Source organism: Daucus carota, chromosome 4, assembly GCF_001625215.2.
Source record: "Daucus carota subsp. sativus chromosome 4, DH1 v3.0, whole genome shotgun sequence".
NCBI lineage: Eukaryota > Viridiplantae > Streptophyta > Magnoliopsida > Apiales > Apiaceae > Daucus > Daucus carota.
This window is the reverse complement of record NC_030384.2, coordinates 28691147-28831500: the sequence shown is the minus strand read 5'-3', so window position 1 is coordinate 28831500 and position 140354 is coordinate 28691147. Positions and strand designations below refer to the sequence as shown.

Here is a 140354-nt window from a genome sequence, read left to right as displayed (position 1 = left end):
AAATATATTTTATAGGAGCCTCAAATACTTGACAAAAAGTAAGGTAAAGAACGTGCTGGGACAAAAGGAGTACATTTGTCAACCAAATTTTACCCAATCATTATTTTATATATTTTTAATAAAAAATTTAACTCTAACTCTTGAGAAATTAATTTTTTGTCATACTCACTCTCGAGAATTAAGATGCTCCAGGAACACAAGAAATTTTCTAGGAATTTTTGTTAATATATCTAATATTTCATAATAATTTATACTATCTAGGTTATTTAATGATTGAATAAAATCGAAAGAATTTAATTAGGAGCGAGAAGAGATTGTACTTTTTTTTAACAAAAGGAGAAGAATTTAATAAATAACTGAAACCCAATCGAGACAAACTCTCGAACTCTCAATTACACCAAACAAAATACGAGCTAAATATATAGCCACTTTGTTTTCACATTGTTTAACACATTGAATATTTAAATTTAATCCAAAAAGTATTACAATCAAATCCGTGAGCTATTCAGTCTACATCAGTTCTCATCATTGTAACATCGTAATTGACTATCGTACATAAGCAACAACATCTAACCCAATGTTGAGAATTATTGGATCAACAATTATGTCGTGAAAAGTGAATTCTTGCAATTATTCACCGCCATGTCATATTTGAACCAAGCTTTACGGATCACCCAAAATACCGTGTAAGTCCTTTTTAGAACCGTTACCGAAACTCATAACAAAATACACAGAAAAATCAAAACAAATACAAACATCCCAAAAAGATGAGTACAACTTTAATACAAGTTACTCAATAAGAACTCAACCAAAAAGGATTAGATCTTGATTTTATTAATAAAATGATAAATAGGAGAGATGTTGAAAGAGCGAAAATGATTAATCAATAAAAAGAATGAAAGTTGAATAATGGAGAAGTGGCGGTTATATCTCTAATTTTGGAAATCGACTCTCAAAACATCAAACGTGCGACTAAATTTGGGTAGCGTAAAAACTTGTGTTTACCTTTCTGATCAAACAGCTTGAATTTTATCATTTTGGTGGTGTCACCAATCACCATCTTCTTTTCAAAACACCATAAAAAATAAAGCATGATAAAGTTAATTATGTATTATAATGATTTTGAGGAATAATATAAAGAAAAATGATACAAGCTTTCTCGTCAACTTGAGGATAAAATACACCAAAATACAAACTCCACTATTATTCTTTTAAATATAAATTATATATTATTTATATACTATATTATAATAAACTGATATTGGTATAATTCGTAGTCGTCAAAAAAATATAATCAGTTAGTAATACTAAAATACTAATAAAATGATGTTAAAATTTAAATTATAATTAATGAATTACGAATTCTATACTCGCTCGTGCTTCGCACGGGTTAAAGGCTAATATATGTAAAATGTCAAGATGGTTAATGAACTGGAGATCATATACCATTCTATGATCTACTATCTTGATATTATTTAGATCATGAAAATATGAACAAGTACATCTGAATGGTCGAGGAGGGAAACTAATTATTATTAAATATTAAATATTTTTCTTGAAATATTACCGCAACAAGTAAGAAATTATGAATTTTAATATTTATGATAATATATTTAGATTTTATAACGTTTATTTACTGTTTATTTCTAAACTTATAGTATTATATTTTTCTTTGTTAAAAATAATTATAAATAAATTTTTTTAAAATCTACATATATTATTAAAAATATTAGAATTCACAATTTTTTATTTGATTGTGGTAACATTCAACAAAAATGTGTGGAACTTAATAAATGTTATTTGTACTCCTTGACACATATTTAGAAGTATCTCTTTGATATGTATTATAATTTATGATTTAAATAATATTCTGTCAACATAGATAAACAAAGTGATGTAAGACAACTTTTATATTTAATCATAAATAATGCTTATAAAACATATAATTAAAAATAAAATTTGAGAATTATATATAAATCGTATGTAATTTATAATTTTATATCAAAGTGTTATTCATTATATATGCAAATTGTTTACCTAAAATTGAATTAGGGTTTGTTTGAACAAATTTCAAAGTGTTGCCCATTATATATGCAAATTGTTTAACCTAAAACTGAAATAGGGTTTGTTTGAACAAACTCCAAGTAGGTTGCTAGCATGTGGAGCAAAAGCCGGTCCAGCTCACATGAGATTATAAATAAACATCGCTCCCCACTAATCCAAATATCCAATGTCATCACTCTAGTCAAGGGACTCATAACTCATAAGCATATAGGCATGAATAGAACCTAAATCAACTCTAAAACATGTTCATACTTCAACCCCTGGGCATTGTCGTAATTAAGAAAAATTGTATGGTAAAAGAAACTTTCTGTGTTTGATTTTAACTGTTTTTGATTTTTTTACACGTATTTTAAGCTGTTTTAAAAATCACATATAAATATTAGTATTCTTTATGAAATTTATATCTCAATATACCTGTCAAAAATTCAAACATAGACAAAGGGAGTACTAAACAATAGAGTGTCACGGGGAGCAAGTACCTCCACCGCTCGTCCTCGATGCTTCTTTTTATTTATAACTACATATATAGAATTACCGTGAGGTACTTGTCTGATCAGCATATTCTGCACTTAAGTTCACTGTCATGAGCATGACCACTCCAGGCTCATCATCTGGTTGCACATCGAGTCGTGTACACATCCTATTAGATTATATTGGAACGATGCCGACAAATCACATAAGCCACTTTTCTAAAAATGAATAAATTACGTTAGAACTCAGAAGAATCATGACTCAAAACTATACCAACAACATGAAAAAAGTAGACTTCGACGGGGGAATATAGAACTAATTAAGTACTTTGGAGTACTTGTCTCAGTACCATACACCGGAGTTAGGTTTGTTGAGGTGACTGCATGTTCATCAATTTGTGCATGAAGTTGTGCAGACATCATACTGGATTATATATTGGAAGATTCAAATATATCAGATAATTCAAAATTATACCGACAAAATGAATAAAGTTGACTTCAAAAATAACCAAGATTCAGAATTACCTTATTTTCTTGTTACCCTGCTCCAGTAAAGCGATAGCAGACTTTTTAAGGCATGTAAAAGGAGTCAAGATGATCCCCGATCCTTCACCAGAAAAACGCAATAAATCCAACAGCATTATCCTCCAATGAGGTGCTTAATCTGCCCAAGAACTTGTTCTCTATCAGCATGCCTTGATTTCCTTGGCTTCTGGAGTATCTGCACCTTGAATCCTCTATTAATTTTTTAGCACTTCCCACTCCCTTGTGACTGATTTTATGCTCTGAATTGGTTCATTCTCATGTTCCTTTTCCAACATCAGCTCTTCTCTGTATTAAAGGTCTGCCTCAGATTTCTTGTTCACAAGTTTCCCCTGCAACACAAGCTCTTCCGCTCTCTCTTTTTAGCCTCATATTCCCTTTTCGTCACAGCCTAATAGCTCCCATCAAGAAACAGTCTTAAGAAAGATGCAACAGATAATATATTACAAATAAAGCTTAAAAACAGGCAAATTGTATACGTACTTTCTCCCTTAAAGACAACAAATATGCCTTCATCTCTAGATATTTTTGTTTCTCCACACACGTTTGTAGAGCCTTCTCGAGTTCAGTTTTTGATCCCTCTAACTCCTCCAGACGCAGTTCCTGAGTCATCAAAGACGCCTTCATCTGGACTATTTCTTGTTCCTTAGCCAAGTCTTGAAGATCCTTCTTGGTTTTGGTAATTGACGCATCTACCATGTTCATTCGAATAAGATCTTGACTAGAATGTGATGTACTTGTATTAAATTTTGTTTGTTCTTCAACCAAGACCTGAAGATCATTCTCCGCCTTATATTTGGATGCCTCTAGCTCTTTCTCCATCCGATTCAATTGCTGAATCCTCAAAGATGTAGCTATCCTGGTAATTGAGTAAACTTGCTCATTATAGTATTTTTTCTTGTAAAAATCATATGAACAAAAAGAGATAAAAATAACAACAAACATTAGTTGTGAAGCCATATAAACGGATCCAAAAATAGGTCGAATACAGGAGATATTCAAAAGCTAGAATAACCAGGTATTGCTATCAACAAACTACAATTGAACTTCTTTAACCTGCTTTGTTATGTTCAACTGGTAGTTAGACTTTACCAAGTCTGGATGTTAATAATAAAGTCCAGTTGCAAACTTCATATTTGACTTAGTTTAACGTTTACAAATTGTTATTTGAAAAACAGACCAAATAGTAAACTCTGAGTTTCTGATGTATAAACCAATGTAACTTGGCTTTTAACACAAACATGCGGATCGGATAACAGTCAACTAAACCAAAATGTTACAAAATTATGCAGACAATGTGATAAGTAATGACATGCTCGGTTTTGAATGATGTTGAGTGTGTCCTTAGATCATATTGTCGTGTTTCAACTTCCTGCAACTTCCCTTCAGATTCGGCTTCATGAAATTCTGTTGCATGATTGGCTTCTGCTTCCAATAACTCTGTTACATTCACATGTTGGTTAGTCTAATAGTCTCAGAAAAGATTTCTGCAGCATTCTCCTTTATGCAGCATGGTTGTATTTTTAAAACTATTGTTTTAACATCCTCGATTGGTCTCATTAGTCTGTGCTCCAAGTCTGCTGTATCATGCTCATTTACAACCACCACCGCTTCTACAAATTCACCATCTTGAATAGATTCTTTGTTAAACAATTTGGTTACATGCACATCAGATAAAGTTTCTACATCATCCTCGATTGACTCATCATTAGTCTATCTGCTGCTTCATAATCATTTACAACCACCATTGCTTCTTTAAACAATTCTGTTACATGCACATCAAGTAAAGTTTCTACGACATCCTTGGCTCCTTGCTTGGACTCATTAGTCTCTTGCTCCCGAGTTTCTTTATAAACGGAAAGTAAGTGGAAGTAAGTGAAATGAGACGTTACTAGTTTCACTCCCGGGTATAAAAAAAATTAAGAAGTAGACTTGTTTTTATTAGTGTGAATGCGGAGAAGGAAAACATTTAATTGCTTTTTAGTTATAATTTTATCCTTTTATTCAAAAAAGTTACTTTTTAATTAATAAGAACATATTTGTCATTTGAATATTTTTTTTTAAGTACTCTCACCACTTGCTTTCCGCTTTCCTCTGGATCTCACTTTTGAAATATCAGGAGATGTCTAAGACATTAAATTTTTTATAGCTACTTATTATCATTGATTTTGAAGAAATTTTATTATAATTCCAAAATCAATAACAATAATAGGTACTATCAGCTTTGTTTTGTTTTTGTTTCTTGCATTCTGATCTCCAGCAGAATATTGTCTTCTAAGTTTGCAATTTAATAAACGTGTCCTGAGAAAACAAGGAACAAAGAGATCAAAGAATACCCCTCCTCTGTTTCTTCTCCCACGCAATCTCGTATAATCATTTCAAATTTGCAAGAATTTGAAAGATCAAAGAATTACAGTAATGGATCAGATTCTTGGCAAGGTGGGTTCTTTCTGGTTGAATCAGAGAGCCACCAAGGAGCTTTCTTCCATGGGTGATAGTATCAATGTAAGCTCTTTTTCTTTGGTATTATTACTCCATTTCATTAATGATTTAATGTGCATATAGTACTCTGCATGGAAGATGTATATATATTATGATCTTGCATGTAATTTTGTTGGTTTTTTTGTGCAAAATATATCTCTTGAAATTTCTAGTAAACCTAATTTGTTAGGCTATGGAAGATATTTGTTCTCAATTTTTTCTATAAAGGTTTTGTTACACAAACTGTGCACTCAATCTTGAACTATCACTCTCTTCTCATCGAGAGAGGGGAGTGTCCACTAGACTACACTTCTATGGATATCATCGTTGAAAACAAGCAGGCCACGGCTTTATCTGTTGAAAGTTGATTGATGTCATTGTTTGATAAATGAGAAAACTATGTAAAGATTAATGAATGCCGTTATTGAGGAAACTGACAGACTTGGCAATCTGAAACTTATTGCCATCATTGATTTCCTGATATGCATTGCATTTCATGCTATGGTACCAGGTTGCGGAAATTTTCTAATGGATTATGTGCAGTTAGTTAATAAAATAAAAAATTTCATTCGGGCTAGATTATTAGCTTCATTTATAAACAATATAAGCAGACTGAAATCTGAATACTTGCTGGCAATTCTGGAAAGAATCTTCACAATGAAGGTTTGTTTCAGTTATTATCAGGTGAACTGATTGCAATTTGCTTTCGTGACACTTAAAAGATTATTCCCTGTTTGAAAAAACCCGGATTCCATCTCCTTTTGTCTCAGCTCCAAAACTTTTTTTTTGAAGTTATCTATAAATTTGTTCTTTATACTGAACTTTTCTTATTCTGTTAGTCAATGTCAAGCAGTATTGAAGGGGGAGCGACATGGTTGGTCAACAAAGTAAAAGGTAGCACACTTCTTCAGATTTCTAGCTTAAATAATGTAATGATGATCAATTGTTGTTAACAATAGGTGTTATATTTGAAGCTTCGCTGTCATATATTCCATCAAGATAATAAGCACTGAATTGAGTAGTAGTATCATAATATTGTTCTTAGGTGTTGAACTTTGAGGACATTGTGTCTTTATCTCAACGTCTGTTAAAGTAAAAATCTCCCTGTCGAATACAAGGCCCTTCATCAAGCATGAAAGGTGCAAGTGCAACATTTCTAGAACTGAGAATATCAATCGGTACTAGCTGTGGATGTGTCTTTCTCTGGTCGTATTAGAGAATTCAAAGAAGTAGAGGAATGGTGGTTATATGTACAAATTGCAAATTATGCATGGTTTCGAAGGGCTATATTGATTATAATTGACTTATTCTGGAAACTGTCCTGTTAGGTTTGTTTGTGAACTTAGTGACATAATATGTTGCTAGAAAAATTAGATTTCTTAATTTTGGAGCCTCTTAAAAGTAAAATCTGACCCTTTTCTCATGTGACTGAAAGCGTATTCTGAGATGTTTATGATGAATTTTCCCTCTACAGGAAAAATGCAGAAGCCACTACCAGAACTGCTCAAGGAGTACGACTTGCCAGTAGGCATCTTTCCTCGTGATGCAACAAACTACGAGTTCAATGAACAGACGAAAAGATTAACAGTGTACATACCTGCAATCTGTGAAATAGGTTACAGAGACTCGTCTGTTTTGAAGTTCTACACCTCTGTAATTGGATATCTGGAGAAAGGAAAGTTAAAAGATGTGGAGGGAATGAAAACAAAGGTGATGATCTGGAAATCAGTAACATGCATCACCTGTGAAGGATCAAAACTTTACGTCACAGCTGGAATGAAGAAAACAAGAAGTAGAGAGGCTTATGAGGTTCAAAGAGATGGAATTCGCGTATCAAAATTTTGAGCTGAGAATCACTACTCCAATATATCACTATATAATTTACATCTTGAGGGCCTCTTGATCCTTCTCCTCTTTTCATTGCTGTAGGCCTCACTTTGATCATTTTATGATGCATGCAATATGATAAAAGGTCAAAAGATCCGCCACAATATTCAAATCGCGGCATCTAGGGTCTTTAACTGTGTAATTGAAGGAATGTTGTAATATCATGAAGATAATATTCTATCATATCATGAAAAATTCTGGCTCAAGAAGTCGTCCCTCGGTTTTAACTTCTAGCTACCAGATTGCTGCCTGAATTAAGCGTAGTGTCTACATCTTTCTAGCATGCAAAACCAGCAGGTTTAGGATGAAATATTTTTTCTGACATCCTTTATTGTAGAATGAGATCAAATCAAGGCTAGACAGAGATAGAATAAAGTAGTATAATATAACCATTTAGTACAAATATGGATGCAGGGCTGGTGAAGGTAGATGATTTACAGCATTTTCACAATTTGCAATTTAGCCCCAAATTCTCCATATGATTATTGAGATTACTAATGTTCAGGTTGTGCAAGCTTCTGCTTGACCTATTGTTCATCAAGTGTAAACAATTAATATTTCCCCTCAGATTCCAGATTGCGATTGGTTTTAGCAAACACGACATCCCCTATCAGTCGATCAATCAGGATTGGTTCTTCCATTAAGTTCTTGAAAGAAACTTTTTGCTGCTTCATAAGTAGACCAGCATATTGCAGCAGCAGGTGCATGGAAAAGCATTCTTGGAGCCCACCCTCTCATGAGCCCGCCATAACCATCCTTTTTTGCAATGCTTTGTATGACATCACCAATCGAACAGCTAGTAAATCGATCACATCCACAGACGCCCTGTTTTATTATCAAACAGTTACAAACCCAAAATTGTAATCGTTTCTACTTCAGTTTACATAAAAACAACCTTGATATAATCTCGCGTTTGTGCCTCTAGCGCCTGTTAAACTATCTGACAGAATCATCAACTTGTGTTTACAGAGTACATAATCATCTTGCAGCCCTAATTGTATATATCTCATGTTCAGCTCATCCTTACTAATTTGCAAGAAACAATTCTTGATAATATTTGAGGTTTTTAAGCTATAACAAAAACAACTTGGCACCAAAACTGATATGGCTAAAACATAACACAGTATTAAAACATACATAAGAGTATACTAGTATCATGCTACATAATTATATGTAAGGCATCAAAATGATTGTGATTTACCTGACACTGAAGCCGAGTCTTGACAACATCAAGAGGAGTCGTAATAGCAGCAGCCAATCCACCAGCAGCTGCACCAGCTGTAGCATGAACCAACAAGGTCTCATCATCCGCCACACTATCCGGTGAAAGCTCCATCAACCCTTTTTTGGCAGCCTCATATGTTGCAAAATGAACAGCTGTAAAAGGTGCATTCATCAAAACAGTAGTCCTATAAGACACATAAAAAGCTCCAAATCCCTCATCAAACAAGACTCTTTTCACACAATCACACACTCCTTTATAAGGGCTGTTCTTCAACTGCAACCTCTGTTTCACCACATCCATTGGTGTGATCACAGCATCACTAGCAACTGTGGCGAAAACTCCAGACACAGCATGGACAGCTGAAGTATTAGGGTTCCCATGAGCTAATAAAGATTTCTTGAAAGTCTCATAAACTGAAAAGTACACTGCATGGGCTGGCCCTGCACCAATACCCATCGCGGCAACCCCTCTATACAGTCCAGCAAGACCCTCAATCTTCAAAATTGAGCTGAGTGATTGTCGGAGATTGATCACTGGAGCTGAAAAAGAAGCTGAGGATGATGAACCAATAGCTTGCATTCTTGTTTTAAGGGTGTCAACTGGAAACATAGCCATGTGTTCAATAGAGCCAGCAACTGAGCCAGCTACCATAAATTGCCAGAACTCAAGGCCATCATGTGTCGATGAAGAAACCGCGATTTCTGGGTAGTAATCCGCGGTGGTCACAGTAGTGGCCATAGTGATGACTGATGGGTGGATGGCTTGTATGGGGAAGCTTTTATATTGTATATAAAAATAATTTCAATTCTTGTGAACTATCATCTTGATAGATAACTTACTAGTCATGACAATAAGAATATATATTAATTCAAAAATTATATTATGAAAATTTTATCTGACAAAAGGCTAGATAAAGAAAAACAGGCCCTTGGTATCGCTTTCTTGGTAATGTAAATGAGTTGTGTCCATAGACAAAAATGCATGAATTATTAGGGAAGGGAATATGGAGAAAAATAGACTTGAGTGACTGTTATATATGAGAAAGATACAAAACAAGAATCAAGTTGTGGTGGAGATGAGCATTTCTCTTTCTCATCTTTTGGGAAAGACAAATCAAGATTTTTTTTTTTTTTTTTTTGAGTATGTGTATCAGTTTAGTATCTAACTTCAATTCTACTGTAAGCTTTCATATATACTGAGGACAGAACTTAAAATATGAAACTAACAAAAAATTTCCATGTCAGTGTATCAAATCGTCAGGTCTAATGCGTGTTCATATTTTTCTGAAATTTGTTTCATTGATCGGATACACGAGAAGACAGTGATGTCCTGTGAAATTTAACCTGGTTTGTTATTATGAAATTAATAATATCCTGTAAAAAAAATTGTGGAGAGGACAGTTGAGTATGGAGACAGTACAGCTCCTTTAGGTGGAATATGTGCCAGCCACAAGCCTTTACTTAAAGCGTGGCATTGTGTTCACTACCTCTTGCTATCACAATGAAGTTCCATCTCCCATCACACTCGCCCTTCACTCTCAAGACAAAAGCATGAAGATAGAGTTGTCGTGCAGCACCAGGGACGCGTGGTGGCCAGAAGCCTTGGTTATTGCATTTATCTTCGACTTTAAGCAGGAGCAAGTAGCCTATTAACCTCAACATCATGGATATCAGAACCAAAAGAAATGCAGCATATTAGCAAAGTAGTATTTGACAAGGGGCAACCATGGTCCCTCCAGCGTTGAACTCTTAGTGTGCGTGTGTGTTTTTGTTATATGGACGATACAAATTAGCTGAAGCCAAGTTCAATTCCTTACTGCTCTTTGATATTGATTTTTTTATGCCAGATTCTTTAATTGCGTAAAGATATGAACTATAGATCCTGTGTCTGCTAGCTACCACTGGTCGAGATTAACTCGCCTTTACTTACCCTGTACATGAATTCTATTTTCTTGCTTGCTTACAGATTACTATAGATGGTACTTTATGTCATAAAGTACCTAATTTCTCCTTCAACAAAAAAAAATCAACAATCAGATTGTAAGAGGCTCTGCTACCATGTTAAGTTACCAATTATCCTTGCACTCCTAAAATTCTAGGTGTTTGAAGAATGTCTTGATTGGATCAAATATCTGTAACAGTCTCCGGTCTGTTAAAATTTGTTACCATTGTATCAGGAAACGTCGTTTGAACACTGTCTATCTAGCCACATCATTAACGACTATCACTGACTTAACCAGTTAACGATTCTGTGTTCTAAAATCTCTATGAAGACACTAGTATTATTATCAAGTAAAGCACCTCTATCTAGATTCCACTCGGCAACTCAATACCCACACATATGGTAAATGACTAGCGGCCATACAAGCTTAAGAACACTCCCGTTTAACATCAGCCTCAGCAGTGTACCACATGCATTTGCTTAGAGCCTGTTTGTCTGGGCTTAAAGTCCGGGCTCTAACCCATTTTCAACTTTAAGATGATAAATATCTGTTGGTGGAATAAGCCAGAAGTCGGGTTAACTCATAAATAACTGACTTATAGCCAGAAGTTAGTTTGAGGTACTTTTTTCAGTGACTTAATTTCACTTTAAGTCATAAGTCACAATTTTAATCTGACTGCCAGCAGTTCTGTTTTTCAGTTGTCTTGGTATGTAACAATCAGCCTTGTAGTGCGCCCTTTATAACTGTCGCACTAACATTAGTACATGCCCTGGACTTTGAACAAGCCCTTGTTATATATCTCTTTCATAAGACCATCAGCAGCTTGAGTAGCAGTACTATCACTATGCAAACTGTTCCTCAACTCTGTAGAGTCAAGTGCAGCCTCAACATTTTCAGTTTGATGGTGTTTCTACTATATAGTATACAAGTACTGAAGTTTACCCTACAAAGGTGGCAAAGAACAAATCACCAGGAAAGGCTAATCCACCGTGTTTCTTTATATCCTCCACAAGAATCTGGTAAATACCTTAAAGATGATCCTTAGAAGGTGTAACTTCATACACATGTGCAAGGTGCCTTTTCTGATGCAACTTGTTTAAACAACTTAGTCAAATAGAGGACTTCAAATCTATTCTACACTGCTGCAACTGTATTCTCAACAACACTCTATGGATAGATAATTAATCCTGCAAAAACAATTGTATAATACTGTGTTTCTTAGTAATTTCTTTTCTCTCCGTTGTCATTTCATTACAAAATTCCTTCTAAAACCTCAGAATTCTTTTAGCGGCCTAAGAAAACAGTGGTTCTGATCTATCATTTACCAATAAAGTGAATAGTTATGTAAACTTTGGCCGCAGTACAAAAGTGTTTAGCACTTTAGTTACAGGCTATTACGACAAGGAGCCGTTCCCTTACAAGACAAATATATATACTTTTACTTCATTATAAACATATCAGCAGTTTTTCTATAATTTTATATACCAACTAGATGATTTCTACAAGCTGCTTGTCGCTGGTCCAGTGGAGCAAAGTACTCGAGCACGGTAATTATGTAAAAAAGCGTTAGTATTTGAACAGAAATCCAGGCCTCAGGAGCCTGCGCTCCTGATTGCAGGTGACTGTGGCTTCTAGACCAACACTGGACACAATAGTGGTTGAGACATCAAGATGAGGCAACATGCTAGTCAAACCCTCACTTGAACGGTGAGGCACTTTCCTGATCACGTAGCACATTAAACAGTTATACAGGAAAATCCCATATGGCTGTGTTAAAAATTGTCCATATCTTCGCTCTGTAACCTTACTGTTTCTAGTCTAATAAGTTTTCCTGGTGATTATGCAGTTAGCTTAAAATTTCAGAAGAAATCAAAGTACACGAAGACATATATAATAATGAAAATTAGCTTGTTAACATCTTGGTCGTAAAGACCATGATTGCACATAAGGAATGGGAAAGCTATCTTCCATTCACTATTTTCATATCATTTACATTACAGTATAGTATATACTGCTACCTTGATAGCCTGAGAAAACAGCAGCCTTGAGGTAGAAGTATGAAATTTTCGGCAACAGATCATTTAAGCTTTCCTGAAGCAAACTCTCCTGTTTCTCATCTCTCTGTTGCGGTCTCCAGCAAGAGAAGAAGAGTGAATCATCTTCCACATCACTTGTATATCTGCATACCCTTCGCATGCTTCCATGTCCTTGTAAAGACTCATCAAACCAGCTTTATTCTCTGCAATCATGACTAAAATTAGGATATAAAGTCGGAAGATAACTAATTAGTCCTACTTTGAGTGGTGATCAGCTGGTTCGTAGAAGATGTAGGCTAAGATATCAACGCTAAAATATGAGCGTACCTTTGGTTTTGTGCTTAAGGAATGAAGTAAGCTTAAAAGGCATGGCTCTTGAATGGTGAAGAAGCGAGTTCTTGAAGGAAAACCAGCTTCTCCAGCTACCCATTTCTCCAGTAGTTAATCCTGTAAACAATCTATTATATACCATTTGTGTTTCCTATTCAATAAACTCGTGCAAACAATAACTAATTAACTAATGGAGCAATAACAAATGCATATTGACAAAGCATAAGAAACACTAACAAGGACAGATGGCAAAATGGTTCCTGAACTGTGATAATGCATAATCACTATTACACACTTTGTTATCGCATAATCAAAGTAATTAAAGTAAAGTAAATAAAATTTGGAACCTTTAATAGGGTCGGTCCAATGGAGCAGAAGCTTGCTTAGTCACTAACCATGCTTTAGCATAAACTAAACATGATTATTCTAATCCATCAAGGCTTGTCTAGTAACTGCCTAACTGGTCAATGTAGGAGATATTTATAACCAAGGGGAGTATTATAACTAATGACAGTGACTAAAGGTTAAGAACTAATTTAGAGGTAAAAGGGTAATTAACTGGGAATAAAGAAGACAATTTCAGGAGGATATTTTCTTTGGACTATGCTAATTTCCACTTATATATTCCAAAACCAGATATTCTTCTGATCGAATTCGGATTGTAGGAAACAATCGGGCCTCTCACCGAACTTCCAACGGTTGGTTTGTTTTTTCCGAAAGCTACTACTGTTTGTATAGTCTCTGGTGCTCTTAGCATGTAGAACAGGTCCATTTGTGGATAGATATGCAACATGTTGGCATTGGAATTTCGAAATACCACCCTCATTACAGGACAGATGCTTCTTACTCTGCATATGTAACAAACGTTCCTTCTGCACTTGTACTAAGAGGGCGTCTGAGATTGGAAATGGGAATCGGTCATAGGGTAAAAATCCAAAGGGTGAGAAGAATATGATTTAACCATAGTACATACACTTATGGGGTTTCCATTTCATGCCACCATATAACTAATCCAAGTACATAAACACTTATGCATGAGATTTAAGTTCCAATTCTCGTTAACCAAACTCATTAACCATGAACCAAACATTTCTAAGTTCTCTAAGTTGTTGGCTCGTGGTCAGAGGAAGTTGCTTAATTGCTACTGTTGTTTGCGAAATGATACCTGGTTTTCCCAGAGCAATTATTTTGCATCCTACATTAGTATTATGGTCATCTAACGAGGCTAATTACACGAGACTCTGACACAAAATAAGCCTGCTCAACCTCAGACTGATAAAAATACTGACCAAGATGGTCCACACTTACAGCAATGTTACTATTCCACCATGCTAACAATGCTAAAAATCTTGAGATTTGAAATAATCAAGATAATAATAGCAGCTTTGCATAATAACTTTAAGTAACTGCAAAGTTGAGAGTTTTCTATTTCTTAACAAACTCGATAAAACAGACAAGTTCAACAAAATTTGCAACCAGTAAAATATCTTTCAAATTCGCAATTTAACTGAACTGAGAACAAAACATAATTTCATTTGCATAAATCCTAAAGTAGTTGGATACCAACCACCTGCTAGTAAGATTAACAGATGAAACTCTGCTAATATTCATCCATAAATTTATGCAGTTGTAGCAGCCTGAGCAGCAGTCCTCTTCCTGGCCTCCTCGATGATGGTCAATTTGATACCCTTGCCCTTGGGAAGAGACACCCATGGCTTTGAACCCTTTCCGAGAGTGAAAACATTCCCTAGACGAGTAGCGAACTCGTGACCAAGTGCATCCTGGATGTGAACGGTCTCAAAGCTCCCCTTATGCTTCTCTCTGTTCTTCAGAATTCCAACTCGTCCAGTATTCCTTCCTCCTGTCACCATAACAACATTTCCCACATCAAACTTAATGAAGTCAACTATCTTATTTGCCTCCAAGTCGAGTTTGATGGTATCATTAGCCTTGATGAGTGGATCAGGGTAGCGGATAGTTCTTCCATCATAGGTGTTGATGTATGGAATGCCTTTCTGACCGAACTGGACTGATCTCACTTTGCACAGCTTAAACTGTCATAAGATAATATCAACTGATTGTCAGATAAAACTGACTAAATAAGTATACAAGAAAACAGATATTCTTACAAACCATGTTAACTTTAATAAGGAAATATAAATTTAGAGCACTAAAATAAAAGTCTACAAGATATGCTTCCAGAAAAAACAAGGGAAAACAACTAAAGGAATGCATATTAAGTAGAAAAATATTATGCAACAAAAGAAGCTACAATCTCACAGTCATCTTTTTAATTTGATTTACTATAATATAGGATCAGGTTAATGGACAGACCTTTGACTCCTCATCACGGATAGAGTGTAGGCGAAATCGACCTTTGGTGTCATAAAGAAGACGGAAGTTCTCATTAGTCTTGGGAATTGATACAACATCTGCAATCATATCAAATTCGGGTTAATATAAGATAATTTGCATCAACAGGAGTTTACACAACATAGGTACACATCTATAGAGAGATCAATTAAAAAACAAATTCTGGTCTATTATATCACATCTTGAATTGCTGATACTGCAAGATATGATACAAGTATATGTGAATAATAAGTGCCACAGAATTATCAGATAGCATAAAATTTTGCAATATTAATTTAAAAACTGAATAACATTGGAAAGCCTCCTCCTAGAACCATAAAAAAAATTGCAATATTATTTAAATACTGAATAACATTGGAGAGCTCCTCCTAGAACCAAAATTTAAAATTTTGCAATATTAATTTAGAAACTGATTAACATTGGACAGCCTCCTAGAACCAAAAAAAATTATCAACGTTCATGTATACGTTTGCTTGTAAAAGGATAACAACATGCATACCCATGAAACCAGCTGGATAGGTCTTGTCTGTCCTGACCTTCCCATCAACAAGGACATGACGTTGCATCAAGATAGATTGAACCTCACGATAAGTGAGAGCATACTTCAGCTTGTTTCGCAATATAAGAATCAAAGGCAAACATTCCCTGGATTTATGGGGTCCAGATGATGGCTTGGGAGCCTGAAAACAGAAATATTTATACACATTAAAACAATTTGTATACAAAATGCAGAGGAAAAAAAGAGAGCAAGAGCAACATACAAATGCACCGCCAAGTTTATCAAGCATCCAATGCTTAGGTGCATTGAGCCTCTTCAAATGCTTCTTAAGTCCTCTCGCCTGTATCACACCAAGAAAAAAAAAATCATCTTCAATACCACCACAGAATAACAATACTAAATAAACACATCACTCTACAACGATATAAAAATAACCTAAAACTCAACCAGAGTGCTACCTCGAAGATACTTAAAACCCCATAAAACACATCAATTTTATTTTAAACAGACAAGTAGACAACCCATTCTTAAATTCTCATCTGCATTTTCCCATCTCCAAATAAATTTGAATAAAAACTTACATTTTTCTCTTGAAAAACTCTAATAATGCCGAATCACATTATTCTCAGCTTAAAACTACTATCGTAAAATTTTAATGTTATCCTCAGCACTAACAGCATAATTATATCTATTTCTTCAAACAGCATTAAAATTCAATAATGTTTTATGCCCTAAGACATGAACAACAACATTTTCCCCCTTTTCATTTTATTAAAACTTTGACATCAATTATACAAACAATTCATCTACACTTGCTCACAAAGACAAGACAGTAAATTCAAACATAGAATCATGAGATAAATTGACAATAGAAGACAATATATGCGTACATAGATACAAAGATGTTATGTAAAGAAAGAGATTAAAAGTACTGACCATGGTTGTTTGGTTGGGATTAAGGTTGCGCCTCCCTCAACTCACTCCAGCTCTCTGTAATGGAAGAAGCAGCTTTTAGGTAACCCTAATGGACTCTCGTTTTATATCGCTGTTTTTATGTTGGGCTTTGGTTAGGTTTGCTGATTTTGGGCCTGTTTACGGGCTCGTTTTCTATACCAGTTTAGGTCATGTTGGATCGAGTACAAGCTATTCACTTATTTTTCTTTTTTCATTAAAAGAGATTTTTCTTGAAAAATATAAAGAGAAATTTAAGTGTTCTTTTTAACAGGGATTTTTAAGTTACTTTGGACGCGGTACTTCTGGTTATTTATACAGAACAAAAGTTGTGTACTTAATTTAAAATTTTTGGATATTTCATATACGAAAAATTTTGGTATATAATTTGAAACAAATAATGAGGAAGCAATTTTTTATTAATGCAAACATTTCTGTAGGCTGCAATTTTTGTTCTTTTAATCTGTGCAAAACTCCAACACCTAAAACACCTAAAACATTGCGTTTAATACTTGTACAAGCTGGCAAATATACCAGGAATTTAGTTTTCATTTCTGAAATCCGAAACTGTAAACTACATGAGTCTCTAGGTACTACTAATACAATCGGGGAAACTAGGAATTGCTGAAACTGATGCAGAAGCATCACACCCTTCAAATGCAAAGTACTTCCAGTAAACAGGTACTGAATTATATATACAAAACAACAAAATGTAACAGAACCAACCTCATAATAAACAGAAGCATAGTAAGATAAACTAGAATAGGTTAACAAGAAGTTACTACGACTAGAAAACATTTGCCACCTAAAGGGCCTTCTAGTCAAGGTCTTAAGGAAGTCCGAGAACTAATCAGAGGTTTATCATCTTCCATATGCTAGTGCATGTACCATATGGTGTCATCTTCACTGGATCAAACTCGAAGTTCTCAACTATTTTCTTTTCCCTTTCTACAATATCTGAAATTAGTAGGTTAAAGGTGAACAGTTCACAAGATAATATATAGCAAACTGGATGTAACATTAGGGACGAAAGGAGTAAAGATCAAGGATACAGCCTGATATTGTAGAAGGCTCATTCAACTTAGGAATGACGTTTGTTACCGAAGCATACATTGAAAGCTTCATCCTATAAAAATTTAAGAAAGGTCATCAAATTCAGAACATCTAAACAATATTAATTAAAAAAAGAGATGAAGCGAGCTTCATTGCAAATTGCATAGCATTTGCAACATAAACAATCAAAGAGGATCTATGAAATATATCTTGTCAAACGTAAAGAGAGAAATTGCATTTTGTTTGTCAGTCTAACAACAAAAAATTATCTATGAATCAAATCGATTCACTTTAAGGTCAAGGTTTCCTCCTTCAGCCACAATAAAACTATAACTATGAACCAAAAGTTCAACACAAGGGTTACATGCAATCTACAGCCACATGTTACTCTATTAGCAGATGCAAATCCCTTACCAGTTATAAACTGATTGCATCACAGTCTATAATTCAATAATGTTTGATCACTGTGGTGAACCTTTGTGTGCAAACAGCACGAGCATTGCCATAATTCGACGGATGTTCGTAATAGACTGATAGTGAGTAGTAAAATAATAAACTCACACAACAAAAAAAGCTTGTACAAGTAACAATCTGTTCTACTAAAATAAAAAAAAAGTTTTAACTAAAGATGCGAGTTTGGCTTTTTTATTATGTAACAAATGTGTGCCCAGAATCTTAACCCCAACATAAGCAAGTTTAATCATACAACAATCTCGTATTAATACATATCAAATTAGTATCTGGAATTCAGTAACAATTTATTATGATCTGAAATCCTTCTGATTTATGTTACTAGCAAAATTTAAGCTTTTTAAATAACAGAGCCTTTAATTTATCTTTAGTAAGTTTTATACCCACGACCTCCATAAGGGAAAAAGGACCACAAGAACAAAATCAGGGCCAAGTGCCCAAAAGAGCACCATTCAGAAAGTTTGTGCTGTAATGGCACTCTCATGCATATATAATGCACTTAACTAATAAATATCTTCACTTTTTATGCTCTGTTCGGGTGAGTAAAAAGCAGAGCTTCTTTTTCAGCAAATTCCAAACATATGCCATGTGCCGATGTGCAGATTAAATCCAACATTTTATGTGTTTGTACAAAACCTTGTTAACACATTAATAAACTAATGCACGCTTGGTTTATGTTCTCTGAATGGTGTATAAACTTGGCAGTACTCTATAGGAAAAACTAAGAAACATTATTAACCCATAATCCTCATCTCTTGGCAGAGAAATTGTAAGAAACAACAATTAGAATGCAAATATTAAATTCCTGTCCCAATTAATGCAACTTAAATTAGTTTGTTAGCCCGGATGTACGCGTGCAAAATTATGCAGGTGCCAAATTGGGACAAGTTCACTGGAAGTGCTAATTTTTCCATTTTTATTCCAGAGTGTGCTAGAGGGGCCAACACCTATGTATAAAGGTCACAAACATATACAACACGGAATATATTAAAACCACCAATTAGATGTTCAAGCAAGAAACCTTTTTAGAAACTTACTGTGCTCGGAAGTAGTGTTTGTCAAGTTTCCTCCAACTTTGCCTTCTTTCTTCAACAGAAACCCTCTGATTCTCTAGGTCATCAATGTCGGCGGTAATGACTGTGTTGATACGAATGACATATACTCCATTAGCCAGTACCATTCCATAGACCAAAATCAACAAACATTTAAGCTAGGAAGAAATACTTATCTAAGTTCATCACCAAGAAAACTCTCTCTCCAAAGTTCTTCTGCCAACTCTTTTTGAAGCATTTCAAATTCCGAGTCTGCAACAACCTCAAATTTTGCTGCATCTGTTTTCTGCTTGCATGAATCTATTTTTTCTTGATATTCTGGTACAATGCATCAAGACAGAAATGATATAAAACTAGAAACTTGAGCAAATGTATTTTAATCCTTGGATATTGCATGTCATTGGCTCTTTAAGAGCAAGTCCAATGGTGGTGCTAAAGTAGGTGCTATTGCTATAATATAGCACCCAAGCAAAAAACTCAACTCCAATGGGATGCTAAACTTGAATGTAAAATAGCGAAATGCTATACTTGGTTCCTATATATAGAACCAAGTATAGATGGTGCTATAATTGCCACATAAGCATGCAAGTGACGTAATGCATTAATAAAGTAATAGTGACAAATATAGTAATGTACTTTAAGATTATGTAATTAGAATATAGCTTTATTTGGATATGTTTGGTGCTATTTTGCATTTACCATTGGACCATAAGTTCTAAATAGCACCAAAAATCACTTTTTGATTTCAAATTATAACAATAGCTACATCTATTTTAACATCACCATTGGACTTGATCTAACAGGACAAAGATAACACAGAGCAGAGTAAAACTAAACACCCATAATATACACAGCACATTTCGACATTATGGTTGATTATGCTTTACTCCGACTCTAAACTGAAGCAATAATTTTTTTGCCTCTGTCGAGTTTTGAAGAATTACAAAATCAAGTTGCCCCATTTTTCATCTTCCTTCATATCTAGCTAGGCACGTCCTTCCATCTTTACCTTCATCATTCGATTTATACAACTTGATATAATTAACGAGAAAAATATTCAAAGTGCAAACAAGATTATTTTTCTTCATGTCCCTTAATTACTAGACAATCTCGATCTTTAACATTAATATTAATACATATTAATTATATCAATAAAATAATAGACTATTCATTAATCGATAAACTAATATCCACGTAAAAATAATAATTTTCCCGAGTTCAAGGATATTCATTTATATAGACTTTACTGTATAACAAAACCTTCTCTTTAACATATTTATTCACTTCTCAAATTAACTAAATACGTACACAGACATCGAATCAACACTCCTACTTGTTAATTAAACACAAATGGCACACAATCATCCAATTGCAAAACAAATAAACATGAATACAACAAAACCCAACCAGCTAAAAATCAGAAAGGCGAGAACTTTACCCTGAACCGAGCTCTCAGAAAACTCAAAATCAGCATCAGACTTCGATTCGAGTAGCTTGAACTGCTCCAAACACTGCTTCCACAAAATGCTATCACTCTCATTTCTCAAACAATCAATCAAGTCACCGCTGTGAGTCAATGCTCTCTCTTTCTCCAAAATTCCGGAAGCTTCTCCCATCGAATTGAAAAGGGTTTGTATCTACCAGCACAAGTGAACCAAATAGCTAGGATTGGTAATTAGTGAACCCTAATCAACACATTGAGATGCAAAGATTTACTCCGCCAAGTTTCTTCGAGAGCGGATGTTTTGATCAGAAGTGACAAGAGGGAAAATTCGAAATGTTTGAAATTTTAAAGAGTCGGGACTCGGGTCATCTCCGTCGGGGGTTATCTCGGTTAAAATTAAAAGATGTTATAAATAAATAATGTTAGTTAAAGTGAATAAAAAATATTAGAGAGAACCGAAAAATCTCTCCACAAACATCCTTTTGATTGACATTTATTTAATCTCATTATATTTTTTGAAATTTCAGAGATTTAGAGTAAATATATTATTTATTATTATAGGAAAATTATAGATTTTATTATTAATAATTTAAAATAATAACAACAGAAATTTGTTTGTTAATATATAACTAATTATTTTAACAAATCTAATATATGATATCATGCGAATTCACGCGGTATCAAATCTTATCACAATATTTTTTTTTAATATTATAACTAAATTAATGTAAATATTGAAATCATCATTTTACAGTAATCTAATTTCAGCTTTTTGATCGTAAGTGCAATAATTTTGAATATTAAAATCAAATAAAATTTTATCTAATGATTTTGTATGAACTCATTTACAACACAAACATGAAAAAGGGTTGAAAGCCCTTTATCTCATTTTTTCAGTTGTGTATGACTAAAATATCGGTTCTCATCCGTGTGTCCAGATTGACATGTTGTATGCGCATTTGGCACATGCGACCATCAACATACGCATAAACAATAAACAAAATGCGTGTAGCCATTTTCTGGATATTTTCACTTTTATTTATTTTCTATACACGCATTAACAAGATGCGAGGCACTATAAACGCATAATAAGAATGCGTATATTGAATGCTTTCTTGATTTACTATTTTTTCTTATAGAAATTGTTTATGTATACATGAGACTTGAAAATTTGTATAATTTATTGATGCTGACTATTTTATTTATTTTGAAATATATGTCGCTTGATTTTTTGACATATACTTGTAAATCTTTTAAGTATATAGTTAAAATCATTATTTGTAATTTTTTTCTGAATAAAAATATATTGATAATATTATAATTTAAAAAATTTAAAAATTATAATTTCAACTCAGCGATTAAACGACTCAGAAGTGTGTGCCAAAATGTTAAGCGACTTATATTTTAAAAAGGAAGGAGCACAATTCGAGAGAATAGATAAACACTTACGTGTTAGGTAGAGATGGGCTCGGGGAGAAATTTAATTTGAAGCGGAGTACAGGATGGTTGGTGATTAAAAACAAAGTATAGACAAGTTATCTTGAAATGATATACGCAAATGCATGCGTATGCAGTTGGGTAGATTGGACATCGATCCCGACAAATTGTATTTTGGGCAAGTAACAGTGTATTTTATGTCAATATGGGCATTCTCTCCAAATATGAACGATCAATAACTTTAAAAGAAAATAAACATTTTTTATTATGAGCCGATTTTTGTAACGAGAATGAATCATATATAATCGTTCATATTAGCAATATGAATTTTTCTTTTTTATTTACAGTATATTATGTTAATACTAGAAATGATAAAGAGTCGTTGAATGTGCTGGGAACATAATACAAACATAACGTCAACATACAATACTATATTTATAATTATTTTTTCTTAATCTCAAAATGTTAAACAACCTTTTTTCCCATCAAAATCATTATAAATTCTAAGAATAATTAATTATGGTGGCAAAGAGTTTGGATCTATATGAACATATAATAGACACAAACAAGAAGTCTTTGTGGTGTTTCTTGTAGTATAGTACGTGAAGACCACTTGACACAGCACTCAAAACAGCAATGATATCACAGCAATACTCGTACCATATCAAAGATAAGGCATGCTTGCATTTTGTCACCATTTACAAGCGATGAACTAGCCAGTAGAACTCACTATCAAATATCAATCATACAACAATAATCATTATATCATATGCTTATCACTTGGTTGACCCAGTCCCATCTTCCTCCGTTATATATAAATCATACACTTTGTGATGAACTTCAGATTTTTTGGCTATCTCATTAATTTGTGATTACTTACTTTTTCCTATTTTATACAACACTCACATAGATAAATGACTAAGATCACCAGGACTCAACTATCTTCTCATTAAAAAAAAAATTCTTAGATGGTCTGTATAATACGTGGCGCTGTGTGTATAAACTCATATGCCGACAAGTCTCGGTTCTTTATTTACTTCCGTCTATTCTCACTCGTTGACTAGGAACATAAAACAGGAGCACGCTGAACTTGAAATTTACAAGAAATATCCCACCTCAAAAATATACATGCAATCATGCATTAATAGTAGTACAGTATAATATACAATTGTAAGTTGTGACTTGCTGCATATAGTCCGCGAAGACAGATTAATCCACAGACGACTCCACGAGTCCCCTGCCCCATGCTGCATCTCCAATTATATAACAAATCCACAATTAGAAATGATCTCTTATCTGACGGTGCCTCGCCGAGTTCTCGTTAAGATGTTCCTAGTCAATTGAGTATTAGGTTTTATATCACAGTATTCATCGTTATCGTAAAAAACTATCATGTCATTATCTAATTTATATAGAGATTCATTTTATTCATTAAAATCACTATATAAATCATTATATTAACTCTTGAAAAACAATTAACTAAAAATTTAATGAAATATCCCTATGATGCATGTGCAAGCCATTTAGATTATAAAAAAAACTAGAACTAAAAATTACAAAAAAATATTAAAAATATTGTATCAAATACACCATCTGTTTGTTAACTTTTTGTTAATATTTCTTCAAGATTTAACGAAGTGATATATAGTGATTATAGCGGTTTAAATAAATCTCGATGGAGATCGGATAATAATTTGATAGTTTATGATGAAAATGACCGAAACGTTAAGTTAATATCACATGATATTATACTTTTGAAAATTAAAATAATAATGATTCTAACAACATAATAATACAATAAACCGGTGCCCCACGGCACAGGAAAGACTACTGATTTATTATTAAGTGGACTTGAAAGACTCTCTCCAACCATATTTCTTTCCATCTCATGAAAAATCCACAAATCATCCATTCAAAGTAAATGCATATAAAACTTTAAAGAACCTGCAGACAAGCTGAAAAACAGCAAAATTTTCCATGGGAACTCCAGGAGCCTACCAAGCACACCTTCCCTCAGTTCCTTCATGGCTGAACAAAGGAGACAATGCATGGCAACTAACTGCAGCAACCCTAGTAGGCCTTCAATCAATGCCTGGCCTAGTGATCATCTACGCGAGCATTGTCAAGAAAAAATGGGCTGTTAACTCTGCTTTCATGGCCCTCTACGCCTTCGCGGCGGTCCTCATCTGTTGGATGCTTCTTTGCTACCGCATGGCCTTTGGCGACAAACTTCTTCCGTTCTGGGGTAAAGGTGCTCCTGCTTTAGGCCAAAAATTTCTGCTCAGGCGAGCCAAAGTGCCCGAGAGCACGCAGTATTATGAAGATGGCTCTGTTGAAACGCCTGCTATTGAGCCTTTTTTCCCTATGGCATCTTTGGTTTATTTTCAGTTCACGTTTGCTGCGATTACAGTGATTTTGTTAGGTGGTTCGGTGTTGGCTAGGATGAATATTCGGGCCTGGATGGCTTTTGTGCCACTTTGGCTTATTTTTTCGTACACAGTTGGGGCTTTTAGTCTCTGGGGAGGTGGATTTCTGTTTCATTGGGGTGTTATTGATTATTCGGGAGGTTATGTCATTCATCTGTCCTCCGGGACTGCTGGTTTAGTTGCTGCTTATTGGGTAATTAATCTACTTTAATAGACCGGTTCTCTTAAAACTTCAAGATGTTGGAACATACATGAGCTCTGATGCATGTTAAGTGATCAGTTCTCATACAATCTCGAGGTGTTGGGAGCAGTGCTTATCAAAATCATATAGTCATATAGTATTCTAACAACTACCTCATATTAGTTCGACTTCAATTTAAGTCTGAAAAAACAAGCATTTGGTACTTGTTAGAGGATCTAATTTAGCACTTGTAGCATTTTTTTTTTATTTACTCATGTCGAATCTTGTTTTATAGGTGGGGCCTAGATCGAAGAGCGACAGAGAAAGGTTTCCTCCGAACAATGTGCTGTTGATGCTTGCAGGAGCAGGGCTGCTGTGGATGGGTTGGTCAGGTTTCAATGGGGGAGCACCCTACGCTGCCAGCATCGACGCCTCAATGGCGGTTATAAACACCAACATCTGTGCAGCGACGAGCCTTCTTGTGTGGACTAGTCTGGATGTTTATTATTTCGGAAAGCCTTCGGTTGTTGGAGCTGTTCAAGGGATGATGACAGGACTTGTATGCATCACACCAGGAGCAGGTACTTATACTTGTTATTTATGTTTTTGTCTTGGGCTATTTAATATATTACGTTAGTTCGTTCTTAGAAGTTGTGATGGAGCTATTCCAGTGAATTCCGTTCCAAATTTCATGTGAAAACTTTTTGATGAAATGGGACCTAGTCCTTTTGTTTCATTGTATGATTTCCATTTATGATCACGGACTCGCAGGAGCCCTGAATGAATAATGAAGTAGCAGATCTATCTACTATCTTAACTCTCATTCTTCCTGGAGACCCTCGACTTATCTCCAACTTTTAAGTCGAAATTGGCTTTCTACATGTGAGGGGATGTTTAACGAATCTAAGAAACGACACGAGAGCACTTGTTTGTTACAAATTTATCCAAAATTATAGTTTCTTTCGAAAAGGGTGATAATTTTTGGAGGGTTAGGGTCCTGACATACGCATACGTTATTAAAGTGCTGGACAGCTTAATCATATGTTTTGAGATATATAAAGAGGAAGATTACGTCATTCTAGGATTTTTCATGTCCAACGTTTTCCTTCCGCTGAACGTATGCTACTATCATTCGTATGTTGTGGACCAGCTACCATATTTGAAATACCTTTGAAAATTTATTTGATACCTCATTTAGACCACTTACCAGAGTTATGAATACATGAAGGTGTAGTACAAGCTTGGGCGGCTATAGTGATGGGGATACTTTCCGGTTGCATTCCATGGTACACCATGATGATTCTCCACAAAAAGTCCATCTTTCTACAAAAGGTGCTTTTTTAGCTATCATATGTAACCATGGTTGATTACTTGATTATTAAACCTTCTTATGCTTTTGCCTTGAAAGTCAACTGTTCATTTTCATAATGCTACTTTGAACTTTAGTTGCTGAATTTGTGACTTTTCAAAAACCCATCATAAAATATGAAGACCTCTGTTTAATTCTTTAAAGGTCCTTTTACATTATGAACCAGGTGGATGATACACTAGGTGTTTTTCACACACATGCAGTAGCAGGCCTATTAGGTGGGCTTCTAACTGGACTGCTAGCAGAGCCAGATCTTTGCAGGCTCATACTACCCGTTAAGGATTCCAGGGGTGCATTTTATGGTGGCAAAGGGGGAGCTCAGTTTCTGAAACAAATAGTGGCAGCCTTGTTCATTATGGGATGGAATGTCATTTCCACAACAATTATTCTTTTGGCTATAGGAATGTTTATTCCTCTGAGGATGAGCGAAGATGAGCTCTCGATAGGGGACGATGCAGCCCACGGTGAGGAGGCCTATGCGCTTTGGGGTGATGGAGAAAAATATGACCCGACGAAACATGGGAATTGGAATGGATCCTTGTTATTTATAGAACAGACGCAAACGTCTGGTTATACCAATGCGGCTACTGCAGCTGCCCCTGCTAGAGGCGGAACTATTGATTTGTAGTTAAATTATTGGTCTGATGTAATTTTGTTAGTTAATATTGCTGGTTTTAGTGTTTGCTTGATGTAGTTGAGAGAATTGAAGTATGTTAGTAGTGTGTGTTTATACATAACAAATTTTGATTTCAGGGTTGAAGTTTAATATTCGTCAAGTGAAGCCTTTATTCATCTAATCCGAAAGAAATTCATGGTATTTGGACGGGTCACATTTTGATAGATTAACAGAACTTTATATATTATCACTCCACAGCCCTGTTTAAACTTCAAAATCAAATTCAACTTTCAATATACTTGCTTCTAATCAGATCCAATTTCCCTCTTAATAAGTCCGTAATTCGAGTTGAGCAAGCCGAGTTTCGAGCCGTGTCTAGTTAGAGCCAATTTTAATTGAGCCGAGCCGAGTATGGTCGTTTAGCTAATTGAGTGTAAACCTTTGCCTGAACTCGACTTGTTTAATTTCATGAGTCGAGTCGAGCTCGCTCGTTTAGCTAAACGAGCCGGTTTTAACGAGTCGAACGAGTTATAATTTTACACTGAATCAAGCCTAAACTTCTACCCGGACTCTGCTCGTGAAATTGAGCCGAGCCGAGCCGAGCCGTCTCGTTTAGTTAAACGAGCCGGAACCTTTGTCCAAATTCAACTCGTCTAACGAGCCGAACCAAAACTAGTTAAACGAGTTTGAGCCGGGCGAGGGAGGGAGAGAGATTCAGAGAGAGAAGGGGGGGGGGGGGAGGGGGAGAGAGAGACAAGGGAGGGAGGGAGATTGAGAGGGGGGGGGGGGGGACTCATGACTTTTGTGTCATTAACGGTCATTTCAAACCCTAAACATGTAGCCTCTGTTGGACAAATTTCAAGAGCTGACAGATTATCTGCCCAATGAAGTAGGACAGAGTATATAACATCTACTAACTCCAAGATACGCTGCAGCTTTAATTCGATATACAAACATGTAACAGGAAAGCCTTTCTTAAACTTGATAATAACAACATGCAAAAGCCTTTACTTTCTTTCAACATGCTTTATGTATCTTAATATTCTGCTTCAACAAAGTAATTTGATCATGTCCGAACTGCTGCTCAGTGTACCATATAAATCAACTATGTTTTTGACTGATAGAGATGATTGAGTAGACAACAGAAGCAAAATTGGCAGTTTTAGTTTTACAAGTTACAATAATGCTGCTTTTTCTGCAAACCTGAATTGATCTTTCCTCTTGATGTCAGTTTAATGTAAGAAAATACTAAGATTAACTACATTGAACTAATCTAGTGAGCAGTAGGCCGGTCTAGGATCCAGCAGGTAATGTACTTGCAACATGATCAATGATGTTTTCCTATTGTCACAAACTTTGTTTAAATTTGCAGTCACTTCTTCTTGGTTAAACGTGTGCCACATGTTTACAGTAATCCACAAAATTAATCAGAAGTTCCTTGACTTGATTTGAAAATATTTAATATATGTAAACTTATTTATATGTTTATCTATGTCATGTACTCGTGTCGTATCGTGTATTCGAGAGAAAAACACAAACTCTAACATGAAATCGAAGTCATGTTTTTGTGTTTATGTATTTTTCGTGGTGTGTACTTGTTATCTAAACCCAACCACAAAATTTTCATTTCATTTTGTTTCATTTTATGTTGGTTTTCCCTGTTGTGTCGAAAATCGACGGTGTAGCAGGATGCTCTACATGCTATTTAGATAAAACCTTGGAAAAAAGTCGAACGAACTAATGATCATATAAGTCAGAACTTCTGGTTTTAAGATACTTGCATAAATATATTATACATGCACAACTCACCCTAGTAGGATCACTACGAGGCAAATGACTACTGGTTTAAGCTATCGCAAACACCAAGAAAGAACCTAGGACTTTGGCTAGGATTCTTATGCTGCTCTACACTTAGATAGCTAGGGTAGATAAAAACTCATATCCAGAACAAAAGATTGCCTGAAATAACATGACAAATGTATATGTACTTCCTTATTCCTTCCTCTTTAACCTCATACTTCAAACTCCTAGCCTCTACTCTTTAGCTCTATCCCCTCCCCCCCTCTAGCTCATTCTACATATACACACTTTCATCATTCTTTTTTCTCCAACTCTTCCATGCATCACTATTAAAAACCCCATGTAGGCACAAATCAAGAAATACCCATATCTACATCTACAAAATACATAGTATAAACCCATTTATAGTAAAGTTAAGAATGGAGTGCTACAACATCAACTCTAGTTTCAAGTATTGTGACAATAACAATGAAATGCAACATTTGGAGAAGAAGAAGAAGATGAAAAGTGGGAAGAAACAAGCTTGTGGCCGCAAAGAGGTGAAGTTATCGACGGATCCACAGAGCGTGGCTGCCAGAGAAAGGAGGCACAGAATCAGTGAAAGGTTCAAGATTTTGCAAAGCTTAGTGCCTGGGGGATCAAAGCTGGACACTGTGTCCATGTTGGAGGAAGCTATTGTCTATGTCAAGTTTCTGAAGAATCAGTTATGGTGGCTCATTCATTATCATACTCAACAGCATCAGAACATCAACTTCAACTACAATAGTAATGATTATCATGTGGTTCTTGATGAGCAACCATCAACCTCTTTTAATGATCTTCCTTACGATGATCGTGATCCGAGAAGAATCAGCACTCGAGATGATAGCGGACTTTTCTTGCAAAATGCCAGCAGCTATGATCATGAAATGGCACAAATTCTTGAGTTCCAAGATTCTTGGCTAGCAGAGACCTCTGTATAACCTTAATTATCAACCCTTTTTCTTCAACATTAGATAGCTATTTAGTTAATCATGCAAACTAAAGTTTAATTATGTAGTCTAATTATAATTGATGTTGTCATGTGGAATGTTATATTTGTGATGCAAGTAAATTAGAACTACTATTATGATCATGGAGTTGTCATTACAATTTGCAACCATGTTCTTTACATGGGTTAAACATTGGTATGACATTTCATTATATCTGTAAACTCATTCCATCACACTAACAAACCTATCATATATGATGCGGTTTGAATAACTTTCAAGAAAAAAAATGAAACTTTTTTTTATATGGATATATATTATGAATAGTTCAAGAAATTGGAGAAAATTATATAGTATGCTACATATGTTTAAGAAAATATAATATTATTATATAGTCATCATTAAAGTATGAAGCTTAAAATCATATATATCAAAAGTTGAATATAATTAGTGCATAGACTTTTGTGACTTGAAAGCTTGATATTTGCTAACCGGGTTCTCTAATGAAGGTCGTTTCATCCGCGGCTTCATGTTTGTTGTGAGCGTTCTCTTACTTTATGTTATCCGGACATGACAAAACCAAAGTTTTTGTTCTCTGTTTCGAAACTTATGATCATAGATTATGGCATTCGTTAAGAACATGGAGTTTGTTGAGCTTATAGAACCCAATCAGCTTAATTTGGGTACTATTTTGTGGTTAGATAAAATTAGTTGAGTGTTTTATGCTTATTCCTTCTAAAGGTTATGATTAATCTTGGTAACATGCCTTCAAGTCAACTACGTGTTTGATTTTTTGTTAGTTTGAGTTTGAGATTGAATGGTGAAGTTTATTTTGATAATTATCAATATATTTTTCCTGATTTCTTGAATGGAGGGAGAGTTATTATATTTAAAAAAAAGCAGAAAGAAACAAAGAAAGACAAATGATAAAACGATTATAAAGATACTAACCAGGCATTGGAAGGAATACAAATCAAATATTCCTATTTCTTAACAACAGCCAACTAAATTGTCGTGTACAAGAGCACTTTCACTTTTTTCCAGATGATACAGAAACGGCTTGGAAAATGAATGAATATGCGAGCATTCCTGATATCGTGCCAGTTGATGCACTCACTGACACTGTTCGAGCTAAGATATACACTGCTTTAATAGAATTGAAGTTCATGCATTATATGGATCATTGAAGATTAAAGCTCATGCTTTTCCAACTTTTTTTAAGAATTATATCAGCGATATAGTCATCCAAACAATGCACAGTCTGAAAAAGCATAAGAGGCCCAAGAATAATGGCTGCTTCAAGTCTGAATCGCGTACCGCGTAAATATGATTTGCCAATCAAGGGAGTAGCTTGAATCAAGTGCATGATCATTTGGTGCTGAGGATGGTCCAAGACATATTCTTTTCAAGGGTCTTCCACAAAATCCCTTGTTCCCTTTATAAAACTCTTTCTTCGAAGGTGGAAAATTGAGATACAACTGGAATATTTCCCGTAATTTGATTATATGACAAGTTAAAAAAGGAAAGAGAGGTTAGACTTGTAAGCTCCGCGAGAATCCTTCCACTTAGCTTGTTTGCTGAGAAGTCTAAGCTTCAAGTTTCTTCAAATTTCCTAGGGATGCTGGAATTGAGCCTGTATGTGCCTTGAGTGATAAGTTGAGAAGGTAAAGAGTGTTAAGTTTTCCCATTGTTTCTGGTATATTCCCCTCATACTGGTTGCAAGAGATTTCAATAGAGTTGAAGATTGTTAATAATTGCACAAGCTCTATGTCTAGCCCTTTGCTTGTCACTCTTACAGTATCCTGATGGTAGAAGTTATAAAGACTCAAGACCCTAGCATGCAGCCGATCAATCTTTAACGGTGCATCATCTTTGTATCCCAGCATCGCTTTCCAATTTAAGAAAGAATCCCGAGGTACCTTGCCTGTAAAGTCATTAGAAGCTATGTCAATAATTTGAAATTTTGGCCAATGTTTCCTTGGCCCTTGACATTTTATGCCCCCATAGTGTCGGGGTCTCAGGGATGGTTCCAGTCAACTTGTTGCTAGAAATGGAAAAGGAATAAGCAACAGTGAGGTTCTTGCCAATATCAGGGGAAATTGAAGAGCTGAAATTGTTGGCTGAATAATCCACATATGTATCAGTTTTAGGTGGTACTGGAATTCTGGCAGATAGTTGGTTTGAATGCAAGTCAACCTGGGAATGACATAAGGTTCTTGGAGACTTAATAACTGGTTCAGAGAGAAATCTAGATATGTGAGAGACCCATTCCCAAGCTTCCAGATCCAGCTGGTATTGCTGTGCTGTGCCAATCTCGTTGTCTGAAAGGTCGAATCCATACAATCTTGACTGAAGTCCAAGATTAGGGGAAGATTTTAGCTGGCATGAAGCCAATCTAAATATTCTGAACTAGGGAAAGAGAGTCTCAATTGAATTATAATCGACAAATTATTGAATTAATTGTCATCTAAAACTAATAACCAATTACTAACGGAACTGTTAGTATTTACCAACGGAATATCAATGAACCTAACAACAGATGCTTTGGTCGCTAGTCTGTTGCTAATTCCTTGGTCTTTTGTTACTATTCCATTGTGTGGCTATATATCCTAACGGAACGTCTCGTTGGTAAATAAGCGTAGGTATTTCATTGCGAATTGGTTGGCAGAGCATTGATTAGTCAAATCGTTACAGATCCGTTGGGAACTACCAACAGACTAATTTTCGTTAGCAATTTCCATTGGTAAAAACGCTTTCTCTTGTAGTGGAAAGATCAAGATAAGTTAAATTTTGAAGCCTTTGCATATTTTGCAATGGCAATGAGCCAGTCCATCATCTATTAGAGGACAATGAGAGGATGCTCAACCATTTGAGTTCAAACAAGGACATTGGACTATACCCGTTCAAAATGTTGCTACTTAAATCAGGGGTTTCCAACAGAGACCACAAAGCATTGGGAAAGTTCGGCAGTAAACCACCAAACTGATTTTGGGAAAGCTGAATCATTTTCAAGATTGAAAAGTGCTTGAAAGAATGTAGAAGGTATTGTACCTGATAATCTGTTAGGCAGGATCGAATTAGGTGAGGTTCTTAGAATTCTTGAAAAGAACCTTGCAGTCTTTTGTTGTCTGACAAATCTAGAACATCTTGTCAGTATCTGTATGATCCTTCTAGGAAACAGACCATGCAAATTACAAGAACTGAGCCACAAACTCAAATATGCCAAGAACTCAGGAGCTGTATCATTGAGATTGTTCTGATCCAAGCGTATATGTGAAAGAAACCGAAGCCTTCCAAGCGAAGAATCAATAGGGCCGATGATACGACTGTTTGACACACTTAATACTCTCAAATTAGTCGGTGTATGATATCCCGGGACCAACTGTTTGCCTCACACCATCTAGGTACAACTCAGTAAGATCTTTTAGGTTTTGAACAATGACTTTTAAGTTTGGATCTCAACTTTGAGTGAAGATTTTTCAAATACATAAACAGTGGATAGATCAAGAATACCCAACATTGTCATTCGTGAAAATCCTTCTGGAATTTGGCCAGAGAATCTGCAGTTTGACAAATTTAGATATGTCAAACTCATGAGATTAACAAACCTGATGGATTTCTGTAGCATTATACATGTATTGTCAGCCATAATCAGTTTACGAAGATACTAAAATTCGTATAGAGTACTTGAACTGTTGATTCCAGCACTGATTGACCCTCCATCCAGTTCTAAGCCAATAACGTGACCATGAGTCCATGACTTATATTGCGAATTACACCTTCCCATTTGCAGCAATCTTCCATGCTTTGATTCCAATTTACAATCTTTTTTGACACTGATGTATCAGACGTTAAACCTCCATTAAATGAAGCAACAATGATCTTTGATTGTCCAGACATTGGTCAGAAATTGAAGTTATTTCATAGACCATCAGGATTTGTATGAAAAGTATCAAATTAGGGAAACATTTACTAGATTTTTCATTAGACATCGCTTAAGATGTACTTTAATACTGAGTTTACAAGAGGCTTGATAATTTGGGAACTGCAAGGTTAAGTTTTACTACTGTTTTATGAGTTTGTATTGCCCTGTATGTTCAAGTCTTGGACCCGGCAGCCAATTATTAGAGGGCCTAATGTATTAAAACAACAAATGCAATATTGACTGCTGTCACTGAACATTAATTCTCACTTTTGTAAGTTGTTAAACAACCATCAAATTCACAAGACTATACAAAGGATAAAAAATCTGTAGTCACTAATCTTTAGTTAGGACTGTATTTATCGTTTCAAAAATTCAAGAAATCAAAGCTGTAGCTGCCAGAAGTTTGAATCGTAAACATGGTTAAAAAGTTCTCATATACTGGAGCATCACTGTTGTCATGAAGACATTTGATTATTGAATCTCAGACATTTAGCAACTTGACTCATCGCCGAGGCACAGATAATATAAACTACAGTAGTATTATAAGTTTATTGATTCCAATTTTCTAATCCTTCTTAGCATTTAGTTTTCTATATCTTCATAGGATTGCAGTTAGTCAGCTACCATCACCAAAATCTTCGACTTCAATAGCAGTTAATGAAAATTAAGGGAAACTAAACCTAGAATCTGGTGTGCAATAATGACATTCTGTTCAAATATTTATGTCCAAACTAAACTGCAATACTTGACCACTACCATTTTTATGGCAGATAATCAGAATATATGTAGTTCTGCACTAGAACTGGACGCTATAGGCCAGTTATCTTAAAGGCGCATAAACTGGAGCATCACTATCTGACTTGAAGACAGTTGATTACCGAATCTCAGACATTATACAATTTGACTAATCGCAGAGGCACAAATAATAAAAAATTAATATGAACTATTCAGCCTACTACAGTAGTATTATAAGTTTATTGATTCCAGATTTCTAATCCTTCAAAGCATTCACTTGTCTATTCCTTCATAGCATTGCAGTTACCAACACCAAAATCTTCTTCTTTTATAGCAGCCTAAGAAAATTCAGGGAAACAAAACAAAGAATCTGTCATGCAGTGCTCGACTGTTACCATTTTTATTGCAGACAGGGTCAGAATATGTGTCTTTTATTGAATTAAGTCATAGATCTTGGAGATGCTAACCTGTGGTTTCTGGATAGGAAAATATTGTTTTTTGTTTATTTAAAAATATATTTTAAGCTCGCTGATGTTCTGACGAAAGTATACAGTCTTCTTCGACACTAATTCTCTCTGTTTTTTCTTATTTAGGAATCAAAGGCATTTTTATTCATATGTAACAGAAAGTTTGGCTACAGTTAGAAGTTTTCGATCTTACCTCATACTTTCCAAGGTTTGTTACCGCTTCTTTGTCTTCTTTCTTGGGCTTCCATATCTAAGAATTCTTCAAATGCTTTAGAAGTTCCCTTCAAATGCTAACTCTTCGAAGGTTGAAAATTGGGTGGCATCTGGAATTCTTCTGATGAGTTGATTATATGACAGGTTTAAAAATGAAAGGAATGTTAGACTTCCAAGTTCCCTGGGGATTATTCCATTAATCTTGTTAGCTGAGAGGTCTAATGCTTCGAGTTGTTCCAAGTTTCCAGATGAAGAAGGAATTGAGCCTGTCAAAGCATTGTTTGATAAGTTCAGGAGGTAGAGCATTTTTAGATTTCCTATTGTTTCTGGTATGTTCCCTACAAATTGGTTGCTAGAGAGGTCAATGGAATTAAAGATCTTTAAAATCTTCACAAGCTTTACATCCAGCCCTTTGTTTGTCACTGTCACAGTATCCTAATAGTCGAAGTTATTTGAAGTTGAGAGTTCATAGCGCAGGATATTAATTTCTGGTTGTACGTAATCCTTGTGATTCAACATTGCTGCCCATTTAAGAACAAATCCTGAGGTACCTTGCCAGTAAAGTGACTAGAAGGTATGTCCATAATCTGGGGGTAAAGGCCTCACATGTCATAAAAAACGTAGTAATGTCCAAAATAACAGATTCGGGAAAAATAAATCAAATACGAGTTATTAACGCTGGATAATCTAGTGTTTTAAATTTTGAAATAAAACATCAGATCTTCCAGTAGTGTTTTTTAACCCTTGTGCCGTATCATGTAGTCTTCAGAATGCCGGGCACCATTTTTTGGATGGTGATATTCTAGGCATTGATGTGGATATTTTGATAATGAGGGCCAACACCAATAATTTTATGTTCGAAGTGTTCGATATATTTAATTAAGAATTACTCCCTCCATCCCTCCCATTTCTTTACACTTTCCTTTTTGAGATGTCCCATCCAATTCTTTACATTTCAAAACTTACCCAAAATAGTCAATGGGTCCCACCACTTCTTCACTTTTATTTCCTTTTCACACTACTTTTACTCCACTATCTTCTTTTTATACATTAAAAATCAATGGGTCTCACCATTTCACCCACTTTTCTTTCTCTTTTCCACTACTTTATACATATTTCTTAACCTCAGTGCCCAACCCAAACGATCAGAAATGGGAGGGACGGAGGGAGTATATGCTTTTGAAGGAAGGCAACAATTCCTGGAACCTTAATGCAAACTCAGGCTTTTGGAGGAAATTTTGGAATCTAAAAATCCCGAAGAAAGTCAAAATATTCATGTGGAGAGCTTTATCCGACTGCTTGCCGACGAAGGATCAGCTTCGCTTAAGGAAAGTTAACGTGGATCCAATGTGTCCGGTTTGCAACTCTGAGCCTGAAACGGTAATTCACAGTTTAATCACATGTCCGTATGCCAAGTGCTGCTGGGAAGCTACAGGTTGTATATACGACATGGCAACTTCCACAAATTTCAGGCAGTGGCTATCGTCGATTACAGAGCATTGTTCTTACGAGGTAATGGCCACTACTAATATGCTGGCTTGGTCTATCTGGAATAATAGAAATGACATCGTGCGGAATCAAAAAGGTCTCGAGGATGCTAAAGTAGTGAAATCAGCAACTCTATGTCTTAACCAATGGAGAAGTGCTCAGGACAGGTAATTTGATAATTATCTTGGTTTTATAAACCAAGCAGATGGCAAGGAGCATTGGAAATCACCACCGGAAGAAAAGGTTAAGATCAACACTGATGCCGCTATTTTTGAAGACTCTAATTCTTTTAGTTAAGCATTCATAACTAGGGATTTTAGAGGTGACCTTGTGGAGGAAAAATCAAGCTGTCGTCAAGGGACAATGGACCCAGAAATGGATGAAGCAATGGGCATTAGAGAAGCCCTGAGCTGGGTAAAACGTAAAGGTCTGCAGGATGCATTTATAGAGACGGACTGCCTAGTCATTATATAGTTGATACGATGCTCATCGATCAATCTCCTAGGGTAGAGTCATAAGTGAATTCAAGTCTTTGTTATCTTCTTTGAAACAACGTAATGTTGCGTTAAACCTTGTAAAACGTTCTACGAACAAGGTTGCTCACAGTATTGCGAAAAACTCTAGTTCAACAGCAGAGCGTGTCTGACTACCTGGGTTAAAGGAGATGTCCTTCCAGATTTTTTTCATGTAATGTTGAGTGAGCAAAAGTAATAGAATTCTCTTTCTGACAAAAAAGAATAATTAATTTTACAAAATTTTATTTTTATGAATATAAATATACACATATATTAAATTTCTAATTAAGAAAATATAAAATATTACTCTCTCCGACTCTTTTAGTTGTTATTTTGACTTTTTACACGTAATTTAAGAAATTTAAAAGACATAATTCCACTTTTTATATTTTAAAATTTTTTTTCAAATAAAATTTATATTTATATTTTTATTCAAAAAAAAATTAAAAATAATAAGTAAAAATATATTCTTATGTTTTATAATCATCTTAAATTACGTATAAAACGTCAAAATGACTCCCGAAAAAGACGGGGTGATTATAATCGCTCCAAAATAATCAGAGAGTCAGACAAGCCCAGTGACATCTAACTCTTCGTAGTTGTGGCCGTTGCCCGACAATAATCGGCGGCTAAGCAGCGGTAAGTTTTCATCTTGTATTTGCTTATTCATATATCTCTGTACATCTGATAAGCATCATTTTCATATCCTGATTATCTTTTAGCTGAGCGTGTGTTCATTCTAACAAAAAGGAAACCCTAGAAAGAGCTTAATTTTTAGCATTTTGTTAGCGCAGAAGACATTAAGACAATGGCAGAATCTAGTATGAGAAAAGCCGGTGACATAATTAAGAAAGATAGAATCAGTGAGCTGCCTCGGAACGTACAGGAAACTATTCTCTGTTTTCTGCCGATTGAGGAAGCAGTTAGAACTAGTATCTTGTCGAAGAATTGGAGGCATTGTTGGACTACGATGCCGCACTTAATATTTGATGGTGGATTTTACGAGAGAATGGTGGATAAGTTAGGGTATCATAGTTGTACCGAATTGATGGCGTATAGATGTGTTAGTGTGATAAATAAAACTATTCTGCTCCACAGAGGTCCGGTTCTCAAATTTTCACTAAGCATACCTGGAAGTGAATGTGATGCTCAAATATTTCATGATTATATTGATCAGTGGATTCCGGTTTTGTCAAGCAAAGGTATGAAGGAGCTTATGTTAGAGGACCTAAGGCTTCAAGAAGATACCTCATATCATTTCTCTTCTTTAGACCTTACTTATTTGAGGCTTTTAAGTGTTTGGTTTCCCTATAAACCTAAGTTTGGAAGATTTGCTTATCTTACGAATCTTGAGCTAGTTGATGCTACATCTCATTTTGGACAAGACGTATTTGATTGCCCTGTGCTTGAGAAGTTGACCTTGATACTTTGTCCAGGACTCTACCACTCCAACTTCCGCGCTCCTAATCTCAGTTGCCTACGTCAAATATATCGGGAAATAAATTCTGAAATTCCATACGTTGGGTTAGACAATCTTAAAGACTATTCATTCATGTTGCTACAACCAGGACCACTGCTGGCAAAAACATCAAATGTGGTTAAGTATCTTGGTGGGTTGCATAAAATTGAGAAGTTCTCTATAGCAAGGGAATTTGTGCAGGTAATTTTTCATTTTCTTTCGATGTCTGCCTGGACTTTACGTTACTCATCAAAGGCTAATCAAGTGATATGTTTTCATCCTGTGTTTTGAAGTACTTGGCTGACGGAGGTTGTCCAAATAGACTTTCTACACTGCTGTGTTACCTAAAGACTCTATATGTCTCTGATATAAATTTCACTCATCTGCCTGAGGTTTCTTGTTTGCTTTGCATGATCCGGAGTGCTCCCAACTTGTGCAAACTATATCTATTGGTGAGTCATATGCACTTTAGCTCATTGACTCATTCTGTTCCATAATTTCTAATGTTTGACAATTAAAGAATATTTTCTGTCATTAGGCTAGGTATTGTGACAATTGCAGTGAAAAGGATTGTTATTGTGAAAAAGATCTCGAATATTATCAAATAGAAGATTCTGAAGATTGTACTACTACATGTCATCTTGAAGTTGTCACGTTCAGTTATTTCAAAGGTCTTAAAGCTGAGTTGGAACTAGTCAAGTTTATACTTGCTCACTCCCCATTGCTCAAAACAATGTACATCCACCGTAGTGAAAGCATAAAGAGTGATGTAGCATTAACAATGACAGAGGAGATATTGCAATATCCTAGAGCTTCAACAATAGCACAAATCAGACACTTGAAACGCCTTGTTGAGAAAAAGTGTGTTGAGATTGATGATTTTGATACTGAATCCTGGTATGGTTATTTTGAATAGAGTTGACTTTGTCGCAGTCAGCTTCTAGCTCATGCTTTGCACTTGTGGAGCAACGCTAAGAAGATGAAAACAGCCACGTATTAAAACATTTGCAAAAAATGTATTATAATTTATAGGTATGCAACTTTATATGGTGATGACCACGTGGTTTTGTGTTTCTAACTTCATATAGTATATCAACTATTGTATTTGTGTTGCATCTTTTGCATCCTAAGATTTGCTTAATTTTACCTTTAGTATTTTACATGTCTAAATTTGTCGATTTTTTTCACAAGTATATACAACAAACGAAAACACTCCTCAAATGTTTAAGTGCTAATAGTATTAGGTTACTTCAGCTTAAAAACAAATACTGTAAGTTTATAAACCAGAAAAGAAAAAACTAATAATTAAATATTTAGTAGGCTGTTGATAAAAAAAACAGAAACATTGTATAGATAGCAGTAAATGTTTTTGTTTATCTGCCGTGTAGTTATATTAGATCCTTTATTACTAAGAGCACAAACTTGAAACACCATGTTGAGCAAATGGTTATAAATTATGGTGTCTGGAGTTAACCTTTTTGCAGTCAGCTTCTTTTTTGAGTTGGCTACTGTTTCTACTTGTCATATATGCCACAACTCCCCATTCGCAGCAATATGTGTGATCTGATTCCACTACTTTACTAGCTTTGTTGATGCAGAAGAATTGAACTTTAAACCCTCCCTTGATTGAAGCAAAAACAATCTTTGATTGTCAAGACATTGGCCGGAAACTGAAGTTATTTCGATGGCAGAAAGAATTGCAACAAGGGTATTAGTAAAAGCCAAGAAAGCCCTTGAATCTTCATTTGATGCTATTAGATGAGACACCGGTAAGCCTTAAAACATTATGAGGAACTGAATCTTTTAGAACTGCAGAATCAAATATACATATCTTGTAGAACTGTAGAATCAAATACTCATGGAAGATAATAATCATCTCTTATAATGATAGCCTTGCCGCCAATGTCAACTGGGGGGTACTCTTTCATTTGTCATTTTCTTAAACACATTCCTTGCTGTAATCTGCAGTAGTTCTTATACACATTCCTTGCTGTAATTCGCAAACTACTGCGTACCTTTTTAGTCTTCCTAGTATTTGAATATATTGCTTAATATGCTTTTGGTGACCCTGGTTGAACATGTATCTGTAATTTATAGTCTAGTACATAGGCATTATACTTTAGAATATGACCCAGAAAGACTAACCTTGTAGGATAATTCTACTAAAAACTTTTTTATCTTGTCAATCAACTCTTTTTTTTCTCAAGGACATGTCACTATACGAGCTTTACTTTATTATCATATCTCAGTTGTAAATTGGGATCATTATGCCGCGATCAGACTGATTATACCCCAAAGATAAAAACTGGATTAAAATCAAGCAACCATCTTATGAGACTGATCATCAATCTGTAATCAGATTGATCTAACGAATTTCATGCCTTGTTAGTAATTATTTCTCTGTTCAGATGCCAGAAGTTATGTTGACAAATTTATAAAGGAAAATATATAAACATGTAGTAAATCTGTCAATTGTTGAGCCCGGAAGATACCTGAGATCTCAAAGATCATACACGTGGAACATCTGGGCAATGGCTTTGAGATCTCAAAGATCATAACGTGGAGTGATAGCATAGAGGAATAACAGCTGAAAAGAGTTTAAAACCATTTTCTACGTTCTTGTTTTAAACTATACAATCAATTTCTGAATGTGGAAAAGCCTCCCTCCGCTTAAGAAAGCAGTAGTGAACCAGTTTCGGTAGTAGCCAACTAGCAACTGCTAGTAGAGTTCAAACTGTTGCCAAGCAATTGCCAATCCATTCAGTTTTTAAGCGAATCCGAGTCTAGTTTTTTTTTTTGGGGATCGGCTCGAACTCGTCTAACTCGACTCAGATAAAATTTGTATATTTTTTAAAATTTAAAAGATATGTATAATCTGAATAATTCTAAATGAAAATTTTAAACGATTATCATTATCATTAGATATTTGATAAAAAATGGAATGGAACTCAATATAAAAACAAGTTATATGTTACTTGTGAGTCGAATGTGAATGTATGAATATTATGATAGTTAGATATTGAATTGGGTGTAACTTGTAAATTACATATAAGAATGAGATTTGTCGGAGTAAATAACACAGTGAAATTTTTTTATGAGTTGATGAGTTGAATATAAGTGATTGTAAATATTACAATAATATACCACAGATATGATTGTAACTTACAAAACTATGAATCATATTTTACAAATAAGGACTGAGAGTAAAAATTATATGAATTGTTTAGGGTAACTCGGCTTGAGTTTAGTTCGATTCAAATTTTTCATGAGTAAACTCGTGTTTGACTTGTTTATTAACGGGTCAATCTTGAACATTACTTTTCATTTGCTTGAAAAATTCATCCTTTTTCAGAAGAAAAAAAACCTAAACTCCGACTCAAGTCTATTCGTTTGGAGTCTAGACCATTTATAAGCGTTCTAATGTTAGAATTAATGATGACAACAATTGGTTGAAACACCAATTAGTTTGATTTTTGATTACTGTCATTTAGAGTAAATTCATCAATTTATTATTTCATTGTAACTTGTAAGCATTATCAAATATATATTATACTATACATGATATTGATCACACTAATTATATAGTATGATAATATGATATATAAAAATAGTATATTATCTATTATTTAAGGTATATTATAAAACCTGAAAATCACAAGGGTTAAAGTTAATGGAAACCTCTTGGCAAAAAAAAAAAAACTGAAGTTAATGGAAACTTCTAACAATCATGCAGTCCATTCAGAGCTGAAAATAACCGATAAATAAAATATGATTACTTCGAAAATTTGGCTGTTGGAGAAAATTAATACATAGTGTTTGGAATTTTCTGTTTTATTGAGTTGGACTCCTTGGAGACTTATTTCTTTGGAGTATTTGAAGACCATATGTAGCACCATTAGATTAAAAATTACACTGAACGGTAGATCTACACGACATCTGTTAATTTCTTTTTAATTAAAAAATATTGGATATTGGATATTTCCAAGTATTGAGTACCGTAATAGCCGTATATGCACACATGATTGTAGTCTCTTAAAATATGTTGTTCACAGTTATCACTCTGTTGTTCTCCTCACTCTTTTGTTCTCCTGAACTTTCTCCCCTTTTTTTTCTGGGAGACAACGAACAGATAAAGAACTGCTGAATAACACGATTATCTCCCTCTGAAGTTCAAGACAATCATGATTAATAAGAACAAAATCTGAGCCTCCAACACGAAAGCCAGAGTATATTGCACGGTGAAATCAGTCTCGGACATGTACCATACCATGGATACATAAAGAAGAATAAGGAGGACCATGGCACCACAGAAGAGTAGATGAGTAGACGGATCTTTTGAAGGGAGGTAGAGGCTAATTACAATCTGCAGAACATGGAGACAATTTAGCAATACACGTGATAATGGAAACAATTTTTTTTAATTATTAATTGAAATCATTTGAGCCGTTGGATTATATATAAATGAAGGGTCTCCAAGTCTCCAAAAATTTGGGTCTCCACAGAATTTAAGGCTAGTTTTTTTTTTTTTTTGAAAAGAAGCCTAGTTTTCTAATGTGTTATTGAAAAACGGATAAATTTATATCTTATAAATTAATATCATTAATATCATATATTTTAATGTTATATAACTTATATTATATAAAATTAATATTATATTTAAGATGGTGTTTGACATTTTTTTGTAATTACTTTCAGAAAATAATATTTTCCAATTTTTTTTTTCCAAAATGGGTTTCAAAACTGGTTAAATCAACATTGTTATTTTCAAATAAATATCTTTTTATAATTTTAGAAAGAATAAAATAATTTATTAATTGAAGTGAAATAATTACCAATTTTATATAAAAAAAGAATCATGTGTGATAGTTGGACTTTTCGAAGTGTAAATCCCAAGTCAAATATGAAGAAGAAGTCCTTACAAATCATAAATTAGAAAATAAGCCGGTGTTTGGTTCCGGCTTTTAAGTCTGGATTTATAAATTAAAAGCATTTATTTGTATTTTTTTCTAAAAAATCAAGAAGTACTTTTAAGAAGTTAAGTTGTTTCATAAATCTTACTTCTTTTCCAAATACTTTAATCACTTGGCGCCGTTTGGGCAAGTTTAAAAAAAGTGACTTTTTGTTTAAAGTGCAGAAGTGGATTATAAGTGAGAAGTAAATAAGGTGATAAAATGTTTGGAAAAGAAGCAGAAACTTTGAGAGAGAAAACTATCCTTCTCAGTTTCTTAAAAGTAAATCTATTTATTTACACAAACGGGTGCGGAAGGCAAAATCAACTTTTGCTTCTTGAAAGCAAACATTCGCTTCGTCTTAACTTGATTCAAACTTTATGTCTAAAAAAAAAATCTTGCATCTAACTTTTATTTCAATTCTTTATTAAAGTAAGAAATCCTTATTTTAAACTCACCTAAATGGACATAAGTTTCAAATGTGTTCCTCGAGAAAATAAAAAAATCATATATGATACATGATATTAGAAAAAAAAATGAAATTAAAAAATATAATCACATATAAAGTAAGAATAATTCGATTATAATTTTAGTATCATGTATCATCATAAATTTTTTTCCATTTTTATAAATAAAAATAGAATTAATATTATTTTAGATTAAGTTAAAAGGACCCTTTTTTAAAATTGGTTTGCTCCGGAGTCCGGTCCGCTTTTTGATTTTTGAACTTTTCAGCCCAGCCACAGGCCCACAACCCATAAACAAATTTGTGTGACGGTTCGAATACACACGATTGGTGGTTTCATTGTATACAGGCCGCCAGGCAAGCAAAGTGAAAACTCAGTCTTCAGGAAGAAGAAGATTTCTTCATCGCATTTATGTACTAGTGGTATGTTTTGGTGCTGTGTTTGCTTATTCATATAGAGTACGTTTTTATATCTGTTAAGCTTTTTATTTTTAGTTTTCAATTTCAATTGCTGATTTGATTGGGTTTTGTTGTCAATATACTTGTGTTTGACTAATTTTTAGTTACTCACAAGGATCACTATTTTATACTATTTTACTAGGATGCTACTAAAACTCTAATGTTGTGTTTGGTTGGGGTGAATGATTCCGGAAGGAATGGAATGAAAAATGAACTATTTTATGGATGATTTTTAAGAAATTTTATTCTTTCCTTCATTCCATTCCCTACATCATATGCTAGATATCACCCCTTCCATTTGAGATGGAATGCTTCATTCTCTCCCATCCTCAATTTCTTCTCAAATCTCATCATAGCAATTTTGCACTCTTTCAAATTTTTTCAAAACTTTCTTCCTATCTTTATTATTTTCAAGTATTTTTTACTCATTTCATTCCATTCCATTCCATTCTCCCCAACCAAACACAACATAAGGTTTGAATCCTTGTTATAGTTTGAAAACCCTAGAATGGAGGTTAAATTCTAGCAACTGTGTTGGCATTTTCTTATTGCAGATCCAACAGAATGGCAGAATCTAGTGTGAAAAAAACCAGTCGTATCGAGGAAGATAGAATCAGCAAGCTGCCTCAGAACGTACGAGAAACTATTCTATGTTTTATGCCAATAGAGGATGCAGTGAGAACTAGCATTTTGTCGAAGAAATGGAGGCATTGTTGGACTATGATGCCACACCTAATCTTTGACGAAGAATTCGTTAATCGAATCTTAAGGAAATTAGGTCGCGATGGTGATGATAGACTTAATGCCTATGGATTAGTTAGTAGGATAAATAAAATTATTCTACTCCACAAGGGTCCAATCCTTAAATTTTCATTCACCATACCTTATTATAATCCTCATTATAATTGTGATGCTCAACTACTTCATGATTTTATTGATCAGTGGATTCCGTTATTATCAGTCAGAGGTACCAAGGAAGTTATTCTGGATGACTATCTGCTTCGACACGTTACGGCACACCATTTTTCCTCTTTAGATCTTACCCATTTGAGGCTGATAAGTGTTTGGTTTCCCTATAAACCTACATTTGGAAGATTTACTCATCTGAAGATTCTTGAGCTAGTTCATGCCCATTATACTGATGATGCTTATAGTTTCAAAAAAAACATCTTTGATTGCCCCGTGCTTGAGAAGTTGAGCTTGATACTTTGTGATGGACTGTTCCATACCAACTTCCACGCTCCTAATCTCAATTGCCTGCATCAAATATATCGGGAAGCAACTACCGAAATCCCTTACGCTGGGTTAGAGAACCTTACAGAATATTCATTAATGTTGGCACAACTAGGCACACTAAAGGAGTTGAAAACATCGAATGTGGTCAAGTATCTCGGTAGTTTACACAAAATTGAGAAGTTCTCTGCAGCAAGGGATTTTCTGAAGGTAATATTTAGATTTTCTTTTAGATTGCCTGTTCAAACTCTAACGTTTACTTACAAAAATTTAATTGAATATGTATTCATTCTGTGTTTTGAAGTACTTGGCTAAAGGCGGTTGTCCCAATAGACTTTCTAAGTCACTTCCCTACCTAAAGACTTTAAGCATCGCTGATATACATTTCACCCACTTGTCTGAGGTTTCTTGTTTGCTTTGTATGATTCGGAGTGCTCCCAACTTGTGCAAATTATATATCTCGGTGAGTCGTATGCACTTTAGTTCATTCTGTTTCACTATAGCTAGCTACTGTTTGACAATCGAATAATGTTTTCTGTAATATTAGGCTACGGATTGTGATGGCGATGAGGATTGTGATGATGAAAATTGTGATGGTGAAAACGATCTCCAAAATTATCGGATAGAAGATTCTGAAGACTGTACTACTACAGGTCATCTTCAGATTGTCTCGTTCAATTATTTCAGAGGTCTCAGAGCTGAGTTGGAGCTAGTCAAGTTTGTACTTGCTCACTCTCCATTGCTCAAAACAATGTTCATTCACCGTCACCGTGATGTAAGCATTAAAAGTGGTGTAGCATTAAAACTGACAGAGGAGATATTGCAATATCCTAGAGCTTCAACAATAGCACAAGTCAAACACTTAGAACACAGTATTGAGATCGATGCTTTTGATGATGAACTTTGGTGTGGGTATGAGATATAGATAGCCTTGTTGCAGACTTGCAGTCAAGCTTCTGGCTCCTGCTTTCTAGCCACTTTGGAGTAACAAAAAGAAGATAAAAAACAGCTGTTTAGTAGAACATTTGCAACAAATGTATCTGTGTAAGTTGGCAACTTTCAATGTTTTATATCTGCTACAGTCATGACCATGTGCTTTTGTGTTTCTATCTTCATTACCACCTAGATCATGTATGTGGACTGCATCTCTTGTATCCTAAGATTTGCTTAATTTAGCTTTATTATCTTAATTGTCTAAACTTATCGAAAGTTATATACAACAAATATGCTAGCCGTTCAAGTGTTCAAAATATTAGGTTTCTTGAACTTAAAACTAAACAAAGATTTAAATAACTAAATATCAAGTAGGCTGGAGATAAAAAAAACCAAAACATAGTATAGATAAATGCAGTAAATGTTTGTGCTTATCTGCCTTTGCAGCTGCATCTTTTTTTTGATTATTAAGAGCAGAAATTTCACACCTGAACTTTCGGGACGATTAGTAATTTGAAATCTGGAGTTAAACTTTTTGAAGTGAGCTTATTTGCACCCGTGGGCAAATACTAAGAGTCTCTTCTTTCTCTTTTAAGAGCCATTACATGGCTTTTAACCATTTTTTTTATAATACAATGTTCACTCACCCATTTGAATTTCAGTTTTTGTCATAGTGGAGTTCAAATAATAATAAAATATAATGTTAGGAGTGAATATAAAAAGCATTATTGGAGTTCACACTTCTAATAATACACTAACTTACGAAGAGCCAACTAGGAGACTATTGGATATACCCATATAGTTAAGCTGTTGGAGATGCTACTAAGATAATGTGCTTCAGTGTTCAATATCCTAAATTATTTTTATTTAATAAAGAATAGCTTCCCTTCATTTGAACACATCTCTCAGCCGCTACCCTTTGAGTGCAGTAAACCCACGAGGTCACGTAATAGCCTGCAAACCAACCACGTGAACCAAGGTAAACCGCATTTAAGCGACAGACTCTGGCTCAGGAAGCATAATCACAAATATCGCTCCTTTCGGGGGTCGAACCTGTGACCAAGAGGATACAAGTCCCCTCTTTAACGCAATCAATGTATATTGCCACATGTCATCAATCAGTTATGTTAAATTACCGTATGCTTTTTTTTACATGTGGGGTGTATTGTATATGTCTAATAAGTAATGTTTGAAAAAATTAATGTCAATGTTAGTTGAGAGCATGACTACTTTTAAAAAAACACAACTAAAATTAAGATTCGTTGTGATTTAAATCGTTAATTACATGTAAAAATTATTTTCTTTTTTTTACTCATGAATTATAGTCCAATTTTATAATTTTATATATTAATTTTGGTTTTACATCGAGATGTATATAATATAAAATTGATTTTATTCTGCAAAAATTAATTTTGAATCATTACTGAGCTTTGTCACATTTATTTTATTCTACAAATATTAATTTTAAATCATTAATATATTTTTTATAAACCGCCGTACATAACGTGCGGCTTCTAAACTAGTTTGATCAAATAATATTGCGTAACTTGAACCGATCAAATTTTCACATTATTTAACAAAAATTAGTACAAGAAGCTGTCAGCATACATTATTGTGATTTGACAAAAAATTATAAAAGGTCCAGAATATTTGTTTTCAATTGATACGAGATGTTGCGAAATTACCTCCGCATTCAAACTACTTACTTATCTACACTCCTCTGTGTACTCTTCCTCGAATTTTCCATATTTATAAATAATGATATTCTTTTATTATATTTTTAGTTATCATTTTGACTTTTCACAATAGTTTAAAGTGATTAAAAATATATACCTCCCCTTATTATTTTTTAATTTTTCTTTAATAAAAAATTATAATTTATATTTTTATTCCAAAATTTCTTTTTTAAATAATAAATGAAAGTTGTTTCTTAATCACACTATTTCAACCCAGGACGGAGGAAATATTAGTCTTAAACAATCGGGAATCGGACCTAATCGATTGAACTACTGATTCAGAGATTAATCGGAAATCAGGATTAATCGGATTTATTTTAATATTAAAATATTATTTAATATTCAGTTGTCATTATATTAGCTATTTAAAGTAATATAATAGTTTAATTTTAAAAATTTATTGTATATATTTTGATTAAGAAATATATATATATAAAGATTAATCGGATTTCAAAAGTCGAATCAGTAACCAAGTTTGCAGGATATATTCTCTCAAAAAAAAAGTTTGCAGGATATTAATCGGGATTAATCGGTTAAATCGGATTTTTAGAACACTAATTTTAAAATGAGCCTTCGTTTTATCCGGTCCCCTTTTTCATTTTTAGAATTTTGGCCCAACCCATAAACAAATTAGTGCGAGTCGTGAGTCGTGACCGTTCGGATACACGGGTTTGGTATTATTGGATACAGGCTGCCAGGCAAGCAAAGTGAAAACTCACTCTTCATGTAGAAGAAGATTTCTCAATGTTCATATTTCATTTCTGGATTGCATCTATGTATTTGTGGTATGTTTTTGTGCTGCCTTTGCTTATTCATATATGTTTTTATATCTCTTAGTTTTCAATTTCAATTGCCGATTTGATTAGGTTGTGTTGTCAATGTACTTAACAGCTGAGCAATCTAACTTGTGTTAAACTAATTATTAAAGCCAAACATGCAAGAATTTGGTTGTTGGTTTGTAATTTGGTCCGGTACATCGTAACCGGGATCACTTTTCTATATTTTACTTGAATCCTAATTATAATTTAGAAGAGAAAACCCTAAAATGTAAGTTAATTTCTAGCAACTGTGTTGGCATTTTCTTATTGCAGATCCAACAGAATGGCAGAATCTAGTGTGAAAAAAATTGGTAGTATCAAGGAAGATAGAATCAGCGAGCTGCCTCAGAACGTACGAGAAACTATTCTATGTTTTATGCCAATAAGGGATGCAGTGAGAACTAGCATTTTGTCGAAGAAATGGAGGCATTGTTGGACTATGATGCCACACCTAATCTTTGACGATAAATTCGTTGATGGAATGTTTGAGAAATTAGGTGTGAATGATGATGATAAACTGGTGGCATATGAATTTTTTAGTAGGATGATGGCCTATGAATTTGTTAGTAGGATAAATAAAATTATTCTACTCCACAAGGGTCCAATCCTTAAATTTTCACTCAACATACCTCAATATGGTGATCCTCAAATAGTTCATGATTTTATCGATCAGTGGATTCAGTTATTATCAGTCAAAGGTACCAAGGAAGTTATTCTGGACGACTATGAGCTTCGAAACGTTACGGCACACCATTTTTCCTCTTTAGATCTTACCCATTTGAGGCTTTCAGCTGTGCAGTTTCCCTATAAACCTACATTTGGAAGATTTACTCATCTGAAGATTCTTGAGCTAGTTGAGCCCCATCGTCCTACGCCATATGATGCAAATTGTTTCAAACAAAACATCTTTGATTGCCCCGTGCTCGAGAAATTGAGCTTGATACTTTGTGATGGACTGTTCCATACCAACTTCCGTGCTCCTAATCTCAATTGCCTGCATCAAGTAAATGGGGAAGCATATTCCGAAATTCCTTACGCTGGGTTAGAGAACCTTACGGAATATTCATTCATTTTGTCGCGGCTAGGCACGCTAAAGGAGTCAAAAACATCGAATGTGGTCAAGCATCTCGGTAGTTTACACAAAATTGAGAAGTTCTCTATAGCAAGGGATTTTCTGAAGGTAATATTTAGATTTTCTTTAGATTGTCTGTTCTCACTCTAACATTACTTACAAAGATTTAATTGAGTATGTTTTCATTCTGTGTTTTGAAGTACTTGGCTAAAGGCGGTTGTCCTAACAGACTTTCTAAACCACTTCTGTACCTAAAGACTCTAAACATCGGTGATATACATTTCACCCACTTGTCTGAGGTTTCTTGTTTGCTTTATATGATTCGGAGTGCTCCCAACTTGTGCGAATTATATATCTCGGTGAGTCGTATGCACTTTAGCTCATTCTGTTTCAGTATAGCTAGCTACTGTTTGACAATTGAAGAATGTTTTCTTTGTCAATAGGCTACGGGTTGTGAGTTTGATGAGGATTGTGACAATGAGGATTGTTATCGTGAAAAAGATCTCGAAAATTATCGGATAGAAGATTCTGAAGATTGTACTACTACACGTCATCTTCAGATTGTCTCGTTCAGTTATTTCACAGGTCTTAAAGCTGAATTGGAGCTAGTCAAGTTTGTACTTGCTCACTCTCCATTGCTCAAAACAATGTTCATTCACCGTGATATAAGCATAGAAAGTGGTGTTGCATTAAAAATGACAGAAGAGATATTGCAATATCCTAGAGCTTCAACAATAGCACAAATCAAACACTTAAAACGCAGTGTTGAGATCGATGCTTTTGATTGTGAACTTTGGTCTAGGTATGAAGATATTTAGCCTTGTTGCAGACTTGCAGCCAAGCTTCTGGTTCCTGCTTCTTTGCCACTGTGGAGTAACACAAAGAAGATAAAAAACAGCCGTGTATTAGAACATTTGCAACAAATGTATCTGTGTAAGTTGGCAACTTTCAATGTTTTATATCTGCTACAGTCATGACCATGTGCTTTTGTGTTTCTATCTTCATTACCACCTGGATCATGTATGTGGACTGCATTTCTTGTATCCTAAGATTTGCTTAATTTACCTTTATTATCTTAATTGTCTACACTTATCGAAAATTATACACAACAAATATGCTAGCTGTTTAAGTGTTCAAACTATTAGGTTTCTAGAGCTTAAAATTAAATAAAGATTTAAATAACTAAATATCAAGTAGGCTGGAGATAAAAACACGTTAACATTCTATAGATAGAATGCAGTAAATGGAGATAACAAGTGTTCAAAATATTAGGTTTCTTGAGCTTAAAACTAGATAAAGATTTAAATAACTAAATAACAAGTAGGCTGGAGATTAAAAAACGTTAACATTCTATAGATAGAATGCAGTAAATGTTTGTGCTTATCTGCCTTTGCAGCTGTATCATTTTCTTTGATTATTAAGAGCAGAAACTTGACACTTTAACTTTTGGGATGAATGATGATTAGTAATTTTGAAATCTGGAGTTAACCTTTTTGAAGTCAGCTTATTTGCACCCTTGGATTTTGAAAAGTTTGCTACATATGTATCTCAGTGCTTTAGCTATGGTTTACATTTATATCTGCCTGCATCCTAAAGTTAGCTTAATTTGCCTTTAGTATCTTTTCATGTGTCAAATTTGTTAGATAAATGTTGCAAATATTCAAAAAAAAATAAAAATTGTTAAATAAATATGCCAACAGATGTACCGGATAATTAACGTCTCCTGGTGTTAGAAATAAATGAAAATTAGTAGATAAACATACAAGTAATTAAATATTTAGGAGGCTAGAGATTTAGAAAAACATTAAGGTACCAATCAAAATTTTGACAATAGCTATTCTTACAGAATGGAAAAATGTAATTAACAATAGCAATTCACGAAATTCCTATTGAAAAATATATTAACTAAAATAACACACGAAAATTGCTTAAAATATAGGCATCTAGCTTAGTGTAGATATTTGTATTAAAGAGAAATTAGCCAAGATTTTATGTGTATAAATAAGTTTGTAAATAAACTAATTGCTAGCTAATACAACTCAAGTTTGTCTTATTTTTAATGAAGTTCTACTCGGTTTACTAATAATTCCTCGAGATTGAACACAAAAACTTTTTGATTAGTAGACGAGTCTGTTCCAAACTTCATGTATGCTTAAGTCGAGATCATCCCAATCTCTTTTACCTCGTCTCCACTCGTATAATTTAACTAAAATTTGAAAATTTTATAACAATTATGATTATCAATTATGTTAAATAAAACTAAAATTAATATAAATTATTCTGATGTATGATATTAACATTATAGTAATATATACGATATATCCAAAAAGTAATTACTTAAATATTACAATAGTCGTTATTTATCAAAGCTAACACTTATCAAACAATATATAAGATACTATTAAAAATTTAATAAAAGAGAACTTGTAACAACATAAAATAACTAAGAATCAAAACATATTCTGATAAATAAAAGAATCTAAGATAGTTAGAATCAAGAATCAATTAAATAAACTCCCAATTCAGTTTGATATTCTATCTTAATTACTGTTTAATTTTGCACTTCTACTGAAGTCTGCATGTCAAAGATTCACTATGAATCACCCTTGTAAATTGTAATGCATTTCTTTACTATGTTCGGTTTATCAGAGCCTATACTATTATCACTAAAATCTTTAATATGTGCTTAGCTAAAGAGTTTTGAGGAAAACAAGAATGCAGTTTCAATTTTACGGAATCAGACAGACAGAAATTGTGTATTCTTTTACATGTAGACTCACATAGTCACATTAATAGCTGTTTGTAGGCAGTAGCTATAGAGCCCTGTTATATTTTAAGAGCAGTTCTCTGTTAAGGTTAATATCCCTTTAGCATACTGCATGAGTGCATGTTACCTATACAAAAGATCATGATTTTGTGGATGCGGTTTATATATTTCAAATTCAAATTAATATTAGTTATTAGTCATTGTCTAAATATTTGCTAATTTCTTTTATTTGCATTAGGAAGCATGTGCAGTATGATATGCTCTGTGACAATGGCAATCCTGTTTCAAGACATAAGTTACATATATCTGTTATTAACAACATCATCTGTTGTTAATGGAATTCAAAAAATATACCTAAATTTTTTTAAAGTTTTTTTTAATCTTTTTAACGGATTCCGTTAAAGTCAACTGATACTTAACGGCGCAGTGACCTAAATGCAAGTTTTTATTAGTTCAGTGAGTTGACTGCAAGTTAAATCTAGTTCTGTGATCCATTTGCAAGCTTTTTGAGTTCAGTGACTGAATTGCAAGTTGATCATGAGTTCAGTGATCTTTTTGCCTATTAACCCTCTGTTTAAGGAATAAAATCCATCTACTTCACTACCTACTTTATAAGAATTAAAAAATAGCGGAAACTTTGCATATATAGATGTTCTTACAAAGTTTAGTCTTCTTCTCACTGCATCATTGTTATCAAGTCGACGACTAGTTTCGTCGACTAGTCAACGACTAGTCGGCAAGTTGTTTTATAGAAAAAGTCAAGCAACGACTTATTCGGTCTGGCGACTTATGAGTTTTACCTGACCCGACACCTGGTCTGATCAGAAACTTCAGAAGTAAGGGTTTTTCAAGTAAAATCTTATGTGATTTTGTTATGAAAAGAAAGATAAGACTTTGGGAGGCTACATGAGGTCCGACTAACAGACCTGTCACCTGTGTGTAAGCCCTGATTACCTGCTCCGGCTACGTAATCTTTGTATCATTTTCAACACATCAGTATATCCCTAATCTATCTTTATATCATTTCATCTTCACATTGTTATTTCTTTCCTGTCACTACTTTTTTGCTTCAGACTATGTAATCTTTGTATCATTTTCAAATATCAGTATATCCATAAACTTTATATCATTTCAACTTCACATTATTAGTTCCTTCCTATCTCTACTTTCTGGGTTCACTTTACATGTGATCTAACAATCTGCTATAACCTGTACATCTCACTATTGCTTATTATCTTTTACTTTTGATTATAGACTGATGTGTGTTCAACTATATTTTATTTGTTAAATCTAGTAAAAATATGTATATGAATGACTTGTCGACTTTTTACGACTAGTCGATTCCAAGGTATCAGGGCGCCGAGACTCGACTTGGTGCCATGATAAACTTGCACCGCATCTTCTCTTGTTTTGTTTTTTTTCCTCATTCGTATATGGAAAGATATAGTACTTAATTTATATGTTATAGAAAATATGGCTACAATTAATAATCTTCCAATGAAGCTTACCTTATTCCTCTCTGAGGAATAATGCCTTTTCTTTGTCTATATCTTGGCCTTCTATAATTAAAATCGTTGATAGAGCATCACGTTCGTAGTAATATATCCTCCATCTTCGGTGAAATTTAAAGCCCAACCCGAGAGAAACCAATTTCTGTTGCTATCATATCGCACTCAACTTTGCCACTAAAATGCTAATGATCACCATCGAAGCCTTGATGAGGGACCAGTTTCAGTTTGAACACCACTACACAAGAAATCTTCAGTGGAGTTCCTTTCTTCTTTTTAAAATATTTTTCTTCAGAAGTCGATGATTGTATGGCAGAATTTTTCCCTAATGAGTTGATTAGATGACAGGTTTAAGAATGAAAGGAATGTTAAACTCCCAAGCTCACGGGACTATTCCATCAAACTTGTTGAGTGAGAGGTCTAAAGCTTCAAGTTGTTTTAAGTTTCCAAATGATGATGGAATTGAGCCAGCTGAGCAGGTAAAACTTTGTTAGTCTTTCTACTGTTTCTGGCAATATCCCCTTGCTAGAGATGACAATGGAGTTAAAAAATTTCAATATCTTCGAAAATGTAAGAAAGAGTTAGCTTATCCAATGGCCTATTTTACCTTCATAACTCCTTACAAATGCTTCTCCTTTATTTTGAATAATTATTTCTAATTTTTTATATAATCCTGTCAAGAAAATGTATCACGGAGGTGGATATTCATATCTGTACGATTTCGAGAGAGAATTTTCATTATTTTTTGATAAATGACAGTCCAATTTCAAATTGTTGGCCAAAAATAACTGTTCAAATACCTAATTTGATGATGGATTTATTTGATGGGTGTAATTTCTTGACAAAAATAATTGACGACGAGATGGTGATTGTGATTTTGGTGTTGAATAAATAATAAAAGAACAAAATTTATGTAGGATCTTCATTTTGAGAGAACACGTATCACGCTTTTCAAAAAAATAAAAAGTTACTAATTAATATTTAATATTCATTTCAAAAATGCGAATAACGAAATATTTATTTTAAGAATGCATATGATATTTACATGCAAAATAATACTTTTATCAAAAAATAAAAAATAGTATTTATTCTGTCTTCATACGTTCTTTATTTTGAGGGATGAGAGCTTGTCACACGTATTTAAATTTTCTTACAAAATATAATTTCAATAATTTTTTTTTCCTAGAATAAAAAATGAGAGTACCGGAATAATAATTTTGGCATTTACCGGTCGAGAAAATCAGAGGTGCATCCTTTCACGTCACATAAAAGAAGCTCCGTTTCTTTCTTGGCAGACACGCTGAAAACACCCTCATTATCAAGACTCAGCCCATCATCAGCAACGACTCATTTCTTTTACACGACTAATCGAAGGGGCCTTCTTTTCCTGTTTCCACAATTTCTCCAGTGACTAACTACTGGTATCTTCTTTCTTGCTACGTTATATTCGCTTATTTATAAATCATTATATGTATATCCCTCATATTCAATTCATGTTTCTTGTCTATTCATTCTATGATGAGGCTGAAATGAAATTTGCGTTGCAGACAACCAAATGATAATGTACTATTGTTTAGTTTCATCTCATTATTTTTCGCCATAAGAAGCGTGCTTGTTTTTTTGTAATCTTGATTCGAAATGCTGATCATCTTTTGTAATTAGACTATATGTTATAATTGGAGGATGTGTGTTGTGTTTCTTGACTTCTTGGGAGCGTAATCGTGTTCATATCGAGATTATTGTCATCGTTTTCTATGATGTTGAAGATATCTTGAAACGTCGATAAGTTTTATATATGTTTTGTCAATTGTCAATGTAGAAGATCAAATTCAATCCTGTAAATACTAATTGGGGGTAAAGATCGTCAGACTCTTCACTGTTTTTCTCAACTGTCTCGGTTATGGCATGGTGAAATTGCAATGAGTGAATATGATGTATTGTAAACCTAGTGTGTGAATCTTTCTGTAGTATTCATTTTATTTTTAGGAGGATGTTATAGTGTTTGCTTTTTGCGTAGTTACCTCAGCAATATCAGGTGAAATATGAGTTAGATAGGTTGGGTGAATTTAATAAGCGGTAACGGTTTGTTATTTTTTTCCTGCAGAAAAGAATGGCGGAGTCTAGTAGGAAGAAGATTGCTCTTAGTAAAGAAGATAGAATAAGTGAGCTGCCTCTGCACATACAAGAGATTATCCTCTGCTTTCTGCCCATACAAGATGCTGTGAGAACCAGCGTCTTGTCAAGAAAATGGAGGCATTGTTGGACTACGATTCCAAATCTAATCTTTGATCATCGACTCAGCAGCTTCCTGAGATTAGATCGTTATGATGGGGGTCACGTGAAGGCGATTAAATTTGTTAGTGTAGTAAATAAACTTCTGCTACTCCACAATGGTCCAATCCTCAAATTCTCCTTCATCTGTCCTATGAGCTTCGATGCTGAAGTAGTTCATGATTTTATCGATCACTGGATTCCATTATTCTCAAGGAAATGTACCAAGCAACTTATTCTAGAGGAGGACAATGAGGCTGGAAACTTTAAGGCACATAATTACTCTTCTTTGGATCTGACCCATTTAAGGCTTGGAAGATCTCTTTTTCCCCATAGCTCTGCATTTGGAGGATTTGTTAATCTGATAAAGCTTGAGCTAGTTAATGTTGCTTCTAATTTTGGACAAACTATTATTGTTTGCCCTGCGCTTGAGAAGCTGACCTTGATATGTTGCAGTGAAATCTTCCCTGTTAACTTTCGTGCTCCTTCTCTCAAATGCCTACATCAAGTACATTACGGAGTAAGCTTTGAGTATGATTTTATGGGGTTAGAAAACCTTACAGAGCATTCTTACGTCTTGGTTAGAAATCCAGAAACGCGGACAAAATCATCCAATGTGGTCAAGGTCCTGGGCAGTTTACCAAAAATTGAGAAGTTCTCTACAGGAATTGATTTTCTTAAGGTAATATATGTATATCTTTTACATTGTCCACAGTAACTTTATCTTACTCATCAATGTCTGATGTTTGTGCTCTTTGTCTGCAACGTGTTACAAAGTACTTGGCTGGAGGAGGGTGCCCAAATAGACTTTCTCAACCACCACCCTACCTGAAGACACTAAACATCTGGGATATGAACTTTGCTAATTTGTCAGAGATTTCTTGTTTGCTTTGTTTGATCCGGAGCGCTCCCAACTTGTGCAAACTACATATGTCGGTAAGTCATATGCACTTCAAGTCATTCTGTATCCCTTTAACTACTCTATGACAAATCTTTAATGTTTTCTCTATCAGCACTATGAGTGTTTCCATGACGAGGATTGCGAGTGTGCTGGTAAAGAGGATCTTAAGCATTACTTGATAGAAGATTTTGAAGACTGTACTATTGGTCATCTTGAAATTGTCACATTCAGTAATTTCATGGGTATTAAAACTGAGCTCGAGGTAGTCAAGTTTCTATTAGGCCACAGTCCGTTGTTGAAAACAATGTGCATCCACTGTGGAAAAGGCATGAAAGAGGATGTAGCATTAACAATGAAGAAAGAGATTATGCAATATTCTAGAGGTTCATCAAGAGCACAAATCAAATACTTGGAACACCCCGTTATCGTTGATGATTTTGATTTCGAACTTTGGCTTGAAATATTTGAAATGTAATCATATATTTGCCCGTTTTGTAGCCAGCTTTTAGGGCACATGAGTTTACTTAACAAGACAGTCAGATGACTCAGATCATGGATGAAGCAAAATATGTATTCGTAAATTTTGCCAGCTTTCTGTGCTTTATGTTTCACAAAGAGACAAACCATTGTGCTTTTGTGTTCCTCTTTCTCTTAGGGCCTTGATAACTAATCAATTGTACACTTTTGTTTCTATAATTTGCATAGTGTTTTAGACTATCCCTAAGCTTAGTTAAATCATTACACTTCTGGTATCTCATCTGTCTGTATGACAAAAATATTAGATGTAAAAATGCTCAAGATTAGATCGATTTCTGGTTTAGAGCTTACACATTTGAGGTTTACCAATGGTTTGTTTCCCTATACTAATCTGATTATTCTCGAGCTATTCCTGATTACTTCTGATTTTGGACAAAGCATTTTCAATTGCCTGTTCTTAAGAAGTTGCCTTGGTATATGGAAAAGGACTCTTCTCAATCAACTTCCGTGCTCCTAATGTCGAATGCCTACTACAAGCATATGATGAAATAACTCTAGAGTATGCTATATCCGGGTTAGAAAACCTTAAAGAATATTCTTGTATTGTGTCACGAAACACAATAATGCAGACAGAAACACCCAATGTGGTCAAGGTTCTTGGTAGCTTATATAATATTAAGAAGTTACAGGAAGTAACTTTCCTGCGGTAATGTCAATCTTCTTTTTATGTTATCAAATGTTAGTTTACATTACTTGTTAATGTCTAATTGTTTGTACTCTGTGTTTGCAACTTGTTTCAAAGTACTTGGCTGCAGGACCCGAATAGACTGTCTCAGCCACTACATTACCTGAAGACGCCAAGTAGCATATGAACTCGTTTGATTTGTCTGAGGTTTCTTGTTTGCTTTGTTTGATTCGAATTGCTATAACTTGTGGAACTACATATCGATGTTAGTCATATGCCCTTTCAAGTTGACAATTCTCTCTATCTGCTTTATGACAATTCTATACTATTTCCTCTATTAGAATCTCTGTAACTATAACTGAGGATCTTAAGGAATATCAGATACATTAAGCAAATTACTCGAGAGAACTCTAGTGTTTATAAATCTAACATACATTAATCTCTTCTTTGGACCTGACTAATGTGAGGGTCACAAGAATTTGTCAGAGTTGATTTTTGTTCCTGCTCCTGTAAGGGGACACCTTGTACATTTGTACATGGGATCACTGGTGAAGAATCCTTTTACACGGAGACATTCTAGAAGTTCCACCATATGGCCAAAGAGTTGATCATTCCATCATATGAAAAGCTCTGATATTTTTGCAGCAGAATCTTCTCTGTTAACTTCCGTGCTCCTTCCAAATGCCTACTTCAGGTATATATGTTACCAAGTAAGTTTAGAGTATTTAGCCAGTCATAAACCTTTACAGAGTAGTCATTATGGATTGCAAAACCAGTAATGCAGATGAAATCATCCATTGTGATCAAGGGTCTGGGTAAATTTAAAAAGTTAAGAAATTGTTGTGAAAAGATTTTCCTAGGATGATTGATCTGCGTATTATCCTCGATTCGACCAATTAATCTCCTTCCCAAATCGATTTTTAAAATCCGATAAATTATTTTATTTTTTAAATTAAATATTATATAATAATTAAATTAATATATTAAATACTATTATTATATTATAAATATCTGGTTAATCTTCTGATTAATTATCAATCATTTGATTAATGATTAATCTCTATTCTGCCTCTTCAATCCCGATTTTCGATTTTTACAACAATAATATTATTCAATGTGATTAATGTTCTGAACAATTTACAAATAATTGAGAAAAAATGTGATCATTTGATGATGTATTATTTTTATATTATTTGTATTAATCATATGAATCTCTTATGTAAATTGTGTTACATAAATATTGTAATGCAGAAGTAAAATTAGACATTATACAATTTATAATACATAATAATCTGCAAAATTAAATTTATAGTAATTTTAATATTAATAATTTATATTCAACTTTAAATATAAAATTTTAAATTTTTTTGTCACAAAATATAAAACTTAATTTAACACTACAGATAAATCAGATAAATTATATGTTGGTCTGAAAATTATAATTATCATAAATTTTGTCCAAATTATAGAGGGTGGGGACTGGGGTATATTTCATTGAACTTTGAATAAATTAATTTTGCTACGAATTTGAGTCATAATAAATTTCATTTCTATTCGACTGGAGAGGGACGGAGAGTACAGTTGAGAGCTGTGTGCCTGTGTGTATCTTCTGCTTGCTTGCTCAGGTATGCTTATATCCGATCCACGTCTCTATGACATATTTCAAAATACGCATCAACGTCTAACTGGTTCTGCTTTTTCTGATGATGAAGAAAATAAAAAGAAGGGCTGGATTGAAGATTCTAATCATTGTACTGAAGCACACTCGTAAATTGTCACATGCCCTATTTTAAGAGCACTACAAGGAAAACAGGGTTATACAACGGTTTAGCACCGTTGTCTATCACATCGAGATTCTGTTAAATATCGAGACGATATCTGATAATGTTTCAGACAACAGAGAACCAACCGTTATTGAAATTTATCTACAACAACAGTTAAAAACTATTGTCGAAGAGCTGGCGACACAATAGTGCAGAAGGTAGAACCAATGTTGAAAAAGGCTTGTAAACAATACTCCCTCCGTCCCTTTTTAGTTATCCACTTTGCAAATATAATATTATAATTTAGTTACATTCGTGTTATATTTGACATCCTTCAAATCCAATAGTTGGCATCTGTTTTAAGTTGTCTAGGTGGTTTCCAAATAAATAATAGAAAAAAATATGTAAAATATATAAGATATATGTAAAATATATACTTTTGGTACAAGTATTTTGGGTTTTTCCATTAGGAGGGGGTGCCAAGGGGATGGCAAAAGTTGGCAACTTATCTTGACACCCTTGCATCTTCAATAGGAAGCACCCAACAGTAATGCTGTAATTTGAACCGGGCAGCTCGCGAGCTCGCCCGGCTCGCACTCGTTTTGACGGGCACGACTCGACTCATTTAGCTAAACGAGCTCGAGTTCGGTCAGAGGTTTCGGCTCGTTTAATTAAATGAGCTGGCTCGGCTCGACTTATGAAATTAAACGAGCCGAGTTTGTGTAGAGTTTTAGGCTCGATTTAGGGTAAAATTAAACGAGCCTGCTCTCCCGACTCGTTAAAATCGGCTCGTTTAGCTAAACGAGTCTGCTCGACTCGACTCGTGAAAATAAACGAGTCGAGTTCGGGTAGAGGTTTAGGCTCGATTGGTTAAACGAGCCGGCTCGGCTCAACTCAATTAAACTCGGCTCGAATTACGCCCGGCTCACCCGGATTGAGTTACAGCCTACCCAAAAATGCTGATATTGGATTTGGCACCCCTCTTGGCACCCATATTAATTGGAGTTGCTCTAACTATGTATATTTGAGCACATGAGGGATCACTTTGTGGTCCACTATATTATGCATAACACAAAAAAAGACACGAACATTTAGAAATTTTAGATACACAAAACTTGTTATTGTGTGTCTATTAAGTATTAACACACCACGAAAAAAACGGAAATATTAATAAAAGATACACCAATCCACCGTATATGTGGATAGAATACATGTATAGGTATTTTACACACACAAACATAATTTAGAAATCAGGGAAGCAGCTAGCATGAAATCATCTGGCAAATTAAGCAGCTGCACATACGACATTAGTTCATCTATTCAGATGCCAAGAATTGTGTCCTGGTACTCCATATTGCTGTTCTAGCAGCTCCTTTGTATATGACCAAATTCCTGTCCTCCTGTAGAATAAGTTCATAAGTATCTTTTCCTTGTCTCCATGTGTTGCTTGCCCAAAGTGCCCCTTGGTCATTGTACACCACCAAATTCCCATCATCCTGCATTGTTACACGGCAATTAGTGCCCCAACCAGCTGTCGATGTGCTCCACAAAACCCTCGTGTTGTCGCGAAGAACAAGATTGCAGTCTCCTTGCATTGAAAGGCTGAACGAACGGGTGATGAGTTGCTCGTTAACGCGGAGCGATTGATTCGTAAATAATGACACTCTTGCTGAAACATGAATGCCTGAGTTGCTAGTTAGAACTAGCAAAACAATCAACATACAACATCTTAAAGAACTTGCCATTACCCTGTTTAGTTTCTTAGCTTTTCTTCTTTTACTGTATGTATATAACTTGCTTCGATATTGATGGCTTCTGGAGGGTCTTAATTTATAGGAGAAATCAAGAAGTTCTTTTACTTTAAATGAATTGTTTAAGGAGTTCTCTCGTTTTGTATAACTTAAATACATGATTCAATGGTTTCGATAATTTTATTGTAAAGTTGCAACTTGAAGGGACCAAGGGAATGCAGCAGCCTTGAAATAAAATGGCAACTTGCATGTATACAAGTTGATTCAATATTGATGTGATTTTCTTTGGCTTTTGGATGATCTTACTCTATAAGAGAAATCAAGAAGTTGTTCTTACTTTCTTATACACACCGCCATATCCAGGAGAAATTCATGTAAGGGATAGTGGAAGACACCTATCCCCTAAAATCAAATTTTAGGTTTTCTATTCATTAAATTTTTTAAAAAATATGACAATATTTCTCAAAAATTCAAAAATTTAAAATTTATAAGTGTGTTCTCAAAATTTGTCTGATATCCCCTAAACGAAAATCATGGATCCGTCCACCATTTCCCACTAAAAATGAATAGTTTAATAAGGAGTTCTCTTTTTCTTTTTAATTGCTAAGTTGCATGCATATAAAAACCAAAAATAAAAGAATGTATATGATTGCCTCTTGCTCTATGACAGGTCACAGAGAGTTCTATCCATAATCAATCTAAAAACCTAGATTAAAGATTAAAAGCAAAAGAGGGAACCCAAGACGCCTAATCTAATCATATACAAAAAGGTCCCCATCAAGGAGTTCTCTTAGTTTGTATAACTTTAATATTTTAGTGGCTTTTAATATTTTAGTGGCTTTTTAGACTTTAGTAGAGCATTGTAGCAACTTGAAGAGAATATTGCAAGGCCTTATCCTTAATGCAGCAGCCTTAAAAAGTGTCCAGCCTACTTGTCCAAATTAAAAATATTTATCTATACCAGCACGTGTTATATATTTTTTTTACAGGAGGTATTTCGGAAGCACAATCTAGTTTCTAAAAAAAACAATTTTAGAATATTAAATGGGGGAAATCAGAAGGAAAAAAAGGATAGAATAAGGGTTATGGTTCATGATATTATCCTTCTTCTCTTCGACAAAATGCGGACAGTCCTTTTTTTTATTACAAACAAGAGAAAAATTCATTAAAATATTGAAATCAAGCTCGAACAAATTTTCAAACTGTCAACTACAACCATGAAACAAAAAATAAAACAAACGAATTATTGTTTTGTTTTCAGATAGTTTAACCATTTTAATTGTTTAATCTAAAAAGTATATAATGACATCTCAAGCAATTCAATCTACGTAATTTAGGAGGGCCTAGGGCCAAAGAAAGAAAATGGCTAATGTTTTCGTCCGAAAAAATATAACAACAGGGTTAAGTTTTTTTTGAAGGAACAATAGGGTTAAGTTAATATGATAATACAATATAAATTGATTAGGACTTGAAGACTTTTAAGTTATTAGCATTTTTCGTCTTATACCGATACTCTCTCTTCCTAATTAATTTGTCTTGTTTGACTTTTTATGGTCAAATTGAACAAATTTTGACTGAAATTTACATATATAAAATAATTAGAAAATTTATGAAAAATATATTACCAGAATTTACTTCTATAAACCAAACCAAACATACTCAGTATATCGTCCCGCTTAGAGCAGGGTAAGATGTACGCAAACCATGCCCCTACCTTACAGTAGAGAGGTTGTTTCCGTGACCTTCCGGTTTAGTGCACAATATATAAAACAGTGTGTGATCTAATATTAATATAATACGTTAGCCCATGGCCTTTTTCATATGGAACTTACCTAAACAGTTTCGTTTGTTGGTGATGGGTGACAATGATATGTGTGATCCATCCATGTCGATTCTCCTTTATTTACGCTGCTAAATAACAACCGCCACTCCGCCAGTATACTAACCGCCACCAATTTAATGGAGCCTACTTCTTTCCTCACACCATGTGTATCAGGCAGACAAGAAAATGCAGTGGTAATAGCAATGGATATTTGATTTGTTTATGAAACTGTACTGTAAATGATTCACTCTGACGAAAAGTAATTGCCTGTATCTGTAAGTTTCAAAAACTACTCGTACATTGAAGTACGATTAAATGGTGGGAGGGAAGATCACGATCAAATGGGAAGATCACATAATTAGTTCTTATAAGATATAATTAGTTCTTATAACTTAGATTTACATCTATTCTACTTTAAAATGTATTTTTTCGATTTTCAAGATCATGTAAGAATAATAACTAATTATCGGTCAAAATTTGGTCAATTTGATCACCACAAAAAAGTCAAACAAGACAGATAAATTAGGACAGAGGGAGTATAATATAATATGATAATATGATATAAATTGTTTAAGAGATTATTAAATTCATATATATACTATTATTTGAAATATGTTAGTGCTCTCTTTTGAGGTTTTGAATTTATGGGGAACTCTACATCTTATTTTTAGACCGGGTGTCACACAGATGGCATCAAAATTTAGGTTCTTTCGTCTAAAAAATCTATTTAGGTTAACCTATGAGAGTGGATAGACCTTAGGATTGATATGTTGTTTACATTCATTAAATTGCTGATTTCATTTGATATTTGCTTGTATATATTATTATCTATTTGATTCATGTGCAACAACTCATCTTTCGTAAGTGGTCGAAAGAACATGTCGATATCATTTCCAGACTCAGTCAGTCCTGATATCAAAAGCAGAGCTTAATACATCTTGTATTAAGTAAAGACGGAAGGTTGTAAATTGATAACAAAACAAGGCCAACTTGAGTGATCACCACAGTTTCCATAAAATGGATAGAATCACGAGAGGTTAAAATAAAAGCTAAACGAAGGGCTCTTCAATGCAAAATCAGGCCACTTTTGGAGTTTTGGTCGCCATCATTCCATGTTTTCGAGTAAGCCAAATGCCTCATTTTACAATCATTGTGGCTCGGTGTCATGCCATGTCATGTCATTTGCAATCTGAGGTGTATTGAATAATTTTTTTATTCTTGTTATCAATAGGAAATCTTATAAAACCTTGGCGGGGACTCCTTTTAGTTCCTTTCCTTTCTTATTCAACTTCCATCTAAAGGCCTTACATGTGAAACAAGTAGTCTGCTGTTAATCAATCTGGCTCCAGTATAAGAGTCAAGAGACAATTATTCAAACATACGTGTATCTTTACATACCCCATTTCTAACGTACATAAGGTTTTCTGGAGTACATTGAAGGAAGAAGGGATATTGTTGACTTCTGGAATCTCCGGAATTTGCTTTTTATCAATGTGCTTGGATAGCTTATTATAAAATTTGATGATGATTATTGTTTTGTTGCCGTTTTTAATTGAAGTATATTTTCTGATCAGTTCTCGCCTGAATACTCAAAGGTACTATTCACAAGGCTTTCTTGGTCGGATGCTTAATTGCAAATATGTGATTTTGTATGTTTGAGCCCATTTCTTGAATCTGTGTTATTAGAGCTATATATTTTTTCCTGATGACTTGTTTAGAATGATGTGAGTAAGAGCGGCCTCAAACATTGTTTTATTGGATTAGGTTACATGTGTTGCACAACTTTGTTCACCTCCCATCTCAAAAATATAGTATCATCCACTGGAGGAATTGTTAGCCATTTTGGTTTTCTGGTGGATTTTATCTTTGTTGAGTTACAATGATTGTTCTTGTATGCATTTGCATTTAATTTTGTATCTGACACTCTGGCTAAGAGGCAAGATGCACATAGATCATTTCAGACCCTGTTTTTTCCTGTTGTAACAACAGTATTAGTTAATTGTCAGTGGCCACAAGTACATGCTTAGGGTTTGATTGGGTGTATCTCGCTGATATCTATTCAGAGAGTTTACATTCTTAAGCATGTTGGATACCTTGCCCCCATAAGAAGCCCTTCGGTCACGAGCATTCCCCTCGAGTTTGCTGAGGTAAGTCTGCAAAGTACCTTTCTCTGCAAGCTCCGTGGTATTTTCTTTCTAAACATCTCCATTTGTATGATCCTCCTTCCATATGTCCGATGGATGCCTTATATCATAGCAGGCCCGGTTCTGAGGGTAGGCCGGGGGCAGTGGCGTAGGGCCCAAGACTAGGAGGGGCCCAAAATTTTTAAGTTATTTAATTATATTATTTTTTTTGTTAAAAAAAATATTATTTTCATTTATATTCTTATTTTTAAGGTAGAAAATATTAAAGTCGAAATTATTATTATTTTTAAGTTTTTTTTTGACATAGAAAATATTAAAATTGATTGACAAAATAAATAAATAAATAATAAGAAAAATGAAAGAAAAAATTGAAAGGCAAGAGAAATTGCCGATAAGAAAAATTAAAAGTGATATACAAGAAATAATACAACAAATCCATAACACATTACACACACAAATACCCAACCCAATTTTATTTGATCTCCTACTCGTCTCTCCTTCTCCCCTCATCTTCATCCCTTCTGTCTCTATTAAATCTGAATGCTTACCAAGAAAAACAAGCCGTTGTAACCATTAAATCTCTTGAAATCTTCATTTATTCTTAACTATAACAACTATTTCATTCTACAATTTAAATAGAGATAAGTTGCAGTTGGAAGGTGCATCACTTGTGAGTTTTATCATCTATGAATCGAAATTATTCAGAAATTCTGCAATTGATAAATCAAGGGTTTCTTGGTCATCAATGATTTTGCATCTCAGAAAGCTCGTAAAAACTCATTTTTTTTATGAAATGTTGGATTGTGTATTATGTCATTACCTATAAATTGTTTGAAACTTTTTTTGTAATATATTTTAGTAAAAATTTGATTCTTTAAATATTTTTAAAATTTTTAAAAAGGGCCCCAATTTTTTCTTTTGCCTAGGGCCCTCGAAAGTTCAGGATCGGTACTGTATCATTGATTAATTTACAAACATCCAGTGCAGCAGATCAATGAACAGCTGAAGTTCAGACTCCATGATGATCAAGAATATTAATTCTTAACAGATAGGGTAAAGACAGATTATGATCTTGGGCAAATGCTTCATATATACCAGTTCTTGTATTTGTTTCCCTACTATCCATTTATTGGTATAATAGGTAGTGCCCAAGGACAAATCATAATTAAGTATCTATGCTCTATTATCCATTTATTAGGAGGGAGGGAAAATATCGCCGGCAATGTTAAGGGTTACTAAGAATTATTTTAACATCCTTAATTTTATTTTATATTGCAAAATTTTCAATTTATGGAAAGTTATTTGCAAAATTACTGTTTGCAACTTTGAAACAATATCTGCTACCAAAATGAACTAAAATCAATTGCAAATATAACTTTCAAATTTAGTAATTGAAATCATCCTTAATTAATAAATGCAAACTTTAATGCAAGGGACAACAACTTCAACTATTTTCAAGAAAAAATCTAAAAAGAATTGCATTCGATTACTTGTGGATGTCATATGTATTTTTTGTAAATATATTCACAAGATTGTAAAGTTGTGTTCATTCTACCCTCTCAGACCCTTTTTTCCCAATGAAGGGCCCTTTGTTTGTTATGTAACTAGAGTTAAGTTATATGGAGAAGACAAAAATATAGGAGTATTGGGGTAGAAAATTGGAAAAAATATAATCTAGTCATCTAAATTTAAATTTTTTTGTCCTGCAATATAAACATTGTAATCAAAACGTAGAACAATTAGTTTTATAAATCAGAGAACACTATATTCTGCAATATAACTAATAAGTAAAACATGAATCTTAATACTTGTTAAAGTAGAAAAATATTATTGATTGATTGATAATTTTGTGCAAGACAACATATAAATGATAAATTACATAAAACACGTACGCCAATGTAACTACTCCAAGAATAATATGATTATTCTTCCATTGAAACAATATTATCATAGTGATTATTTTCTTGATTCGGGCAAATCGAAAGGAATTTTTCTTAAAACTACTGGTTGTTTGTTTATTGGCTCCCTGCATTTGTCCTTCGAAAGAACAATTTAAGCTTCATGCTCCTAGTAGAAAAGCTCAGTTTGGCGGAGGTGAACCTGAACATGATGTTTTAGGATTAAGCATTTTGGGCACATAAACGGGTGTCTGTGAGTAACCAATGCAGGCATGGCTACGTAACTAATTAATGACTCATATGTTGAGCCATCATGGAGCATTTTCTTCATTGTCTCTGCAAGTAATTCAAATATGTGAGATTTGAGTAAATATATAAATATCTAGCCCACATTTTGAACATAAAGAATTCAAATATAAAGTTATTTATATTAAAAGTATTATATACATAAGTAACTTTTCTGGGGAGGCACTGATTCATCTAATAGATATAGTAAGGAATATTTTTCAATACCTTAAACTATATCAAACCAAAGTCTAACATGTGTCTTTATGTGTGTGTGTGTGAGCATTCATCTAAATCTTAAAAAACTTACATAAATTTTATACGAACCCTCCAATAATCTTCAAAGTGTATATATTTAGGTGATTTTCTACTCTCCTAGATAGAAGACTCTAAACAACCCTATGTATTTAAACATGTTAAGCAACTTCTTTCTCATATTTATAGATATAGTTGGTGAAATGAGATGCAGGAGATATTATAGATTTTATTAAGTTTTAATTACATATCTAATATTCATAATAATTGCAAATCTCATATCTCATATTCATAATGAAGATTTTATAGATATTTGAGATCTCAAATTAATTATAATATTTCATATATATTATCCTCCATCTTGTAAATATTCTATTATATAACAGAATCTCGAAAAATCTATTAATTTAGATTGAATACCAAAGATTTTTTTTTTATCTCATCAATATTCTAGGAGATATTTCAAGAATTAAGTTTTAATTGCACATCTCATGTTTACAATAATTGATTTTATTATATTTATTATCTTGGATAGACTAGACATGTGTACGATTAGGGCTGAGCATTCGGTCGGTTCGGTCCAGAACCGAACCGAACCGAAAGAACCGAAAACCGAATAAGAATTTTTTTCCGGACCGAACCGAACCGAAATTTACTTATGGACCGAACCGGAACCGAACCGAAAAAATTCGGTTCGGTTCGGTTCTTGCTTTCAGAACCGAATTTTTTTGCAAAAGAAATGAAAAGGCAAGTGAAACTATGGACTCTCTGTAACATTTAAGCTGCCTACTCTACTGGTCTCATGTAATCAGCTACTGCGGCAATATATAAAGAAGCTAGAGTTATTTGTTTGACACTAGTCTACTACTGAACTACAGGCTGCGGCTATTTCAGTTTACAAGCTCTGGATAAGATCAGGAAACTAAAACAAAAATCTTGTTATAAATGACAAATTCACGATCCACAGCAAACCTAGCTTGGCTGATTGTATATCGCGATATAGTCATCTGTGCATCGAAGGAAATATCAAAATTTGACAGTATCTGTTATCAACATATATTATATTTAATATTAATCTAAAAAGTTCGGTCTATTCGGTCCGGAACCGAATTTTTCTTGAAAGAACCGGACCGAACCGAAATTTAATTCGGTCCGGACCGAAGAACCGAACGGACCGAAATTACGAAAAATTTGGAACCGAACCGGACCGAATTTATACGGTTCGGTTCGGTTTTTCGGTTCCGGTTCGGTTTTGCTCACCCCTATGTACGATTTTAGTAATTTACACTTTGCACCCCATAAGTTTAAGCGCTTTTTCAATTTAGTCTCAAACAAAATTTCTTGTCAATACGTGCCCTAATGTTTAAAAAGAGTTTCGATATGCACCCCTTTGACCATATGCCGTCAAGTTGACTGTTAAAATTAACGGCTGCAGGAGTAAAACAGTAATTTTGTATGGAAAGAATCAGTAGAAGGAAGTCTACAAAATTATTGTTTTACCCGTACGTGCAGCCGTTAACTTTAACCGTTAACTTGATTGAATATGGTCAAAGGGGTGCAGATTGAAGCACTTTTTAGACATTTGGGTGCGTTTTGACAAGAAATTTTGTTTGAGACCAAATCAAAAAAGCGCTTAAACTTATGCGGTCAAAAGTGTAAATTACTAGTATCATTTTTATGAAGTTTATTTAAAGGTGAGATTTTTAGAACTTATTTGTGTATGGTTGTTGGAGGTTTTGATATTTAAACTTGTAATCATATAATTAACTTTGTAACCTATATTGTTACTATATGTGAAATATATAATAATCTATAAAATGAGAAAGGCTAAAATACAAAAAATGTATCCTTTATAGTTGAGTTCATATTGTGATTTCTCATAAAATATTTTTCTATAAAATTTTAGATAGTAAGCAACTTCTTGAGTACAAGGAAATTAAACCCACATTCATGCATCTTCTCACTCAATATAAATCTAAAACTCAACATTATCACAGTACCCGGCTATTCTTTATGGTCGAAGAAAGCTATTTGCGACCGGATTCTGGCGGTCGAAATAAGCCGCTTTTCTTGTAGTGGGTAGTCTGCACAGTACCTTTCTCTACAATTAAGCTCTGCTCATCTCTCTAGCAACTTGGTATTGGGAAAATATCACCGGCAGTGTTAAGGTTACAATTTAGTTATAACATTCTTGATTTTAATTTATATTGCAAAATTTTAAATTTATGGAAAGATATCTAAAAAACTGTTTGCAACCTTGAAACAATATTTGCTACCAAAATGAACTAAAATCAATCACAAATATAACTTTCAAATTTAGTAATTCAAATCATCCTTAATTAATAAATGCAACCTTTAATGCAAGGGAAAACAACTTCAACTATTTTCAAGAAAAAATCTAAAAAGAATTGTATTTGATTACTGATGTCATATGTATTTTTGTTAATATATTCACAAGATTGTAGGTTACGTGTGCATGCTACGCCCTCTCAAACCCTTTTTCCCAATGAAGGGATATTCCCCTTTGTTTGTTATGTAACTAATATGATCATTCTCAGTTGTCATTAATTGGTACAACATTATCATAGTGATTAAATCGGCTTTTTCTTGGACTCATTCTGCTGTGTCTTTGGTGCCCAAGGTACAAAGCCTGCATCCAGGCCCAAGTGTCATTTAAGCCGAAGCAACTGTATATGTTCATAACAAACATTTATATAGCTTTGGCAAAGAGAACATGAATCTCTCCTCCTATAATTCCCAAATACTCGTCAGCTCTCATTATTTTCTTGATTCGAGCAAGTGGGAAGGATTTTTTCTTAAAATTGGTTGTTTGTTTGGCTCCCTACATTTGTCTTACCAAGAACAGTTTAAGCTTTCTGCTCCTAGTTGTGGAAAAGCTCAGTTTGGCTGGGTGAACGAGAACTTGATGTTTGAGGATTAAGCCATCATGGAGCATTTTCTTCATTGTCTCTGCAAGTAATTCAAATATGTGAGATTTGAGTAAATATATAAGTATGTAGACCACATTTTGAACATAAAGAATTCAAATATAAATTTATTTATATTAAAAGTATTATATACATAAGTAACTTTTTAACTTTGGGGAGGCACTGATTCATCTAATAGATATAGTAGGGAATATTTTTAAATAAAAATAAATTGAGGAAAAATGTTCAGATGTTTTCTTGACAATAACTTAAATTATCATCACCAACATGAACATTGGGACATTTCAAGAAAAGATTATTATTTAGATGTAATTATATATCAAATCAAAGTCTAAGCATGTGTGTGTCCATATATATGCGTGTGTGTATATGTATGAGCATTTATATAAATCTTACAAAACTTACATAAATTTTATACCAACCCTCCAATAATCTTCATAGTGTATATATTTAGATGATTTTCTACTCTCATAGGTACAAGACCCTAAACAACACTATGTATTGAAACATGTTTAACAACTTTTTTTCAAATATTTATAGACTTGTAGAGTTGGTGAAATATGATCAAGGAGATATTATAGATTTTATTAAGTTTTAATAACATATCTCATATTCATAATAATTGCATATCTCATATTCATAATGAAGATTTTATAGACATTTCAGATCTCAAATTAATTATAATATTTCATATTATCCCTCATTTTGTAAATATTTAATCATATAAAAGAATCTCAAAAAATCTACTAATTTAGAATTAATACCAATGAATTTTCATATCTCATCAAAAATCTAGGAGATATTCCAAGATTTTATGAGGTTTTAATTGCACATCTCATGTTCATAATAAATAATTTTATTATATTTAATATTTTGGATCATGTATATCAATATCATTTTTATGATGTTTATCCGAATTGTGAGATTTTTAGAAGTTATTGTGTATGGTTGTTGGAGGTTCTGATATTTGGACTTGTAATCATATAATTAACTTTGTAACTATAACACCTCAGTCTCACATCGAGAAAAATGAAGACATTTGTTCAATTTATAAGCATAAGTACTACTACTAATTGCACCAACAAATGATGATCTTTTGGGGGCATGTGGTGAACTTGTGGATTACTCAATTTGTTGCAGTTGAGCAAGCGTATTTTGGCTTATTTTCGGAATTCGAGACTTGACCCGATTTCGAAAAAGACTCGAGATTTGACTCGGATTGTCACACGTAACCTATACCGTATGCGAAAAATATAATAATCTATAAAATGCGAAAGGCTAAAATACAAAAAATGTAGCTTTTATAGTTGAGTTCATATTGTGATTCCTCATAATATTTTTTTTTCAAAATTTTTGATAGTAAGCAAATTCTTGAGTATAAATAAATTAACGGTTTTTCTAATGTGTGCCCATGGGCACATGCTAATCGCGGAATTTTATAAGTTTGAGAGATTTTGATTGACTTTTAGATCTTAATAATGGAGGACCCCTTGCAAATGCAATAACCACGGCAATCAAAATCTCCAAAATATATAAAATTCTGCGCTTAGCATATGCTCATGGCACACACTAGACAAACCCATAAATTAAATCCATCTTTATGCATCTTCTCACCCAATATAAATCTAAAGCCCATTCTTTTTTATGATTTTAAGAAATATTTTTAAGTTATAAATTACATTCTGACTTTAAATTACAAATACAATAAATTTAAATGTTAAATTAAAATGTCCAATAAGAATTAAAAAAATTAGAAAAATTAATTAATTAAATGCCACCTTCGGATTAAAAAGAATCAAATTCTTCAAAAAGATAATCTAAATTCAATTTACATATATAATATATTTTGAATTAAAATTACTTCGTTTAATATATTGGTAGAAACCCAAACTTACAACATTTTTTATAATTCTATCATTTGTTTCCCGAATCTCTAGTTCACCATTCTGCTGCCACCAAAACCAAAACCAAAATCAACCAAACAAGAATCCTATAAAGTCAATGAGCTTATAAGTATCTTAACCATATTGCGTATTCAAATATAAGAAAAGAAGAGGAACAAAATCTTAGCTTTTGGGTACCTATTTTTTGCCGGAAAATTATTTTAATTCAATTAAATTAGAAAATTAGATAAAATCATAACATCAATCGATATTATTACACCAACACAACACATTTAATATTAGTAAGATTTTGCTTACAAAAAAAAAAATTAGTAAGATTTCAAAACCTTATAATCGATTACAACAATGAAATTGTGAAAAAACACTAATCAAAATAGCCAAAATTGGCCAGAAAATTATTTTAATTGGTTTAAAATAGAAAATTGGCTAGAATCACAAGATCAATGCAAACCGCTGCTGTTGCTGAATCTCAATATGGTTACTAAAAGATGCATGAGTACTATTCAAATGGCATCAATTATATATTTGTCATTCTACACTTTTTTATATAGATGAGATGACCAATAAAGCCATTCGAAACAGGCTTTCAGTTGTTAGTCAGTTATTTGGCAAGATTCATTCCCTGTAATTAATAAAGTTAAATCACAAGATGTTCTATTGAAAGAGATTAAATGATCTAAATATGTGTCACTTGGTTCATTTTATGGAAACTAGCTGTAAATGATATCACAAAATAGTTTCCTGTTATAAAAATTGTGCAACTTGTTAATCTTCCAAATTTGTACAATGATAATACTTGTTATGAAGAATTTTCAGCATATTGCTTCTTTTCTCACGTTCTTGCTTTCCCAATCCGTGTACATTGGGAGGATTTCTTTATCTGACAAATCTGGAGCTAGTTTGAGTTGAGCTAATTGATCTTGGTGTTTATGAACAAGGAGCTATGTTTAGAAAACGGTGTTCATGCACCATAATTGCTACATACATCAAGGTGTAGTATTGCTGATGGTAAATGAGATGTCAGCTTGCAATACTTTCATGAAGAGCTCAAAGCCTCAAACAGAACACCTGAAATACCTTGTTAAGATTGAAAATCTTGTCTATTGAGTGTAATATACGTGCATTGAACGTTGTACATGACCGAATGGCATTTTCTTGTTACAGAAGAGAATCGCAGAATCTAGTGCAAGAAAATAGGTTGCTATAAGAAAGATAGAATCATTGAGCGGCCTTTGAACATACAAGAAATCCCCCTATGTTTTCTGCCTATACAAGATGCCGCGAGAACCAGCATTTTGTCAAGAAAATGGAGACATTGTTGGATCATGATTTCACATCTTATGCTTGAGGTTAAATTTCTTAATAGCATGTTGAATAAATTAGATGAAGAACTGATAACGCAAAAAATTGTTAGTGTGATGAATAAAGCTATTATTCTCCACAGTGGTCCATTCCTCAAATTTTCCCTCATAATTCCCGGAAATCATTGCAATGCTCGAATATCCATGGTTATATTGACCAGTGGATGCTGTTATTCTCAAGGAATGGTATCAAGCAACTTATTCTAGAGGAATAGAGAAGCTTTTGGATAATTTGCTTCTCTGACGAATCTTGAGCTGGTTTTTGCTACTACAAATTTGGACAAGGCATCTTCGATTGTCCTGCACTTGAGAAGTTGACCTTGATAAATTGTGCAGCCTTCCAACCAACTTCCATGCTCTTAATCTCAAATGTCTACATCAAATTTATCACAAAATAACTCTGGAGTATTCTTTAGTCGGGTTTGGAGACCTTAAAGGATAGACGTTCATACTATCACCAGGCTCAGTAACACAATCAGAGAAATCTATTATGGTCAAGGTTCTCGGTAGCTTACCCCAAATTGAGAAGTTGTCTATAGGAATGGATTCAATGTTCAGATTTATTTTACATAATCTATTGTAACTTTTTACTGTTTTTTGTCTAAGTGTTCAAGCTCTTTGCCGACCTTTTTCACAGTACTTGGGTGCAGGAGGTTCCTCAAAAGACTTTCTACACCACTACCTTCCTTGCAGACACTAAATGTCTATGATATAACTTTCATGATTTGTCAGAGATATCTTGTTTTCTTAATTTTATTTTATATTGCAAAATTTTAAATTTATGGAAAGATATTTGTAAAAATACTGTTTGCAACCTTGAAACAATATTTGCTACCAAAATGAACTAAAATCAATCGCTAATATAACTTTCAAATTTAGTAATTGAAATCATCCTTAATTAATTATAAAGGCAACCTTTAATTCAAGGGAAAACAACATCAGCTATTTTAATTCAAGAAAAAATCTAAAAAGAATTGCATATGATTGTGTGGATGTCATATGTATTTTTGTAAATATATTCACAAGATTGTAAGATTCTAAGATATTCCCCTTTGTTTGTTATGTAACTAATATGATTATTCTTAGTTGTCATTAATTGGTACAACATTATCATAGTGATTAAATGGGCTTTTTCTCGTACTCATTCTGCTGTGTCTGTGGTGCCCATGGTACAAAGCCTGCATCCAGGTTCTGGGGTGCAAACTGCTGACACAATTCCCCAATGGCCTAAGTGTCGGTTTAAGCCAAAGTAACTGTATATGCCTCTGGCTGACCAACAGCGTCCATTGTTGGCATGGAAAGGATTGACTTCATTCTGATGAACAGTGACATACTGATATGTCATCGAAGACGAACCCTCCTCTGGAATCCAAGCAATTGTTTGTTCGGCTCCCTTCATTTGTCCTTTCAAGAACAAATTAAGCTTTCTGCTCCAGGTTGTTGAAAAGCTCAGTTTGGCGGGGTGAACAAGAGCTAGATGTTTTAGGATTAAGCGTTGAGGGCGCATAAACCAGAGACAAAATGCAGGTCGTGAGACCGTGAGTAACCAGTACAGGCATGGCTACTAACAAAAGACAGGTCGTCATAATGGAGCATTTTCTTCATTGTCTCTGCAAGAATTCAAATATGAAGTTAGTTATATTAAAAGTATAATATACAAAAGTAACTTTCTAATTTGGGGGAAGCACTGATTTCATCTAATAGATATAGTAAGGAATATTTTTCAATAAAAATGAATTGTGGAAAAATGTTCAGATGTTTTCTTGACAATACCTTAGATTATTCATAAAAAAAATTAATTCATTTATTTGCAACCATTATTTACTAGGTTTGATATTTTCATGAATGTTATCATCACCAACATGAACATTAGGACATTTCAAGAAAAAGTTATTATTTAGATGTGATTATATATCAAATCAAAGTCTAGCATGTGTGTGTGTGTCTATGTATGAGCATTTATATAAATGTTAAAAAACTTACATAAATTTTATACCAACCCTCCAATAATTTTCAAAGTGTATATATTTAGGTGTTTTTCTGCTCTCCCAGGGAGGAGACCCTAAACAACCCTATGTATTGAAACATGTTTAACAACTTCTTTCCGAGTATTTATAGACATTATAGAGTTGGTGAGATGAGATCAAGGAGATATTATAGATTTTATAAAGTTTTAATTACATATCTCATATTCATAATAATTGCATATCTCATATCTCATATTCATAATGAAGATTTTATAGACATTTGAGATCTCAAATTAATTATAATATTTCATATTATCCCTCATTTTGTAAATATTTTATTATATAATAGAATCTCGAGAAATCTATTCATGTAGAATTAATACCAAATTTTTTTTTAATATCTCATCAATAATCTACGAGATATTCCAAAGATTTTATAAATGTGACCACCGAATAACAGTCAAATTTATATATGTGACCACTAAATAACAATCAAATTTATAAATTTGACTATTAAGAAATAGTCAAATTTATATATATGACTGCCAATAAAACAGTCAAATTTATACATATGACCGATCATCTAGTTTAAAATAGAAAATTGGCTAGAATCACAAGATCAATGCAAACCGCTGCTGTTGCTGAATCTCAATATGGTTACTAAAAGATGCATGAGTACTATTCAAATGGCATCAATTATATATTTGTCATTCTACACTTTTTTATATAGATGAGATGACCAATAAAGCCATTCGAAACAGGCTTTCAGTTGTTAGTCAGTTATTTGGCACGATTCATTCCCTGTAATTAATAAAGTTAAATCACAAGATGTTCTATTGAAAGAGATTAAATGATCTAAATATGTGTCACTTGGTTCATTTTATGGAAACTAGCTGTAAATGATATCACAAAATAGTTTCCTGTTATAAAAATTGTGCAACTTGTTAATCTTCCAAATTTGTACAATGATAATACTTGTTATGAAGAATTTTCAGCATATTGCTTCTTTTCTCACGTTCTTGCTTTCCCAATCCGTGTACATTGGGAGGATTTCTTTATCTGACAAATCTGGAGCTAGTTTGAGTTGAGCTAATTGATCTTGGTGTTTATGAACAAGGAGCTATGTTTAGAAAACGGTGTTCATGCACCATTATTGGTACATACATCAAGGTGTAGTATAGCTGATGGTAAATGAGATGTCAGCTTGCAATACTTTCATGAAGAGCTCAAAGCCTCAAACAGAACACCTGAAATACCTTGTTAATAAGATTAAAAATCTTGTCTAGTGAGTGTAATGTGCATTGAACGTAGTACATGACCGAATGGCATTTTCTTGTTGCAGAAGAGAATCACAGAATCTAGTGCAAGAAAATAGGTTGCTATAAGAAAGATAGAATCAGTGAGCTGCCTTTTGAACATACAAGAAATCCCCCTATGTTTTCTGCCTATACAAGATGCCGCGAGAACCAGCATTTTGTCAAGAAAATGGAGACATTGTTAGACCATGATTCCACATCTTATGCTTGAGGTTAAATTTCTTAATAGCATGTTGAATAAATTAGGTCAAGAACTGATAACGCATAAAATTGTTAGTGTGAAAAATAAAGCTATTATTCTCCACAATTGTCCATTCCTCAAATTTTCCCTAATAACTCCCGAAAATCATTGCAATGCTCAAATATCCATGGTTATATTGATCAGTGGATTCTGTTTCTCAAGGAATGGTATCAAGCAAATTATTCTAGAGGAATAGACCAGCTTTTGGATAATTTGCTTCTCTGACGAATCCTGAGCTGGTTTTTTCTACTACTAATTTGGACAAGGCATCTTCGATTGTCCTGCACTTGAGAAGTTGACCTTGATAAATTGTGCAGCCTTCCAACCAACTTCCATGCTCCTAATCTCAAATGTCTACATCAAATTTATCACAAAATAACTCTGGAGTATTCTTTAGTCGGGTTTGGAGACCTTAAAGGATAGACGTTCATACTAGCACCAGGCTCATTAACACAAACAGAGAAATCTATTATGGTCAAGGTTCTCGGTAGCTTACCCCAAATTGAGAAGTTGTCTATAGGAATGGATTCAATGTTCAGATTTATTTTATATAATCTATCGTAACTTTATACTGTTTTCTCTGTCTAAGTGTTCAAGCTCTTTGCCGACCTTTTTCACAGTACTTGGGTGCAGGAGGTTCCCCAAAAGACTTTCTAAACCACTACCTTCCTTGCAGACACTAAATGTCTCTGATATAACTTTTCTGATTTGTCAGAGATATCTTGCTTTCTTAAATTTTATATTATATTGCAAAATTTTAAATTTATGGAAAGATATTTGTAAAAATACTGTTTGCAACCTTGAAACAATATTTGCTACCAAAATGAACTAAAATCAATCGCTAATATAACTTTCAAATTTAATTATTGAAATCATTCTTAATTAATAAATGCAACCTTTAATTTAAGGGAAAACAACATAAGCTATTTTCAAGAAAAAATCTAAAAAGAATTGCATTTGATTACTTGTGTCGATGACATATGTATTTTTGTAAATATATTCACAAGATTGTAAGATTCTAAGATATTCCCCTTTGTTTGTTATGTAACTAATATGATTATTCTTAGTTGTCATTAATTGGTACAACGTTATCATAGTGATTAAATCGGCTTTTTCTGGGACTCATTCTGCTGTGTCTGTGGTGCTAATGGTACAAAGCCTGCATCCAGGTTCTGGGGTGCAAACTGCTGACACAATTCCCCAATGGCCTAAGTGTCGGTTTAAGCCAAAGTAACTGTATATGCCTCTGGCTGACCAACAGCGTCCATTGTTGGCATGGAAAGGATTGACTTCATTCTGATGAACAGTGACATACTGATATGTCATCGAAGACGAACCCGCCTCTGGAATCCAAGCAATTGTTTGTTCGGCTCCCTTCATTTGTCCTTTCAAGAACAAATTAAGCTTTCTGCTCCAAGTTGTGGAAAAGCTCAGTTTGGCGGGGTGAACAAGAGCTAGATGTTTTAGGATTAAGCGTTGGGCACATAAACCAGAGACTGTGAGTAACCAGTACAGGCATGGCTACTAACTGTTATGCCATATTTTGGCATAGCCTATTTTCCTATTTATCTCCCAAATTCTTTTATTAATTCAGATTAATAATTAATTACTTGGCCACAAGTAATTAACCTTTTTCTGAAACGAGGAAAGAATCAACAATCACAGAAAATATCTCTAAACTGTATCTTTTAAATCCGGAAAGATATAACTAACTCGAAAATTATATCAGATTAAAATTAAAATCAATTAACTCAGCATTTAACGTAACTTATCCCTAAAGTCTCTCGGGATAGGCCCAATCCTAACAGAACTGCGTGGGCTTGATCCTATAAAAACATAGGTACACAGGCATCTTGGGATATGAGATCCGATACAGGAGACAAATCGAGACATCTCTCAAGCTCAGCGCCTCTTTTTTCATAAACCCTAAATCCCCAAACTCATAAAATTCTTGTTAACCAAAATCCTCCGTTAACACTAACAAAAGACAGGTCGTGAGACTGTGAGTAACCAGCATGGCTACTAACAAAAGACAGGTGGTCAAAATGGAGCATTTTCTTCATTGTCTCTGCAAGAAATGATATATAAAGTTAGTTATATTAAAAGTGTTATATACACAAGTAACTTTCTAATTTGGGGGAGGCACTGATTCATCTAATAGATATAGTAAGGAATATTTTTCAATAAAAATAAATTGTGGAAAAATGTTCAGATGTTTTCTTGACAATACCTCAAGTTATTCAAAAAAAAAATAATTCATTTCTTTGCAACCATTATTTACTAGGTTTGATATTTTTATGAATGGTATCATCACCAACATGAACATCAGGACATTTCAAGAAAAAGTTATTATTTTGATGTGATTATATATCAAATCAAAATCTAGCATGTGTGTGTATGTGTATATGTATGAGCATTTATATAAATGTTAAAAAACTTACATAAATTTTATACCAACCCTCCAATAATTTTCAAAGTGTATATATCTAGGTGTTTTTCTGTTCTCCGGGGGAGGAGACCCTAAACAATTCTATGTATTGAAACATGTTTAACAACTTCTTTCCGAGTATTTATAGACATTATTGAGTTGGTGAAATGAGATCAAGGAGATATTATAGATTTTATAAAGTTTTAATTACATATCTCATACTCATAATAATTGCACATCTCATATCTCAAACTCATAATGAAGATTTTATAGACATTTCAGATCTCAAATTAATTATAATATTTCATGTTATCCCTCATTTTCTAAATATATCATTATATAAAAGAATCTTGAAAAATCTATTAATTTAGAATTATACCAATAATTTTTTTTATATCTCATCAATAATCTAGGAGATATTCCAAGATTTTATGAGGTTTTAATTTCAAATCTCATGTTCATAATAATTGATTTTATTATATTTAATGTTTTGGATAGGCTAGACATGTATACCAATATCATTTTTATGATGTTTATCCTAAATGTGAGATTTTTAGAAATGATTGTGGATGGTTGTTAGAGGTTCTGATATATTTAGACTTGTAATCATATAATTACTTTGTAACTATAACATACATTTGTTCACTTTATAAGCACAATAACTACTACTAATTGCAGCAATAAATGATGATCTTTTGGGAGCTTGTGGATTACTCACGTTGTTGCAGTTGTGCCAGTGTATTTCGGCTTATTTTCGGATTCAAGACTTGACCCGATTTTCGACAACGACTCCTAACGAGGATGTCAGAACAGTGTATTTCAGCTTATTTTCGGATTCAGAATCGGGACTTGACCCGATTTTCGAAAAAGATTTGAAATTTGACCCGGATTGTCACACGTAACCTATACCGTATGCGAAAAATATAATAATCTATAAAATGCGAAAGGCTAAAACACAAAAAATGTATCCTTTATAGTTGAGTTCATATTGTGATGCCACATAAATTTATTTTTTTTTCAAAACTTTTGATAGTAAGTAACTTCTTGAGTATAAAGAAATTAAAATCCATCTTCATGCATCTTCTCACTTAATATAAATCTAAAGCCCATCCTTTTTTAAGGTTTTAAGAAATATTTTTAAGTTATAAATTACATTCTGACTTTAAATTACAAAAACAATAAATTTAAATGTTAAATTCAAATGTCCAATAGGAATTAAAAAATTAGAAAAATTAATTAAAGGCCACCTTCGGATTAAAAAGAATCAAATTCTTCAAAAAGATAATCTAAATTCAATATACATATATAATATATTTTGAATTAATATAGCTTCGTTTATTATATTGGTGGAAGCCCAAACTTACAACATTTTTCATAATTCTATCATTTGTTTCCCGAATCTGCAGTTCACCATTCTGCTGCCACCAAAACCAAAACCAAAATCAACCAAACAAGAATCCTATAAAGTTTATAAGTATTTTGGGTACCTATTTTTGCCGGAAAATTATTTTAATTCAATTAAATTAGAAAATTAGATAGAATCATAATATCAATCGATATTATTACACCAACACAACACATTTAATATTAGTAAGATTTTTCTTACCAAAAAAAAAAATTAGTAAGATTTCAAAACCTTATAATCGATTACAAAAATGAAATTGTGAAAAAACATTAATCAAAATAGCCAAAATTGGCCGGAAAATTATTTTAATTGGTTTAAATTAGAAAATTGGCTAGGATCACAAGATCAATGCAAGCTGCTGTTGCTGAATCTCAATATGGTTACTAAAAGATGCATGAGTACTATTCAAATGGCATCAATTATGTATAGATGACCAATAAAGCCATTCGAAACGGGCTTTCAGTTGTTAGTCAGTTATGATGTGTGGTAGTGAGTGAGAAGGCTGGTTTGGCAAAATTCATTCCCTGTAATTAATAAAGTTAAATCACAAGATGTTCTATTGAAAGAGATTAAATGATCTAAATATGTGTCACTTAGTTTATTTTATGGACACTAGCTGTAAATGATATCACAAAATAGTTTCCTGTTGTAAAAATTGTGCAACTTGTTAATCTTCCAAATTTGTACAATGATAATACTTGTTATGAAGAATTTTCAGCATATTGCTTCTTTTCTCACGTTCTTGCTTTCCCAATGCATGTACATTGGGAGGAATTCCTTATCTGACAAATCTGGAGCTAGTTTGAGTTGAGCTAATTGATCTTGGTGTTTATGAACAAGGAGCTATGTTTAGAAAACGGTGTTCATGCACCATAATTGCTACATACATCAAGGTGTAGTATTGCTGATGGTAAATGAGATGTCAGCTTGCAATACTTTCATGAAGAGCTCAAAGCCTCAAACAGAACACCTGAAATACCTTGTTAATAAGATTAAAAAATCTTGTCTAGTGAGTGTAATGTGCATTGAACGTAGTACATGACCGAATGGCATTTTCTTGTTGCAGAAGAGAATCGCAGAATCTAGTGCAAGAAAATAGGTTGCTATAAGAAAGATAGAATCAGTGAACTGCCTTTTGAACATACAAGAAATCCCCCTATGTTTTCTGCCTATACAAGATGCCGTGAGAACCAGCATTTTGTCAAGAAAATGGAGACATTGTTAGACCATGATTCCACATCTTATGCTTGAGGTTAAATTTCTTAATAGCATGTTGAATAAATTAGGTCAAGAACTGATAACGCATAAAATTGTTAGTGTGAAAAATAAAGCTATTATTCTCCACAATTGTCCATTCCTCAAATTTTCCCTAATAACTCCCGAAAATCATTGCAATGCTCAAATATCCATGGTTATATTGATCAGTGGATTCTGTTATTCTCAAGGAATGGTACCAAGCAACTTATTCTAAAGGAATAGACCAGCTTTAGGATAATTTGCTTCTCTGACGAATCGTGAGCTAGTTTTTGCTACTACTAATTTGGACAAGGCATCTTCGATTGTCCTGCACTTGAGAAGTTGACCTGCACCTGAGAAGTTGACCTTGATAAATTGTGCAGGACTCCTTCCAACCAACTTCCATGCTCTTAATCTCAAATGTATACATCAAATTTATCACAAAATAACTCTGGAGTATTCTTTAGTCAGGTTTGAAGACCTTAAAGAATAGACGTTCATACTATCACCAGGCTCATTAACACAAACAGAGACATCTATTATGGTCAAGGTTCTCGGTAGCTTACCCCAAATTGAGAAGTTGTCTAGAGGAATGGATTTAATGTTCAGATTCATTTTACATTATCTACTGTAACTTTACACTGCTTTTCGTCGAAGTGTTCGAGCTCTTTGCCTGCGACCTTTTTCTCAGTACTTAGGTGCAGGAGGTTCCCCAAGAGACTTTCTAAACCACTACCTTCTTTGAAGACACTAAATGTCTACGGTATAAACTTCCCTAATTTGTCAGAGATATCTTGTTTCCATTGTTTAATTTGAAGTGCTCCCAACTTGTGCAAACTACATATCAGGGTAAGTCATATGCAAACTGTATCACTAAAGCTACCATCTGACAATTTTAGAAATTTTTCTGTCAGCATAACGAGTTTTCTACTGGTGGAGATCTCAAGAACTATGTGATGGAAGATTCTGAAGATTCCACTGTAGATCTTCTTGAAATGTCATTTGCAGCAATTTCAGAGGTCTCAAACTGAGTTGGAGCTAGTCAAAGTTCGTACTAGGTAAGTGTCCGTTGCTGAAAACAATGCTGATCCACCGTAGTTAACAGACAAAAATGGAAGTGGTATTTAATAATGGCAGAAGAGATGCCGCATTGATATAGAGCATCAAGAGTGGAACTCAGACACTTGAAACACCCTGTTAAGTTTGATGATTTAATAAACTAATCGATTTGAATTATGATTATATGTAATGGATCTTCTTGCAGCCAGCTTATTTATATCTGGAAACAGAGGCGGATCTTAGAAGGGGCAAGAGGGGGCAACTGACCCCCCTTAATTTTTTTTTTATTAATATTATACATATTTTTAGGTTGTAAAATTGAAATTGACCCCCCTTAATTTTTTTGTGACCCCTTTTAATTTTTTTTACAAAAAAATTGACCCCCCTTAACTTCATAGCCAGATCCGCCACTGTCTGGAAAGTATGCTAATTTTGAGCAGCTTATAGCTTATGTATTACCTCTATATCTTTTCTATCTGAACTTATCCAAATTTCAGCACATAATTAGTATATACAACAGACTTAAGAGGATGTATAACTGTACAAATATTAGGGTGTTTGAGGTTAACAATACAGATTAAGTGTTGAGAAACTACGCCCAAGTTAGTGTCTCATAGTAGTCTCTGGCAGCAAGTCCATTGCAATGTCAAAAGTGGTGTTATTGTCATAATTTGCCTGCAAATGAAATAAAAAACACTTCGAATGGGTTGTAAATTTGGATGCAAATATCCATAATGCATACTGCGAGCCAAATTTGCATCTAAGAATGCATTCATGCATCTTTGTCACCTCGGAGCGACACAACCAATGCATCTAGCATTTAGTATCGGATTGAGTTAAAAATTAGCTAAACATTATGAACACAATTAAAAATTACTGTGTCATGTCATACTATAACAATGACTATAGCTATTTCACATTTATCATTAGATTTGCTTTTAGAAGCCCAATTTAATTCGCGACAATAATTAATCCAGCTGTTTGCAGAAAATGATCTATGATTCTAGACTACTTTGCAGGTTTATTCACGCGCTGACTTGGTTCTCGTATGGTAGAAATGACTTGAATTTATTTTAAATTTTTTGTGAAATATAATTGCAGAAAATATTTTATAATTAGAAATAAAATTTTATATTTAAGTAATTAATTTAAAAAGGAAATTTTTTGAAAATAAATTATAAAATTATATTTACATACGATTTAAAATATATTACAAATAATATAAAAAAAATTAAAGAAGAGCGAGGGAACAGGAGTATTTTGGAAACAATTGCTGATCAAAAACATTTAAAAGCCCAGAAACAGACAAGTGTATTGAGAAAAAAACAGAGCTGCTCGTGTATGTTATTTTCAATTCCGCTGGACTGGAGAAAGAAAGGGCGCAAACGCAATCGGGAGCTGCGCATCTCTCCGACTTGTCGACCAATAACCAGGTATCCTTTTTCTCTATCTATCACGATTATACATTGTATATTAATTATTGCTTATTGGAATTTGACTTGTAGTCTTGCCGTTTTCGATTTCGTTTCTTGAGTTTCGATTCGCTGTGTAATTCATCATCTCCTTGTTGTTAAGTTCTTTACTAATCACCAACTTGCGCTTTCAAAAGACGAAACTCTAAAAAATGTACCATTATATAGACACTCTAGGTTTGCGTTAAGTTGGATGGAACGGAACAAGCCGGGAATGGAATGAAAAATATAAACGCTTTCTTGAAGTTAATATATATTCATATCGAAATGCTAATTAATCTTTTATAATCAGGCCATCTGTTATTAATTGAAGGATAGTAGGAGACTAGTTTCTTGATTTAAATTGTCATTAATTTGATTTACAGGAGGATGTATGGGGGGTGTTTCAGGTGAATAGGGTTTGTTTTGTTTCAAATCTTGAATTATCAGGAGAAATATGTTTGTTAGATGGTAGAAACGTATGTTTAAATATGTTGGGTGAATCGATGATATTGAATATGTTTAGGGTTTTTTGGTTGCAGAAAAGAATGGCAGAATCTAGTATGAAAAAGATTCGTCGGTTGCGTCAAGATAGGATCAGCGAGCTGCCTTTGAAAATAAAACAAATTATCCTCTGCCTTTTGCCTATACAAGATGCTGTGAGAACCAGTGTCCTGTCGAGAAAATGGAGACTGTGTTGGACTACAATGCCAAATGTAACTTTTGATGATCAATTCAGCATCTGGTATAAATTGGAAGAATATTGTTATGACCGACGAGTGGTGACGATTAGATTGGTAACTGTGGTAAATAAAGTTCTCCTAATGCACAGTGGTTCAATCCTCAAATTTACCCTCATGCTGCCTCGAAGTCAACTTTGTGATGGTCAAATAATATATGAGTTTATCGATCAGTGGATTCCACTATTATCAAGAAAAGGTATCAAGCAACTTATTGTAGAGGAGGACTATGAGTTTCAAGAAACCATGGCGCATGATTTCTCTTCTCTAGATTTGACTCATTTAAGGCTTACAAATGTTTTGTTTCCCTATAAACCTGCATTAGGAGGCTTTGCGAATCTGGTTAATCTCGAGCTAGTTCATGTTACTTCTAATTTTGGAAAAAGCATATTCGATTGTCCTGGGCTTGAGAAGTTGGCTTTGATACTTTGTGAAGGACTCTTCCCTATGAACTTCCGAGCGCCTAATCTGAAATGTCTGCATCAAGTATATGACAAATTAAACTTGGACTATGCTTTAGCTGGGTTAGAAAACCTTACAGAGTATTCTTGCATGTTTTTACGAAGCCTACTGATGCCGCCAGAAACACCCAATGTGGTCAAGGTTCTTGGCAGTTTACATAAAATTGAGAAGTTCTCTTCAGGAAGGGAATATCTTAAGGTAATATTTGTGAACTTTTTCCATTGTCTACTATAAGTCTGCAACCTTTTATTGCTCACCAATGTCTAACTATATGTGCTCTTTGTCTGCAACATGTTTCAAAGTACTTAGCTGCTGGAGGATGCCCAAATAGACTTGCTCAGCCACTACCTTACCTAAACACACTAAACATCTGTGAAATGAACTTCGCTGATTTGTCAGAGGTTTTTTGTTTGCTTTGTTTGATTCAGAGTGCTCCCAACTTGTGCAATTTACATATCTCAGTGAGTCATCGTATGCCCTTCAACTCACTTTCTATCTCCATACCTACTTTATGACATTTATAATATTTTCTCTATCAGCATAGCGAGTGTTACCATTATGAGGATGAAGTTTGTGGGTGTGATGATGAAGGGGATCTCAAGAATTACTGGATAAAAGATTCTGAAGATTGTACTATAGATCATCTCGAAATTGTCACGTTCAGTGATTTCTTAGGTCTCAGATCAGAGTTCGAGTTGGTCAAGTTTCTACTAGGCCACAGTCCGATGCTGAATACAATGTCCATCCACCGGAGTATATACATTAAAGAGGATGTGGCATTAACAATGGCGGAAGAGATTATGCAATATTCTAGAGCTTCATCGACAGCAGAGATTAGATACCTGGATGACCCTGTTATCATTGATGATTTTGATAATGAGCTTTGGACTTATCTCTTTGATATATGATAGTGTGTATTTGCTATGCAGCGAGCTTATGACCCATACTTCTTTACAAATGTATGTATAACTCTATGAATTTTATGTGCATCTCTTCTCAACTTGTGCGCTTATGTAAAGCTTTTCCTAAAATAGTTTTTCTGCATGTAATATACTGGAGATATATGATGTTAGTTCGTCAGGGTTCTTGGTTAATATTAGTCTGGCATAATTGTTTGAGGTACATTTGTGAAAAGATATATAACATATATTATTTCTAATAAACTAAAATTAAATATAATCTCATTGCTTATTATATTTAATTGGAATAAATAGGATTTGTTACATTTCATCTAAATCTTAAATAATCAATTATATATGGATATATGGATGCTCGTTTAACCTTAAGGACATTGATATTTTGAACAAAATTGCTAGCAAGTTGAGTTAGATTTTTCCTTTTTTTTTTCTATAACACTAGTGTTGAGACAATATTTCTCCCAATGTTTGTCTTCTTCCTGTTATCATATTTTATTTAAATTATTAAAATATAAATGTAGTCTAAAAAATACATCAAAATTTAACTATTAAATTTTTTAAATTATTTAGTGCGTAGAAAAGTTTGTGAATTTATGATTTTGTCATAATATATCTGTGCAGTGAAATGATTTATGAGATTCTCGAAGACTTCGCAGTTTCATTCACCGGTATTAACTTTAAATTTTAGACAATAATTTAAAACTTTAAACATTAAAAAAATATTCTTTCACGAATCTATCTACTTATATATATATAATAAGACAACCAAGGGCAAAAATTGTCATGAAAATGGTCGTAAAAAGTCGAATATACCCCTACTTATCTCATATTTACAGGAAAGCCATCAATTAATGCATTTATTACATTTTAACTATTAAATACTATTGAATAATTATATTCCTTTGTTAGTTATATTTATGTTGATTGTATTTATGACATTCATTAATCACTCATTTATAATAGCATCATTATTTAATTAAGTTTGAGAGATGGTTAAATATTCTTGATTTATTAATTTTCGCAATTTTTTTTTTTGAATTAGAATTATATCATTAAACTCTACAATCAATTATATTAAAAATCTAGATAATTGAAAATACATTATTCTAAAATATTTTTAATTAGACTTGAGAAATACAGGGATCAGAATGAGATGTATCAAACTTGAGAAATAAGACCAAATTTTGAGTAAGACTCAAAATCAAGTTACGTGTCATGCAAATAATGTAAAAATCAATTAGGAGAATGATCAATGTTTGAATATCGACTAAGTAATTTCGTAACACCAAATCTAATAAATGAATTATTGATAAATAATCGTCATAAAAATTTCTTAGAGAAGCATGTAATATATAGATACGTTTTCATCAATAATAGAGCAATAGATGATCAACTAAAGGTGAAATGTATTTCCAGTCAACGAGTGACAAACTGTAAGTACTCACTCCGTCCCAAAATACATGTCACTTTTGACTTTTAACTAGTCAAATTGACTCATCTTTGACTGCAATTAGATATATTTTCTAATGATATTTTTTTGTTTATTTTTTTCAATTATATAATACATATAAATTGCAGTCAAAGATGAGTCAATTTGACTAGTTAAAAGTCAAATGTGACATGTATTTTGGGACGGAGGGAGTATATATTAAGGAGCTTAAAATCAGTTTCGGCTATGCATGTTCCTAGATAAAATTCAATTAATGGTTATCTATCCTATGATTATATGAAATCAATTTGACCTAAAATCAATTTTAACTATCGAATTTTGATTAAACAATCCGCTGGACAAATTAATATCAGTATAAATGTCTCGTATATAAATTATGTTATGTTAGTTCAAGTTGAATAAAAATATTATTAACATTATTAGTTGATTTCTAAAATAAATTTATATTTATAAAATTATAAATCAAATGTATATATTATACATAAATTAAAATCAAAATACATAATTTTAAAATAAATATTCATTATAAACTACGGCCCTGTGTCTTGCACGGGCTTTTATGCTAGTATTCACTGAAATTTGAAAAGCCAAACGTGCTTGGAATGTGAATATTGATGTCCCTGTTGTGTCAATGTTTTTAAAACTAGGATTTTTTTTTATAAACACTCAAATCTATGAAGCTTTTTCCAAAATTGTTATCATTTTTCAAGAAAAATTACTAAAATACATATTTACAAAAAAATATTGTAAAAATACGATTATACATATGCAACTATATCTGAAACTATCAACAATCATATATGTGATTGTTAGAAAAAAAATTATTTAAATTACATTTAATTGCATAATAAGTTGCAACTGATTGCAAGGGTGCGATGAGCACCCTTATGGTGCCAATAATAATATCGCAATTCACAGACTCGAAATCAATTAAAACAACTCAAAACAACCGTCAGCAGTCTATTTATATCTTTACACTACACTCTCTTTTCTCGATCTCCCTTCACGCCTCCTTCGTCTGTCTTGACCCTGCAATTTTCCCAAACTTCGACAACCCATCAACACGAAGAAATCACTTGCGGCAATCAACCCCACAAATACATACAATTAGGACGGTAAATGAGTTGATACGCTCGATAATCGCTCGGTGTTTGGTTCGAAAAAAGCTCGGTTCAAGCTCGGTTCGATTCATAAACAAGTCGATCTTGAGCACAATTTTAAGGTTCGCTTTATAAACGAGCTGAACTTGAGCACAGTAGAGTTCGACTCGTTAGTTCGCGAACAAGTTCGGATTATGAGTTTGTGAACATGGTTCGTGAACTCGGCCCGTGAACATGGTTTGTGAACTTGACTCGTGAACATGGCTCGTGGATGCGGGAGTTTTATAAATAGATGATTTATTATGAATTTATGATTCCTTAGAGTATAAATTAAAATATTGATAGAATTTTAATTCATTTTTTAAATTAAATTAAATAATAAACAAGCTCGTAAATAAATTTATGAGCATAAGCTAGCTCGTTAGCAAAATTTATTAAACAAGCTCGTGAACAAAATTAATGAGCGATTCGTGAGCAAAAATTCGTGAGACATGTTCGTGAGCGTAAGTTAATGAGCGGTTCGTGAGCAAATGCTCGTGAGACATGTTCATGAGCGGTTTGTGAGCCGTTCGTGAACAGAATTATTCCTTAATGAATCGATTCTCAAACAATATTTTTGGCTCGATCCAAGCTCGAGCTCGAATTCAAATTTGCTAATTTTTTAACAAACGATACACGAGCACTTTAGAGTTGAGCTAGGCTCGACTCATTTACACCGTGCATACAACCACCAATAAAAATAGGAAAATGCTACATACCCCAAAAAATCACCCCAAATTTTTTTCCCAAATGATGTGGCATACACTGATTGGTTGCACAATAATAATGAGACCCCCCTTGTATATTCATCAATCATCCAATCAAAATCTTCGACTTGTATGCCACATCATTTGGTAAAACATTTTGGAGAAACTTTTTGGGGTCTCTAGCATTGCCCATAAAAATATTGCAAATACAATCACAGACAGGACAGTTACTTTTAATCGAGTTTAAATTTTTGATTTCTCCAAAATCCGAAACCCACTTCATCTTACTATTAAGAGAGAGTGAGGGAAAAGAGAGCCCAATTCATTTCACAAATTGGGAGAGAGTGAGGAGAGGGAGCAAGGAGAAAGAGGAGAAGGGACGGGGAGAGAAGAGAAAGAGGCGTCGTATACTTTTTCTTTGCTGCTCACCAAGTCACAAGACTCACAACTCACAATTAACCGCTGACCCATGAGAACCCTAAATTCAAAATCACTGCTCCTCTTTCCTCTTGTGTTGCTAAGTCTAAATGTAAGTTGCCTTTACTTTTGTGTTATAGTAGTAAGATCGATTTCAGAATTGTTCAATCATTTCTTACTTCAGTTAATCGCTTTCTGTTAATATTTTCATGTGTAAATATTTAAAAAAAAATGTTGTTGAGTAGAAATAATGTGTGTAAATATTAAAAAAAATGTTGTTGAGTAGAACAGGTACTAACCCTAAATATTCAAAAAAGATTTTGTTTAGGAGTTGTTTAATTAAAAATGTATAAATGTGAAGTTGTTGATAACATTTTTTTTTGTTCAATTATTTTTAGTTTGATTTTTAAGAGGAGCTATTGGCGTATACTTTTGTTAGCATTTTCAAATTGGAGAAGAGAATGGCAGAATCTCGTAAGATGAAGGGCGGTTTTGTAAAGAAAGATAGAATCAGTGAGCTGCCTCGGAACTTGCAAGAAATTATCCTATGTTTTCTGCCTATACGAGATGCAGTGAGAACCAGTATCTTGTCAACTAAATGGAGGCATTCTTGGACCATGATTCCGCGTCTAAGCTTCAACTATTCGATGTTTGATTATGAAGATTCTGATGAAAGGTGGTTTAGTTTTGTTGAACCTCATGGTCGACAAATGAATGCGCTAAAATTTGTTAGTGCGATAAATAAAGTTCTCTTACGCCACAATGGTCCAATTCTCAAATTTTCTATGGAGACTCCTAGTGAATGTGATCCTCTAATAACTCACGACTACATTAATCAGTGGATCCCGCTTTTCGCAAGAAAGGGTATCAAGCAACTTGTCTTGTGTGACACTGAGCTTCGAGAAGTTGGGTTGCATCAGTTTGCTTCTTTAGACCTGACTCATTTGAGGCTTTTAAGTGTTTGGTTTCCATATACACCTGTAAATGGAAGATTCACTTGCTTGAAGAATCTCGAGCTAATTGATGCTACTTATGATTTTGGACCAAGCATCTTCCACTGCCCTGTGCTTGAGAAGTTGACCTTGATAGGTTGCCAAGGAATCTTTCATACTAACTTCCTTGCTCCCAATCTCAAATGCCTGCTTCAGATATGTCGTGAAATAACTTCAGATTTTTCTTCAATTGGGTTAGAAAACCTTACAGAATTTTCTTTTATGTTGACGTTTGTACCAGAAAAGCAGACAGAAACATCCAATGTGGTCAAGTTTCTCAGTAATTTACCTAAAATTGAGAAGTTCTCTGCAGGATTGTGTTTTATTAAGGTAAAATTGTATTCTCTTTGCCTTGTTTTACTGTAACTTTTATTACCAATTAACTTCTAATTGTTTGTGCTTTTTGTTCACAACTTGGTTCGAAGTACTTGGCTGCAGGAGGTTCTCCAAATCGACTTCCTAAACCACTATCTTACCTAAAGACTCTAAGTATCTGCAATATGGATTTCACTGATTCATATGAAATTTCTTGTTTGCTTTGTTTAATCCGGAGTGCTCCCAACTTGTGCAAACTACATATTTTGGTGAGCACAGATCTAGTACACTTCAAATCATGTGTTGCTACTTACTATAGCTTCTATTTGACGATTCTGATATATTTTCTCTATCACTAGGCTGACTGTTACCTTTACGGTAAAAAAGATCTCAAGAATTGTTGGATAGACGATTCGGAAATATCTAGTTTTGATAATCTTGAAATTGTCACGTTTAGTGATTTCCAAGGTCGGATAGCTGAGTTGGAGCTAGTCAAGTTTCTTCTTGCCCATTCTCCATCGCTAAAAACAATGTCCATCCACCGTAGTGAGGGCATGAAAAAAGATGTAGCATTAGCAATGACAGATGATATGTTGGAATTTCCTAGATCTTCATCAAGAGCTAAAATCAGACGCTTGATCCGCCGTGTTAGTATTACCGACTTCGATGATGAACTCTGGGCTGATTATTATTTATAATTAACTCAGCTTCTGGCCAGAGCTTCTTTGCACCATGGACCACGAAACAATGACATTGAAAATTTTGTTACAAGTGTATCTTATAAGTTTCTATCCTTAGGGTGTGTTAATATCATGTACTGAGACATCTGTCCCCAGAAATATTACATGTTTGTAAACTCTTGTATGCTGAAGTGCTATCTTTGGCCTAGTTATAGCTGTGGTACTTTTGTCTAGAATTCATCTTAATATTTATATGTATTCAATACTCTTAAAAAAAATATCACCGCCCTTGTCTTTTTTCTAAAACTTTTATCTTTTTTCTGGTAAATACTAAAAAGTTTTATCTTTTGTGTAGTGTATATAAATATGCATGTGTTGGTATATTTTGAAGGGAATGAAGGGTCAATGCCTCCAACCGATAAGAGATCTTAGCTCGGGAAGGAGGCTTATGCTTTCCCAGTTTAATGGAAGATTCCTGTCAGAATAAGGAAACTTAACTTGGGAGGGAGGCATATTCCATGCCGGAATAAGGGTAAGAATGTACAATTCCGGTACATTAAGGCTTTATGTGTATTTTTTTGACATAATTTGATGGCTATAAGCTTCTAACTAATAACAGAATAGAAAGAGTTCACTAGTAACACGTGGGATGAATCAAGGTAATTAGCATTTTCTTACTGCTAAACAGAATGGCTAAGTTTAAGAACAAGAATGATCGGTTGTGTTAAGAAAGTTGTGATCAGTGAGCTGACTCTCAACACACAAAAAAACTATCAGTCTGAGGTTTAATCCAGGAAATTCAGCATGTTGTATAGTGACCAGATAATAAGCTCTAAGATCATCGAACTTACAGAAGTGGAATGTCATCCCGGGGAATCAATCTTTAAACGTCTAGCTTTAAGGTTGCTGGAATAAATTAGTTCTACGCACCACAACAGGCCATATAACGATTTTGATCTACGGAGATTTGTCTGCACAAAATAAGGCTGACTCTGACTGACTATGGTAGCCCAGGTTCTGCAAAACTGCAGTCTTGAAACAATTGATTACAAAGAAATGTGAACATGCACATACCATATATACTCCTGATTACTGAATATGGATAATGGTCCATAATAATCTATTATAAGTGACATTATTTCAGCGTGAAAAACTCATTGAAGAGTAAAAATTTAAGAATGAGTGATTTTTTCGTTGAAATATACACTAGTCCCCATGCATTATGGTCAAAAATCTAGAAGTAATGTCATCGGACAGCAAAAAAAAAACGTTGATAAATACTGCATCATACGTATGTCAAGATGGGGACTCATTAAATAAGCAATTTAGGACAATTAACCACTTCATGCCCGGGCATTAACAATAATGAATTTCATAGTAACAAAAAGAAAATGAATAAAATCTTTCAAAAATTAGAAGAAAATTTTCAGTTCCCGATCATAGAAAAAGTTGTGACCGTTCGGACAAACATTTGTGCTAAATATTTGAAGTGTTCTAGGTTATATCCGGTAATACTCCTATGTTTCAAGTTGCACTGGGTTATTATCTTGTTTTAATTCGAACAATTTCTTCAAATACAGTATATGTCCGGCCCTTTACAAATGAATTTGTATCTTCGTCCTGCTGCTACCAGATTTAACGCTCTATGGTGATTATTGCAAAAGGTTTTTTAATATTCAAACGTTAAATTTCTGCCACAAACGTTAGTGAATAAACAGAGTTAGAATAACTTTTGACTTGCAACTTTAATTTTCTAAATCATTTTATTCAGATAATAATTAATATCACCTCACAATAATTAATTTCAAAAAAAATTCATACCAACACATGTATCGGTTGTTGCGCACTTTGTACATGATTATGTATGAAGTTAATAACCTCTTTTTAGTTTTTACCATATTTACAAGGGATAAACCCCATTTTATTTATTTCAGTAAATAACTTTTCTAAGTTTCGCTATGAATTACATTAACAAAATATCTTATAATATATAAAATCTAATTCAATTCAAAATTTTATATTAAAAAATATAACAAAAAAGTATTATAAGCTAGAATAATAATTTAGACATGAATACGATATGAAATACAATTCAATCGCAATACCCATCTGTGACGGTACATGTGATATGAGAATCTAACAAAGTGTTTGACCGCATACTTTTTGAGAGATTTGACCAACATGTCCCACCGTCCATTTACATATTCATCACGTTGATAATAGTTACTTTAATATTCACGCGTTAACTAGTTGGGCCTATTTATATGTCCACTCACCCATCTCCCATATCAATCATTCCCTGTACTATCTACTTTACAATCACAAAACAAATAAGCTTACTTTCTCCATCCTCAAATTCAATGGCTTCTCCCAGCTCAATCTCAGTTGCACCAGGTACGTAATTTCATTAGATATTTCGTTATTTTAATAAACTTTTTCCTGTATTTATCGACTCATCGAACTATTTTGTGTACAGTTAAAGTCCAAGAGTTGTCGGTGTATGAAATGAACGAGCGCGATCGTAGCAGCCCTGCTTTCCTCAAACTCAGCCAAAAATCTACCAACTCTTTGGGTGATCTCGTTCCGTTCACCAACAAAGTAAGATCCTCATCTCTTGTATCGTAATATATCAAATTCTTTACTAACACAAATTCCTGTTTCTCAATGATATTTCACAATTAAGACTGTTGACTGAACCCGTGAAATCATTTCATAATATATATTCACTCTGTTCTTTTCAATAGTGCTTGACACGTATTTTAAATCTCAAATAAAACATAATTTGATAAATTACATTAAATTTTTTTCTGCTAAAACAAGGAAATTTTTAGAACAAGCTGTAGACCTATATTTTATATGCACTTTAAAATTGTTTGAGATGATAAAAAAGTGAAAGGAACAGACAGAATACAAATCTTAATATACGAAACAGTTTTTACTTATATTTTCAAAATCCTACTAAAACACTTTAATTAATACTATTTGCTTACAAGTGAAAATAACTAAAGGGTGAAATGTACGCAGATCTACACAGGCGACCTACAGAAGCGCATCGGAATAACAGCAGGCCTGTGCATCTTGATCCAAAACGTACCCGAAAAAAAAGGTGACCGATACGAGGCTGTCTACAGCTTTTACTTCGGAGACTACGGTCACATAACAGTGCAGGGACAATATCTGACATACGCGGACACATATCTGGCTGTCACCGGCGGCACCGGCATCTTCGAAGGCGTGTCAGGTCAAGTGAAGCTGCAGCAGCTCATTTTCCCCTTCAAGTTGTTCTACACTTTTTACTTGAAGGGCATTCCTGATCTGCCTCAAGAGTTGCTTGGACAGGCTGTGGCTCCGTCGCCAACTGTGGAGCCGACTGCAGCGGCGAAGGCTTGTGAGCCTGGATCCACCATTGCTAATTATACTCAGTGAAGATCAAATGGAGCTACGGATGGGAATATGGGATTCGGACAAGATATTGTATCGACTTGTGTTGTTAAAATTAATGTTATAAACGTGTTGACCGGGAACGTTAAATTGGTGGATCGCAGAAGAAAATGTTGTTATTACAGTAGTATTTTAGTTTGAAAGAGTTTCCTGGCAACTTCAGTTTAATATATTATAGTTTCCCATGCAATTAAAGTTTCAAAAATTACTTTTGGACCGTTTGGTTTAATTTTAAAAAAATAACTTCTTACTTAAACTAAAGAAGTAGAGTGTAAGTTATTAAACTGTTTGCAAAGAAGTAGAAGCGGTGAAAAAAAAACTAATAATTTAATATTTTTAATTTTTATACAAACGGGTCAGGAAAATAAAAACTACATTTAATCTCCTGCTTTTGGTAAACAAGCTGGCACATTATTTCTGCAAAATCACGCAGCCCACACAAGAGAGGCAACATGTGTGATTGTTTTTTTATCCAGCCGACATGGCTTGGTTAAACATTTCAAGCCTCTAGACTCTGTTCTTCCCATTGTTTGTGAAAGATAAGAGAATCTTATCATCTGGAATTCCAAAAATGCTCAATGTACTTGGATTAAAAAAAGATTGAAACATTTTTTGTTTGTTACAAATTTAAAAAATATTTTCAAATACTATTTGTGGCGGAGAAAGTAGAGTTGAAACTGGAAAGGGGTGTGAGAAAGTTGCATTTTATAAACTACTTCTGTTTGCAACAAAAGTTGCATGATCTTCGGTGACCCTTTTGTGTATGTGTCATCTTCTTGTGTTTTGTGGGATTACGGTATAAATCGGTTTGATTTGAGCAGAGATGCTGTTTTCCTGAATACGAAGCTGTTAAATTTTGATAATGCAGTGTAGACCAGGCAGTTTTGGATACAACATAATAAATTGACACAAAATGAGACGAAATTTTTGTGTTTGGGTTAGATTTTAGAAGTCACGTGTGGTTACTTCTTTGACAACTAAACATTAAGTGGTTCTTCGTAAAAAAAAAAACATTAAGGCTTTGTTCACTCATGGAACGGAGTGAGGAGAGAATGGAATGAAAAATTGTTTAAAAAATTTAAGGAGAAAGAAGAAAGTATGAAATAATAGTGACAAAATATGAGTGTAGTTAGATTTCTTGTCAAAAAGATTGTGAAAAAACATGATGTAAAAATGAAATGAGCATTCTATTTTTAAAAGATGGAATGAGCATTCCATTAATTTTGTCCGAAAGATTGTGAAGAAACATAATTAATTTGGATTACGATTTTAGCTTTTAATATGTGCTTAATATCTAAAAAAACATGTTGTTTTAAGTAAGGTTGCTAAAGATGATTAATATGAAATATAAAAAATCATATTACAATAATTTATGAAAGGAGACAATAGTACGAGTAGGGCTGAGCATTCGGTCGGTTCGGTCCAGAACCGGACCGAACCGAAAGAACCGAAAACCGAATTGTTAATTTTTTTCGGACCGAACCGAACCGAAATTAATATATGGACCGAACCGGAACCGAACCGAAATAATTCGGTTCGGTTCGGTTCTTTCCTTAAGAACCGAACTTTTTAAATCAAAAACTGGATAATCACAAAGACTCCACTGCTACGGTCTGAACCTGCCTCCATTCTTCAATATGCTGCACGTCTGGCCACCAGCAAAAAACTCTTGATCCAACACAAAGTGACCAAACAATATTCAATTTACTACAAGTGTGCAGTGCTAATTAAATAAACAGATCTTACTTCTTGAAAGAATTGGGTCACAGCCTCCTCATATCCCAGTCGCAAGCATCTGAATACCAGAGTAACATACATGATAATACCGAGTCTGAATATAAATCGCGTATGCTTGATTAGGGTTTAGGCGGCTAATCGCGTCTCTGGCAGTGGGAAGGGGGAACTGGGTGTTGTGGCCTGTGGCTTACAACTAAAATCGTATAACATATGTTATATTTAATATATTAAATAATTAATATAAATAGTTCGGTCTATTCGGTTCGGAACCGAAATTTTTTCAAAAGAACCGGACCGAACCGAAGTTTATTTCGGTCCGGACCGAAAAACCGAAAGGACCGAATTTTTTTATAAAAAGGAACCGAACCGAACCGAATTTTCACAGTTCGGTTCGGTTCTTCGGTTCTGGTTCGGTTTTGCTCAGCCCTAAGTACGAGTGAAGTTCTCTTCATATGTGATGTACATGAACGATTAACCGGCAAAGAATCCTCAACATTAGAAATAAATAACCGAAAAATTCTCACGAGAATAGGATACCTTTAGTTCAAAGTGATTAACATATACCATAAATAAAAATTATAGAGATTGTGTAAACAAAGTTAACTCGAATGAGGTATTATTGATGTTTATAATTGCAGTCAACTTGATGATGATCTTGGTTATATTTGACCAACCTCTAGAGACGTGTCAGAAGATTTCACGTTATCTATGATCATATTAAAAATAGTATATTATATCTATAACTACTTAAAATAAGGACATTGCTAATTACCTGAAATTATTTTCCTAAAAATTTTCCAAATAAGTTATGTGTCAATTTGGGATGATTATTTTGGTGAGGTTGGTGTAACTGCAAAGGGTCCATGTCTATTTAATGGCTTGATATCCAATCAAAAGATGACACATGAAATTTGGGAAACTTTTGGGAATTTTTTATAAGCTACCTAACCTTTTCCTTAAAATAATAATAAAATACCTTTTTTAACATATAGATTGTACCATTGAAACAAATTATCTTACAACTTTAGCAAATTTTACAGAATATCTTACACGTCCAATTTAATCGATCATTTTTAGCCAACATCGTTGGAGATGCTCAACAAACTTATTGCTAGGGATAATATATACAATTTCCATCGCTAAAAATTAAGAATATATGATATTCATATTGAACATCTCCAATGAGGCTGGTTATAATGGTTTGCTAAATTGAATGTGTAAAACATCATGTAAAATTTGATGAACATGTAATACATTTTGTTTCAATGATATTAACTATATTGATTGGCTGTATTTTAAATATAGTATGTTATTATTATTTCAAGGTTTTATACACATTTGCTACAAATGTGTAGTGCTTTGATAGATATAATCATCCATAGAAGTTTGTCTAAAGTTATAGATAAGTGGGGAGTATGGTTTAAGTGTGATATTTTCATAAAATTATTTGTATATAATATTTTTGGTGTGCCATTTCCTTTTTTAGCCAAGGAAATGTTTAGAGTTACTCTTAAAATACACTGAACAATCCCACATAATTCATCATTTAAGTTCATAAAAATCCATCAAGATTGGAATATCATTAGATTTTAATGGAATTTAAATAATCTCAATTGAATATTATCAAAATTTTAAACATAATTTAAAATCACGATTGAATATCACCAGATTTTGTAACATAATTTTAAAATCTATCTAAATACCCAAAATTCTGATAATTTTTTAAAATCCTAATTAAATACCCTGAATTTCATAAATAAAAAAATATTTAAAATATTGATTGAATACTATTCTAAGACCAAGTCCAACAATATCCTACTAGATGCCTTATGAAATATAATAAAATATAGTGTTATAATGATTTAAGACACGACTTGTGTATTTTATCTCTAATCTTATGTCCCATAATTATGAGTAGATTTAAAATAAGTGTTTCTTGCTTAAAGTAAAAAAAGTGAAGTAGAAGTGAGAAGTTAGTTAAGACTTATAAGTGATTAAAGTGTTTGGTAAATAAGTAGAAGTCATGAAACAAAAGTTGGGAATCCTAACTTTTTATAAGTGCTTCTCCACTTTTTATATAAACGCTACGAATAAGTGCTTCTAACTTCTACTTTTTCCCCAAACACTTTAATCACTTATAAGTATTGACTAACTTCTAACTTCTACTTTACTTTTTTTTACTTTAAAAACACTTATTTTAAGCTCACTCAAACAGCCCTCGTAGTTAGGGATGACAACGGGTCGGATCGGGTCGGGTTTCCTAAGATCCAGACCCGATCCATTATATTTCGGTTCGGGTCCGGGTCCAGAAAATAAAGATCCAGATCCGATCCGTCGGGTTTTTTCGGGTTTCGGGTCGGATTCGGGTCTAATTCGGATACTTAAAAAATAAAAATAAAAATTATATATCTATAAAACATGTGATGATTTTTTCTTTTTTAAAATTTAGAAATATAAATAAGGGTTTTACATATTTCATTTAGTACAATAAATACGTGAAAGATCTTAACTTAGTTGTATACAATCATTCAGCTTATCATTTATTTTTATTATTTTTATTATATTTAGATATTTTAATGCATAATAATTGAGAAAAATAAAATATTGATGAAATGAATATAAATTCTGTATTTGCGCATATAAAATTAAGTAAAATGTTAATATTAATACCTAATAATTCCTAATATATCAATATATATACTTTACATTAACATATTATATATATAATATTTTGTATCGGGTTTTTATCGGGTTTCGGGTTCGGATCGGGTTTAAATCGGGTTTCGGGTTTCGGGTTGGGTCTTGGTCGGTTCGGAATACCTGAGATTCAGATCCAGATCCAAACTTTTTCGAGTCTCAAAATAAGATCCAGATCCAAAAAATTTGGGTTCGGATAGATCCAATCGGATCGGAACAGATCGGATATCATCAGGTCGGGTAAAACTGCCATCTCTACCCGTAGTCATGACTTAAAAATGAGTTGGGTAGATATTGTGGGACATTGTTTCAGGAAAACGACCCTAATTCGGAAGGAGGTTGTAAAATGTTTGGTTAGTATATGAGCGACACGTAGGCTCACACATTGTTCGCTCGCTCTCACCATTGTGCCCCGACTCAGGGAAGTGTCAATTAGGGCTCATCTGCCGACTTTCTCGCTCTCAACACTCATCACAATTCACAAATCACAACTACAAAGAGGTTAGTAAACATGTTCCTTCCTCTTACATTTCAATTAACATTATATATAATCTTGATTATCTGCTATAGTTGTAAGCTTCGAGATGTTTTAAATTATACTAAAAACCCATGAAAATGCAAATTTGGATCAAGAATCTTTAGAGCATCTCCAATGGGCTCTTAAATCACTTTTTAAAATATAATATAATATTTGGCTCCTAGTGAGTTAAGACATCGAAAAAAATTTCATCTCCAATGCTTCTCTTTATACTTGCTCCTTATTCATATTTTATTCATATAAATGAGAGAAAAAAGTAAAAAGAGAGAAATGTTGGTGGTAAAATTGGAGGGAAAGTAATATTATATTTATGAAAAAAATGTTAAGAGCTCCTGCATGCTGTTTAAAAAAGAGGAGAGATGATGAGTTCTTAGAATTTTTTTAAAGAGCTTCAAGGAGCCCATTGGAGCTCTAATTCTTGGCTTGCTCTTTAAATTTGAAGTTAAGAGCTCATTTAGAGAGCCTTTGGAGAAGCTCTTATACCCACATCTCAAATGTTGTTAAAAGCTTTCTTTTGCAATTTCAAGTGATTTCGTAAAGTCCATCATACCCAAGCTCCGATTTTTATTTTTATTTTAAATTTTGGTGTTGATGCAATTCGAAGTTCAAGTACGAGTAATTGGGAAAGTAGGGCTTCTGGAGTAGAGGTTAACTTTCTGTTATATTAAATATACCATAGTGGAGCAATTTCGTATCGTATTCTGAGAAATTAAGATTCAAGAGTTTGTAATAAATGGGGAGAACCTAGTATATGAATTTAGTTGTTTTAGTAAAGTTGGTAAATGACTAAATCTAATTAACTGACAAGTCAGCATTTTCTTTTTGCAGAAGAGAATGGCAAGATCTAAGGGGAAAAAGGTACGTTATAATAAGGAACATATTTTGAGTGAGCCGCCTTCCACAGATATAATCAGTGAGCTGCCTGGGCACCTACGAGAAACTATTGTAGGTTTTCTGCCACTTGAGGATGCAGTGAGAACCAGTATTTTGTCAAGAAAATGGAGGTATTGCTGGACTATGATTCCAAATCTAATCTTTGAAGATACATTCGTTGATAGAATCATGGATAAATTATTTGAATATGATGATCCAGAACTGAAGGCATTTAAACTCGTTAGTGTGATAAATAAAATTCTCCTACTCCACAATGGTCCAATTGTTAAATTCTCCTGCAATTTTGATGAAGGATTTCGTGATTCTCGAATATTTCATGATTATATGGATCAATGGATTCCCTTATTATTAAGGAAGGGTACCAAGCAACTTGTTCTAGAGCACAAAGAGGTGGGAGAATTTTGAGCACATCATTCCTCTTCTTTAAACCTGACTCGTTTGAAGCTTATACATGTTTGGTTTCCTTATGCACCTACATTTAGAGTATTTACTTATCTGACGGATCTCGAGCTGATTCATGTTGAGATGATGGATCATGCTAATTCTAGACAAAGGATCTTCGAGTGCCCTGTCCTTGAGAAGTTGACCTTGATACTATGCTATGGAATACTGCCTACCAACTTCTCTGCTCCTAAACTCAAATGCTTATATCAATCAAGTTATAAGATAACTTCAGAAAATTATTTTGCTGGGTTAGAAAACCTTACAGAATTTTCTTTCATCGCAGACCCAGACAAAAAGGTCCAATGTGGACCACGTTCTTGGTAGCTTATCAAACATTGAGAAATTCTCTGTAGCCATGGAATTTATGCAGGTAATACTCGGATATTTTTACATTATCTGTTCTCTTTACACAAATTATGAACGTCTAATTGGTTGTGCTCTTTGTTTGCAACATGTTTCAAAGTATTTGGCTGCAGGACGTCGCCTGAAAACTCTTTCCAAACCACTGCTATGCCTAAAAACTCTAAATATATCTGATATATATCTTAATAAATTGTCTGAGGTTTCTTGTTTGATATGTTTGATTCGGAGTGCTCCCAACTTGTGCCAACTAAATATCTCGGTGAGTCATGCTTCTCAACTATTCTGTACTCTTGCAACTGGGCTACTGTTTGTCAATTCTCAAATATTTTCTGTTTATTAGGCTAAGTATGTCGCTAAAGGGGATTTCAAGAAATATCAGATGAAAGATTTTGAAGAATGTACTATGGATCATCTCGAAATTGTCACATTCAGCTACTTCGAAGGTTTCAGAGCTGAGATGAAGCTCGTCAAGTTTTTACTTGCCTGCTCTCCGTTGCTGAAAAAAATGTCCATCCACAGCCATGAAGACTTGGAAAAGGATGTAGCATTAATGATGTTTAAAGAAATTCTGCAATACCCTACAGCATCTTCAAGAGTACAGATTCAACACACAACTCCTGCTGAAATAGATGTTTAGCTTATTGTTAACCTGTTCTTCAGTTTTTGGCTCATGCTTGTTTGTGCCATATATGAAAACTTCTGTTTCATATGCATCTTTCGAAGTTAGATATCCTTTCTACCCTTTTTTAGTAATACTATATTTCAGTTGATTATGTACAATGTACAAGCTATGAAAAAATATAAAGAAAAACAATTAAGAAATTATAATTGTTAAGTTTTTATTCTCAAGTTTTTACAGCACATGATTTCTTTTCTTTAGGCCTGACTCGTCTGAGGTTTCACTCACTCGTCCGAGGTTTCACTTGTTTTTAAACTCATTCTGCATCACTAACTTCACCCATCCAGAAAAGTGTTCAATCTCTCCATGAAAAATGCTGCCATAAGGAATATGGGCTGAAATATGGGCTAAAGCTGGGATAGGGCTTAACTGTTGAAAATTCCAACACCGTCTGTGTTTCCAATCTGATGAATCAGTCTGGTTAAAACTTAAAACCAAACAAGCTTGACTAAGAGCCCGTTTATTTTAGGTTTAAGTTTAAGCCACAGATAATCGATTTTAGATTAATAAAAAACTAAGAATGGGTAGAAATTTACCGTGAAAAATTGGATAATTTTATAAGTATAATCAAATTCAATATTATTGTTATTATAAAAAACTATCAAATTTATTATTATTACTAGCATATTATCCGTGCTACGCATTGAATGATTATTTTTTGAAGCAAAAATAATTTTGTTAATATATAAATTCAAGTACATATTAGTTTGACATCATTTATACAATTTATTACATGAATAAAGGTATAAATTTTTCTTCAAAAATAATATACTAAATTAAATGCCCCCTTATCATATTAAATGAAATAAATAATAAATCATATTTTTTTCGATCAAATATCACACGAGGATCGACTATCGGTTCAGATATCACATTATGCAATCACTGTTCCAAATTTCAGAATAAAAAATATAAATAATTCAGTTTCATTCATAAATTTGTACCCGTGCCGACCTAGTATTAGACGTCGATGTAGTATTAGTACTAGCTTATAGCTCGTGCAAGGCACGGGAGCTTTTTAATTATTTATAAACTTTTTAAATATATTTTAAATGGTGTGAAAAAATTTAATTTATAAATAATAAATTAAAATTTTCAATAAAATAAAATTCGAAATTATGATTTGTTTGTAAGTTAGAACCTTGGTAAATACATCATCACAGCCATTAATGGTTTCAAATAAATTATTTTAATCAAGCAATTCCTTTTCTCGTATGTATCATGCCAAAGTATTAAATTTTATCTATTAAATTTTAATATATTTTGAGTGGAATACGTTATGCCAACTCCTATTAGATTATATTAATAAATGTATTTTATATTAAAATTATTATAATGTGATTTAAATATTTATCAAAAAATTTATATGGTTCTAAATTAAAATTGATAAACATAATTTGTTTTGAATTAAGAAAAGGAATCATAAATATGCAATAAGAAAGTAGAATCTATTTTGGATTAAGAAAAAGTTTTTGTATATGTTCCTCACATAAATCCGGCTTATTAATTTTAAAATATATTATAAAAAAAATTGTGACGGTGAGATTTATATGATTCTACGAATAAAACTGGTAGGAAATATTTATTTAGGATTAAAAAAAATCATATACATGTGAAAGACAGAATTTGTTTTGGATTCAGAAAAGGAATTATAAACATGCAAGTAGATATCAGTTGCCTTCTAGAACAGAATTTAATTTTGTTCCAATCTAACGGTGCTTATTTGTTCAATATAAGATCCAACGGATGATAAGTTTTTGGACCAGAGGACCATGCGACCAAATTATCTCCCTTACGCTTATTATATATAAGTATATAATTAGTTTAATTTAATTTTCGATCTCTTTTGAACGGGGATAAAGATCCCGCAAGATTTGCGAAAATTCTTAAATAATTAAAGATTAATTAATATAAATCAATTAAATTCATATAAATGATTATGTACATGAAGACTTGGAAAAAGATGTAACATTGATTATTCTAAAAGAAATTTTGCAATACCCTAGAGCATCTTCAAGAGCAGGGCGGATGAGCTCTTATCATAATTGTCATCGGCTCATATTTGACGCATGCTTTCTGAATCCCGAAAAACACAAATAGAGCCTATCTCTATAGATTTAATATTGAATGAATGTAAACATAATTAAACAAAAGCATAACGCAAGACTTCAAAAAAAGACCAAACAATCACTCCAGAAGAAGAGAAACACAAACATCCAAAAAAATGGATTTTATTAAAAAAAATTTGATGAAAATGAAAGGAAGAAAGGGGTCAGGGTTTTCCACCGAAGATAGACCAGTGAAAGCCCCTCGACTAACTTGAAGAAATGATAATCCACAAACAATGTGAGTCAGCTCTTCAAATCCTAATTGCATTGTACTTTAAGATATTGAATAATCATTTTTTTAATTTTGATAAAATTTTAAATAAATTAAAAAACGTTATTCTAATTGTCGGAGCATATTCAACGGCGTTACAAATTGAACCCGTAAAATATCGTTTTACATTAGAGTATATTTTTTAAGAAAATATTATTCCATTTAAAATATTGGTTGATTAAACATAATTTTTATAAATTAATATGTTTGATTGATTTATACTCTTTCTGTCCCATCATTTAATTCTATGTGTTTTTTTAACCGCTCGACATGGACTTTAATATTCTTCTAAAGTATAGTTTCGTAACTTATTTTTAATTTTTTTCTTAATAAAAATTTGGGTATTAAATTTTTATTCTGGAAACAAAATTTTTTTTAAAAAAATCAGAACTATACTTTACGGGAACATTAAAATGTGTGTCGCGTTCCAGTCGTCATCCTCCAATATATACTACTCAGGGCGTCGAAGGGAGTAAAATTTAATCCATCCTTGTGATGATGATAATAATAATAATATAATTTATCATTTTTTTTTTTTTGACTAATATGGCTTATAGCCTTACAAAGTGAGTATCTGTTCGAAGATATTCTCGGGGTGAGCCAGAGTCGAACCCATGACCTGGGACGACAGAGGATAAACCCTTAACCACCGGGCTATCCGATCGTGCTCATAATTTATCATTTTTAAACTCATTTACTTTATCAAAATATAATTTTTAGCTTAAAAAAGTTATAAATAAAATCGCAGACTGCATATAAAAAACCTACATGATTGCTCATTCAACCATTCCTCCATACATAGAAAGATAACAAGGGAGTTGCTGACTTTGATCGGTAACCAAGTTGTATACACGTTCTGTTACACGGCTGACAATCATATACAAGCCACCACGTTTTGACGTGGCAAAACGCCGTTTTCCAAACAAATATTCTACCTGCAAAATACAAATATTCCTATAGTTAAATTACATTAATTATCCCCTACAAAAGAATTACTCTATATTAGCTGTCCTTCTCCATAGTGGCATAGCCTATTTTTCTATTTATTTCCTAAATTATTTTATTAATTAAAATTATTAATTAATTATTTGGTCACAGGTAATAATCCTCCCTCTGAAACGAGAAAAGAATCACTATCATAGAAAATATCTCCGAATGATATCCTTTTTAATTCGGAAAGATAATATCAAAATCAATTAACTCAGCATTTAATATCGCATATCCCTGAAGTCTCTCGGATAAGCCCCATAATAATAAAACTGTGGACGCAGGTATCTTGGGATATGAGTTTGATACACGAGACAAGTCAAGACATCCCTCTTTTTTCATAAACCTTAAACCTCCAAAATCATAATATTCTTTTTTTTAATAAAAAATCATAATATTCTTGTTAACCAAAATCCGCTTAACGTATTTCCTCATGCATAAAAAAGTTTCAAGAAGTTATATTTTTCGGAATCATAGAATAATTTTACTGATTTTAGTTGAATTCTACATTTAATTTATATCCCCTTTAGATGGGACTAAGTTCTGTTATTATTTTAAAAAATCACCTTTTGAATCTGAACTTATTTTTATTTTTTGAAGATAAGGAAAAGTATATTATAGGGTCTATTTAGAAGTGGTTTTTGAAATTGCTTTGTTATTTTAAAAAAAGTGTTGTTGTTCATTGGTTAGTAGTTTTTTACGTACTTATATTGAGTCATAATATATAAAAAGTAGTAGTGAAATTTGTAAGAACTTCTATAAAAGTTTTGAATAACGTCTTTTTCTAAAAGAGAAATTCCTTCTTTTCTTAAAAACAATTTTCAATTTTAAATTTACTAAACAATATTTCACCAAAACTGTTGTTATTTTCTGGATGACAAATACTAAACCAAGTCTTAATTTTGGAATTTCTATTTATGAATTTCTATTTGTCCAGATTTGATTGATGAGATTATTATTGATACAAAAATTTAAAAATTCTAAATTATAACTAATAAAATCATTTTGTTCTCAATTTTTTCCTTCAAATAACGTGACAAACATATAATTATTTTTAATTGGGTGATTGATATGTATACAAAAATTCCATTATTATTATTGTGAGAGGAAACAATAATATATGCACTTGGATTTGGGGAAAAAATTTGAAAAGATTTTTTAAAAATACCTAGCATTAATATCGTGGTCACACGTCATATTTTAGGTTAAAAAATCAATTAAGTGCTATAATAGAGGCAAGTAAATCGGTCAATTATAGAACCCGGATATAGATGATTCAAAAAAAATTTAGTTTCTCAATTTTTCAATATTCAAAATCTAAGATCAAACCATGAACAGAAAATCTAAACAAACCGATTCATTTAAAATCAGCGGCGAACATGTCACTATAAATTAAGTCAAATTACGCGTAATAACAAAAAAGTTGGAAGCACACAGGATGGAGTTGAATATTTGGTTAACCAAGCAAATTGCAAGTATTACCCAGCTATCCTGAGGTTGACAAATTTGTTTTTATTATATTAATCCGGAATGGAATAAAGATCACAAAACAGGATACCGATTTAAACGTCACATCTCAAACAACCCTATCTTTAATCTTTCTATTTCCAAACCCAAATTATGGTGCATTTTTCTGTTTGATTGCGTTACGCGCTGTCCGTTGCCTAAAACTAACACGTACATGCAAACATTCGAGCTTGCGCAATTAATGGAGGAGAATAACCGATGACCTAGGCAGTTGAGCTTCTGTTGAAACTAAATTGATTATTTGAAACAAATACTATATTCTTCGAATTTATTAAAAATAAAATAATTTATAACTTATATTTCAAATATCTGATTGGTCTCGTGACTCCCGTTCCTTAAGAATCTCTTTTGTGACATACAATTTACGAGGTCAAGATTATAACATGTTCAACATGTATATCGACTTTCTTATCAGTGGACGCGTACATGTTCATCTTAATTGCTAAACGGGTATAATACTCATTTTAGTCTAGTTAAAAACGTTGTTGAATGGTTCGTTAAAAAATGCTGCATATGTTAAAAAAATTTGACAATCCTGATCACTAAATATTTATCAAACATTCAGAAATATTATATAAGAAGTTTCTATCATACATGTTCCGGGATGAGGGTCCATATATAATATATGAGCTTTTGATATCGAGATAAAGAGGTAGAAATGAAATTGAAATATGAGTAATCAAATTTATTACTATTCATTTCATCATTGTATTTATAGTTAAATGTAAATTATTCAAAATTTATTGCTCAAATTAATATTTAAACATATAAACATATTATTTCAACAATCAATTAAACACACCATATCATATCAAACTCATATAATCTTGATCCGTGTCTTATTAGATTCATGTATTAATTACAGCAAATCAAACACCTGAAATTTCATGGCGTCGCTCAGAAAACCAACCAACGTCTAATATGTAAATACTGTATTAATTTTCTATTTTTATTTTATTTATGATTTTAATACCAAACAAATAGTATCAAACATCTTACGCATTTTGATTTGACCATCACAGAATCGATCTTTGTCGGTACTTATTTTAATACAAGCGACGTAAAAATACATTAAAAACACAAAGTCATATTTGTATTTTTCGTAACATGTGGGAATTATTGCATTCAAGCGTCCAGCTTATTATTTTAATAAAAGGTCATTAATAAACTCAATTTGGGGTTTAATCAATCTAATAATTGTATTTCTGAACATGTCTCCGACTCCGTGTTATTTTTATGGACCAAATCATTAACAACTACAGCCTACAATATAAAATCACAGCTGTTTCATTGTTTTTTTAATGCTATTATAGTAGTGTGTCTCCCTCCTTTTTCTATGCGCGGATATACACACACAGCTGTATTATATTACTATCTTCTTCATAGTTTTGTACTATCTCACCTTCCTCTCTCTGTCCTAATAGTTGTTTGCAGAATATATATATTTTTATTTTCGGTTTGGCGCTAGGTGCGGAAATTTTTATATTCGGGAGATTTTGATTGGTGTGGTTGATGTATTTGCAGGGGATCCACCATTATCATGAGATAGGAGCCAATCAAAATATCCAAGCCGCGCTTAGCATGTGCCCATGTGCACACCATAGAAAAACCGTTTTATTTTTTAGACTTCTTTTTAAAACTTACTTGAATCTACTTGTCATACTTATATAAAGACAATTTTAATTTGTAGTTATTTCATAAAATTTATCTTAGGTAATGTATAATTGACTTTATATATTTATTTTAATTCTGATAGTTTATTATTAATATCGGAGAAATATTTTTTCATTTTAAGGAGAATTATTCTCTTACAATAATATAAAAACCAAACAATTTAAGGATAATTATTTTTTTATGTCATCTTAAATGAGATGAAATAATCAATAAATAATTTATAATAACAAATAAAGGGAATTAATTGTGTATGGGAAATGTTATTCCCTCTGTAACATTTAATTTTATACGTTTATTTTTTAACTGATCAATAAATATTTTAATGAGCTTATAAAATATAATTTTGTAGCTTATTTTCAAATTTCTTTTTCTAAATAAAAAGTTAGATGTTAAAATGATTCTGAATAAAAATTTTAGAAATAAATTATAGAATTTATATTTTACAAGAGTATTAAAATATACTCAAACGACGGAGAAAATATAATTTAACATGTAAAAATAAAATTTTACCACTAAATCCTGATTAAAATTATATTTTTATTCAAAAGTTAAGGCACAGCACGTATACATACATACAGTGTGTATATATAGAAAGATGTGGGGACTATCACCTGTGTTTCTGTGCTGGCTTCTTTACTCTCTGTCTGAAAGACTGAAATAAATCTCATACTTCCCAAGACAAATCAAGAACAACAGTCAAGTCTTCAACACAATGCTCAACTTAAAGCCAGCATCTCTAAGCTTCTTGCTGCTCTGCTTACTTGTGATCTCAGCTGCTCAGAGATCTCCATGGAAGACATTAAGTGGTAATTCTTGTTTTCCTGTATTTAACTGTGGGTTTTAGTAGCTTTTCATGGTAATGCAAGATGGGTTTTTGTTCTTTATGTGATCATGTGAAATTTGGTGATATTATGGGCTAGTTCTTATAGTTTTAGTGTATTTTGGGTAGTGAAGAAATTTGGGAGTTGATGTGATTTTGTGTGTGTGAGGGGTTTTTGTGTACTTTTTGGGTGGACATTTTGGTGTCGAAAAGTATGATTACGATGAGCTTAAGTTGAAGGAGGGAGTTTAGCATGTGATCACAGGGTGATTGAAAAATGTTGTTAAGGTTAAACAGATTAGGAAGTGATATCATAGTTGTTTTAGTTGAGAAAGGTTATGAAGTGGTTTGTTTGTCTGATTGTGTTGAATTTTTCGACTGCGGCTAGATTTGCTGGTGTAAGTAGTTTAGGCAGATAATCTTGAAATCTGAATTTCGGACGATGATCTTTGCGCCCTTACAAGTTTTGAAGTGTCTTTGTATCGATTGTGACTTACCCCGTCTCGCTTGGTCTCTGCTTGGGACAGAAAGAGCTAGAATGTTTTAGCTTTAATTTGTTTAGAAAGGGAACAGTTTCAAATGATCAAAGATCAGCAATTGTACAGTTTGTTCTAGATTTTTTCTTTTATTTCATTCTACAATACTCTACTCTTTTTGGTACTCAAAGCAGACTAAATAATTAAAACCCACTTATTGTATTCATTTTATAGGAGATCCGCCGTTAGCCGTTGCCCGTGGTGGCTTTTCTGGCATATTCCCGGATTCCAGTATGAACGCATACACCTTGGCATTAATTACTGGCTTACCTGATATGGTATTGTGGTGTGACGTACAGTTAACTAGTGATGGAGCCGGGATCTGTTTCCCGGAACTTACTCTTAACAATGGTTCAGACATTGGGGCGCTTTTCAACGAAAGCAGTAACACCTACCTTGTGAATGGTGTTAGTAGAACGGGATGGTTTTCATTGGATTTCACCCTAGATGCGCTCGTGAATGTATCCTGTAAGTCTACTGCTATAATCTATCTTATTATTGGTTTAACTTGCGTATGGAAAAAAGAGTACTCATGTCTAAGGTTTTATAAATTAGGAAGTTTAGAATTAGTCGGAGATTTTGTACTTGAAATCCTCGGTCCGTGTTGTACAGTCTTTATGAAATCTTCTAAAACCTTAACTAAGCAAATGATTAGTCCCTTAAGAGCTTGTTAAACTTTTCCTTTACCTGGTTTTCAAGGAAAAGAGAAAGTAGTTGATATAATAAAGGAGCTAAAATGACATCTTGGTATGCGTAAACCTGTAATTGAAAGTTATAGAGAGTAAAAAGTATATTTATAGAAGAGCTGAGAAAAATGATTATTTTGCCGGACTTACCAACTTCTTTAAATCTGGACAGTGACGCAAGGAGTTTTCTCTCGGTCCAATCTGTTTGATAGTAGCCTCTTCCAAATAGTTACTGTCGAAGAAGTGGCTAGACAATTGAAACCCCCTAGTTTGTGGTTAAATGTTCAGGTAATTATCAAGCTGAACATCATTTTTTGTGGATTGATTCTCCACAATATGTAAATCTGAGGAAAGTATATTATGATATATTAGCTTATGTGTTTGTAATTGCTTTGCAGCATGACGCATTTTTCAGCCAACATAATTTAAGCATGAGAAGCTTCGTGATATCTGCATCTAGAAGTGTTATCGTGAATTATATTTCATCACCGGAGGTTAACTTTTTGAGAAGTATCGTCACACGATTCAAACCGAGCCCAACCAAACTTATTTTTCGATTTCTCGGACAGAGTGATATTGAGCCTTCTACTAATCAAACCTACGGCTCTCTGCTGAAGAATCTTACATTTATTAAAACATTTGCTTCTGGAATCATAGTTCCAAAAACTTACATATGGCCTACAGATAAAGATCTATATTTGTTGCCTCATACCTCAGTCGTCTTGGATGCTCATAAAGAGGGACTTGAAATATTTGCATCTGATTTTGCAAATGATATACCGTTTGCTTATGATTACAACTATGATCCTGTAGCAGAGTATTTAAATTTCATTGACAACGGCAACTTTTCTGTGGATGGCGTGCTTTCTGATTTTCCAATAACCCCGTCAGAGGCCATAGGTAACTATTATAAATTTATATTCATGTTTACCCGGGTAATTCAGATCCAATAATCCCATCAGAGGCCATAGGTAACTTGTATAATCAATTTATTTTCCATGTTTTATCAGGGTAGTTTGGATCTGGTATAAGCCACTTATAAGTTGAAATAGATACCATATCCAAACACCCATCTTTTCTAGTAACATGTATGTAACTAATAACTACTGATTATAGGGAACTTGTTCGTTTTCTTGAAAATCTGCCAGTGTCCAGTTTTCAACATCGTCCTAGAAGTAATTTAATACTACTTTATGCAATCTAAGTATCAGTCCATGTAAGATGGCCTAAGAGAAAAGTATGTCCTAGGAGTACTTTGCCTTTCTTTATTATGAGAAGATTACTTATATACTAGTTTCTAGATATTTCCAACGTATGTATGTTCCATTTGTTAATATGGAAAATAATATTCTCTTAATAATTTATGACACTGCAGATTGTTTCTCTCATATGGACAAAAACAATTCTGGACCAGGTATGTTGTGAATATTTAAGTTTTCTGTGTACATTTTTGTTTCTTTTCAATTTTTTCAAAATTCTTTCAAAACAATGAAGAATCACTGTTAAACATCTATTGTAACATGGCTTACTTCTTGTTCAAATGTAGTCCCACTAGCATGATAATATTTGTTCATTTCTCCTTGCAGCAATCCCTTTGGTCATTTCACACGAAGGAGCAAGTGGAGAATACCCTGGTTGTACTGATTTAGCGTATAAACAGGCTATTTCAGATGGCGCTGACGTTCTTGACTGTCCTGTCCAAATGTCTAAGGATGGGGTACCATTTTGTTTAGGCTCTATAAACCTTATAGATCGAACCACTGCTGCTCAATCCTTCAGCAACTTAGTAGTTAACGTCCCTGAGCTTAATACTGAGGGAATATTCTCCTTCAATGTCAACTGGAGTGACATACAAACTCTGAAACGTAAGTTAAACAGTTGTTCCCAGTTCTCATACTTATGATGGTGATCTATGATCATTAAGGAATGCAATATATATAGATATATTCTCAATTAGTTGGTTCTTTTATAAGTATCAGTCAACCTGTATTCGAGAGCATCATCTTCCTTTATGTTTGTGACACAATATTTTGCAATTTTTTTTTGTAAATGAATAGGATTTATAGCATGCTAATGTTTAGATATGTTACCAAATATATCATGGCAGCGGTGATATCAAATCCCGATCTAGGCGCATTTTTGTATCGGAATCCTAGAAACAAGAATGCTGGAAGTTTTGTGGCATTATCCGACTTCTTGGCCTTGGCAAATAATGCAACATCTATATCTGGTGTTTTGATCCGCATTGAGGTGAGTATATATAGTTTCTTGATCTATTTTAATAAATTATCGAGCAAACTTTATAATCTCTGCAGGTTTCCCATAATATTAATAATTTAACAACTTACATTAAGTAGAAGCTTGTTGACTTGGTCATCGTATGATTATCATGAGTTGACTTGATAATTTCTATGCTTCCTTTTGTCATCACGATTGCACATATACTTGAACTTTGCAATAGTAACGTGTAGTCATGATGTGTAGCATGTACTTCATGGTCCAGTCGCTTGACCATTATAATAATAATGAGCTTGTTGGAATTGCAGAATGCATCCTACCTAGCAGAAAAACAAGGACTGGGCGTGGTAGACGCTGTTGTCGATGCATTGAGCAAAGCTGGTTACAATAATCAGACAAACAAAAAAGTAATGATTCAATCTTCAAATAGTGCTGTTCTTATTAAACTCAAGGAAGATAAAAACAACTATGAGTTTGTTTATGAGGTTGAGGAGGATATCCGTGACGCCTTGAATTCGACAATTTTGGATATCACAAAATTCGCCAATTCTCTGGTTATCAACAAAAATTCCGTGTTTACTAAAAATATTGGATTCCTCACTGGTGCTACAGATGTTGTTTCAAAGCTGCAAGCATTTAAGCTACCTGTCTATGTACAACTTTTTCGAAATGAGTTTTATTCTCAAGCATGGGACTTCTTTTCTGATGCATATGTGGAGTTGAATTCATTTGTTGCTGGTGCGGGGATTGATGGTGTCATTACTGATTTCCCTGGGACAGCCAACAAATACAGAAGTAAGTTTTTTCGTTTTCTGCTGAGTTATTACGTATATATATATATATACCCTGCTGATCATCTCCTTTACTTGTTTCGTTATCATTGTAACTTTTTGGCTAGTTTTGTAATCTTCGATTTTCCTTAAATGTTACTTCTAGAAGCTGTGATAACTATGTCCAGGAGCACATCTAGAAGGATGATGAAATACAATAACAAGCACAAAAGTAAATTACACAATGATTTAATATGGATACTCCTTACTGGAGGGTAAAACCACATTCCACTTGTATGTAATACACTGATGGAGGAATTGCTCCTTTCGCCAACACTCTTGAACAGAATTACCTCACTTTAGGCAAAAACTCTTTATTTTTGCTGAACTATCTTTGTGCATTCTCCTCACGAGGTGTTATTTGGTATACTCACAACTTTACGCACTCTGAAACCATATATTCATTCCTATCAATAGTCCATGCAAATTTTCTGATCGTAATCTTCTCGCGGCTCTTCTTGATTTACTAAATTACCTATCTTGAATAGGAATATTACTGCAAATGATATATCTGTCAAAGTAGTACATACCCTGATTATTTTAGTATGAATTTAACTTAAACTAAAATTTCTATGTTAAAAAGGGGAAGTACTCCAACAGACATGGTTTGTCTGATCAATATATCATGTATTATTCTGTTCCCTTTTTTTTTTTCTGCTCTCACCTCATATCTGATATGGTGGTCTACTCTACAGGGAACCCTTGCTTATCTTTAGGAAAGGATACACCAAGTTACATGACTCCCGTAGGTCCCGGAAGTCTCTTAACAGTCAGTGAAACTCAGCCACCAGCTGTAGCTCCCAGCCCGGTCCTGGATGTGTCTGATGTGACGGAACCCCCATTTCCTTCTGTTGCCGCAAAACCAGACAGTGATACTGGCGCTACAGCACCACCGCCTCAGCAACCAAGTGGGCAAGCTAAAGTAGTTGCAGGCATTTTCCTGTCAAACATTGCTATTATTCTTGCCACTGTGTTGCTAATTTGACTGCGGAACTCCCACGTAATTTTTTGCATATTCCTACATTTTCGCTGTTCTGTAGCTCAAATTTTCAGATGTTTGGAGCTCAGATGAATATGGTTTAGTTATCTGATGTTCGAAGTTAGTGTCCTACTGTAGGTTCATTCCTTTCCCTTGTAATTTAAGAAAGCCCTTGCTGAGTACAGGGCTTGTGTATAAATCTGAGTACTATAACACTATTATTTTTTTATTTATGGTATTGGCATTATTCTTTGGCTGTAAAATGCATCTCTGAGTGGCAAGCGACGTAGGAGAATAGTTTCACAAACCAGAGTAGTAGATTCTTAAAAGTTTGTGAGTTTGGGAGCATGTTTTTTATTTTCTGTATATACAAAGTATTGTATTGTATTTATTCCGTATATTGTTTATAATATAATATAAAATCGAGATAATTATATTATATTATATTTTAAAATTATTACTCTCTGTTTCATAATAAATATCGTTTTGATTTTTTTTCACGTAATTTGGGGTGAAAAAAAATACTTCAACATATATATATATTTTTCTGAATAAAAGTTTAACATCTATATTTTTATTTGTAAAAAAAATTTGACAAATTATGTAGAGAAGTATGTATTTGTTTTTTATGTGAGACTTATTTAGAGAAAGAGAAATATAAAAACATATTTTGCACGAGCAGTAAACCGCGATAAAATATACTAGGAATATAATAAAATAATTTTTTTCCCTAAAACCAACGAGAAAAGGAAAAAAAGAGAAAACCTTCGACACCTAGGTAAAATAGTTACGCCACGACTCTTCATCTTTCACTCCCATTGTATTTTCAAATGGCGGGTGGTTTGTCGAATATTTAGTACTGCAACAGATTTGTAAGTTTTCGATCATGTTTCATTTTCGTGCGCTTAAATTTTTACGCATCTGTTAGGCTCTGTGACTGTGAGTTTGTTTTGAATATGTATTTCGAGATCCCAGTGAAATGCTATTTTTTATTTGTTTGTTCGATTTTATGCATTTCGAATGGCATAAGAAGTTAAGTTTAGGGTTAAGCCTCAATAAATCAATATTTTTGGGATCGGAGAAATTTTGAAAATACTTTGTGCTTGTTATCATTGTCGAAATTATTTACTCTTAGAATATTCATTTGTTATGATTTTAAGGCCCTTGTATCATCACATTGATTCCATTCTGTTATATTTTGTGCTAAAGAGGATGTTCTTCATTGGTATCGTACAATTTTAATAAGAAATTTGAGTAATGTGATGTGTTGAGTGAAAGTAGAGAATGCAATTGAACCCTAATTTACGCGTAAAATGACAATTTTTGTTTCAGAGAGAATGGAGGAATCTAGTACGAAGAAGGTCGCTTGTTCAAACAAAGATATAATCAGTGATTTGCCTCAGAACGTAATAGAAATCATTCTGTGTTTTCTGCCTATACTAGATGCAGTGAGAACCAGTGTCTTGTCGAAGAAATGGAGGCATTGCTGGACTACGATTCCGGATATAGTCTTTGATTGTGATTTCTCGCATTACATGTTGTGGGATAAATTGGACCAATATAAAGATAAACAACTGATGGCGTATAAATATGTCAGGATCATAAATAAACTTCTCCTACTCCACAGTGGTCCGATTCTCAGTTTTTCCCTTAACTTTCTTCCGATGTGTGATGCTGGAGTTATTCATGATTATGTTGATCAGTGGATACCGTTACTGTTAAGAAAGGGCATGAAGCGACTTACCCTAGAGGACCATGTGCAGGACTATTTTACGGCATTACATCATTTTTCTTCTGTAGAGCTGAGCCATTTGAGGCTTGCAAATGCTTGTTTACCATATACGCCTGCTTTTAAAGGATTTACTTATCTGAGGAAGCTTGAGCTGATTGATGTTTATGATCTGGATGACTGGATCTTAGATTGCCCTGTGCTTGAGATGTTGACCTTGGTAATCTGCGAAGGAATCTTGCATAAGAACTTTAATGCTCCTAAGCTCAAATACTTCCATCAACTGCATAGGGATTTAGATTTAGGATATTCTTTAGATGGTTTAGAAAACGTTGCTGAATGTGCTTTGAGTTTGAGGTTGGCAGAAGACCTAATAACAGAGACAAACACATCTAATGTCGTCAAGGCTTTCAGTACTTTACATAAAATTGAGACGTTCTCTGCAGGGTTGTGTTTTATTAAGGTAAAAGATATATGGATATTTCTTTACATATAGTTCTGTAACTTAAAATTTACACATCAACTCTAATTGTTCTCTTTGGTTGCAACTTGTTTTAAAGTATTTGGCTGCAGGTGGTTCTCCAAATAGACTTTCTAAACCACTGCCTTACCTAAAGACTCTAGATATCTCTGATATAGATTTCACTCTTTCGTCTGAGGTTTCTTGTTTGCTTTGTTTGATTCGGAGTGCTCCTAACTTGTGCAAACTACATATCTCGGTTAGCCATTTGCACTTCAACTCATTCTGTATGTGCTATATCTGTTTTCTTAACAATTTCCTAATATTCTATTATTAGGCTACGCATGATGCTGTTAAAGAGAATCTCATAGAATATTGGGTAGAAGATCCTGAAGATTGTACTCTAGAACATCTTGAAGTTGTCACATTCAGTTATTTCAACGGTGTCCAGGCAGAGTTGGAGCTAGTCAAGTTTCTACTTGCCCATTCTCCATTGCTCAAAACAATGTTCATCCATTGTAGTGCAGACATAAAAAGGGATGTAGAAACAACCAAGGCCAAAGAAATGTGGAATTATTCTACAGCTTCATCAAAAGCGCAAATCAAATACTTGAACGACCCTGTTCATATTGATTATTTTGGAGACTGGGTTCAGGAATTCGATTTAGGGGATTAACCTTTCTGCAGTCACAGCTTCTGGCACATGCTTCTTCGCATCAATGTAGGGGTAGGAAAGGACATCAAACAACTCTATGTTAGCACTCTTTCTTAAAATGCATCTTAAACGATTTAGCTATCATTTCTACATTTTATGTGGTAAGATGACTAAGGTCAAGCTCCTGTGGTTTTGTGTCCCTCCTTTTTTATTCCAAACTATAGCAGGGTCCTTAATATTTTATCAATGCACACTTTAATCTTTTACATTTGTATATATCGTGCCTTTCCTGAATGCTATGTTTTCTCTTTTAGATGAAGAAAGAACAAATGAAGCTGAAAAAATAGAGTTGTCTGACCACATTAGAAATATATGTACATCCGAAGACAATAGGGATATATTACTGCAAATACACTATAGCGGAACAACTGATACAGACATTAGAATATGATACTGCTCATACACTATACTGGAACAATCGGTACATGCATAACCTACAGAATATGCAGAACCAAGTTTACGATTTTTGCCATTACAAGAAAAGCCAAAAATAACACATGCAGTATATCACTCTAGAAAAATTGGTACAGGGTCTCTGCAAACTACTTCAATTGTAGGTGGTACCCTATTATTGCACAAAAACGTCAGGAGGTTCGACAAATATTCCTGCTGTAAATCCAGAGTAGTTCCTATCTCCACCTCCGCGGATATCGCAGGTGTGGAGCGGTACTCCATAAGAATTTGTTGCATCCACAAAAGCAGAATGCTTGCTAAGAAACACAGATCTCTCTCCCAAACTATATATAGGACACCAATCTTTCTGAGACCAATCAAACCTTCTAGTGAATAATTCTTGAGGATCAGTTCTATAAGGATAATATACAACAACAAGCTCCTCATCCAATACAAAAAGTTTAAAGAATTTACGAATATGCTGCAAAGTATTATTCCTGTTTGAATAATAATCAACTTTTAATTTCATATCAGCAACTTCATAAGATCCAAGTCGTCCACCCGAGAAGAGAAAATAGAAAACTCCGTGAATGAACACCACATCCTTTACATCGCGAACCTCATTCTGTGGATATACTCTAGTAGTCCATTGTGTATGACCGTGCTTAAAAGTACTAATACGCCAACAGTTATCTTTACTTATATGCAAGGCTAAAAAGACACAATCCGGATCAGTCGGGTTGGTGGAAACAGCTGTCAAAAATCTTAAACTTGTCCGGGCTACGAGCCAGTTTAACCGAGGGAGTTGAATAACTTTATGAGTTGCAAGAGAGAATAATGAGAAGTATGAGTATAGACATTGTTTGTCATCGGTAGATATAAGTAGCCATCTACTATGACAGGTAATATGGTAAGAAATTTGAAAAAGAGACGCAGCAGAAGTCTGACTAAGAACTAAATCGTGGGAGAAATTTAGTTCTACACCGGAGCCTGATGGTTCTAACATGTAGTATGAGAGCCTGCATCCATCGTCGTGATCAAAAAGCACCAACCAAGGAAATATATCACCGGCTCTTTTTTTATGCTGAGCCGCCATCCAGCTCTTGCAAACACTACTGAAACGAACATGATCCACCCAAAAAAGTCTCTTCTTAATTTCTCCAAGTGTATCCAATGGAAGCTCTGACCATGTTACTGCCGCTTCTGCTGGATTATTACTTGACAACGCAGTTTTCTTCTTCGTATTACTATTATTATTATCATTATTATTATCATCGTTTCTCTCATCTTCTTCACCTTTTCTGCAACTCTTCTCCATCTTAGCAGGCAACAATTTTGGTTATTTAATTAGTATTCTATTGTTAACCTGAATTAATATAAGAGTCAGGTTTAAGTTAGAATTAAATTAGGAGAAACGTAGTGCAAATTATAATAACCGCTAATAGAATTAGGATTCTGAATTGGAATTATACTGGCAGAACAAAAAAAATCGTATTCCTGGAATTGAATTTAGATTACTGAGTCTAAGTTCAAGTTGAGATCGGAATCCGAAAATAAGTGAGATTGTTGTACAGAGAGTATTAGAATCTGTGGTACTGGCAAGAGGTATGAAGAGGTGCACAAAAGATGAACAGGAGATGAAAATTGTTCACAATACTCAACAGTGTTCAGAAAAATTTAAAAAGAGTTTTAATTTGACATGAGCTTTATAATGGGTTAATATTTTGTACATCAATTTAGATGTCTTTTTTTTTTGTAATGAATAAATAAGTTATCCAAATTAATAAAATCTAGGATGGTCATGTCACACTTAAGTGTTAATTGCTTAAAAAATAAACCATCTATATTTTAGAATCTTGATATTTTTTTTATCAAATTTATACTACCAGACTGAATTGAACAGAAAGGATTCTAATAAGCAAGCCACAAACCTGCATTTAACATATGCTGTAGACAATTTATAAAAACAGTTTTGACAGAGATCACAGTTTTCACAGAGATCTGGTTACAGAGCAAGCTTCTCATTTCTTCCTCCCCAAGCGGCATCTTTCAACGATATCGATCACGAACTTTGGCATTTCCACCCCCTCCTGATACAACTTTATCAACGTAGCACCAGATGAGCTTTCATTGATAAATGTTGTGACGCTTTTAGCCATAATTACTAGGCGCTTGTACTCCGTGAAATTGACTGGAAGGTCAAAGTTCACTAACATGAAGTCTGAAGAGATATTCGTACGATACAGCAGATCCACTATAGTAACCAATACCTGAATTTTATGACTTTTGAAACTTTTTTCGGATGCTCTTCACGTAAGCCACGATGCAGTCTACGCACAAGGACATCTTTATGAGCCAAGTAGTTGGACACCAGGTCCACGTCACTCCTGAATAGAGGTGGCAATATGGTTGCAAAACCATTAAACCAATTCAAACCAAAATTATGAATGTGGATCCATATGAAATCGCATTTAGGAAGATGGATTTGGTTTGGTTTCTAGTCTCACAGTTCTCACAAAATATGGATCTATTTGTGTCTCACTTTTAAGATTTTTTATAACTCTTCTGCTCGATTTAGGAGATTAACCTTTCTGCAGTCACAGCTTCTGGCATATGCTTCTTCGCATCAATGTAGGGGTAGGAAAAGGACATCAAACAACTCTATGTTAGCATTCTTTCTTAAAATGCATCTTAAACGATTTAGCTACCATTTCTACATTTTATGTGGTAAGATGACTAAGATCAAGCTCCTGTGGTTTTGTGTCCCTCCTTTTTTATTCCAAACTATAGCAGGGTCCTTAATATTTTATCAATGCACACTTTAATCTTTTACATTCGTATATATTGTGCCTTTCCTGAATGCTATGTTCTCTCTTTTAGATGAAGAAAGAACAAATGAAGCTGAAAGAATAGAGAGGCAAAGAATTAGTAAAACCTCATGTAAGGCCTGAAGTGTACTGACCATAAGTCGGTTCATCTGTTTGATGAGCCAGCCTGCCTTGGTATCAGTTATGCCACTAGAGATTGGAAACAGCTTAGATATAGATGTAAATTAGAGTACATAGGATGTGAACAATTGTCTATAGACTACATAATAGGGTACAAGAGATATTAAGCCATCAAAATGAAAGGCATTGATTATGATATCAAAGTACTAAAATCCTATTGAAATTTGAAAAATTGCAGTTCCAATTTGAACACAGTAAAAGCATAAAAGATGGATTACATGTTATTGCATCTAGGTGGTCTGTCGGGAAGAGAACCAGGCTTACATTTTGACGCCTCGTGTCTTGATAATTCCGGTGGTACAGGACTCTTACTCTGGATAAGCATCTGCTTGAGGTCATAAAAGACATGACTGTCTTGTATTGTCAGCAATGTTGTGGCTATACCTTTCTTCCCTGCACGTCCTGTCCGTCCAATACGATGGGTGTATGTTTCAATATCAGGAGCCATATCATAATTAATTACATGAGCCAAATCAGGTATATCAATACCTCGTCCTGCTACATCAGTGGCCACTAAGATATTGTATCTTTTGTTCCTGAAGTCTTCTAAAACAAAATCCCTCTGATCCTTTGACTTGCCACCGTGCAAAGTTGTTAGGCGGTAGTTGGCCTTATGATCAGAAATAAAATCAGCAGCCTTCCTCGTGTTGACAAACACAATAACAGTCTGATCACCGAGTTGATCCAACAATTCCTGCAACTTGACCATTTTCTGCGAATCCTTTACCAACATGACATGTTGAGAAATAAGGTGAGTCGCTTTTCCTGCAGTACTAGTGCTAACGACTACAGGATTCCTCAAGTACTTCCTGGCCAGACGTTCAACAGCAGGTGGCATTGTAGCACTAAACATATAAGTTGTCCGGTAAATCTTCTTCTCATCAAGCTCCTCATCCTCATTCCCTGGTTTGAAATTGGTTGACGGCATTGCATCCAGGACTCGTACAATTTGGGGCTCAAAGCCCATGTCAATCATCCGATCAGCTTCATCAAGAACAACATAGTTACACTGATTAAGAACAACATATTGCCTCTCTAAGCAGTCAATGAGACGCCCTGGAGTCGCAATGATGACCTCACAGCCTTGCCTAATCTTCAAAGCTTGTTCATCAATCGATTTTCCACCAACAATAGAAACAACTTTAATGCCTAAATAGCGCGCAAACTTGACAGTTTCATGTTCAATCTGCTGAGCAAGCTCTCGAGTTGGCGCCATGACAACCGCATAAGGACCCTCCTCCCTATTGTCCCCACTCATTGGAGGTAACTTAGTAATTATGTAATTCAACAAAGGAAGAAGAAAAGCCGCGGTCTTCCCAGACCCTGTTTCCGCGATGCCAATAACATCACGTTGCTGTAATCCAAGGGGAATGGAAGCCATTTGAATGGGGGTAGGCGTTTTGTACCCAGCTCTCTCCACAACCTTCAACAATTCCCAACTCAGATTACTCTCGTTCCAGTTTCTGACAGGGTGAGGTACTCGAGAACCCTTGTAAGAAATATTAAAATCTTCTTTAAATATTCGCCAGTCTCTCGGAGTCATCTCATGCAAAGCCTTTTTGGACCAGTGAAGGTACTGGTCCTTGTTCTTCTTCTTCTGCTCCTGAATGTCTATCCCAGCCCATGAGCCGCGACCGAAAAGGAGGCGAGCCACCTGGGGATTTTCATTATGATCAGTAGAAGTATCATCAGATTTGTCCCAGTCGAAACAAAATCTTCTTGCCTTGATAACCCTTTTCTTTGGCTTCTTCTCAAAACCCATGTACTGCTTTTTTATGACTTGTTGCACTTCTTTCTCATGCTGTAGCTTGTTTTCTTCTTCATCCAAGCGTGCTCTTTTCCTCAAGCCAACATCAGGGGACCTCTGGGGCTCTGAATATTGACGCTGTGATTTCGTGCGGAACACTGGTTTATCCATCAAATTACGACTAATATTGAATTCTATAAAAATACTGTATTTATAGACACGTAATTTCTAATCCTAATCAAATTTCACAGCTTTATCTCAACAATCCCTACAAACCCACCAACGATAACTTCTAGCCCTAATTAAATTTTACAACTTTATCTTTACAATCCTACAAACTGTTTTAATTGGTTCAGTTCGGGTTATATTCCAAAACCGAACCGAAGCTATTATTAAAATGAATTATTAAATATAAATTTTTATAATCTATATAACAAATTATAAACATTTATAAATTTTTAGAAAAATATATATGCTGGGCTTGTATGAATTGGGCTTGTAATCTTGTATACACACTTGACACTACCCGATTTCACCGCGCAAGGCTTCAAGCACAACCAGTGGCGGAACCAGAGGGGGGCTAGGGGATGCTAGAGCCCCCTAACCTCGAAAAAACAGTGTAAATTTTTTTCCCAGCCCCCGCTGAATTATTCATGTCAATATAATTTAGGGCACTTAGATCGAGTTCAAGAAATGTCTTATAACATGTCCTAAGTCAAAATTTAGAGTATTTGATGAAAAATGTTGATCCAACAATATCCTAGTGAAGCTTTATTTATAAAGCATATCTATCCTTGTTATATTATGTATATTATTACAATAGTTATACATACTCTTTTTTTATATCTGCTTTGAACTTGTTCTTAGTCTAAAGAGAGTGTGATTAACAAATACATTCAAACAGATAGTCTGATTAACAAATACATTCAAACAGATCTCATAAGTCATACGCACACATTCTCATCATAAACTTGGTCTTACTTCACCGTCGAGAAACAACACTACTCTAACTCAGCTTCTCACTGCGATAAATTCATTCAGCCGCGAACCCGCAACAATATGCTCAGATGCGCTCTCCTTTCCGGCGGCCATGTCACTTAGAATTGGTTGCTGTATTTATGTTAATGCACTCGGACAACGTTCTCTTTCAGACCTTATAATCAATAAATACGTGCAACCTAGAGAGATGGTCGTCTCTCTTTAATGAATGTGGTATCAATGTTTTATTCAAATTTCAATCGGTTCTTCACAATCTCACTTGCTTCTAAATTTGAGCCCCCCTGAATATAATTCCTGGTTCCGCCACTAAGCACAACTACACAAGCACAAGAACGGTGAACTCTACTGCACGACCAGTTCTCTTCGTTTCGGAAACACCTAACGTGGTATAAAACTTGTCCCTAATTTATTTGAACTTGTAATTTTGTATTATTTGTTCATCTTTGTATATGTAAATCGAATTGTGTTTTTAATCTTGCTCATATGTTTTAGGAGATTGCTTTCTTTTTTATCCGTGAATTTTATTTATAAATTAGTACTTGTCTTGGCTCTTGCTTAGCTTGATTGTTGCTGCCTTGCCTACCAGTAACAGTAAAAGGAATTAGGTCAGACAGAAAATGGCTTTTCAAGAATTAGATTTTCTAACTGTGTACCGTGAACCCGGATTTCTTATTGCAGTAGATAATGGCTGGATCCCGTAAGAGAAATATTGGTCGTGTTAAGGAAGATAGAATTAGCGTGCTGCCTCATAACATTCTGGAAACTATTCTGTGTTGTCTGCCTATACGAGATGCAGTGAGAACCAGCGTCCTATCTAGAAATTGGAGGCATTGCTGGACTATGATTCCAAATCTAGAGTTTGATGGTGACATCATTTGTTCAGCGTCGTTGAGTCGGAGTAAATGTCATGCTCGGGAACTAAATGCTGGTAAATTTGTTAGTGTCATAAATAGAGTTCTCCTACTCCACAATGGTCCCATTCTCAAATTTTCCCTCAGTCTTCCTAGTTTTTGTGATGATCAGATAATCCATGATTATGTTGATCAGTGGATTCCGTTATTCTTAAAGAAGGGCACCCAGCAACTTACTCTAGATGGCTATGTTCCCGGACAATTCACAGCACATAATTTCTCTTCTTTAGATCTGACTCACTTGAGGCTTGCATATGTTAGGTTACCCTATCCACCTGCATCTGGAGGATTGACTTATCTAAGGATTATCGAGTTAGTTGGAGTCTCTACTGCTGAACAAAGCATCATGGATTGTCCTGTGCTACAGAAGTTGACGTTGTTACATTGTGTAGGAATCTTACCTATGAACTTTATTGCTCCTAATCTCAAATGCCTACATCAGAGATGTCATAAAATGACTTCAGAAGATTCCCTAGTTGGATTCAAAAACCTTACAGAATTTTCTTACTGGTTGTCATCTGAACCAGAAATGCAAACAGAAATACCTAATGTGGTTAAGGTTTTCGGTAATTTATATAAAATTGAGAAGGTCTACATAGCAAACCATTTTATTACGGTAATGTTCGAATTCTCTGTACGCCATCTACTGTAACTTGATATTGCTTATTAATGTCTAATTCTTTTGTGCCCGTTGTTTGCAACTTGTTTCAAAGTACTTGGCTGCAGGAGGGTCTCCAAATAGACTTTCTTACCCACTGGCTTACCTAAAGACTCTAAGTATCTCTTATATCTGTTTAAATCGTTTGTCCGAGGTCTCTTGTTTGCTTTGTTTGATACGGAGTGCTCCCAACCTGTGCAAACTAAATATCTTGGTGAGCATATGCACTCCAATTCATTCTGTATCGCTATAGCTTCTGTTTGACAATTCTAGAATATTTTATCTTGTAACAGGCAAGTCTAACGGATCTGGGCGAAGAAGGGGATTTTAAAGATTGTTGGGATGAAGATTATGAGGATTGTAGTGTGGATCATCTTGAAATTGTCACATTCAGTAATTTTGTAGGTCACAAAGCTGAGTTGGAATTTGTCAAATTTCTACTTGCTCACTCCCCGGTGCTAAAAACAATGTACATTAACCGTGATCAGAAAATGGAAAATGATGTAGCAGTTAAAATTCTGGAAGAGATATTGAAATTTTCTAGAGCTTCATCAAGAGCCGAAATCAAACACTTGAAGGACCCCTTTGATGCTGTTGATTATGGACCTTGGGTTACTGAAGATTATGTATATGGCTGATTCTTCTTTGCACCAGAGGACACAACTATTTAGCAAAGCTTTTGCTAAAACTTAAAAGTACATCTTTATAATTTAGCCAACATTTTTCTGTTTTATGTATATCAAGGAGACAGCCCCTTTGCTTTTGTGTTCTTCTCTCCTTTTTGGCCGAACTATATCTAGGACCTTAATATATGATCAGTGCTCTGCTTTAAAATTTTATTTTGCATCTCTTGTGCCCTTCCTAAAGGTTGCTTATTACTTGTAGGGTTGTTTGTGTCAAAATTTGATCATTGGCTTTGGTAATTTATAAAGAAGGGTATTAAGCAATTTACTCTTCATGGCTGCTGATTTTACAGAACCTAATTTCTCTACTTAGATTGGCTTAATATATCTTTGGTTACTCTATATACCTGCAATTGGAGTAATGTTCTTGTCAATGGATTTTTGAGTTAGTAGAGGTTTATGCTTCTGAATAAATCATCTTCAATCGCCCTGTGCTTGAGAAGTTGAGCTTGATATTCTGCCAAGGATTCTTACCTATCAACTTCTGAAACTTTACTGAATTTAATTTTAGATCAGGTACTGAACAAAAACTGCAGACAGAACCATTGAATAATGTTCAGGCATTTCCGTTGCCTCAAAGCTGAGTTGGAGCTAGTCAAGTTTCTACTCGTCAACTCCCCGTTGATAGAAACCATGTTCATCCACCATCATTGGATCATGAAAAACAAAATTGTAAGTAGAATGTTGGAAGAGATGTTGGAAATTTCTAGAGCTTCACCAAGAGCGTAGATCAGATACTTAGAAAATCCTTTAGACGTTAATGGCATGGGACCTACGGTCGCTAAATTTCATAAGTCTGAGGATGATGATTAACTTGTTTTGAAATTGGTTTCTGACCGATTCTAGTGGAAGTAGTATAGCATTGCATCGAGAGGTGTGACTTCGACATTTTTGTAAGTTTTGTGCTAACTTTGGATGTTACAATATTTTTTGTTAACTATGTGATGGAGTCGTATGCAACGGCCAAGCACATGTAAACTGCAGAGGTAAGTGGATTGTGTTTATCTCAAAAAGGGCATGAAGCGACTTATTGTAGGATTTCTAGTGTTGATGAAATTACTGCTCCAACGTTCGTTTCCCTCTACACTGAATTTGGAGGATTTGCTTATTTGAGGATTGTTGGTGTTTGACAAGCACAGAAAATTTTCTTCAGTTAGGTGGTTCCCCAGGCCGAAGTATGATGCATTGAAGTAAATATTAAGAATTAATGGGTGAGAAGTTCTGAAGATTGTACAATAGATGAGCTTAAAATTTCAGCGGTCTCTTGGCTGAGTTGGAGCTGGTCTAGTTTTCTTCTTCTGCGCAACAAAATGGCAGTCTCAGAAGCAGGAGCACATATCCTGGTCTTCCCCTACCCTGCACAGTGCACACAGGGTCACTTGTTACCTCTCCCAGACCTCACTCACCAACTTGCTCTTTGGAACTTAAACATCACAATTCTTGCAACTCCTAAGAACCTGCATTATTTCACACCCTCTTTGTCACTAAACACCCTGCATCTATTCATCCCTCGTTTTGCCTTTTCCAGCCAACTCTACCCTTCCTGCTGGTGTTGAAAATTGTAGCCAATGCAATGAGATGGTGGCCTGATCAATTTGAAGATGAGACGGTTATGTATTTGTGTTTTGGAAGTGAAGCTGTGTTGACAACTAAGCAAATGGAGATGTTGGCTTGAATTATTCTACACATGCTTTTAAATAACTAACCACTTTCAATCCCTCCACCCTCCCTTTTAGTTTTATTTCTTTTCACAAGTGCTGAAAAGGGGAGACTAAAATACAGAGTTCAATCCAGTGTTGTAAAAAACGGAAATTGAACTTAATCGGTGCCGTCACAGAACAAGAATTAATCGGAGATTTAATTAGTTCGTTGAGTTACGAAACATGAATTAATCGATTACTCATCGTAATTAATCACCGACTGACGACTTTTAGAAAGATTCAATCTAATAAAAGAATTCTAAATTAGAACCTTTCCACTTCAATGAAAAAAATGTGAATAATATTCTATTCCTTATAAATAAATAAATTTCTTGAATTATGAATGGTTAGACATCTCTTCCCTGGATAAAAGTGGGATAAATATATCAACAAATATAAAAATGGACTCTGGTGGTCTGTTGGGGAGCCAAAAATAGCACAACCTCTTTAGCAATTGGGCGAGGAGGGAGGCAGGGAGCCCAGGCCAAAGAAATACAGTAACCTAGCTCACAATCACATGGATAAAAATGAAAAACTCAAATGGACAAATTAGTAAAAAGTCCCGTTAGCCTACACATATTTCCTCTTCTTCCTACAAATTAGCAAGGTATGTTTCCTTTGGAGTCTATGTTCTTATATGTATGTATATTGTGTGTATATGTTAGGCTTTGTATATCATTTGTAATTGAACTAATCTCAGTTTGTTTTTGGGTATAACTATAATTAAGTGGCTCATAGCTTTGTATATTTCATTTTTGACCATAGACTTGTTTCACCACATTATATTTTCTCGAATATGGATTATATGTTCCGTGAAGATAATTTGTGTATGAACTTGCTGGTATTAAAACTTAAATTAGGACCAAAGTGAAATTAGGTCAAACAGAGCTAATTGGATTATAATTTGGGGAATTTTTAAGGCCCAGATAGTCACATTGTTCCCCATGTACTTTATCTTATACCAGGTTTTGTTATTGCAGAAGAGAATGGCTGAGTCTAGTACAAGAAAGACAAGAAAGACGATCTAGAGGATACTCTAGAGGATATTTTAACTTGTAATCTGTAGAATAAGGTGAATATATAGAAGAAAGTTATATGGAGTACACTAATTGGTTGGAGTATTGGAGTACACGACATCTACTATCCATTGTATTTTAATCCAAGGGCTAGCATTTATTTGACAATTTTTTATTTTAATATTCAATAAAATCATGTAATTCATACCGTATATCATGTAAGGAAGGTACATCTTCTTTCAGTGTATCATGTATGTATATCTCTGGTTTTGTGTGTATATATGTCATGTATGTATATCTCTGGATGTAGTATACCTGTGGCTTTGTGTGTATTGAACTGTAACTCAGTTTGTTTTTGGGTATAATTATATTCAAATGCTGATTATTTTTTTATAATTCTGATTATGCATAAGAGCTTAACTATATGTCGTATCAATATACTACACCATAGCTACTCTGATTGTGTTGGTAAAAGTTACAATAGAAACAGTAAAACAAATCAGGTCAGACAAAAAATGGCTTTTCAAGAATTAGATTTTCTAACTGTGTACCGTGAACCCGGATTTCTTATTGCAGTATATAATGGCTGGATCCCGTAAGAGAAATTTTGGTCGTATTAAGGAAGATAGAATTAGCGCGCTGCCTCAGAACATTCTGGAAATTATTCTGTGTTGCATGCCTATACGAGACGCAGTGAGAACCAGCGTCCTATCTAGAAATTGGAGGCATTGCTGGACTACGATTCCAAATCTAGCGTTCGATGATGACATCTTTTGTTCAGTGTCGTATAATTGCAGTAAATGTCATGGTCGGGAAGTAAACGCTGTTAAATTTTTTAGTGTCATAAATAGAGTTCTCCTACTCCACAATGGTCCCATTCTCAAATTTTTCCTCAGTGTTCCTAGAGTTTGCGATGATCAGATAATCCATGATTATAGTGGATTCCGTTATTCTTAAAGAAGGGCATCCAGCAACTTACTCTAGATGGCTATGTTCTCGGACAATTCATAGCACATAATTTCTCTTCTTTGGATCTGACTCACTTGAGGCTTGCAAATGTTTGGTTACCCTATCCACCTGCATCTGGAGGATTGACTTATTTAACAATTATCGAGTTAGTTGGAGTCTCTACTGCTGAACAAAGCATCATGGATTGCCCTGTGCTACAGAAGTTGACGTTGTTACATTGTGAAGGAATCTTACCTATCAACTTTATTGCTGCTAATCTCAAATGCCTACATCAGAGATGTCTTGAAATGACTTCAGAAGATTCCTTAGTTGGATTCAAAAACCTTACAGAATTTTCTTACTGGTTGTCATCTGAACCAGAAATGCAAACAGAAATACCTAATGTGGTTAAGGTTTTCACTAATTTATGTAAAATTGAGAAGGTCTACATAGCATACCATTTTATTAAGGTAATGTTCGAATTCTCTGTACACCATCTACTGTAACTTGATTTTGCTTATTAATGTCTAATTGTTTTGTGCCCGTCGTTTGCAACTTGTTTCAAAGTACTTGGCTGCAGGAGGGTCTCCAAATAGACTTCCTTACCCACTGGCTTACCTAAAGACTCTAAGTATCTCTTATATGTGTTTTAGTCGTTTGTCTGATGCCTCTTGTTTGCTTTGTTTGATACGGAGTGCTCCCAACCTGTGCAAACTAAATATCTTGGTGAGTAAATGCACTTCAATTCATTGTGTATCGCTATAGCTTCTGTTTTACAATTCTAGAATATTTTATCTTGTAACAGGCAATGGTTGTGGGTGAAAAAGAGGATTTTAATGATTGTTGGGATGAAGATTATGAGGAATGTACCGTTGATCATCTTGAAATTGTCACATTCAGTAATTTTAAAGGTCACAAAGCTGAGTTGGAATTTGTGAAATTTCTACTTGCTCACTCCCCGAGTCCCCGGTGCTTAAAACACTTAAAGGACCCTTTTAATGCTTTTGATTATGGACCTTGGGCTGAATATTATGTATAGGGCTGATTCTTCTTTGCACCAGTGGAGGAATGGGACGAACGCAAAACCATTTAGCAAAGCTTTTGCTAAAACTTAAAAGTACATCTTTATAATTTAGCCAACATTTTTCTGTTTTATGTATATCAAGGAGAAAGCCCCTTCGCTTTTGCGTTCTTCTCTCCTTTTTGGCCGAACAATATCTAGGACCTTAACATATGATCAGTGCTCCGCTTTGAAATTTTATTTTGCATCTCTTGTGCCCTTCCTAGAGGTTGCTTATTACGTGTAGGATTGTTTGTGTCAAAATTTGATCATTGGATTTGGTAATTTTCAAAGAAGGGTATTAAGCAATTTACTCTTCATGGCTCTTTTGCTGATTTTACAGAACCTAATTTCTCTACTTAGATTGGCTTAATATATCTTTGGTTACTCTGTATACCTGCAATTGGAGTAGTGTCTTGTCAATGGATTTTTGAGTTAGTAGAGGTTTATGCTTCTGAATAAATCATCTTCAATTGCCCTGTGCTTGAGAAGCTGAGCTTGATATTCTCAGGGTCACTTGTTACCTCTCCCAGACCTCACTCACCAACTCGCTCTTCGGAACTTAAACATCACAATTCTTGTAACTCCTAGGAACCTGCATTATCTCGCACCATTGTCACCAAACACCCTGCATCTATTCATCCCCTCGTTTTGCTTTTCCAGCCAACTCTACCCTTCCTGCTGGTGTTAAAAATTATAGCCAATACAATGAGATCGTGGCCTGATCAATTTGAAGATGAGACGGTTATGACTTGTGTATGGGTTTTTGGAAGTGAAGCTGTGTTGACAAGTAAGCAAATGGAGATGTCGGCTTAAATGATTGTACACATGCTTTTACATAACTAACCTCATTCGATCCCTCAGGCCTCAACCCTCCCTTTTAGTTTTATTTTTTCCGATTAATCCCGAATCATTCCAATTAATCCTTCTTCCGTGACTTCACCGATTAAGTCCGATTTCCATTTTTTTATGACACTGTTTGTTGACAACTGTTAAAGGGGTGACCAAGATAGAGAGTTGAATCTATTTAAAAAAATTTCTAAATTAGAACCTTTACACTTCACTGGAAAAAAAAGCGAATAATATTCTATTCCTTTTAAATAAATAAATTTCTTGGACTATGAATTATTAGACATCCATGCTCTCCGAATAAAACTGGCATACATATCAACAAATATAAAAAGGACTCTTTGTAATGCGCTGGGGAGCCAAAAATAGCACAACCTCTCTAGTAGGGCTGCACATGGGCTGGGTTGGGCCGGTTTCGGCCATTCAAGCGACCCAACCCATTTAGTATGGGTTAGAAAAATTTAACCCATTAATCATAAAAAGAATTAGAAACCCAACCCTACTAATTGTATGACGGGTTGGGTTGGTTAGGGTAGGGTTGATCGGGTTGAAAAATTTGCAAGATAAGCATAATCCAAAATATGTTTTGCACCATTTTGTTGTATACAATTAGCAATAACATAGGACACTGCACCAATACAAAATATCAGGTGCTTTTAGAGTGCAGATATTCTCTTCATACTAAGGTGGACAGCTGAATCTTAATACACTAATAACTATTAGAAATCATGTTTCCGCCATGATATATAATCATAAGAACTAGCAATGTGAGTCGTTTGATTTGAACTATAAAGCTTTATTTCTAATTGTTTCTGCACACTGCACTACACTCACTGCACATTCTATCATCAAATAAGTAAATATAGTTCCGTAAGCAACCAAAAATATTCTACTCCCTCCGTCTCTTATTACTTTTCCTGTTTCTCTCTAGCACGTTTGCCAATACACACTTTTGATCCTTAATATCATTAATTTTGTATTAGTATTAAATATAAAAACTTCATTGTATTAAAGTACTCGTGAATACGAATCCAACAAGATCACTCACGACTATATTTAGTCTTATAGATTAGACGTAAATTAGTAATTAGTCTCATGTTATGAACAGTCCCGACATATCAAACGAGAAAAGAATAAAGAAACGGAGGGAGCATGAGAGTGTTAAAGATATATTTTGACCGGGTTGGGTTGGTATAGGGTTTTTAAAAGTCATATTTCAACCCAACCCATTATAAACGGCTCAACCAAAAATCAACCCAATTAACCCACGGTTTAGAATGGGTCGGGTTAGTCGGCCTAGTTTAAGGTTGGGTTGGGTTGGTTTGAACGGGTTGGACAACCCATGAGCAGCCCTACTCTCTAGCAATTGGGCGAGGAGGGAGCCCAGGGCAAAGAAATACAGTAACCTAACTCACATGGATAAAAATGAAAAATTCAAATGGACAAATTAGCAAGGTATGTTTCCTTTGGAGTCTGTGTGCGCTTATATGTATCTATATTGTGTATAAGTATAAATGTTAGGCTTTGTATATCATTTGTACTTGAACTGAATCTCAGTTTGTTTTTGGGTATAATTATAATTAAGTGGCTCAGAGCTTTGTATATTACATTCTTGACCATGGACTTGTTTCACCACAATTTAATATTTGCTAATATGGATTATATGTTCTGTCAAGCTAATTTGTGTATGAACTTGATGGTATTAAAACTTAAATTAGGAACCCAAAATGAAATTAGGTCAAACAGAGCCTAATTGGATTATAATTTGGTGAATTTTTAAGGCCCAGGTAGTCATATTGTTCCCCATGTACTTTATCTTATACCACGTTTTGTTGTTGCAGAAGAGAATGGCTGAGTCTAGTACAAGAAAAGCAAGAAAGACGGGTCGTATTAAGAAAGATAGAATAAGTGTTCTCCCCCGGAACATACTAGAAACTATCCTTTGTTGTCTTCCTATACGAGATGCAGTGAGAACCAGCGTCTTGTCGAGAGTTTGGAGGCATTGCTGGACTACGGTTCCAGATCTAGTTTTTGATGAATGTGTAAGGAATATGTGGATGGATCATAATCGGGTACTAACGGCTCTCAAACTTGTTAGTGTGATAAATATGGTTCTCCTACGCCACAATGGTCCCATTCTCAAATTTTCCCTCACAATTCCTCTATATTGTTGCGATTTTGAAGTAGTTCATGATTATATTGATCAGTGGATTCCAGTGTTTTCAAGAATGGGTATCAGGCAATTTACTCTAGATCAATATTATCAAGTACATAGAGTGCATAATTTCTCTACTTTAAATCTGAGTCATTTGAGGCTTCGCAATGTTTGGTTTCCCTATAAATCTGCAGTTGGAGGATTGACTTATCTGAGAATTATCGAGTTAATTAAAGTATCGGCTTCTGAAGAAAGCATCTTCAGTTGCCCCGTGCTTGAGAAGTTGAGCTTGATATATTGTAAAGGACTCTTACCTAGTAACTTCCGTGCTCCTAATCTCAAATGCCTCCATCAGATGTATTGGGAAATGACTTCGGAATTTTCCTTATCTGGGTTGGAAAACCTTACTGAATTTTCTTGCAGGTTGTCATCTTGGCCAGAAATGCACAATGAAAAATCTAATATGGTTAAGGTTTTTAGTAGTCTACATAAAATTGAGAAGATCTGTATAGCAAAGTGTTCTATAACGGTAATATTCGAATTTCCATTACGCCATCTACTGTAACTATAGATTGCTCATCAATGTCCAATTATTTTGTTCACTGTTTGCAACTTGTTTTGAAGTACTTGGCTGCAGGAGGTTCTCCAAAGAGGTTTACCAAACCACTACCTTACCTTAAGACTCTATGTATCTGTGATATAGATTTAAATTGTTTGTCCGAGGTCTCTTGTTTGCGCTGTTTGATACGGAGTGCTCCCAACTTGTGCAAACTACATATTTCGGTGAGCCATATGCACTTACACTCATTCTGTATCGCTGTAGCTTATTTTTGACAATTCTAGAATATATTCTCTTGTAATAGGGAAGCGATGAGGCCGAAGAGGAGAATCTTAACAGTCGTTGGGAAGACGCTTCCGAGGAATGTACTGTAGATCATCTTGAAATTGTCACATTCAGTAATTTCAGAGGTCTCGAAGGTGAGTTGGAGCTAGTCAAGTTTCTACTTGCCAGCTCCCCGTTGCTGAAAACAATGTTCATTCACTATGATTGGGAGATGGGAAAAGATGATGCATTTGAAATATTAGAAGAGATGTTGGAATTTTCTAGAGCTTCACCAAGAGCTCAAATCAAACACTTAAAATACCCCTTTCATGCTGTTGATTATGGACCTTGGGTTGGACCTTGGCTTGATGCACTAGAAGAATAACATTGATCAAAGCTTTTGCATGTTCTTTGTAATTTAGCCGCTTTTGCTAAATATGTAAAATGTTAGAAGAGATAGTGGAATTTTCCAGAGAGCAGATCAAACACTTACAACGCCCTTTAGATATTAATGATTTTGGACCTTGGGTTAATCAGTTTAATTTATATATGTATAAAGATTATGATCAACTTGTTCTGAAGCTGGATCCTGACTGATTCTTATTTGCACCAAAGGAGAACTGGGCTTTGGCTAAAAATGAATCTTTCACAATTTTGGTAAGGTTTGTCCTTTTTTTTTTATGGCAAGTAGTTTGGAGCATTCTAATTGCCTCTTTAAACAACCTTTTAACTTCATATGTAACGAACATTGAAATCAGTGCTTCAATAGGTTTTTAGAGTCTTCAAAAATTAAAAGGTTCTTCTTCTCCTCTTTTTTAAAGATTATCTTGTGATTATCAGATAACATGGGTAAGCGGATTATGTTGTTCTCAAGAAAGGGCATCAAGCAACTTACTGTAGAGAATGAAATTAGTACACTTGATTCATATTTATTATTAGACATGTCTTAACTTGTTGAACCTGACTCTTCTGGAGGTTTGGGATATGGGTAAATGCTTTTTTTTTGCAACCGCGTTTTAAGTTTTTGCTACAAATTTATTTTTAATCAGGCTTGGAGTTTCCATAAATGGCAAGAGAAGTTTCTCCATGTGTCCTCCAGTTTTTTTCTTCTGCACAACAACAAAATGGCAGTCTCAGAACCAGGAGCACATACCCTGGTCTTCCCAATCCTGCACAGGTCATTTGTTACCTCTCTTAGACCTCACTCACCAACTCGCTCTTCGGAACTTAAATATCTCAATTCTTGTGACCCCTAAGAACCTCCATTACTCACACCACTTGTCACTGAACACCCTGCATCTATTCATCCCCTCGTTTTGCCTTTTCCAGCCAACTCTACTCTCCCTGCTGGTGTTGAAAATTAGAGCCAATGAAATCAGATCGTGGCTTGATCAATTTGAAGATGAGACGATTTTGTACGTTTGGTTTGGAAGTGAAGCTATGTTGACAACTAAGCAAATGCAGATGCTGGCATTGGCATTAGAGAATAGTGGAGTCCATTTTCTTTGGTCATACAAAGACCCGACTAAGGACACATGACAGGAGATTACGGCATAATTCCATCTGGCTTCCAAGATCGTGTTGCTGGGAGGGGATTTATTGTGAAGGGCTGGTCCCCGCAGGTATTGATACTGAGACACAGAGCCGTGGGAGCGTTCTTAACTCATTGAAGGTGGAACTCCATGTTCGAGTCCATTGTAGCAGGATTGCTCATGCTGACTTGGCCACTGGGGGCTTATCAGTTTGCCAATGCTGATTTGTTGGATGAGCTTAAGCTGGGAACTAGAGTGTGTGAGGGGAAGAAAAAATTCCTAATTCTGACGAATTTGGCTCAGTTGGTGGTGTGATGAGAAACAAACACGAACAGCAAGAGCCAAGGAGTATAGTAAATCAGCACTAAATAGTGCCCAAAAAGATGGAAGTTTTTATAGAGCTTTAGATTGTTTAGTCAAGTCTCTTTTGAACCGCTGAAAAAAATTGTATTGAACTACAAAAGATGAATTAATGACAGTCTGTTGTTTAGATCTTCACAGACGAATTTTTGATCATGGTTCAATTGCCATATTTGGTTATTTGTATTGGTTGATTATGTTTTTCTTGTGTTAATTTATCTTTTGATTGATTTCCATACAAATACCAAAAATTTGGTATGACATTTTAATTTAGAATATAGTTTGTTCTCTGTTCATCCATTCCTTTCTCATTTATGATGAAATCACAAAATTTGAAACAATTAGAAGTTGTTCCAAACTCTATTTTTATGTGTGCTTGAATCTTATCACAAAAGAGCACTAATATGTATGTTAAGTATTTTTTTTATCTCTTTATATAATAGTTTCTGTTGCGTTATTTGTACGGTAACTATTGCAAGAACACTCATTGACCCCAACTTTCCACTTAATTGCAAAAATGCCACCGCTTCCTGATAGCATACCACATGTCTATTTCTTGTGAATAAACAATGCGTTCTCCTTTTAACCAGCTAATACAGCTTCTCCGACAAGCCTTGGTTTGAAAATAACCTTTCTCCATACCTCAAGTGAGTACACTTTCTAATTCCCGCACCTTAATGTTTTCAAACCTCGCACACTACTGTATCTTCTGCGTACCGTGCATAATGTCCAATGTTTGTTATTGCTATGAACCATTTTACAAACTTATTACTGTTATGTTCTATTTGTAAGATTCATGTTTACCTGTTTCACTCTTTGTTTTCTCTACATCATCCATCTTGTCTCCTTCAGTTCCACCTTTGCTTGTCAAATCAACAAATTTATTCACCTTGTCATCATTGGAGCTTTCCTTTTTCTTTCTCGTCAATCACATTATTAGCAGGCATTGGAGCCCGGAGGACCATCATATGTGAGACCACTCCTCAAAGCAATAACATTTACATTCGTCTTTGGATGAGTTGGTTGAGATGGTAAAGAGCCAGGTTGCCTTGTAGTTGAAGAGCTGGCTAGTTGTGCAATTTGAGTCTCCATCATCTTGTTGTGAACTTTCATATCTTTAATCTCTTGCATCAACAACCTTAACATCTCATTCGTCTGATCAGGTTGTGCATCCAGGCTAGATGGAGGAACTTTTTGTTGAGCGGGTTTTTGAAATCCCGGAGGATTCGTAGGTCTCTAAAAAGGCCAATATTGTTGTTGCAGGGGATTCTGATATGACTGCTGATATTGTTGTTGATGCTTAGGAAGAGGAAGATTTTGAGCATCATTATTCCTATATGAGAAATTAGGATGATCTCTCTATCCCAGATTGTAAGTATTGGAGAAGGGATTATAATACTGTCATCGTTGA

The 140354-nt window shown here is 34.0% G+C and overlaps 19 protein-coding genes, 1 long non-coding RNA gene and 1 pseudogene across 26 annotated transcripts; 15 read left to right on the top strand and 6 right to left on the bottom strand.

Annotated features, from left to right (window-relative positions):
- Positions 1–2086: 2086 nt before the first annotated feature.
- On the bottom strand, positions 2087–4155 carry LOC108218229 (uncharacterized). Its single transcript, XR_001806323.2, has 3 exons — positions 3561–4155; positions 3060–3468; positions 2087–2958 (listed from the first exon to the last, which is right to left on the bottom strand). It is a non-coding gene; the product is annotated as an uncharacterized LOC108218229 (long non-coding RNA).
- Positions 4156–4191: 36 nt separating this feature from the next.
- LOC108216465 (uncharacterized protein At5g01610-like) lies at positions 4192–7654 on the top strand. The gene is made up of 3 exons (XM_017389229.2): positions 4192–5582; positions 6398–6452; positions 7033–7654. The coding sequence occupies exons 1-3, from the start codon at positions 5496–5498 to the stop codon at positions 7401–7403; spliced, it is 513 nt and encodes a 170-aa protein (XP_017244718.1). The 5' UTR covers positions 4192–5495; the 3' UTR covers positions 7404–7654.
- Positions 7655–7807: 153 nt separating this feature from the next.
- On the bottom strand, positions 7808–9550 carry LOC108216464 (uncharacterized). Its single transcript, XM_017389228.2, has 2 exons — positions 8647–9550; positions 7808–8270 (listed from the first exon to the last, which is right to left on the bottom strand). Exons 1-2 carry the CDS (start codon positions 9406–9408, stop codon positions 8064–8066), a joined length of 969 nt encoding a protein of 322 aa, XP_017244717.1. The 5' UTR covers positions 9409–9550; the 3' UTR covers positions 7808–8063.
- Positions 9551–14381: 4831 nt separating this feature from the next.
- LOC108215549 (small ribosomal subunit protein eS4) lies at positions 14382–16927 on the bottom strand. Its single transcript, XM_017388034.2, has 5 exons — positions 16787–16927; positions 16113–16190; positions 15851–16031; positions 15313–15410; positions 14382–15032 (listed from the first exon to the last, which is right to left on the bottom strand). Exons 1-5 carry the CDS (start codon positions 16787–16789, stop codon positions 14598–14600), a joined length of 795 nt encoding a protein of 264 aa, XP_017243523.1. The 5' UTR covers positions 16790–16927; the 3' UTR covers positions 14382–14597.
- Positions 16928–17305: 378 nt separating this feature from the next.
- Positions 17306–21195, bottom strand: LOC108218004 (kinetochore protein SPC24 homolog). The gene is made up of 5 exons (XM_017390926.2): positions 20816–21195; positions 19554–19695; positions 19363–19464; positions 17854–17927; positions 17306–17758 (listed from the first exon to the last, which is right to left on the bottom strand). Exons 1-5 carry the CDS (start codon positions 20991–20993, stop codon positions 17652–17654), a joined length of 603 nt encoding a protein of 200 aa, XP_017246415.1. The 5' UTR covers positions 20994–21195; the 3' UTR covers positions 17306–17651.
- A 2912-nt stretch (positions 21196–24107) lies between these two features.
- Positions 24108–27002, top strand: LOC108216444 (ammonium transporter 2). The gene is made up of 4 exons (XM_017389210.2): positions 24108–24877; positions 25161–25446; positions 26094–26197; positions 26401–27002. Exons 1-4 carry the CDS (start codon positions 24236–24238, stop codon positions 26860–26862), a joined length of 1494 nt encoding a protein of 497 aa, XP_017244699.1. The 5' UTR covers positions 24108–24235; the 3' UTR covers positions 26863–27002.
- Positions 27003–35015: 8013 nt separating this feature from the next.
- Positions 35016–35542, bottom strand: LOC108217152 (receptor-like protein 33). Its single transcript, XM_017389997.1, has 2 exons — positions 35510–35542; positions 35016–35393 (listed from the first exon to the last, which is right to left on the bottom strand). Exons 1-2 carry the CDS (start codon positions 35540–35542, stop codon positions 35016–35018), a joined length of 411 nt encoding a protein of 136 aa, XP_017245486.1.
- A 1949-nt stretch (positions 35543–37491) lies between these two features.
- On the top strand, positions 37492–39582 carry LOC108216344 (F-box/FBD/LRR-repeat protein At1g13570). Of its 2 annotated transcripts, none has more exons than XM_017389087.2 (4): positions 37492–37600; positions 37756–38621; positions 38714–38872; positions 38959–39582. In XM_017389087.2, exons 2-4 carry the CDS (start codon positions 37770–37772, stop codon positions 39334–39336), a joined length of 1389 nt encoding a protein of 462 aa, XP_017244576.1. In that variant the 5' UTR covers positions 37492–37600; positions 37756–37769; the 3' UTR covers positions 39337–39582. The 2 variants fall into 2 exon arrangements, with proteins under 2 accessions (XP_017244576.1, XP_017244577.1); XM_017389088.2 differs by having other exon boundaries at positions 37498–37600; positions 37751–38621.
- A 4518-nt stretch (positions 39583–44100) lies between these two features.
- Positions 44101–46717, top strand: LOC108217660 (F-box/FBD/LRR-repeat protein At1g13570). The gene is made up of 4 exons (XM_017390529.2): positions 44101–44258; positions 44849–45737; positions 45832–45990; positions 46075–46717. Exons 2-4 carry the CDS (start codon positions 44859–44861, stop codon positions 46450–46452), a joined length of 1416 nt encoding a protein of 471 aa, XP_017246018.1. The 5' UTR covers positions 44101–44258; positions 44849–44858; the 3' UTR covers positions 46453–46717.
- Positions 46718–48812: 2095 nt separating this feature from the next.
- On the top strand, positions 48813–51165 carry LOC108216005 (F-box/FBD/LRR-repeat protein At1g13570). Its single transcript, XM_017388655.2, has 4 exons — positions 48813–48981; positions 49288–50194; positions 50287–50445; positions 50530–51165. Exons 2-4 carry the CDS (start codon positions 49298–49300, stop codon positions 50902–50904), a joined length of 1431 nt encoding a protein of 476 aa, XP_017244144.1. The 5' UTR covers positions 48813–48981; positions 49288–49297; the 3' UTR covers positions 50905–51165.
- A 131-nt stretch (positions 51166–51296) lies between these two features.
- On the top strand, positions 51297–128656 carry LOC108217784 (F-box/FBD/LRR-repeat protein At1g13570). 5 transcript variants are annotated; one of them, XM_064092286.1, is made up of 5 exons: positions 51297–54840; positions 55657–55782; positions 56466–57314; positions 127873–128031; positions 128111–128656. In XM_064092286.1, exons 3-5 carry the CDS (start codon positions 56472–56474, stop codon positions 128453–128455), a joined length of 1347 nt encoding a protein of 448 aa, XP_063948356.1. In that variant the 5' UTR covers positions 51297–54840; positions 55657–55782; positions 56466–56471; the 3' UTR covers positions 128456–128656. The 5 variants fall into 5 exon arrangements, with proteins under 5 accessions (XP_063948356.1, XP_017246162.1, XP_017246161.1 ...); XM_017390673.2 differs by lacking the exons at positions 127873–128031; positions 128111–128656 and adding exons at positions 57410–57568; positions 57646–58224; XM_017390672.2 differs by lacking the exons at positions 51297–54840; positions 127873–128031; positions 128111–128656 and adding exons at positions 57410–57568; positions 57646–58224 and having other exon boundaries at positions 55600–55782.
- LOC108217150 (F-box/FBD/LRR-repeat protein At1g13570) lies at positions 85791–88143 on the top strand. The gene is made up of 4 exons (XM_017389995.2): positions 85791–85911; positions 86472–87329; positions 87434–87592; positions 87671–88143. The coding sequence occupies exons 2-4, from the start codon at positions 86478–86480 to the stop codon at positions 88037–88039; spliced, it is 1380 nt and encodes a 459-aa protein (XP_017245484.2). The 5' UTR covers positions 85791–85911; positions 86472–86477; the 3' UTR covers positions 88040–88143.
- LOC135152062 (F-box/FBD/LRR-repeat protein At1g13570-like) lies at positions 91547–94054 on the top strand. Of its 2 annotated transcripts, none has more exons than XM_064091536.1 (4): positions 91547–91873; positions 92173–93083; positions 93179–93337; positions 93428–94054. In XM_064091536.1, the coding sequence occupies exons 2-4, from the start codon at positions 92223–92225 to the stop codon at positions 93764–93766; spliced, it is 1359 nt and encodes a 452-aa protein (XP_063947606.1). In that variant the 5' UTR covers positions 91547–91873; positions 92173–92222; the 3' UTR covers positions 93767–94054. The 2 variants fall into 2 exon arrangements, with proteins under 2 accessions (XP_063947606.1, XP_063947605.1); XM_064091535.1 differs by having other exon boundaries at positions 92160–93083.
- Positions 96013–97406, top strand: LOC108216213 (allene oxide cyclase, chloroplastic). Its single transcript, XM_017388908.2, has 3 exons — positions 96013–96142; positions 96225–96346; positions 96773–97406. The coding sequence occupies exons 1-3, from the start codon at positions 96013–96015 to the stop codon at positions 97172–97174; spliced, it is 654 nt and encodes a 217-aa protein (XP_017244397.2). The 3' UTR covers positions 97175–97406.
- On the top strand, positions 101865–104636 carry LOC108217912 (F-box/FBD/LRR-repeat protein At1g13570). The gene is made up of 5 exons (XM_064091445.1): positions 101865–102124; positions 102990–103457; positions 103753–103869; positions 103963–104121; positions 104203–104636. The coding sequence occupies exons 2-5, from the start codon at positions 102996–102998 to the stop codon at positions 104497–104499; spliced, it is 1035 nt and encodes a 344-aa protein (XP_063947515.1). The 5' UTR covers positions 101865–102124; positions 102990–102995; the 3' UTR covers positions 104500–104636.
- Positions 111713–117460, top strand: LOC108218908 (glycerophosphodiester phosphodiesterase GDPDL3). The gene is made up of 9 exons (XM_017392068.2): positions 111713–111914; positions 112639–112932; positions 113323–113438; positions 113549–114050; positions 114526–114564; positions 114737–115015; positions 115258–115400; positions 115697–116183; positions 116914–117460. Exons 1-9 carry the CDS (start codon positions 111821–111823, stop codon positions 117201–117203), a joined length of 2244 nt encoding a protein of 747 aa, XP_017247557.1. The 5' UTR covers positions 111713–111820; the 3' UTR covers positions 117204–117460.
- LOC108217149 (F-box/FBD/LRR-repeat protein At1g13570) lies at positions 117959–120335 on the top strand. Its single transcript, XM_017389994.2, has 4 exons — positions 117959–118069; positions 118530–119389; positions 119487–119645; positions 119724–120335. Exons 2-4 carry the CDS (start codon positions 118535–118537, stop codon positions 120060–120062), a joined length of 1353 nt encoding a protein of 450 aa, XP_017245483.2. The 5' UTR covers positions 117959–118069; positions 118530–118534; the 3' UTR covers positions 120063–120335.
- On the bottom strand, positions 123717–125570 carry LOC135152034 (DEAD-box ATP-dependent RNA helicase 21-like). Its single transcript, XM_064091444.1, has one exon. It carries the CDS (start codon positions 125418–125420, stop codon positions 123717–123719), a length of 1704 nt encoding a protein of 567 aa, XP_063947514.1. The 5' UTR covers positions 125421–125570.
- Positions 128657–130578: 1922 nt separating the features above from the next.
- Positions 130579–133450, top strand: LOC108219321 (F-box/FBD/LRR-repeat protein At1g13570-like). Its single transcript, XM_017392703.2, has 4 exons — positions 130579–130807; positions 131793–132634; positions 132732–132890; positions 132970–133450. The coding sequence occupies exons 2-4, from the start codon at positions 132365–132367 to the stop codon at positions 133201–133203; spliced, it is 663 nt and encodes a 220-aa protein (XP_017248192.1). The 5' UTR covers positions 130579–130807; positions 131793–132364; the 3' UTR covers positions 133204–133450.
- A 951-nt stretch (positions 133451–134401) lies between these two features.
- Positions 134402–137621, top strand: LOC108219320 (F-box/FBD/LRR-repeat protein At1g13570). The gene is made up of 5 exons (XM_017392702.2): positions 134402–134456; positions 135437–135528; positions 135915–136757; positions 136853–137011; positions 137092–137621. The coding sequence occupies exons 2-5, from the start codon at positions 135499–135501 to the stop codon at positions 137434–137436; spliced, it is 1377 nt and encodes a 458-aa protein (XP_017248191.1). The 5' UTR covers positions 134402–134456; positions 135437–135498; the 3' UTR covers positions 137437–137621.
- Positions 137622–138099: 478 nt separating this feature from the next.
- LOC108217148 (UDP-glycosyltransferase 89B2-like) lies at positions 138100–139121 on the top strand (annotated as a pseudogene).
- The last annotated feature ends 1233 nt before the right edge of the window (positions 139122–140354 follow it).

Excerpts from the sequence above, each read along its gene's own strand:
- LOC108216465 (XM_017389229.2), top strand. The coding sequence starts at position 5,496 with ATGGATCAGATTCTTGGCAAGGTGGGTTCTTTCTGGTTGAATCAGAGA. Across the intron at positions 5,583-6,397 it reads CCATGGGTGATAGTATCAAT|TCAATGTCAAGCAGTATTGA; the intron begins GTAAGCTCTTTT and ends TTATTCTGTTAG. Across the intron at positions 6,453-7,032 it reads GTTGGTCAACAAAGTAAAAG|GAAAAATGCAGAAGCCACTA; the intron begins GTAGCACACTTC and ends TTCCCTCTACAG.
- LOC108216464 (XM_017389228.2), bottom strand. The coding sequence starts at position 9,408 with ATGGCCACTACTGTGACCACCGCGGATTACTACCCAGAAATCGCGGTT. Across the intron at positions 8,271-8,646 it reads AGACTCGGCTTCAGTGTCAG|GGCGTCTGTGGATGTGATCG; the intron begins GTAAATCACAAT and ends ATAATAAAACAG.
- LOC108215549 (XM_017388034.2), bottom strand. Across the intron at positions 15,411-15,850 it reads CTATCCAGCTGGTTTCATGG|ATGTTGTATCAATTCCCAAG; the intron begins GTATGCATGTTG and ends ATATGATTGCAG. Across the intron at positions 15,033-15,312 it reads TCCGTGATGAGGAGTCAAAG|TTTAAGCTGTGCAAAGTGAG; the intron begins GTCTGTCCATTA and ends ATCTTATGACAG.
- LOC108218004 (XM_017390926.2), bottom strand. The coding sequence starts at position 20,993 with ATGGGAGAAGCTTCCGGAATTTTGGAGAAAGAGAGAGCATTGACTCAC. Across the intron at positions 17,928-19,362 it reads AAACACTACTTCCGAGCACA|GATGAAGCTTTCAATGTATG; the intron begins GTAAGTTTCTAA and ends AAATTTTTATAG. Across the intron at positions 17,759-17,853 it reads GCCTTCTACAATATCAGGCT|ATATTGTAGAAAGGGAAAAG; the intron begins GTATCCTTGATC and ends TACTAATTTCAG.
- LOC108216444 (XM_017389210.2), top strand. The coding sequence starts at position 24,236 with ATGGGAACTCCAGGAGCCTACCAAGCACACCTTCCCTCAGTTCCTTCA. Across the intron at positions 25,447-26,093 it reads ATGCATCACACCAGGAGCAG|GTGTAGTACAAGCTTGGGCG; the intron begins GTACTTATACTT and ends GAATACATGAAG. Across the intron at positions 26,198-26,400 it reads AGTCCATCTTTCTACAAAAG|GTGGATGATACACTAGGTGT; the intron begins GTGCTTTTTTAG and ends ATTATGAACCAG.
- LOC108217152 (XM_017389997.1), bottom strand. The coding sequence starts at position 35,542 with ATGGACATACCTTCTAGTCACTTTACTGGCAAG. Across the intron at positions 35,394-35,509 it reads CTAGTCACTTTACTGGCAAG|GATACTGTGACAGTGACAAA; the intron begins GTACCTCAGGAT and ends TTCGACTATTAG.
- LOC108216344 (XM_017389087.2), top strand. The coding sequence starts at position 37,770 with ATGGCAGAATCTAGTATGAGAAAAGCCGGTGACATAATTAAGAAAGAT. Across the intron at positions 38,622-38,713 it reads TAGCAAGGGAATTTGTGCAG|TACTTGGCTGACGGAGGTTG; the intron begins GTAATTTTTCAT and ends TGTGTTTTGAAG. Across the intron at positions 38,873-38,958 it reads TGTGCAAACTATATCTATTG|GCTAGGTATTGTGACAATTG; the intron begins GTGAGTCATATG and ends TTCTGTCATTAG.
- LOC108217660 (XM_017390529.2), top strand. The coding sequence starts at position 44,859 with ATGGCAGAATCTAGTGTGAAAAAAACCAGTCGTATCGAGGAAGATAGA. Across the intron at positions 45,738-45,831 it reads CAGCAAGGGATTTTCTGAAG|TACTTGGCTAAAGGCGGTTG; the intron begins GTAATATTTAGA and ends TGTGTTTTGAAG. Across the intron at positions 45,991-46,074 it reads TGTGCAAATTATATATCTCG|GCTACGGATTGTGATGGCGA; the intron begins GTGAGTCGTATG and ends CTGTAATATTAG.
- LOC108216005 (XM_017388655.2), top strand. The coding sequence starts at position 49,298 with ATGGCAGAATCTAGTGTGAAAAAAATTGGTAGTATCAAGGAAGATAGA. Across the intron at positions 50,195-50,286 it reads TAGCAAGGGATTTTCTGAAG|TACTTGGCTAAAGGCGGTTG; the intron begins GTAATATTTAGA and ends TGTGTTTTGAAG. Across the intron at positions 50,446-50,529 it reads TGTGCGAATTATATATCTCG|GCTACGGGTTGTGAGTTTGA; the intron begins GTGAGTCGTATG and ends CTTTGTCAATAG.
- LOC108217784 (XM_017390673.2), top strand. The coding sequence starts at position 56,472 with ATGGCGGAGTCTAGTAGGAAGAAGATTGCTCTTAGTAAAGAAGATAGA. Across the intron at positions 57,315-57,409 it reads CAGGAATTGATTTTCTTAAG|TACTTGGCTGGAGGAGGGTG; the intron begins GTAATATATGTA and ends CGTGTTACAAAG. Across the intron at positions 57,569-57,645 it reads TGTGCAAACTACATATGTCG|CACTATGAGTGTTTCCATGA; the intron begins GTAAGTCATATG and ends TTTCTCTATCAG.
- LOC108217150 (XM_017389995.2), top strand. The coding sequence starts at position 86,478 with ATGGCAGAATCTAGTATGAAAAAGATTCGTCGGTTGCGTCAAGATAGG. Across the intron at positions 87,330-87,433 it reads CAGGAAGGGAATATCTTAAG|TACTTAGCTGCTGGAGGATG; the intron begins GTAATATTTGTG and ends CATGTTTCAAAG. Across the intron at positions 87,593-87,670 it reads TGTGCAATTTACATATCTCA|CATAGCGAGTGTTACCATTA; the intron begins GTGAGTCATCGT and ends TTTCTCTATCAG.
- LOC135152062 (XM_064091536.1), top strand. The coding sequence starts at position 92,223 with ATGGCAGAATCTCGTAAGATGAAGGGCGGTTTTGTAAAGAAAGATAGA. Across the intron at positions 93,084-93,178 it reads CAGGATTGTGTTTTATTAAG|TACTTGGCTGCAGGAGGTTC; the intron begins GTAAAATTGTAT and ends CTTGGTTCGAAG. Across the intron at positions 93,338-93,427 it reads TGTGCAAACTACATATTTTG|GCTGACTGTTACCTTTACGG; the intron begins GTGAGCACAGAT and ends CTCTATCACTAG.
- LOC108216213 (XM_017388908.2), top strand. The coding sequence starts at position 96,013 with ATGTCCACTCACCCATCTCCCATATCAATCATTCCCTGTACTATCTAC. Across the intron at positions 96,143-96,224 it reads CTCAATCTCAGTTGCACCAG|TTAAAGTCCAAGAGTTGTCG; the intron begins GTACGTAATTTC and ends TTTTGTGTACAG. Across the intron at positions 96,347-96,772 it reads TCGTTCCGTTCACCAACAAA|ATCTACACAGGCGACCTACA; the intron begins GTAAGATCCTCA and ends AAATGTACGCAG.
- LOC108217912 (XM_064091445.1), top strand. The coding sequence starts at position 102,996 with ATGGCAAGATCTAAGGGGAAAAAGGTACGTTATAATAAGGAACATATT. Across the intron at positions 103,870-103,962 it reads TAGCCATGGAATTTATGCAG|TATTTGGCTGCAGGACGTCG; the intron begins GTAATACTCGGA and ends CATGTTTCAAAG. Across the intron at positions 104,122-104,202 it reads TGTGCCAACTAAATATCTCG|GCTAAGTATGTCGCTAAAGG; the intron begins GTGAGTCATGCT and ends TCTGTTTATTAG.
- LOC108218908 (XM_017392068.2), top strand. The coding sequence starts at position 111,821 with ATGCTCAACTTAAAGCCAGCATCTCTAAGCTTCTTGCTGCTCTGCTTA. Across the intron at positions 111,915-112,638 it reads TCCATGGAAGACATTAAGTG|GAGATCCGCCGTTAGCCGTT; the intron begins GTAATTCTTGTT and ends TTCATTTTATAG. Across the intron at positions 114,051-114,525 it reads AACCCCGTCAGAGGCCATAG|ATTGTTTCTCTCATATGGAC; the intron begins GTAACTATTATA and ends ATGACACTGCAG.
- LOC108217149 (XM_017389994.2), top strand. The coding sequence starts at position 118,535 with ATGGAGGAATCTAGTACGAAGAAGGTCGCTTGTTCAAACAAAGATATA. Across the intron at positions 119,390-119,486 it reads CAGGGTTGTGTTTTATTAAG|TATTTGGCTGCAGGTGGTTC; the intron begins GTAAAAGATATA and ends CTTGTTTTAAAG. Across the intron at positions 119,646-119,723 it reads TGTGCAAACTACATATCTCG|GCTACGCATGATGCTGTTAA; the intron begins GTTAGCCATTTG and ends TTCTATTATTAG.
- LOC135152034 (XM_064091444.1), bottom strand. The coding sequence starts at position 125,420 with ATGGATAAACCAGTGTTCCGCACGAAATCACAGCGTCAATATTCAGAG.
- LOC108219321 (XM_017392703.2), top strand. The coding sequence starts at position 132,365 with ATGGATTGCCCTGTGCTACAGAAGTTGACGTTGTTACATTGTGAAGGA. Across the intron at positions 132,635-132,731 it reads TAGCATACCATTTTATTAAG|TACTTGGCTGCAGGAGGGTC; the intron begins GTAATGTTCGAA and ends CTTGTTTCAAAG. Across the intron at positions 132,891-132,969 it reads TGTGCAAACTAAATATCTTG|GCAATGGTTGTGGGTGAAAA; the intron begins GTGAGTAAATGC and ends ATCTTGTAACAG.
- LOC108219320 (XM_017392702.2), top strand. The coding sequence starts at position 135,499 with ATGAAAAATTCAAATGGACAAATTAGCAAG. Across the intron at positions 135,529-135,914 it reads CAAATGGACAAATTAGCAAG|AAGAGAATGGCTGAGTCTAG; the intron begins GTATGTTTCCTT and ends TTGTTGTTGCAG. Across the intron at positions 136,758-136,852 it reads TAGCAAAGTGTTCTATAACG|TACTTGGCTGCAGGAGGTTC; the intron begins GTAATATTCGAA and ends CTTGTTTTGAAG.